Raw genomic sequence first — 144,179 nt, 5'->3', positions numbered from 1 at the left:
AAAAGTCAAAAATTTTTTTGACCTCAAAATATCAGAAAAAACGTCATAGTATAGTAAGGCGTCAAAAAGTGCCAAAAAAAGTCAAAATTTTTTTTGACCTCAAAATGTCATAAAAAATGTCATAGTATAGTAAGGCGTCAAAAAGTGCCAAAAAAAGTCAAAAAATTTTTTGACCTCAAAATGTCAGAAAAAACATCATAGTATAGTAAGGCGTTTTTTTCGGCCAAAAAAAGTCAAAAATTTTTTTTGACCTCAAAATGTCATAAAAAACGTCATACGGCCGTAAGGCGTTTTTTTTCGGCCAAAAAAAGTCAAACTTTTTTTTGACCTCAAAATGTCATAAAAAACGTCATAGTATAGTAAGGCGTTTTTTTCGGCCAAAAAAAGTCAAAAATTTTTTTGACCTCAAAATGTCAGAAAAAACGTCATACGGCCGTAAGGGGTCAAAAAGTGCCAAAAAAAGTCAAAATTTTTTTTGACCTCAAAATGTCAGAAAAACAGTCATACGGCCGTAAGGCGTCAAAATCGGCCAAAAAAAGTCAAAATTTTTTTTGACCTCAAAATGTCATAGTATAGTAAGGCGTTTTTTTCGGCCAAAAAAAGTCAAAATTTTTCTTGACCTCAAAATGTCATAAAAAACGTCATAGTATAGCAAGGCGTCAAAAAGTGCCAAAAAAAGTCAAAAAAATTTTTGACCTCAAAATGTCATAAAAAACGTCATAACATAGTAAGGCGTTTTTTTCGGCCAAAAAAAGTCAAAAATTTTTTTGACCTCAAAATGTCATAAAAAACGTCATAGTATAGTAAGGCGTTTTTTTCGGCCAAAAAAAGTCAACATTTTTTTTTACCTCAAAATGTCAGAAAAAACGTCACAGTATAGTAAGGCGTCAGAAAGTACCAAAAAAAGTCAAAAAATTTTTTGACCTCAAAATGTCATGAAAAACGTCATAGTATAGTAAGACGTTTTTTTCGGCCAAAAAAAGTCAAAAATTTTTTTGACCTCAAAATGTCAGAAAAAACGTCATACGGCCGTAAGGGGTCAAAAAGTGCCAAAAAAAGTCAAAAATTTTTTTGACCTCAAAATATCAGAAAAAACGTCATAGTATAGTAAGGCGTCAAAAAGTGCCAAAAAAAGTCAAAAATTTTTTTGACCTCAAAATGTCATAAAAAACGTCATAGTATAGTAAGGCGTCAAAAAGTGCCAAAAAAAGTCAAAAAATTTTTTGACCTCAAAATGTCATAAAAAACGTCATAGTATAGTAAGGCGTTTTTTTTCGGCCAAAAAAAGTCAAAATTTTTTTTGACCTCAAAATGTCATAAAAAATGTCATACGGCCGTAAGGCGTCAAAAAGTGCCAAAAAAAGTCAAAATTTTTTTTGACCTCAAAATGTCAGAAAAAACGTCATAGTACAGTAAGGCATCAAAAAGTGCCAAAAAAAGTAAAAAAATTTTTTGACCTAAAAATGTCATAAAAAACGTCATAGTATAGTAAGGCGTTTTTTTCGGCCAAAAAAAGTCTAACTTTTTTTTTACCTCAAATTGTCATAAAAAACGTCATAGTATAGTAAGGCGTTTTTTTCGGCCAAAAAAAGTCAAAAAATTTTTTGACCTCAAAATGTCAGAAAAAACGTCATACGGCCGTAAGGGGTCAAAAAGTGCCAAAAAAAGTCAAAAATTTTTTTGACCTCAAAATGTCAGAAAAACAGTCATACGGCCGTAAGGCGTCAAAATCGGCCAAAAAAAGTCAAAATTTTTTTTGACCTCAAAATGTCAGATAAAACGTCACAGTATAGTAAGGCGTCAGAAAGTACCAAAAAAAGTCAAAAAATTTTTTTGATCTCAAAATGTCATAAAAAACGTCATAGTATAGTAAGGCGTTTTTTTCGGCCAAAAAAAGTCAACATTTTTTCTTACCTCAAAATGTCATAAAAAACGTCATAGTATAGTAAGGCGTCAAAATCGGCCAAAAAAAGTCAAAAAATTTTTTGACCTCAAAATGTCATAAAAAATGTCATACGGCCGTAAGGCGTCAAAAAGTGCCAAAAAAAGTCAAAAATTTTTTTGACCTCAAAATATCAGAAAAAACGTCATAGTATAGTAAGGCGTCAAAAAGTGCCAAAAAAAGTCAAAAATTTTTTTGACCTCAAAATGTCATAAAAAACGTCATAGTATAGTAAGGCGTCAAAAAGTGCCAAAAAAAGTCAAAAAATTTTTTGACCTCAAAATGTCATAAAAAACGTCATAGTATAGTAAGGCGTTTTTTTCGGCCAAAAAAAGTCAAAATTTTTTTTGACCTCAAAATGTCATAAAAAATGTCATACGGCCGTAAGGCGTCAAAAAGTGCCAAAAAAAGTCAAAATTTTTTTTGACCTCAAAATGTCAGAAAAAACGTCATAGTACAGTAAGGCATCAAAAAGTGCCAAAAAAAGTAAAAAAATTTTTTGACCTAAAAATGTCATAAAAAACGTCATAGTATAGTAAGGCGTTTTTTTCGGCCAAAAAAAGTCAAAAAATTTTTTGACCTCAAAATGTCAGAAAAAACGTCATACGGCCGTAAGGGGTCAAAAAGTGCCAAAAAAAGTCAAAATTTTTTTTGACCTCAAAATGTCAGAAAAACAGTCATACGGCCGTAAGGCGTCAAAATCGGCCAAAAAAAGTCAAAAATTTTTTTGACCTCAAAATGTCATAGTATAGTAAGGCGTTTTTTTCGGCCAAAAAAAGTCAAAATTTTTCTATGACCTCAAAATGTCATAAAAACCGTCATAGTATAGTAAGGCGTCAAAAAGTGCCAAAAAAAGCCAAAATTTTTTTTGACCTCAAAATGTCAGAAAAAACGTCATAGTATAGTAAGGCGTCAAAAAGTGCCAAAAAAAAGTCAAAATTTTTTTTGACCTCAAAATGTCAGAAAAAATGTCATACGGCCGTAAGGCGTCAAAAAGTGCCAAAAAAAGTCAAAAAAATTTTTGACCTCAAAATGTCATAAAAAATGTCATACGGCCGTAAGGCGTCAAAAAGTGCCAAAAAAAGTCAAAATTTTTTTTGACCTCAAAATGTCAGAAAAAACATCATAGTATAGTAAGGCGTCAAAAAGTGCCAAAAAAAGTCAAAAAAATTTTTGACCTCAAAATGTCATAAAAAACGTCATAGTATAGTAAGGCGTCAAAAAGTGCCAAAAAAAGTCAAAAAAATTTTTGACCTCAAAATGTCATAAAAAACATCATAGTATAGTAAGGCGTCAAAAAGTGCCAAAAAAAGTCAAAAAAAATTTTGACCTCAAAATGTCAGAAAAAACGTCATAGTATAGTAAGGCGTTTTTTTCGGCCAAAAAAAGTCAAATTTTTTTTTTACCTCAAAATGTCATAAAAAACGTCATACGGCCGTAAGGCGTCAAAAAGTGCCAAAAAAAGTCAAACTTTTTTTTGACCTCAAAATGTCAGAAAAAACGTCATAGTATAGCAAGGCGTCAAAAAGTGCCAAAAAAAGTCAAAAAATTTTTTGACCTCAAAATGTCAGAAAAAACGTCATAACATAGTAAGGCGTTTTTTTCGGCCAAAAAAAGTCAAAAATTTTTTTGACCTCAAAATGTCATAAAAAACGTCATAGTATAGTAAGGCGTTTTTTTCGGCCAAAAAAAGTCAACATTTTTTTTTACCTCAAAATGTCATAAAAAACGTCATAGTATAGTAAGGCGTCAAAATCGGCCAAAAAAAGTCAAACATTTTTTTGACCTCAAAATGTCATAAAAAACGTCATAGTATAGTAAGGCGTCAAAATCGGCCAAAAAAAGTCAAAAATTTTTTTGACCTCAAAATGTCAGATAAAACGTCACAGTATAGTAAGGCGTCAGAAAGTACCAAAAAAAGTCAAAAATTTTTTTGACCTCAAAATGTCATAAAAAACGTCATAGTATAGTAAGGCGTTTTTTTTGGCCAAAAAAAGTCAAAATTTTTTTTGACCTCAAAATGTCATAGTATAGTAAGGCGTTTTTTTCGGGCAAAAAAAGTCAAAATTTTTCTTGACCTCAAAATGTCATAAAAAACGTCATAGTATAGTAAGGCGTCAAAAAGTGCCAAAAAAAGTCAAAATTTTTTTTGACCTCAAAATGTCATAAAAAACGTCATACGGCCGTAAGGCGTCAAAAAGTGCCAAAAAAAGTCAAAATTTTTTTTGACCTCAAAATGTCATAAAAAACGTCATAGTATAGTAAGGCGTTTTTTTCGGCCAAAAAAAGTCAAAATTTTTTTTGACCTCAAAATGTCAGAAAAAACGTCATAGTATAGTAAGGCATCAAAAAGTGCCAAAAAAAGTCAAAATTTTTTTTGACCTCAAAATGTCAGAAAAAACGTCATACGGCCGTAAGGCGTCAAAAAGTGCCAAAAAAAGTCAAAATTTTTTTTGACCTCAAAATGTCAGAAAAAATGTCATAGTATAGTAAGGCGTCAAAAAGTGCCAAAAAAAGTCAAAAAAATTTTTGACCTCAAAATGTCATAAAAAACGTCATAGTATAGTAAGGCGTCTTTTTCGGCCAAAAAAAATAAAACATTTTTTTGACCTCAAAATGTCATAAAAAACGTCATAGTATGGTAAGGCGTTTTTTTCGGCCAAAAAAAGTCAAAATTTTTTTTGACCTCAAAATGTCATAAAAAACGTCATAGTATGGTAAGGCGTTTTTTTCGGCCAAAAAAAGTCAAAATTTTTTTTGACCTCAAAATGTCAGAAAAAACGTCATAGTATAGTAAGGCGTCAAAAAGTGCCAAAAAAAAGTCAAAATTTTTTTTGACCTCAAAATGTCAGAAAAAACGTCATACGGCCGTAAGGCGTCAAAAAGTGCTAAAAAAAGTCAAAAAAATTTTTGACCTCAAAATGTCATAAAAAATGTCATACGGCCGTAAGGCGTCAAAAAGTGCCAAAAAAAGTCAAAATTTTTTTTGACCTCAAAATGTCAGAAAAAACGTCATAGTATAGTAAGGCGTCAAAAAGTGCCAAAAAAAGTCAAAAAAATTTTTGACCTCAAAATGTCATAAAAAACGTCATAGTATAGTAAGGCGTCAAAAAGTGCCAAAAAAAAGTCAAAAAAATTTTTGACCTCAAAATGTCATAAAAAACGTCATAGTATAGTAAGGCGTCAAAAAGTGCCAAAAAAAGTCAAAAAAAATTTTGACCTCAAAATGTCATAAAAAACGTCATACGGCCGTAAGGCGTCAAAAAGTGCCAAAAAAAGTCAAACTTTTTTTTGACCTCAAAATGTCATAAAAAACGTCATAGTATAGTAAGGCGTTTTTTTCGGCCAAAAAAAGTCAAAAATTTTTTTGACCTCAAAATGTCAGAAAAAACGTCATAGTATAGCAAGGCGTCAAAAAGTGCCAAAAAAAGTCAAAAAATTTTTTGACCTCAAAATGTCAGAAAAAACGTCATAACATAGTAAGGCGTTTTTTTCGGCCAAAAAAAGTCAAAATTTTTTTTGACCTCAAAATGTCATAAAAAACGTCATAGTATAGTAAGGCGTCAAAATCGGCCAAAAAAAGTCAAAATTTTTTTTGACCTCAAAATGTCAGATAAAACGTCACAGTATAGTAAGGCGTCAGAAAGTACCAAAAAAAGTCAAAAATTTTTTTGACCTCAAAATGTCATAAAAAACGTCATAGTATAGTAAGGCGTCAAAATCGGCCAAAAAAAGTCAAAAATTTTTTTGACCTCAAAATGTCATAAAAAATGTCATACGGCCGTAAAGCGTCAAAAAGTGCCAAAAAAAGTCAAAATTTTTTTTGACCTCAAAATATCAGAAAAAACGTCATAGTATAGTAAGGCGTCAAAAAGTGCCAAAAAAAGTCAAAAAATTTTTTGACCTCAAAATGTCATAAAAAACGTCATAGTATAGTAAGGCGTCTTTTTCGGCCAAAAAGAATAAAACATTTTTTTGACCTCAAAATGTCATAAAAAACGTCATAGTATGGTAAGGCATTTTTTTCGGCCAAAAAAAGTCAAAATTTTTTTTGACCTCAAAATGTCATAAAAAACGTCATAGTATAGTAAGGCGTTTTTTTCGGCCAAAAAAAGTCAACATTTTTTTTTACCTCAAAATGTCATAAAAAACGTCATAGTATAGTAAGGCGTCAAAATCGGCCAAAAAAAGTCAAAAAATTTTTTGACCTCAAAATGTCATAAAAAATGTCATACGGCCGTAAAGCGTCAAAAAGTGCCAAAAAAAGTCAAAATTTTTTTTGACCTCAAAATGTCAGAAAAAACGTCATAGTATAGCAAGGCGTCAAAAAGTGCCAAAAAAAGTCAAAAAATTTTTTGACCTCAAAATGTCAGAAAAAACGTCATAGTATAGCAAGGCGTCAAAAAGTGCCAAAAAAAGTCAAAAAATTTTTTGACCTCAAAATGTCAGAAAAAACGTCATAACATAGTAAGGCGTTTTTTTTCGGCCAAAAAAAGTCAAAATTTTTTTTGACCTCAAAATGTCATAAAAAACGTCATAGTATAGTAAGGCGTCAAAATCGGCCAAAAAAAGTCAAAATTTTTTTTGACCTCAAAATGTCAGATAAAACGTCACAGTATAGTAAGGCGTCAGAAAGTACCAAAAAAAGTCAAAAATTTTTTTGACCTCAAAATGTCATAAAAAACGTCATAGTATAGTAAGGCGTCAAAATCGGCCAAAAAAAGTCAAAAATTTTTTTGACCTCAAAATGTCATAAAAAATGTCATACGGCCGTAAAGCGTCAAAAAGTGCCAAAAAAAGTCAAAATTTTTTTTGACCTCAAAATATCAGAAAAAACGTCATAGTATAGTAAGGCGTCAAAAAGTGCCAAAAAAAGTCAAAAAATTTTTTGACCTCAAAATGTCATAAAAAACGTCATAGTATAGTAAGGCGTCTTTTTCGGCCAAAAAAAATAAAACATTTTTTTGACCTCAAAATGTCATAAAAAACGTCATAGTATGGTAAGGCATTTTTTTCGGCCAAAAAAAGTCAAAATTTTTTTTGACCTCAAAATGTCATAAAAAACGTCATAGTATAGTAAGGCGTTTTTTTCGGCCAAAAAAAGTCAACATTTTTTTTTACCTCAAAATGTCATAAAAAACGTCATAGTATAGTAAGGCGTCAAAATCGGCCAAAAAAAGTCAAAAATTTTTTTGACCTCAAAATGTCATAAAAAATGTCATACGGCCGTAAAGCGTCAAAAAGTGCCAAAAAAAGTCAAAATTTTTTTTGACCTCAAAATATCAGAAAAAACGTCATAGTATAGTAAGGCGTCAAAAAGTGCCAAAAAAAGTCAAAATTTTTTTTGACCTCAAAATGTCATAAAAAACGTCATAGTATAGTAAGGCGTCAAAAAGTGCCAAAAAAAGTCAAAAAATTTTTTGACCTCAAAATGTCATAAAAAACGTCATAGTATAGTAAGGCGTTTTTTTCGGCCAAAAAAAGTCAAAATTTTTTTTGACCTCAAAATGTCATAAAAAATGTCATACGGCCGTAAGGCGTCAAAAAGTGCCAAAAAAAGTCAAAATTTTTTTTGACCTCAAAATGTCAGAAAAAACGTCATAATACAGTAAGGCATCAAAAAGTGCCAAAAAAAGTAAAAAAAATTTTTGACCTCAAAATGTCATAAAAAACGTCATAGTATAGTAAGGCGTTTTTTTCGGCCAAAAAAAGTCAAAAAATTTTTTGACCTCAAAATGTCAGAAAAAACGTCATACGGCCGTAAGGGGTCAAAAAGTGCCAAAAAAAGTCAAAATTTTTTTTAACCTCAAAATGTCAGAAAAACAGTCATACGGCCGTAAGGCGTCAAAATCGGCCAAAAAAAGTCAAAAATTTTTTTGACCTCAAAATGTCATAGTATAGTAAGGCGTTTTTTTCGGCCAAAAAAAGTCAAAATTTTTCTTGACCTCAAAATGTCATAAAAACCGTCATAGTATAGTAAGGCGTCAAAAAGTGCCAAAAAAAGTCAAAATTTTTTTTGACCTCAAAATGTCATAAAAAATGTCATACGGCCGTAAGGCGTCAAAAAGTGCCAAAAAAAGTCAAAATTTTTTTTGACCTCAAAATGTCAGAAAAAACGTCATAGTATAGTAAGGCGTTTTTTTTCGGCCAAAAAAAGTCAAAATTTTTTTTGACCTCAAAATGTCAGAAAAAACGTCATACGGCCGTAAGGCGTCAAAAAGTGCCAAAAAAAGTCAAAAAAATTTTTGACCTCAAAATGTCAGAAAAAACGTCATAGTATAGTAAGGCGTCAAAAAGTGCCAAAAAAAGTCAAAAAAATTTTTGACCTCAAAATATCATAAAAAACGTCATAGTATAGTAAGGCGTTTTTTTCGGCCAAAAAAAGTCAAATTTTTTTTTGACCTCAAAATGTCATAAAAAACGTCATACGGCCGTAAGGCGTCAAAAAGTGCCAAAAAAAGTCAAAAAATTTTTTGACCTCAAAATGTCAGAAAAAACGTCATAGTATAGTAAGGCGTCAAAAAGTGCCAAAAAAAGTCAAAAAAATTTTTGACCTCAAAATGTCATAAAAAACGTCATAGTATAGTAAGGCGTTTTTTTTGGCCAAAAAAAGTCCAAATTTTTTTTGACCTCAAAATGTCATAGTATAGTAAGGCGTTTTTTTCGGCCAAAAAAAGTCAAAATTTTTCTTGACCTCAAAATGTCATAAAAAACGTCATAGTATAGTAAGGCGTCAAAAAGTGCCAAAAAAAGTCAAAATTTTTTTGACCTCAAAATGTCATAAAAAACGTCATACGGCCGTAAGGCGTCAAAAAGTGCCAAAAAAAGTCAAAATTTTTTTTGACCTCAAAATGTCAGAAAAAACGTCATAGTATAGTAAGGCGTTTTTTTCGGCCAAAAAAAGTCAAAATTTTTTTTGACCTCAAAATGTCAGAAAAAACGTCATAGTATAGTAAGGCATCAAAAAGTGCCAAAAAAAGTCAAAATTTTTTTTGACCTCAAAATGTCAGAAAAAACGTCATACGGCCGTAAGGCGTCAAAAAGTGCCAAAAAAAGTCAAAAATTTTTTTGACCTCAAAATATCAGAAAAAACGTCATAGTATAGTAAGGCGTCAAAAAGTGCCAAAAAAAGTCAAAAAATTTTTTGACCTCAAAATGTCATAAAAAACATCATAGTATAGTAAGGCGTCAAAAAGTGCCAAAAAAAGTCAAAATTTTTTTTGACCTCAAAATGTCATAGTATAGTAAGGCGTTTTTTTCGGCCAAAAAAAGTCAAAATTTTTCTTGACCTCAAAATGTCATAAAAAACGTCATACGGCCGTAAGGCGTCAAAAAGTGCCAAAAAAAGTCAAAATTTTTTTTGACCTCAAAATGTCAGAAAAAACGTCATAGTATAGTAAGGCGTCAAAAAGTGCCAAAAAAAGTCAAAAAAATTTTTGACCTCAAAATGTCATAAAAAACGTCATAGTATAGTAAGGCGTCAAAAAGTGCCAAAAAAAAGTCAAAAAAATTTTTGACCTCAAAATGTCATAAAAAACGTCATAGTATAGTAAGGCGTCAAAAAGTGCCAAAAAAAGTCAAAAAAAATTTTGACCTCAAAATGTCATAAAAAACGTCATAGTATAGTAAGGCGTTTTTTTCGGCCAAAAAAAGTCAATTTTTTTTTTGACCTCAAAATGTCATAAAAAACGTCATACGGCCGTAAGGCGTCAAAAAGTGCCAAAAAAAGTCAAACTTTTTTTTGACCTCAAAATGTCATAAAAAACGTCATAGTATAGTAAGGCGTTTTTTTCGGCCAAAAAAAGTCAACATTTTTTTTTACCTCAAAATGTCATAAAAAACGTCATAGTATAGTAAGGCGTCAAAATCGGCCAAAAAAAGTCAAAAATTTTTTTGACCTCAAAATGTCATAAAAAATGTCATACGGCCGTAAAGCGTCAAAAAGTGCCAAAAAAAGTCAAAATTTTTTTTGACCTCAAAATGTCAGAAAAAACGTCATAGTACAGTAAGGCATCAAAAAGTGCCAAAAAAAGTAAAAAAATTTTTTGACCTCAAAATGTCATAAAAAACGTCATAGTATAGTAAGGCGTTTTTTTCGGCCAAAAAAAGTCTAACTTTTTTTTGACCTCAAATTGTCATAAAAAACGTCATAGTATAGTAAGGCGTTTTTTTCGGCCAAAAAAAGTCAAAAAATTTTTTGACCTCAAAATGTCAGAAAAAACGTCATACGGCCGTAAGGGGTCAAAAAGTGCCAAAAAAAGTCAAAATTTTTTTTGACCTCAAAATGTCAGAAAAACAGTCATACGGCCGTAAGGCGTCAAAATCGGCCAAAAAAAGTCAAAAATTTTTTTGACCTCAAAATGTCATAGTATAGTAAGGCGTTTTTTTCGGCCAAAAAAAGTCAAAATTTTTCTTGACCTCAAAATGTCATAAAAACCGTCATAGTATAGTAAGGCGTCAAAAAGTGCCAAAAAAAGTCAAAATTTTTTTTGACCTCAAAATGTCATAAAAAACGTCATACGGCCGTAAGGCGTCAAAAAGTGCCAAAAAAAGTCAAAATTTTTTTTGACCTCAAAATGTCATAAAAAACGTCATAGTATAGTAAGGCGTTTTTTTCGGCCAAAAAAAGTCAAAAATTTTTTTGACCTCAAAATGTCAGAAAAAACGTCATACGGCCGTAAGGCGTCAAAAAGTGCCAAAAAAAGTCAAAAAAATTTTTGACCTCAAAATGTCAGAAAAAACGTCATAGTATAGTAAGGCGTCAAAAAGTGCCAAAAAAAGTCAAAAAAATTTTTGACCTCAAAATGTCATAAAAAACGTCATAGTATAGTAAGGCGTTTTTTTCGGCCAAAAAAAGTCAAATTTTTTTTTGACCTCAAAATGTCATAAAAAACGTCATACGGCCGTAAGGCGTCAAAAAGTGCCAAAAAAAGTCAAAAATTTTTTTGACCTCAAAATGTCAGAAAAAACGTCATAGTATAGTAAGGCGTCAAAAAGTGCCAAAAAAAGTCAAAAAAAATTTTGACCTCAAAATGTCATAAAAAACGTCATAGTATAGTAAGGCGTCAAAAAGTGCCAAAAAAAGTCAATAAAAATTTTGACCTCAAAATGTCATAAAAAACGTCATAGTATAGTAAGGCGTTTTTTTCGGCCAAAAAAAGTCAATTTTTTTTTTGACCTCAAAATGTCATAAAAAACGTCATACGGCCGTAAGGCGTCAAAAAGTGCCAAAAAAAGTCAAACTTTTTTTTGACCTCAAAATGTCATAAAAAACGTCATAGTATAGTAAGGCGTTTTTTTCGGCCAAAAAAAGTCAAAAATTTTTTTGACCTCAAAATGTCAGAAAAAACGTCATAGTATAGCAAGGCGTCAAAAAGTGCCAAAAAAAGTCAAAAAATTTTTTGACCTCAAAATGTCAGAAAAAACGTCATAACATAGTAAGGCGTTTTTTTCGGCCAAAAAAAGTCAAAATTTTTTTTGACCTCAAAATGTCATAAAAAACGTCATAGTATAGTAAGGCGTCAAAATCGGCCAAAAAAAGTCAAAATTTTTTTTGACCTCAAAATGTCAGATAAAACGTCACAGTATAGTAAGGCGTCAGAAAGTACCAAAAAAAGTCAAAAATTTTTTTGACCTCAAAATGTCATAAAAAACGTCATAGTATAGTAAGGCGTTTTTTTCGGCCAAAAAAAGTCAACATTTTTTTGACCTCAAAATGTCATAAAAAACGTCATACGGCCGTAAGGCGTCAAAAAGTGCCAAAAAAAGTCAAAATTTTTTTTGACCTCAAAATGTCAGAAAAAACGTCATAGTATAGTAAGGCGTTTTTTTCGGCCAAAAAAAGTCAAAATTTTTTTTGACCTCAAAATGTCAGAAAAAACGTCATAGTATAGTAAGGCATCAAAAAGTGCCAAAAAAAGTCAAAAATTTTTTTGACCTCAAAATGTCAGAAAAAACGTCATACGGCCGTAAGGCGTCAAAAAGTGCCAAAAAAAGTCAAAAATTTTTTTGACCTCAAAATATCAGAAAAAACGTCATAGTATAGTAAGGCGTCAAAAAGTGCCAAAAAAAGTCAAAAAATTTTTTGACCTCAAAATGTCATAAAAAACATCATAGTATAGTAAGGCGTCAAAAAGTGCCAAAAAAAGTCAAAATTTTTTTTGACCTCAAAATGTCATAGTATAGTAAGGCGTTTTTTTCGGCCAAAAAAAGTCAAAATTTTTCTTGACCTCAAAATGTCAGAAAAAACGTCATACGGCCGTAAGGCGTCAAAAAGTGCCAAAAAAAGTCAAAATTTTTTTTGACCTCAAAATGTCAGAAAAAACGTCATAGTATAGTAAGGCGTCAAAAAGTGCCAAAAAAAGTCAAAAAAATTTTTGACCTCAAAATGTCATAAAAAACGTCATAGTATAGTAAGGCGTCAAAAAGTGCCAAAAAAAAGTCAAAAAAATTTTTGACCTCAAAATGTCATAAAAAACGTCATAGTATAGTAAGGCGTCAAAAAGTGCCAAAAAAAGTCAAAAAAAATTTTGACCTCAAAATGTCATAAAAAACGTCATAGTATAGTAAGGCGTTTTTTTTCGGCCAAAAAAAGTCAACATTTTTTTTGACCTCAAAATGTCATAAAAAACGTCATAGTATAGTAAGGCGTCAAAATCGGCCAAAAAAAGTCAAAAATTTTTTTGACCTCAAAATGTCATAAAAAATGTCATACGGCCGTAAAGCGTCAAAAAGTGCCAAAAAAAGTCAAAATTTTTTTTGACCTCAAAATGTCAGAAAAAACGTCATAGTACAGTAAGGCATCAAAAAGTGCCAAAAAAAGTAAAAAAATTTTTTGACCTCAAAATGTCATAAAAAACGTCATAGTATAGTAAGGCGTTTTTTTCGGCCAAAAAAAGTCTAACTTTTTTTTGACCTCAAATTGTCATAAAAAACGTCATAGTATAGTAAGGCGTTTTTTTTCGGCCAAAAAAAGTCAAAAAATTTTTTGACCTCAAAATGTCAGAAAAAACGTCATACGGCCGTAAGGGGTCAAAAAGTTCCAAAAAAAGTCAAAATTTTTTTTGACCTCAAAATGTCAGAAAAACAGTCATACGGCCGTAAGGCGTCAAAATCGGCCAAAAAAAGTCAAAAATTTTTTTGACCTCAAAATGTCATAGTATAGTAAGGCGTTTTTTTCGGCCAAAAAAAGTCAAAATTTTTCTTGACCTCAAAATGTCATAAAAACCGTCATAGTATAGTAAGGCGTCAAAAAGTGCCAAAAAAAGTCAAAATTTTTTTTGACCTCAAAATGTCATAAAAAACGTCATACGGCCGTAAGGCGTCAAAAAGTGCCAAAAAAAGTCAAAATTTTTTTTGACCTCAAAATGTCATAAAAAACGTCATAGTATAGTAAGGCGTTTTTTTCGGCCAAAAAAAGTCAAAAATTTTTTTGACCTCAAAATGTCAGAAAAAACGTCATACGGCCGTAAGGCGTCAAAAAGTGCCAAAAAAAGTCAAAAAAATTTTTGACCTCAAAATGTCAGAAAAAACGTCATAGTATAGTAAGGCGTCAAAAAGTGCCAAAAAAAGTCAAAAAAATTTTTGACCTCAAAATGTCATAAAAAACGTCATAGTATAGTAAGGCGTTTTTTTCGGCCAAAAAAAGTCAAATTTTTTTTTGACCTCAAAATGTCATAAAAAACGTCATACGGCCGTAAGGCGTCAAAAAGTGCCAAAAAAAGTCAAAAATTTTTTTGACCTCAAAATGTCAGAAAAAACGTCATAGTATAGTAAGGCGTCAAAAAGTGCCAAAAAAAGTCAAAAAAAATTTTGACCTCAAAATGTCATAAAAAACGTCATAGTATAGTAAGGCGTCAAAAAGTGCCAAAAAAAGTCAATAAAAATTTTGACCTCAAAATGTCATAAAAAACGTCATAGTATAGTAAGGCGTTTTTTTCGGCCAAAAAAAGTCAATTTTTTTTTTGACCTCAAAATGTCATAAAAAACGTCATACGGCCGTAAGGCGTCAAAAAGTGCCAAAAAAAGTCAAACTTTTTTTTGACCTCAAAATGTCATAAAAAACGTCATAGTATAGTAAGGCGTTTTTTTCGGCCAAAAAAAGTCAAAAATTTTTTTGACCTCAAAATGTCAGAAAAAACGTCATAGTATAGCAAGGCGTCAAAAAGTGCCAAAAAAAGTCAAAAAATTTTTTGACCTCAAAATGTCAGAAAAAACGTCATAACATAGTAAGGCGTTTTTTTCGGCCAAAAAAAGTCAAAATTTTTTTTGACCTCAAAATGTCATAAAAAACGTCATAGTATAGTAAGGCGTCAAAATCGGCCAAAAAAAGTCAAAATTTTTTTTGACCTCAAAATGTCAGATAAAACGTCACAGTATAGTAAGGCGTCAGAAAGTACCAAAAAAAGTCAAAAATTTTTTTGACCTCAAAATGTCATAAAAAACGTCATAGTATAGTAAGGCGTTTTTTTCGGCCAAAAAAAGTCAACATTTTTTTTTACCTCAAAATGTCATAAAAAACGTCATAGTATAGTAAGGCGTCAAAATCGGCCAAAAAAAGTCAAAATTTTTTTTGACCTCAAAATGTCATAGTATAGTAAGGCGTTTTTTTCGGCCAAAAAAAGTCAAAATTTTTCTTGACCTCAAAATGTCATAAAAAACGTCATAGTATAGTAAGGCGTCAAAAAGTGCCAAAAAAAGTCAAAATTTTTTTTGACCTCAAAATGTCATAAAAAACGTCATACGGCCGTAAGGCGTCAAAAAGTGCCAAAAAAAGTTAAATTTTTTTTTGACCTCAAAATGTCATAAAAAACGTCATAGTATAGTAAGGCGTTTTTTTCGGCCAAAAAAAGTCAAAATTTTTTTTGACCTCAAAATGTCATAAAAAACGTCATAGTATAGTAAGGCGTCAAAAAGTGCCAAAAAAAGTCAAAAAAATTTTTGACCTCAAAATGTCATAAAAAACGTCATAGTATAGTAAGGCGTTTTTTTCGGCCAAAAAAAGTCAAATTTTTTTTTGACCTCAAAATGTCATAAAAAACGTCATACGGCCGTAAGGCGTCAAAAAGTGCCAAAAAAAGTCAAAAAATTTTTTGACCTCAAAATGTCAGAAAAAACGTCATAGTATAGTAAGGCGTCAAAAAGTGCCAAAAAAAGTCAAAAAAATTTTTGACCTCAAAATGTCATAAAAAACGTCATAGTATAGTAAGGCGTCAAAATCGGCCAAAAAAAGTCAAAATTTTTTTTGACCTCAAAATGTCAGAAAAAACGTCATAGTATAGTAAGGCGTCAAAAAGTGCCAAAAAAAAGCCAAAATTTTTTTTGACCTCAAAATGTCAGAAAAAACGTCATAGTATAGTAAGGCGTCAAAAAGTGCCAAAAAAAAGTCAAAATTTTTTTTGACCTCAAAATGTCATAAAAAATGTCATACGGCCGTAAGGCGTCAAAAAGTGCCAAAAAAAGTCAAAAAAATTTTTGACCTCAAAATGTCATAAAAAAGGTCATACGGCCGTAAGGCGTCAAAAAGTGCCAAAAAAAGTCAAAATTTTTTTTGACCTCAAAATGTCAGAAAAAACGTCATAGTATAGTGAGGCGTCAAAAAGTGCCAAAAAAAGTCAAAAAAATTTTTGACCTCAAAATGTCATAAAAAACGTCATACGGCCGTAAGGCGTCAAAAAGTGCCAAAAAAAGTCAAAAAAATTTTTGACCTCAAAATGTCAGAAAAAACGTCATAGTATAGTAAGGCGTCAAAAAGTGCCAAAAAAAGTCAAAAATTTTTTTGACCTCAAAATATCAGAAAAAACGTCATAGTATAGTAAGGCGTCAAAAAGTGCCAAAAAAAGTCAAAATTTTTTTTGACCTCAAAATGTCATAAAAAATGTCATAGTATAGTAAGGCGTCAAAAAGTGCCAAAAAAAGTCAAAAAATTTTTTGACCTCAAAATGTCAGAAAAAACATCATAGTATAGTAAGGCGTTTTTTTCGGCCAAAAAAAGTCAAAAATTTTTTTTGACCTCAAAATGTCATAAAAAACGTCATACGGCCGTAAGGCGTTTTTTTCGGCCAAAAAAAGTCAAACTTTTTTTTGACCTCAAAATGTCATAAAAAACGTCATAGTATAGTAAGGCGTTTTTTTCGGCCAAAAAAAGTCAAAAATTTTTTTGACCTCAAAATGTCAGAAAAAACGTCATACGGCCGTAAGGGGTCAAAAAGTGCCAAAAAAAGTCAAAATTTTTTTTGACCTCAAAATGTCAGAAAAACAGTCATACGGCCGTAAGGCGTCAAAATCGGCCAAAAAAAGTCAAAATTTTTTTTGACCTCAAAATGTCATAGTATAGTAAGGCGTTTTTTTCGGCCAAAAAAAGTCAAAATTTTTCTTGACCTCAAAATGTCATAAAAAACGTCATAGTATAGCAAGGCGTCAAAAAGTGCCAAAAAAAGTCAAAAAAATTTTTGACCTCAAAATGTCATAAAAAACGTCATAACATAGTAAGGCGTTTTTTTCGGCCAAAAAAAGTCAAAAATTTTTTTGACCTCAAAATGTCATAAAAAACGTCATAGTATAGTAAGGCGTTTTTTTCGGCCAAAAAAAGTCAACATTTTTTTTTACCTCAAAATGTCAGAAAAAACGTCACAGTATAGTAAGGCGTCAGAAAGTACCAAAAAAAGTCAAAAAAATTTTTGACCTCAAAATGTCATGAAAAACGTCATAGTATAGTAAGACGTTTTTTTCGGCCAAAAAAAGTCAAAAATTTTTTTGACCTCAAAATGTCAGAAAAAACGTCATACGGCCGTAAGGGGTCAAAAAGTGCCAAAAAAAGTCAAAAATTTTTTTGACCTCAAAATATCAGAAAAAACGTCATAGTATAGTAAGGCGTCAAAAAGTGCCAAAAAAAGTCAAAAATTTTTTTGACCTCAAAATGTCATAAAAAACGTCATAGTATAGTAAGGCGTCAAAAAGTGCCAAAAAAAGTCAAAAAATTTTTTGACCTCAAAATGTCATAAAAAACGTCATAGTATAGTAAGGCGTTTTTTTCGGCCAAAAAAAGTCAAAATTTTTTTTGACCTCAAAATGTCATAAAAAATGTCATACGGCCGTAAGGCGTCAAAAAGTGCCAAAAAAAGTCAAAATTTTTTTTGACCTCAAAATGTCAGAAAAAACGTCATAGTACAGTAAGGCATCAAAAAGTGCCAAAAAAAGTAAAAAAATTTTTTGACCTAAAAATGTCATAAAAAACGTCATAGTATAGTAAGGCGTTTTTTTCGGCCAAAAAAAGTCTAACTTTTTTTTTACCTCAAATTGTCATAAAAAACGTCATAGTATAGTAAGGCGTTTTTTTCGGCCAAAAAAAGTCAAAAAATTTTTTGACCTCAAAATGTCAGAAAAAACGTCATACGGCCGTAAGGGGTCAAAAAGTGCCAAAAAAAGTCAAAAATTTTTTTGACCTCAAAATGTTAGAAAAACAGTCATACGGCCGTAAGGCGTCAAAATCGGCCAAAAAAAGTCAAAATTTTTTTTGACCTCAAAATGTCAGATAAAACGTCACAGTATAGTAAGGCGTCAGAAAGTACCAAAAAAAGTCAAAAAATTTTTTTGATCTCAAAATGTCATAAAAAACGTCATAGTATAGTAAGGCGTTTTTTTCGGCCAAAAAAAGTCAACATTTTTTTTTACCTCAAAATGTCATAAAAAACGTCATAGTATAGTAAGGCGTCAAAATCGGCCAAAAAAAGTCAAAAAATTTTTTGACCTCAAAATGTCATAAAAAATGTCATACGGCCGTAAGGCGTCAAAAAGTGCCAAAAAAAGTCAAAAATTTTTTTGACCTCAAAATATCAGAAAAAACGTCATAGTATAGTAAGGCGTCAAAAAGTGCCAAAAAAAGTCAAAAATTTTTTTGACCTCAAAATGTCATAAAAAACGTCATAGTATAGTAAGGCGTCAAAAAGTGCCAAAAAAAGTCAAAAAATTTTTTGACCTCAAAATGTCATAAAAAACGTCATAGTATAGTAAGGCGTTTTTTTCGGCCAAAAAAAGTCAAAATTTTTTTTGACCTCAAAATGTCATAAAAAATGTCATACGGCCGTAAGGCGTCAAAAAGTGCCAAAAAAAGTCAAAATTTTTTTTGACCTCAAAATGTCAGAAAAAACGTCATAGTACAGTAAGGCATCAAAAAGTGCCAAAAAAAGTAAAAAAATTTTTTGACCTAAAAATGTCATAAAAAACGTCATAGTATAGTAAGGCGTTTTTTTCGGCCAAAAAAAGTCAAAAAATTTTTTGACCTCAAAATGTCAGAAAAAACGTCATACGGCCGTAAGGGGTCAAAAAGTGCCAAAAAAAGTCAAAATTTTTTTTGACCTCAAAATGTCAGAAAAACAGTCATACGGCCGTAAGGCGTCAAAATCGGCCAAAAAAAGTCAAAAATTTTTTTGACCTCAAAATGTCATAGTATAGTAAGGCGTTTTTTTCGGCCAAAAAAAGTCAAAATTTTTCTATGACCTCAAAATGTCATAAAAACCGTCATAGTATAGTAAGGCGTCAAAAAGTGCCAAAAAAAGCCAAAATTTTTTTTGACCTCAAAATGTCAGAAAAAACGTCATAGTATAGTAAGGCGTCAAAAAGTGCCAAAAAAAAGTCAAAATTTTTTTTGACCTCAAAATGTCAGAAAAAATGTCATACGGCCGTAAGGCGTCAAAAAGTGCCAAAAAAAGTCAAAAAAATTTTTGACCTCAAAATGTCATAAAAAATGTCATACGGCCGTAAGGCGTCAAAAAGTGCCAAAAAAAGTCAAAATTTTTTTTGACCTCAAAATGTCAGAAAAAACATCATAGTATAGTAAGGCGTCAAAAAGTGCCAAAAAAAGTCAAAAAAATTTTTGACCTCAAAATGTCATAAAAAACGTCATAGTATAGTAAGGCGTCAAAAAGTGCCAAAAAAAGTCAAAAAAATTTTTGACCTCAAAATGTCATAAAAAACATCATAGTATAGTAAGGCGTCAAAAAGTGCCAAAAAAAGTCAAAAAAAATTTTGACCTCAAAATGTCAGAAAAAACGTCATAGTATAGTAAGGCGTTTTTTTCGGCCAAAAAAAGTCAAATTTTTTTTTTACCTCAAAATGTCATAAAAAACGTCATACGGCCGTAAGGCGTCAAAAAGTGCCAAAAAAAGTCAAACTTTTTTTTGACCTCAAAATGTCAGAAAAAACGTCATAGTATAGCAAGGCGTCAAAAAGTGCCAAAAAAAGTCAAAAAATTTTTTGACCTCAAAATGTCAGAAAAAACGTCATAACATAGTAAGGCGTTTTTTTCGGCCAAAAAAAGTCAAAAATTTTTTTGACCTCAAAATGTCATAAAAAACGTCATAGTATAGTAAGGCGTTTTTTTCGGCCAAAAAAAGTCAACATTTTTTTTTACCTCAAAATGTCATAAAAAACGTCATAGTATAGTAAGGCGTCAAAATCGGCCAAAAAAAGTCAAACATTTTTTTGACCTCAAAATGTCATAAAAAACGTCATAGTATAGTAAGGCGTCAAAATCGGCCAAAAAAAGTCAAAAATTTTTTTGACCTCAAAATGTCAGATAAAACGTCACAGTATAGTAAGGCGTCAGAAAGTACCAAAAAAAGTCAAAAATTTTTTTGACCTCAAAATGTCATAAAAAACGTCATAGTATAGTAAGGCGTTTTTTTTGGCCAAAAAAAGTCAAAATTTTTTTTGACCTCAAAATGTCATAGTATAGTAAGGCGTTTTTTTCGGGCAAAAAAAGTCAAAATTTTTCTTGACCTCAAAATGTCATAAAAAACGTCATAGTATAGTAAGGCGTCAAAAAGTGCCAAAAAAAGTCAAAATTTTTTTTGACCTCAAAATGTCATAAAAAACGTCATACGGCCGTAAGGCGTCAAAAAGTGCCAAAAAAAGTCAAAATTTTTTTTGACCTCAAAATGTCATAAAAAACGTCATAGTATAGTAAGGCGTTTTTTTCGGCCAAAAAAAGTCAAAATTTTTTTTGACCTCAAAATGTCAGAAAAAACGTCATAGTATAGTAAGGCATCAAAAAGTGCCAAAAAAAGTCAAAATTTTTTTTGACCTCAAAATGTCAGAAAAAACGTCATACGGCCGTAAGGCGTCAAAAAGTGCCAAAAAAAGTCAAAATTTTTTTTGACCTCAAAATGTCAGAAAAAATGTCATAGTATAGTAAGGCGTCAAAAAGTGCCAAAAAAAGTCAAAAAAATTTTTGACCTCAAAATGTCATAAAAAACGTCATAGTATAGTAAGGCGTCTTTTTCGGCCAAAAAAAATAAAACATTTTTTTGACCTCAAAATGTCATAAAAAACGTCATAGTATGGTAAGGCGTTTTTTTCGGCCAAAAAAAGTCAAAATTTTTTTTGACCTCAAAATGTCATAAAAAACGTCATAGTATGGTAAGGCGTTTTTTTCGGCCAAAAAAAGTCAAAATTTTTTTTGACCTCAAAATGTCAGAAAAAACGTCATAGTATAGTAAGGCGTCAAAAAGTGCCAAAAAAAAGTCAAAATTTTTTTTGACCTCAAAATGTCAGAAAAAACGTCATACGGCCGTAAGGCGTCAAAAAGTGCTAAAAAAAGTCAAAAAAATTTTTGACCTCAAAATGTCATAAAAAATGTCATACGGCCGTAAGGCGTCAAAAAGTGCCAAAAAAAGTCAAAATTTTTTTTGACCTCAAAATGTCAGAAAAAACGTCATAGTATAGTAAGGCGTCAAAAAGTGCCAAAAAAAGTCAAAAAAATTTTTGACCTCAAAATGTCATAAAAAACGTCATAGTATAGTAAGGCGTCAAAAAGTGCCAAAAAAAAGTCAAAAAAATTTTTGACCTCAAAATGTCATAAAAAACGTCATAGTATAGTAAGGCGTCAAAAAGTGCCAAAAAAAGTCAAAAAAAATTTTGACCTCAAAATGTCATAAAAAACGTCATACGGCCGTAAGGCGTCAAAAAGTGCCAAAAAAAGTCAAACTTTTTTTTGACCTCAAAATGTCATAAAAAACGTCATAGTATAGTAAGGCGTTTTTTTCGGCCAAAAAAAGTCAAAAATTTTTTTGACCTCAAAATGTCAGAAAAAACGTCATAGTATAGCAAGGCGTCAAAAAGTGCCAAAAAAAGTCAAAAAATTTTTTGACCTCAAAATGTCAGAAAAAACGTCATAACATAGTAAGGCGTTTTTTTCGGCCAAAAAAAGTCAAAATTTTTTTTGACCTCAAAATGTCATAAAAAACGTCATAGTATAGTAAGGCGTCAAAATCGGCCAAAAAAAGTCAAAATTTTTTTTGACCTCAAAATGTCAGATAAAACGTCACAGTATAGTAAGGCGTCAGAAAGTACCAAAAAAAGTCAAAAATTTTTTTGACCTCAAAATGTCATAAAAAACGTCATAGTATAGTAAGGCGTCAAAATCGGCCAAAAAAAGTCAAAAATTTTTTTGACCTCAAAATGTCATAAAAAATGTCATACGGCCGTAAAGCGTCAAAAAGTGCCAAAAAAAGTCAAAATTTTTTTTGACCTCAAAATATCAGAAAAAACGTCATAGTATAGTAAGGCGTCAAAAAGTGCCAAAAAAAGTCAAAAAAATTTTTGACCTCAAAATGTCATAAAAAACGTCATAGTATAGTAAGGCGTCAAAAAGTGCCAAAAAAAAGTCAAAAAAATTTTTGACCTCAAAATGTCATAAAAAACGTCATAGTATAGTAAGGCGTCAAAAAGTGCCAAAAAAAGTCAAAAAAAATTTTGACCTCAAAATGTCATAAAAAACGTCATACGGCCGTAAGGCGTCAAAAAGTGCCAAAAAAAGTCAAACTTTTTTTTGACCTCAAAATGTCATAAAAAACGTCATAGTATAGTAAGGCGTTTTTTTCGGCCAAAAAAAGTCAAAAATTTTTTTGACCTCAAAATGTCAGAAAAAACGTCATAGTATAGCAAGGCGTCAAAAAGTGCCAAAAAAAGTCAAAAAATTTTTTGACCTCAAAATGTCAGAAAAAACGTCATAACATAGTAAGGCGTTTTTTTCGGCCAAAAAAAGTCAAAATTTTTTTTGACCTCAAAATGTCATAAAAAACGTCATAGTATAGTAAGGCGTCAAAATCGGCCAAAAAAAGTCAAAATTTTTTTTGACCTCAAAATGTCAGATAAAACGTCACAGTATAGTAAGGCGTCAGAAAGTACCAAAAAAAGTCAAAAATTTTTTTGACCTCAAAATGTCATAAAAAACGTCATAGTATAGTAAGGCGTCAAAATCGGCCAAAAAAAGTCAAAAATTTTTTTGACCTCAAAATGTCATAAAAAATGTCATACGGCCGTAAAGCGTCAAAAAGTGCCAAAAAAAGTCAAAATTTTTTTTGACCTCAAAATATCAGAAAAAACGTCATAGTATAGTAAGGCGTCAAAAAGTGCCAAAAAAAGTCAAAAAATTTTTTGACCTCAAAATGTCATAAAAAACGTCATAGTATAGTAAGGCGTCTTTTTCGGCCAAAAAAAATAAAACATTTTTTTGACCTCAAAATGTCATAAAAAACGTCATAGTATGGTAAGGCATTTTTTTCGGCCAAAAAAAGTCAAAATTTTTTTTGACCTCAAAATGTCATAAAAAACGTCATAGTATAGTAAGGCGTTTTTTTCGGCCAAAAAAAGTCAACATTTTTTTTTACCTCAAAATGTCATAAAAAACGTCATAGTATAGTAAGGCGTCAAAATCGGCCAAAAAAAGTCAAAAATTTTTTTGACCTCAAAATGTCATAAAAAATGTCATACGGCCGTAAAGCGTCAAAAAGTGCCAAAAAAAGTCAAAATTTTTTTTGACCTCAAAATGTCAGAAAAAACGTCATAGTATAGCAAGGCGTCAAAAAGTGCCAAAAAAAGTCAAAAAATTTTTTGACCTCAAAATGTCAGAAAAAACGTCATAGTATAGCAAGGCGTCAAAAAGTGCCAAAAAAAGTCAAAAAATTTTTTGACCTCAAAATGTCAGAAAAAACGTCATAACATAGTAAGGCGTTTTTTTCGGCCAAAAAAAGTCAAAATTTTTTTTGACCTCAAAATGTCATAAAAAACGTCATAGTATAGTAAGGCGTCAAAATCGGCCAAAAAAAGTCAAAATTTTTTTTGACCTCAAAATGTCAGATAAAACGTCACAGTATAGTAAGGCGTCAGAAAGTACCAAAAAAAGTCAAAAATTTTTTTGACCTCAAAATGTCATAAAAAACGTCATAGTATAGTAAGGCGTCAAAATCGGCCAAAAAAAGTCAAAAATTTTTTTGACCTCAAAATGTCATAAAAAATGTCATACGGCCGTAAAGCGTCAAAAAGTGCCAAAAAAAGTCAAAATTTTTTTTGACCTCAAAATATCAGAAAAAACGTCATAGTATAGTAAGGCGTCAAAAAGTGCCAAAAAAAGTCAAAAAATTTTTTGACCTCAAAATGTCATAAAAAACGTCATAGTATAGTAAGGCGTCTTTTTCGGCCAAAAAAAATAAAACATTTTTTTGACCTCAAAATGTCATAAAAAACGTCATAGTATGGTAAGGCATTTTTTTCGGCCAAAAAAAGTCAAAATTTTTTTTGACCTCAAAATGTCATAAAAAACGTCATAGTATAGTAAGGCGTTTTTTTCGGCCAAAAAAAGTCAACATTTTTTTTTACCTCAAAATGTCATAAAAAACGTCATAGTATAGTAAGGCGTCAAAATCGGCCAAAAAAAGTCAAAAATTTTTTTGACCTCAAAATGTCATAAAAAATGTCATACGGCCGTAAAGCGTCAAAAAGTGCCAAAAAAAGTCAAAATTTTTTTTGACCTCAAAATATCAGAAAAAACGTCATAGTATAGTAAGGCGTCAAAAAGTGCCAAAAAAAGTCAAAATTTTTTTTGACCTCAAAATGTCATAAAAAACGTCATAGTATAGTAAGGCGTCAAAAAGTGCCAAAAAAAGTCAAAAAATTTTTTGACCTCAAAATGTCATAAAAAACGTCATAGTATAGTAAGGCGTTTTTTTCGGCCAAAAAAAGTCAAAATTTTTTTTGACCTCAAAATGTCATAAAAAATGTCATACGGCCGTAAGGCGTCAAAAAGTGCCAAAAAAAGTCAAAATTTTTTTTGACCTCAAAATGTCAGAAAAAACGTCATAGTACAGTAAGGCATCAAAAAGTGCCAAAAAAAGTAAAAAAAATTTTTGACCTCAAAATGTCATAAAAAACGTCATAGTATAGTAAGGCGTTTTTTTCGGCCAAAAAAAGTCAAAAAATTTTTTGACCTCAAAATGTCAGAAAAAACGTCATACGGCCGTAAGGGGTCAAAAAGTGCCAAAAAAAGTCAAAATTTTTTTTGACCTCAAAATGTCAGAAAAACAGTCATACGGCCGTAAGGCGTCAAAATCGGCCAAAAAAAGTCAAAAATTTTTTTGACCTCAAAATGTCATAGTATAGTAAGGCGTTTTTTTCGGCCAAAAAAAGTCAAAATTTTTCTTGACCTCAAAATGTCATAAAAACCGTCATAGTATAGTAAGGCGTCAAAAAGTGCCAAAAAAAGTCAAAATTTTTTTTGACCTCAAAATGTCATAAAAAATGTCATACGGCCGTAAGGCGTCAAAAAGTGCCAAAAAAAGTCAAAATTTTTTTTGACCTCAAAATGTCAGAAAAAACGTCATAGTATAGTAAGGCGTTTTTTTCGGCCAAAAAAAGTCAAAATTTTTTTTGACCTCAAAATGTCAGAAAAAACGTCATACGGCCGTAAGGCGTCAAAAAGTGCCAAAAAAAGTCAAAAAAATTTTTGACCTCAAAATGTCAGAAAAAACGTCATAGTATAGTAAGGCGTCAAAAAGTGCCAAAAAAAGTCAAAAAAATTTTTGACCTCAAAATATCATAAAAAACGTCATAGTATAGTAAGGCGTTTTTTTCGGCCAAAAAAAGTCAAATTTTTTTTTGACCTCAAAATGTCATAAAAAACGTCATACGGCCGTAAGGCGTCAAAAAGTGCCAAAAAAAGTCAAAAATTTTTTTGACCTCAAAATGTCAGAAAAAACGTCATAGTATAGTAAGGCGTCAAAAAGTGCCAAAAAAAGTCAAAAAAATTTTTGACCTCAAAATGTCATAAAAAACGTCATAGTATAGTAAGGCGTTTTTTTTGGCCAAAAAAAGTCCAAATTTTTTTTGACCTCAAAATGTCATAGTATAGTAAGGCGTTTTTTTCGGCCAAAAAAAGTCAAAATTTTTCTTGACCTCAAAATGTCATAAAAAACGTCATAGTATAGTAAGGCGTCAAAAAGTGCCAAAAAAAGTCAAAATTTTTTTGACCTCAAAATGTCATAAAAAACGTCATACGGCCGTAAGGCGTCAAAAAGTGCCAAAAAAAGTCAAAATTTTTTTTGACCTCAAAATGTCAGAAAAAACGTCATAGTATAGTAAGGCGTTTTTTTCGGCCAAAAAAAGTCAAAATTTTTTTTGACCTCAAAATGTCAGAAAAAACGTCATAGTATAGTAAGGCATCAAAAAGTGCCAAAAAAAGTCAAAATTTTTTTTGACCTCAAAATGTCAGAAAAAACGTCATACGGCCGTAAGGCGTCAAAAAGTGCCAAAAAAAGTCAAAAATTTTTTTGACCTCAAAATATCAGAAAAAACGTCATAGTATAGTAAGGCGTCAAAAAGTGCCAAAAAAAGTCAAAAAATTTTTTGACCTCAAAATGTCATAAAAAACATCATAGTATAGTAAGGCGTCAAAAAGTGCCAAAAAAAGTCAAAATTTTTTTTGACCTCAAAATGTCATAGTATAGTAAGGCGTTTTTTTCGGCCAAAAAAAGTCAAAATTTTTCTTGACCTCAAAATGTCATAAAAAACGTCATACGGCCGTAAGGCGTCAAAAAGTGCCAAAAAAAGTCAAAATTTTTTTTGACCTCAAAATGTCAGAAAAAACGTCATAGTATAGTAAGGCGTCAAAAAGTGCCAAAAAAAGTCAAAAAAATTTTTGACCTCAAAATGTCATAAAAAACGTCATAGTATAGTAAGGCGTCAAAAAGTGCCAAAAAAAAGTCAAAAAAATTTTTGACCTCAAAATGTCATAAAAAACGTCATAGTATAGTAAGGCGTCAAAAAGTGCCAAAAAAAGTCAAAAAAAATTTTGACCTCAAAATGTCATAAAAAACGTCATAGTATAGTAAGGCGTTTTTTTCGGCCAAAAAAAGTCAATTTTTTTTTTGACCTCAAAATGTCATAAAAAACGTCATACGGCCGTAAGGCGTCAAAAAGTGCCAAAAAAAGTCAAACTTTTTTTTGACCTCAAAATGTCATAAAAAACGTCATAGTATAGTAAGGCGTTTTTTTCGGCCAAAAAAAGTCAACATTTTTTTTTACCTCAAAATGTCATAAAAAACGTCATAGTATAGTAAGGCGTCAAAATCGGCCAAAAAAAGTCAAAAATTTTTTTGACCTCAAAATGTCATAAAAAATGTCATACGGCCGTAAAGCGTCAAAAAGTGCCAAAAAAAGTCAAAATTTTTTTTGACCTCAAAATGTCAGAAAAAACGTCATAGTACAGTAAGGCATCAAAAAGTGCCAAAAAAAGTAAAAAAATTTTTTGACCTCAAAATGTCATAAAAAACGTCATAGTATAGTAAGGCGTTTTTTTCGGCCAAAAAAAGTCTAACTTTTTTTTGACCTCAAATTGTCATAAAAAACGTCATAGTATAGTAAGGCGTTTTTTTCGGCCAAAAAAAGTCAAAAAATTTTTTGACCTCAAAATGTCAGAAAAAACGTCATACGGCCGTAAGGGGTCAAAAAGTGCCAAAAAAAGTCAAAATTTTTTTTGACCTCAAAATGTCAGAAAAACAGTCATACGGCCGTAAGGCGTCAAAATCGGCCAAAAAAAGTCAAAAATTTTTTTGACCTCAAAATGTCATAGTATAGTAAGGCGTTTTTTTCGGCCAAAAAAAGTCAAAATTTTTCTTGACCTCAAAATGTCATAAAAACCGTCATAGTATAGTAAGGCGTCAAAAAGTGCCAAAAAAAGTCAAAATTTTTTTTGACCTCAAAATGTCATAAAAAACGTCATACGGCCGTAAGGCGTCAAAAAGTGCCAAAAAAAGTCAAAATTTTTTTTGACCTCAAAATGTCATAAAAAACGTCATAGTATAGTAAGGCGTTTTTTTCGGCCAAAAAAAGTCAAAAATTTTTTTGACCTCAAAATGTCAGAAAAAACGTCATACGGCCGTAAGGCGTCAAAAAGTGCCAAAAAAAGTCAAAAAAATTTTTGACCTCAAAATGTCAGAAAAAACGTCATAGTATAGTAAGGCGTCAAAAAGTGCCAAAAAAAGTCAAAAAAATTTTTGACCTCAAAATGTCATAAAAAACGTCATAGTATAGTAAGGCGTTTTTTTCGGCCAAAAAAAGTCAAATTTTTTTTTGACCTCAAAATGTCATAAAAAACGTCATACGGCCGTAAGGCGTCAAAAAGTGCCAAAAAGTCAAAAATTTTTTTGACCTCAAAATGTCAGAAAAAACGTCATAGTATAGTAAGGCGTCAAAAAGTGCCAAAAAAAGTCAAAAAAAATTTTGACCTCAAAATGTCATAAAAAACGTCATAGTATAGTAAGGCGTCAAAAAGTGCCAAAAAAAGTCAATAAAAATTTTGACCTCAAAATGTCATAAAAAACGTCATAGTATAGTAAGGCGTTTTTTTCGGCCAAAAAAAGTCAATTTTTTTTTTGACCTCAAAATGTCATAAAAAACGTCATACGGCCGTAAGGCGTCAAAAAGTGCCAAAAAAAGTCAAACTTTTTTTTGACCTCAAAATGTCATAAAAAACGTCATAGTATAGTAAGGCGTTTTTTTCGGCCAAAAAAAGTCAAAAATTTTTTTGACCTCAAAATGTCAGAAAAAACGTCATAGTATAGCAAGGCGTCAAAAAGTGCCAAAAAAAGTCAAAAAATTTTTTGACCTCAAAATGTCAGAAAAAACGTCATAACATAGTAAGGCGTTTTTTTCGGCCAAAAAAAGTCAAAATTTTTTTTGACCTCAAAATGTCATAAAAAACGTCATAGTATAGTAAGGCGTCAAAATCGGCCAAAAAAAGTCAAAATTTTTTTTGACCTCAAAATGTCAGATAAAACGTCACAGTATAGTAAGGCGTCAGAAAGTACCAAAAAAAGTCAAAAATTTTTTTGACCTCAAAATGTCATAAAAAACGTCATAGTATAGTAAGGCGTTTTTTTCGGCCAAAAAAAGTCAACATTTTTTTTTACCTCAAAATGTCATAAAAAACGTCATAGTATAGTAAGGCGTCAAAATCGGCCAAAAAAAGTCAAAATTTTTTTTGACCTCAAAATGTCATAGTATAGTAAGGCGTTTTTTTCGGCCAAAAAAAGTCAAAATTTTTCTTGACCTCAAAATGTCATAAAAAACGTCATAGTATAGTAAGGCGTCAAAAAGTGCCAAAAAAAGTCAAAATTTTTTTTGACCTCAAAATGTCATAAAAAACGTCATACGGCCGTAAGGCGTCAAAAAGTGCCAAAAAAAGTTAAATTTTTTTTTGACCTCAAAATGTCATAAAAAACGTCATAGTATAGTAAGGCGTTTTTTTCGGCCAAAAAAAGTCAAAATTTTTTTTGACCTCAAAATGTCATAAAAAACGTCATAGTATAGTAAGGCGTCAAAAAGTGCCAAAAAAAGTCAAAAAAATTTTTGACCTCAAAATGTCATAAAAAACGTCATAGTATAGTAAGGCGTTTTTTTCGGCCAAAAAAAGTCAAATTTTTTTTTGACCTCAAAATGTCATAAAAAACGTCATACGGCCGTAAGGCGTCAAAAAGTGCCAAAAAAAGTCAAAAAATTTTTTGACCTCAAAATGTCAGAAAAAACGTCATAGTATAGTAAGGCGTCAAAAAGTGCCAAAAAAAGTCAAAAAAATTTTTGACCTCAAAATGTCATAAAAAACGTCATAGTATAGTAAGGCGTCAAAATCGGCCAAAAAAAGTCAAAATTTTTTTTGACCTCAAAATGTCAGAAAAAACGTCATAGTATAGTAAGGCGTCAAAAAGTGCCAAAAAAAAGCCAAAATTTTTTTTGACCTCAAAATGTCAGAAAAAACGTCATAGTATAGTAAGGCGTCAAAAAGTGCCAAAAAAAAGTCAAAATTTTTTTTGACCTCAAAATGTCATAAAAAATGTCATACGGCCGTAAGGCGTCAAAAAGTGCCAAAAAAAGTCAAAAAAATTTTTGACCTCAAAATGTCATAAAAAAGGTCATACGGCCGTAAGGCGTCAAAAAGTGCCAAAAAAAGTCAAAATTTTTTTTGACCTCAAAATGTCAGAAAAAACGTCATAGTATAGTGAGGCGTCAAAAAGTGCCAAAAAAAGTCAAAAAAATTTTTGACCTCAAAATGTCATAAAAAACGTCATACGGCCGTAAGGCGTCAAAAAGTGCCAAAAAAAGTCAAAAAAATTTTTGACCTCAAAATGTCAGAAAAAACGTCATAGTATAGTAAGGCGTCAAAAAGTGCCAAAAAAAGTCAAAAATTTTTTTGACCTCAAAATATCAGAAAAAACGTCATAGTATAGTAAGGCGTCAAAAAGTGCCAAAAAAAGTCAAAATTTTTTTTGACCTCAAAATGTCATAAAAAATGTCATAGTATAGTAAGGCGTCAAAAAGTGCCAAAAAAAGTCAAAAAATTTTTTGACCTCAAAATGTCAGAAAAAACATCATAGTATAGTAAGGCGTTTTTTTCGGCCAAAAAAAGTCAAAAATTTTTTTTGACCTCAAAATGTCATAAAAAACGTCATACGGCCGTAAGGCGTTTTTTTCGGCCAAAAAAAGTCAAACTTTTTTTTGACCTCAAAATGTCATAAAAAACGTCATAGTATAGTAAGGCGTTTTTTTCGGCCAAAAAAAGTCAAAAATTTTTTTGACCTCAAAATGTCAGAAAAAACGTCATACGGCCGTAAGGGGTCAAAAAGTGCCAAAAAAAGTCAAAATTTTTTTTGACCTCAAAATGTCAGAAAAACAGTCATACGGCCGTAAGGCGTCAAAATCGGCCAAAAAAAGTCAAAATTTTTTTTGACCTCAAAATGTCATAGTATAGTAAGGCGTTTTTTTCGGCCAAAAAAAGTCAAAATTTTTCTTGACCTCAAAATGTCATAAAAAACGTCATAGTATAGCAAGGCGTCAAAAAGTGCCAAAAAAAGTCAAAAAAATTTTTGACCTCAAAATGTCATAAAAAACGTCATAACATAGTAAGGCGTTTTTTTCGGCCAAAAAAAGTCAAAAATTTTTTTGACCTCAAAATGTCATAAAAAACGTCATAGTATAGTAAGGCGTTTTTTTCGGCCAAAAAAAGTCAACATTTTTTTTTACCTCAAAATGTCAGAAAAAACGTCACAGTATAGTAAGGCGTCAGAAAGTACCAAAAAAAGTCAAAAAATTTTTTGACCTCAAAATGTCATGAAAAACGTCATAGTATAGTAAGACGTTTTTTTCGGCCAAAAAAAGTCAAAAATTTTTTTGACCTCAAAATGTCAGAAAAAACGTCATACGGCCGTAAGGGGTCAAAAAGTGCCAAAAAAAGTCAAAATTTTTTTTGACCTCAAAATGTCAGAAAAACAGTCATACGGCCGTAAGGCGTCAAAATCGGCCAAAAAAAGTCAAAATTTTTTTTGACCTCAAAATGTCATAGTATAGTAAGGCGTTTTTTTCGGCCAAAAAAAGTCAAAATTTTTCTTGACCTCAAAATGTCATAAAAAACGTCATACGGCCGTAAGGCGTCAAAAAGTGCCAAAAAAAGTCAAACTTTTTTTTGACCTCAAAATGTCATAAAAAACGTCATACGGCCGTAAGGCGTCAAAAAGTGCCAAAAAAAGTCAAAATTTTTTTTGACCTCAAAATGTCAGAAAAAAAGTCATAGTATAGTAAGGCGTTTTTTTCGGCCAAAAAAAGTCAAAATTTTTTTTGACCTCAAAATGTCATAAAAAACGTCATAGTATAGTAAGGCGTCAAAAAGTGCCAAAAAAAGTCAAAAAACTTTTTGACCTCAAAATGTCATAAAAAACGTCATAGTATAGTAAGGCGTTTTTTTCGGCCAAAAAAAGTCAAATTTTTTTTTGACCTCAAAATGTCATAAAAAACGTCATACGGCCGTAAGGCGTCAAAAAGTGCCAAAAAAAGTCAAACTTTTTTTTTTACCTCAAAATGTCAGAAAAAACGTCATAGTATAGTAAGGCGTCAAAATCGGCCAAAAAAAGTCAAAAAATTTTTTGACCTCAAAATGTCAGAAAAAACGTCATAGTATAGCAAGGCGTCAAAAAGTGCCAAAAAAAGTCAAAAAAATTTTTGACCTCAAAATGTCATAAAAAACGTCATAACATAGTAAGGCGTTTTTTTCGGCCAAAAAAAGTCAAAAAATTTTTTGACCTCAAAATGTCATAAAAAACGTCATAGTATAGTAAGGCGTTTTTTTCGGCCAAAAAAAGTCAAAATTTTTTTTGACCTCAAAATGTCATAAAAAACGTCATAGTATAGTAAGGCGTCAAAAAGTGCCAAAAAAAAGTCAAAATTTTTTTTGACCTCAAAATATCAGAAAAAACGTCATAGTATAGTAAGGCATCAAAATCGGCCAAAAAAAGTCAAAAATTTTTTTGACCTCAAAATGTCAGAAAAAACGTCATAGTATAGTAAGGCGTCAAAATCAGCCAAAAAAAGTCAAAAAAATTTTTGACCTCAAAATGTCAGAAAAAACGTCATAGTATAGTAAGGCGTCTTTTTCGGCCAAAAAAAGTCAAAATTTTTTTTGACCTCAAAATGTCATAAAAAACGTCATACGGCCGTAAGGCGTCAAAAAGTGCCAAAAAAAGTCAAAAAATTTTTTGACCTCAAAATGTCAGAAAAAACGTCATAGTACAGTAAGGCATCAAAAAGTGCCAAAAAAAGTAAAAAAAATTTTTGACCTCAAAATGTCATAAAAAACGTCATAGTATAGTAAGGCGTCAAAATCGGCCAAAAAAAGTCAAAATTTTTTTTGACCTCAAAATGTCAGAAAAAACGTCATAGTATAGTAAGGCGTCAAAATCGGCCAAAAAAAGTCAAACATTTTTTTGACCTCAAAATGTCATAAAAAACGTCACAGTATAGTAAGGCGTCAGAAAGTACCAAAAAAAGTCAAAAATTTTTTTGACCTCAAAATGTCAGAAAAAACGTCATAGTACAGTAAGGCATCAAAAAGTGCCAAAAAAAGTAAAAAAATTTTTTGACCTCAAAATGTCATAAAAAACGTCATACGGCCGTAAGGCGTCAAAAAGTGCCAAAAAAAGTCAAAAATTTTTTTGACCTCAAAATGTCAGAAAAAACGTCATAGTACAGTAAGGCATCAAAAAGTGCCAAAAAAAAGTAAAAAAATTTTTTGACCTCAAAATGTCATAAAAAACGTCATAGTATAGTAAGGCGTCAAAATCGGCCAAAAAAAGTCAAAATTTTTTTTGACCTCAAAATGTCAGAAAAAACGTCATAGTATAGTAAGGCGTCAAAATCGGCCAAAAAAAGTCAAAATTTTTTTTGACCTCAAAATGTCAGAAAAAACGTCACAGTATAGTAAGGCGTCAGAAAGTACCAAAGAAAGTCAAAAAATTTTTTGACCTCAAAATGTCATAAAAAACGTCATAGTATAGTAAGGCGTTTTTTTCGGCCAAAAAAAGTCAAATTTTTTTTTACCTCAAAATGTCAGAAAAAACGTCATATGGCCGTAAGGCGTCAAAAAGTGCCAAAAAAAGTCAAAATTTTTTTTGACCTCAAAATATCAGAAAAAACGTCATAGTATAGTAAGGCGTCAAAAAGTGCCAAATAAAGTCAAAATTTTTTTTGACCTCAAAATGTCATAAAAAACGTCATAGTATAGTAAGGCGTCAAAAAGTGCCAAAAAAAGTCAAAAAAATTTTTGACCTCAAAATGTCATAAAAAACGTCATAGTATAGTAAGGCGTTTTTTTCGGCCAAAAAAAGTCAAAATTTTTTTTGACCTCAAAATGTCATAAAAAACGTCATACGGCCGTAAGGCGTCAAAAAGTGCCAAAAAAAGTCAAAAATTTTTTTGACCTCAAAATGTCAGAAAAAACATCATACGGCCGTAAGGCGTCAAAAAGTGCCAAAAAAAGTCAAACTTTTTTTTGACCTCAAAATGTCATAAAAAACGTCATAGTATAGTAAGGCGTCAAAAAGTGCCAAAAAAAGTCAAAAAAATTTTTGACCTCAAAATGTCATAAAAAACGTCATAGTATAGTAAGGCGTTTTTTTCGGCCAAAAAAAGTCAAAATTTTTTTTTACCTCAAAATGTCAGAAAAAACGTCATAGTACAGTAAGGCATCAAAAAGTGCCAAAAAAAGTAAAAAAAATTTTTGACCTCAAAATGTCATAAAAAACGTCATAGTATAGTAAGGCGTTTTTTTCGGCCAAAAAAAGTCAACATTTTTTTTGACCTCAAAATGTCATAAAAAACGTCATAGTATAGTAAGGCGTTTTTTTCGGCCAAAAAAAGTCAAAAAATTTTTTGACCTCAAAATGTCAGAAAAAACGTCATACGGCCGTAAGGGGTCAAAAAGTGCCAAAAAAAGTCAAAATTTTTTTTGACCTCAAAATGTCAGAAAAACCGTCATACGGCCGTAAGGCGTCAAAATCGGCCAAAAAAAGTCAAAATTTTTTTTGACCTCAAAATGTCATAGTATAGTAAGGCGTTTTTTTCGGCCAAAAAAAGTCAACATTTTTTTTGACCTCAAAATGTCATAAAAAACGTCATAGTATAGTAAGGCGTTTTTTTCGGCCAAAAAAAGTCAAAAATTTTTTTGACCTCAAAATGTCAGAAAAAACGTCATACGGCCGTAAGGGGTCAAAAAGTGCCAAAAAAAGTCAAAATTTTTTTTGACCTCAAAATGTCAGAAAAACCGTCATACGGCCGTAAGGCGTCAAAATCGGCCAAAAAAAGTCAAAATTTTTTTTGACCTCAAAATGTCATAGTATAGTAAGGCGTTTTTTTCGGCCAAAAAAAGTCAAAATTTTTCTTGACCTCAAAATGTCATAAAAAATGTCATACGGCCGTAAGGCGTCAAAAAGTGCCAAAAAAAGTCAAACTTTTTTTTGACCTCAAAATGTCATAAAAAACGTCATAGTATAGTAAGGCGTCAAAATCGGCCAAAAAAAGTCAAAAATTTTTTTGACCTCAAAATGTCAGAAAAAACATCATACGGCCGTAAGGCGTCAAAAAGTGCCAAAAAAAGTCAAACTTTTTTTTGACCTCAAAATGTCATAAAAAACGTCATAGTATAGTAAGGCGTCAAAAAGTGCCAAAAAAAGTCAAAAAAATTTTTGACCTCAAAATGTCATAAAAAACGTCATAGTATAGTAAGGCGTTTTTTTTGGCCAAAAAAAGTCAAAATTTTTTTTTACCTCAAAATGTCAGAAAAAACGTCATAGTATAGTAAGGCGTCAAAATCGGCCAAAAAAAGTCAAAATTTTTTTTGACCTCAAAATGTCAGAAAAAACGTCATAGTATAGTAAGGCGTCAAAAAGTGCCAAAAAAAAGTCAAAATTTTTTTTGACCTCAAAATGTCATAAAAAAACTTCATAGTATAGTAAGGCGTCAAAATCGGCCAAAAAAAGTCAAAATTTTTTTTGACCTCAAAATGTCATAAAAAACGTCATAGTATAGTAAGGCGTTTTTTTCGGCCAAAAAAAGTCAAAATTTTTTTTGACCTCAAAATGTCATAAAAAACGTCATAGTATAGTAAGGCGTCAAAATCGGCCAAAAAAAGTCAAAAATTTTTTTGACCTCAAAATGTCATAAAAAACGTCATAGTATAGTAAGGCGTCAAAATCGGCCAAAAAAAGTCAAAATTTTTTTTGACCTCAAAATGTCATAAAAAACGTCATAGTATAGTAAGGCGTCAGAAAGTACCAAAAAAAGTCAAAAAATTTTTTGACCTCAAAATGTCAGAAAAAACGTCATAGTATAGTAAGGCGTTTTTTTCGGCCAAAAAAAGTCAACATTTTTTTTTACCTCAAAATATCAGAAAAAACGTCATAGTATAGTAAGGCGTCAAAATCGGCCAAAAAAAGTCAAAATTTTTTTTGACCTCAAAATGTCAGAAAAAACGTCATAGTATAGTAAGGCGTCAAAAAGTGCCAAAAAAAAGTCAAAATTTTTTTTGACCTCAAAATGTCATAAAAAACGTCATAGTATAGTAAGGCGTCAAAATCGGCCAAAAAAAGTCAAAATTTTTTTTGACCTCAAAATGTCAGAAAAAACGTCATAGTATAGTAAGGCGTCAAAATCGGCCAAAAAAAGTCAAAAATTTTTTTGACCTCAAAATGTCAGAAAAAACGTCATAGTATAGTAAGGCGTCAGAAAGTACCAAAAAAAGTCAAAAAATTTTTTGACCTCAAAATGTCATAAAAAACGTCATAGTATAGTAAGGCGTTTTTTTCGGCCAAAAAAAGTCAAATTTTTTTTTACCTCAAAATGTCATAAAAAACGTCATACGGCCGTAAGGCGTCAAAAAGTGCCAAAAAAAGTCAAAATTTTTTTTGACCTCAAAATATCAGAAAAAACGTCATAGTATAGTAAGGCGTCAAAAAGTGCCAAAAAAAGTCAAAAATTTTTTTGACCTCAAAATGTCAGAAAAAACGTCATAGTACAGTAAGGCATCAAAAAGTGCCAAAAAAAGTAAAAAAAATTTTTGACCTCAAAATGTCATAAAAAACGTCATAGTATAGTAAGGCGTTTTTTTCGGCCAAAAAAAGTCAACATTTTTTTTGACCTCAAAATGTCATAAAAAACGTCATAGTATAGTAAGGCGTTTTTTTCGGCCAAAAAAAGTCAAAAATTTTTTTGACCTCAAAATGTCAGAAAAAACGTCATACGGCCGTAAGGGGTCAAAAAGTGCCAAAAAAAGTCAAAATTTTTTTTGACCTCAAAATGTCAGAAAAAACGTCATAGTATAGTAAGGCGTCAAAAAGTGCCAAAAAAAGTCAAAAATTTTTTTGACCTCAAAATGTCATAAAAAACATAGTATAGTAAGGCGTTTTTTTCGGCCAAAAAAAGTCAAATTTTTTTTGACCTCAAAATGTCAGAAAAAATGTCATACGGCCGTAAGGCGTCAAAAAGTGCCAAAAAAAGTCAAAATTTTTTTTGACCTCAAAATGTCATAAAAAATGTCATACGGCCGTAAGGCGTCAAAAAGTGCCAAAAAAAGTCAAACTTTTTTTTGACCTCAAAATGTCATAAAAAACGTCATAGTATAGTAAGGCGTCAAAATCAGCCAAAAAAAGTCAAAAATTTTTTTGACCTCAAAATGTCATAAAAAAACGTCATAGTATAGTAAGGCGTCAAAAAGTGCCAAAAAAAGTCAAAAAATGTTTTGACCTCAAAATGTCATAAAAAACGTCATAGTACAGTAAGGCGTTTTTTTCGGCCAAAAAAAGTCAACATTTTTCTTGACCTCAAAATGTCAGAAAAAACGTCATAGTATAGTAAGGCATCAAAAAGTGCCAAAAAAAGTCAAAATTTTTTTTGACCTCAAAATGTCATAAAAAATGTCATACGGCCGTAAGGCGTCAAAAAGTGCCAAAAAAAGTCAAACTTTTTTTTGACCTCAAAATGTCATAAAAAACATCATAGTATAGTAAGGCGTCAAAATCAGCCAAAAAAAGTCAAAAATTTTTTTGACCTCAAAATGTCAGAAAAAACGACACGGCCGTAAGGCGTCAAAAAGTGCCAAAAAAAGTCAAAATTTTTTTTGACCTCAAAATGTCATAAAAAATGTCATACGGCCGTAAGGCGTCAAAAAGTGCCAAAAAAAGTCAAACTTTTTTTTGACCTCAAAATGTCATAAAAAAGTCATAGTATAGTAAGGCGTCAAAATCAGCCAAAAAAAGTCAAAATTTTTTTTGACCTCAAAATGTCATAAAAAGACGTCATAGTATAGTAAGGCGTCAAAAAGTGCCAAAAAAAGTCAAAAAATGTTTTGACCTCAAAATGTCATAAAAAACGTCATAGTATAATAAGGCGTTTTTTTCGGCCAAAAAAAGTCAAAATTTTTCTTGACCTCAAAATGTCATAAAAAACAGTATAGTAAGGCGTTTTTTTCGGCCAAAAAAAGTCAATTTTTTTTTGACCTCAAAATGTCAGAAAAAACGTCATAGTATAGTAAGGCGTCAAAAAGTGCCAAAAAAAGTCAAAAAATTTTTTGACCTCAAAATGTCAGAAAAAACGTCATAGTATAGTAAGGCGTCAAAAAGTGCCAAAAAAAAGTCAAAATTTTTTTTGACCTCAAAATGTCAGAAAAAACGTCATAGTATAGTAAGGCGTCAAAAAGTGCCAAAAAAAGTCAAAATTTTTTTTGACCCCAAAATGTCAGAAAAAACGTCATAGTATAGTAAGGCGTCAAAATCGGCCAAAAAAAGTCAAAAATTTTTTTGACCTCAAAATGTCATAAAAAACGTCATAGTATAGTTAGGTGTTTTTTTCGGCCAAAAAAAGTCAAAATTTTTTTTGACTTCAAAATGTCAGAAAAAATGTCATAGTATAGTAAGGCGTTTTTTTCGGCCAAAAAAAGTCAAAATTTTTTTTGACCTCAAAATGTCAGAAAAAACGTCATAGTATAGTAAGGTGTCAAAATCGGCCAAAAAATGTCAACATTTTTTTTTGACCTCAAAATGTCAGAAAAAATGTCATATGGCCTTAAGGCGTCAAAATCGGCCAAATAAAGTCAAAAATTTTTTTGGCCTCAAAATGTCAGAAAAAACGTCATATAGTAAGGCGTCAAAATCGGCCAAAAAAAGTCAAAATTTTTTTTGACTTCAAAATGTCAGAAAAAACGTCATAGTATAGTAAGGCGTTTTTTTCGGCCAAAAAAAGTCAAAAATTTTTTTGACCTCAAAATGTCAGAAAAAACGTCATAGTATAGTAAGGTGTCAAAATCGGCCAAAAAATGTCAACATTTTTTTTGACCTCAAAATGTCAGAAAAAATGTCATATGGCCTTAAGGCGTCAAAATCGGCCAAATAAAGTCAAAAATTTTTTTGGCCTCAAAATGTCAGAAAAAACGTCATATAGTAAGGCGTCAAAATCGGCCAAAAAAAGTCAAAATTTTTTTTGACTTCAAAATGTCAGAAAAAAACGTCATAGTATAGTAAGGCATTTTTTTCGGCCAAAAAAAGTCAAAATTTTTTTTGACCTCAAAATGTCATAAAAAACGTCATAGTATAGTAAGGTGTCAAAATCGGCCAAAAAATGTCAAAATTTTTTTTGACCTCAAAATGTCAGAAAAAATGTCATATGGCCTTAAGGCGTCAAAATCGGCCAAATAAAGTCAAAAATTTTTTTGGCCTCAAAATGTCAGAAAAAACGTCATATAGTAAGGTGTCAAAATCGGCCAAAAAAAGTCATACTTTAGAACCGCCTCAAAATGTCATAAAAATGGTCATAGTATAGTAAGGCGTCAAAATCGGCCAAAAAAAGTCATTTTTTATTTTCATCTCAAAATGTCATAAAAATGGTCATAGTATAGTAAGGCGTCAAAATCAGCCAAAAAAAAGTCATACTTTAGAACGGCCTAAAAATGTGCAGTCAGCTTTTCATGTTCTTCGGCAAAGTTCAGCTTTTAAGTTCCATGCCGTTTTGTGAGTAGCAGTTTTCTTCCTGCAAGCCGTCGGTCAAGGCTGGCTTCATGCAACGTCCTTTGCACTGTCTTTTAATCAAGATGGCGCAGAGAATGGCGGCCTCGGAACTGCGCTCTCTCGTACTTTGTGTAGTTTTTTTCTTTTTTTGCATACCTGCGTACTCAAACCTCATCACCTATAGTAGGGATGAGCTCCTAAACATTGGGAAGCTCACTTCGGACTCTTTTCCAACTTTTTATTTGGACCCAGTTTCTCTGAACTTTTTGTTGGCGGAGCGACAGCACTCTACGTGCTGTGGAGAAGACGTAGATGCAGTAAGTGAGCCTTCACAGACCCCTCTGTGAAGCTCCTGAAGTTTGCAGACGACACCACTGTCATTGGTCTCATCCAGAATGATGATGAGTCTGTATACCGGCGGCAAGTGCATCAGCTGGTGCTCTGGTGTTGTCAGAACAACCCTGAGCTGAACACCCTCAAGACGGTGGAGATGATAGTGGACTTTAGGAGACATCCCCCTGCTCTGCCCCCCCTCACAGTCCTCAGCAGCCCCGTCTCCACTGTGGAGAGCTTCAGATTCTTGGGCATGATCATCTCACAGGATCTGAAGTGGGAGCAGAACATCAGCTCCATCCTCAAGAAGGCCCAGCAGAGGATATACTTCCTGTGGCTCTTGAGGAAATACGCCATGAGCTGCTGCTGCAGTTTTACACAGCAGTCATTGAGTCCGTCCTGTGCACTTCCATCACTGTGTGGTTCAGAGCTGCCACTAAGCAGGACAAGATCAGACTGCAGCGCACTGTGAGGACTGCTGAGTTTATCATTGGTGTTCCCCTGCCCTCTATCCAGGACTTGTACTCCTCCAGGACCCGAAAGAGGGCAGGGAGCATCATGAAGGACTCCTCTCACCCCTGCACACAGTCTGCTCCCATCAGGGAGGCACCTCAGAGCCCTCCAGACCAGAACTAGCAGACACCAGAACAGCTTCTTCCGCACAGCAGTCACTCTACTGAACAGTAACAGTTAACAGCTAACTTGCATATTTTACTTTATTTTATTTTGTCCTATTTTATTTATCTTCTAACCCTTTTATTGCACACTCACTACTGGACTGGTACCCATTTCATGTTTCATACTGCACTTTGTTGCATATTTGTATATTTGTACATATTGTATATAGATTCGTTACCTTGTTTTCTACTACTAGAGAGACAACTGCCGGCAAAAAATCCTTGTATGTGTATGTTTACTTGTCGAATAAAGCTGATTCTGATGTTTTGTTTGAGACCTCCTCCTGGTGGTCAGACTGAGGCATTACATCGTCCAGAATTAATGACTAAAATCTGAGCTATCTGTGGGGCTTATTTTGGGCTCAATGTTTAAAACCCAGTCAGCTAAAATACTTTAACTGCTGCAAAAACATTAAAAATCAGATGTGCATGTCACTACACTGCAGTGGTGCTTTTAGTAAACAGAGGATTTAGACCATCTCCAACATGATGTTTATCTTAACTGACCTCTAAACACATCAAGGCCCTTTGACCCACACTAACTTTGGGAAAATTGGGATTCTTCCACAGTTAATTAAAGCTGTTAGGAACATAATGTATATATCCAAATTCATTTTGTCCGACTGTTAAAAACTCAAAAATATTCCATTTACTATTATATAAGATTAATTTAGTTTATTAAATTTATTCATAAGGGATGAGGTACAAAAACATTAATGTCGTGCAAAGAGGAGCGATGCATTAAGCTGGAACCAGTAAATGTTTCTTTTTTTTTTTTTTTAAAAAGTGACTCAAACTATTTATCAGTTATCAAAATACTTGATAACTGCAAAATGTTTATGCTGTCTGATCAGTAAATTAATCTATTTTATTTCAGCACACAAACGACAGCATTCACTTTTACTGTGGTTTATTTATTACGTTTCAAGTTGCAGGGATAATGACACAACACAACAGACAGATCTTAATAATTTAGGGGAGAAAATGTTGATGCTTTGGTTGTATGTTCTTCACTCCAGTAACCTAGCATAATGAGAAAAGTACAGAGCTCAACTTGCGAGCTGTACACACGTGCATGGACATATTCCAAAAAAAACCTCTATACAGTATATCCAACACCATACAGCCATCAGGCATTCACAAGCAGAGAAGAGCCACTGTCCCTCTGGTCCTTTGTCTTGAAATCAAAAACATAAAAAGTGCTAAGGAACATCAAACAGTTCTGAAATCCTAAAATCACCACATAACAACTGAAGGAGAATTAATTAAAGTTACAGTACTCATTGATGAAATACAACCTCATGATTCTTAAAGTCTACAATCAACAGTTAGAAGTGCTTATACTGGAAGTGTAACAGGTAAGCAGCAGCAAGGTATAGTAGTTTGTTTTTATACTGTACCATATGCACAATACTGGAGAGCAACCTGGTCTCAACTCCATTAAACCTCAGTCATGTAACTGTGGTGAGTTGCTAAAGAGCAACTGAGAAGTCTGGAAACACCCCACCCCTGCAGCAGGCTCAATTTCCAACTCAAACAGTGAACCACAAATATGTGATGTACACACACCTCAATAATCACAGTGGCTCCAAAGTGGCTGACTATTGTTACAACACATCACCAAAGTCAAGCAGAGGTGAGACATCTGGTTGGTTTATGTCTAGAAGTAAGGTAAGGTGAAAAAGACAAAAAAAAAAACCTATGTCTGAAACTTTACAGGTTCCCAACAGTTCTAACTCTTCAAGTTAACTAAGGATTAGATTTTAGTATAATTTGAGAGAAAATCCCAATTATGTCTTGTTACATGCTGGTTAACAAAACAATTATGTGAAAGTTTAACTAACTGAAGTTTGCTCAGGTTAGTAACATTTAAGTCCCCTATTTAGCATTTATAAACAGTATATAAACAGTTAGTAAATGGTTTATAACAGACTATAATGCAGTTGTAAGCTGATTTGAAGCGTTTATTAATGTATCTGTCAGCAATCCTCCTGTGTAAGTAAGTGGAAGCTGGTTTATAAATAGATGATGAACAATAATATCGAATTCATTTGTATCCTGTTTATAAATGCTGAACAGGAATACCAGTGCGACTGATGCAGTTAGATTTGGAAATCTGCAGTTACACATGACTTCAGGGCATGTGCCGTATGTTTTCTTACTCAAGCTGACGGAGACTCAGGAGACTCACCTGGGTTGAAATTCTCTCAATTCATTATATTAATTAGATCATTATTGAAATTAATAATATAAATTAATAGAAAAATATCTTCAAATAACATTGAAACATGCCACAAGGACAGAGAAAACCTAACTGCACAGTGTGTGGTAGTTTTTAGTCTTTAAACTAGGTCCATTCAAGTAGTTCTTTAACAACTGCACACAGACAACACTCTCAGTAAAACTGACTGAAAACTCTCCCAAACTCGCACACAAAGATAAAAAGCTAATTTGATCCCTTGTTGTCAAGACTTTCTTCAACTATGCAATTGCAAAGAAAAGAAAGAATTTTAATGCAGTTGTATGCATAGCCAAATTAATTTGTGTATTTAATGACATATGATTATGATATCATGTGGTTTCCACGTAATACTGTAATGCAGACCTTCTATTTTAGTCGTTTTACATTTGACTGAGGGTGGATGGAGTTGACAGAGGCGTGTTTTATTTACTGTATATGTGGTACTTGGTGAGTTGGTGGAATGTCCCTTTTACACTTCAGGACTCATCATCAGTGGCACTGGGCGAGCGCTCCTGGAAAAGAGCAAACAGATCAATGAGGGGAAATGAAAAGTAATGGTTTAAATCTTCACCAAGTTTAGCTGAAATATGTTAAAAAACACTTCACGTTGCCAAGGTCACTGAACATCATTCATTCATTCCCTAATTTCATTCTAATCTTAACACTGCAGTCTGTGCTTCGTTTTCACTGTCTACATGATTTCTCACGTTGTTTGACTCTTCTCAAGTCGTGTCCCAATTTCCTCTGTAATAAGAAGTGATTTTCACAACTTTAGATCCACACACACGAACGCACGCACGCACACACACACACAGATACATAAGATGAGCTACCTCTTCCTGCTCATCCTCAGAGTCGTCATCACTCACGACAGGTTTGGCTCTGGTGCGTCCTGTTCGTCTGCTGCGTCCCTTCCCTCGATCCCCACCTTTATCCTTCCTGCCCAGACGGATCTTCACTTTCACCGATCGAGCTAGAGACAAACACAAAACACACACAGACTATGTTACAGTATCAAATAAAAACAAATTCACTGATAAAGCAAAGCACTCATTACCTAAAGGACAATTTAACAATAACAAATGACTCAAAAACAATTTAAAAACGCTCTCTCTGCAAACAGACATGCTTACATTCCGACTCTGATCCTTCCTCCTGCTCCTCCTCCTCTTCCTCGCTCTCCTCTCCCTCGCTTTCCTCCTCCTTCTCAATCTTCTGCCTCAAACTGGTGAACACCGACTGGAGCACAATGGAGTCCTCATATATCTGCTCACATGAGAGGAACATGGTGGAGAACAACTGCTTATTATCGCCATTGTGCACGTAAAGGTAACAGAAACACGCAGTCCTCTGTATTCACACATCATGTATGATCACTACAACAAACTGCAAGATGCATCATTTCTTCAGGTTTCAAATTTAACTGGTGTTGTATCAGTTATGGCTATTAAAAGCCTGAAATACTGACCTTTATTTAAAGTATTCCGATCAGGGCAATTGGGGTAAATAAACAACAAGAATACAATTTAAAAAATGACCAGAAAATTATATGAATCCCACCAAGTTCCATCAATCAGACATTTGATATTTAATTATAATCCACTAACCCTCCCAGTTTCCTAAATATAGGACCAGTAGTGTCTGAAAGATAAAAAACAAGACAAATGGATGGGCCTGAATTTTAATTTCTGTCATTAGTAGAAGTCAGATGTACTCCCAGTAAGAGGTTTATGCACAGCTCTAACAGTGTTTCTAAATGCACGGTGTACACAGCAGGTCCGTCTCACCAGTGATCCCTCCAGGTTGAAGGTCTGAGCGTTTTGGAAGAGCAGCATGACGTCTCTCTCCAGGTCTCCCAGACTGCGGTAGCGGTGACTTCTAATCCTCTCCTAGTGTCGGCAAGGAGTGACATTTTGTGTGTCACTTATTATATCATAAAAAGTAATATGTTTGTATATCTATAAATCTATCAGCAACAGATTTCTTTTATTTGTGCTTTACCTTGCTGCACCAGTGATCCCTTGCTCCCCAGCTGAGTTTATCCTTTCTGGTCTTACCTTGATCTTCCTGAAGTCCACAGGCTTGCGGATCAGTTCGTAGTACTCCGGCAGCTCTTTTCGAGATGGCAGTTGGATAAACACCTCACTCAGCTGACGCCCACTGCCGCTGCGGGACACAACATCACGAGGATGAGCAAAAACACATTTATCAACACCTGACTGTGCTCAGTTGGGATCCATCTAATCAAATGTATCAATAATGACCATTCCTTTTAAACATGGCTGAGTCGATGAATACAACCTCCTAAATTTGAACTTTTAGCTTCATAACCAGTGTAGGTTTGTGATAGTACTTAATGTCAGTAATAAAAATGTGTACTGCTTATTAAGTATTGCTCAAAGAGAACTTCACGTTTCACAGACGACAACCAAAGCTCAATCCTGCAACCTGTCTTTGTATTTGATGACAGCGTCCACAATCTTCCTCATCTTCTTTGTGAGGGCAGGAGGATTTGGGGAGAGTTTCTCAGCAGGTGGTCGTCCCCTCTTCCTTTGCCTCTTCCCATCGTCGTCTTTGTCCCCTCGTCCTCGTCCACCTGAGGAAGAGGAGGGACCTGGGAGATCCAGGTCGCGGTCCCTCTTCCTCTTGCGGGTCGTCTTCTTGTGACGTACCTCTTCTTCCATCTCCTCCAATGTGCCCTCTTCTATCGCCTGCTCAGGGTAACAATATATGCAAGAATAAATGTTTTACTACAGAAAGCAAGGAAGTTTTTACTTATATTTTAAATGTATATTCTGGCATCTGTTTCTCAGCTCTGTCCTTTGCCCACAAGGCTAATAACCTTGAGCCACTGCTTCTCGGTCAGTGAGTCACTGTAGTCCACTTCCTTTCGTTGCCGAGAACCTCGTCCGAACATTTTCTCCTCCTCCTCCTCGCAGGTCAGCCGCTCGACCTCAGCGTCGTCCTTCATGATCCAAGTGGGCAGCTCGTCCTCCTCCATCAGACGAGGTTTTCGACGCGGGTTACGTGCCTCCTCCCGCCGCCGGTCCAGGTCCATGCGCTGGGGGGGGGGGGGGGGGGGGGGGGGGAGAGGAAGAAAAAAAGAAGAAACAAACAAAGGTGTAGGGAGAGGAGTGTGGTTGAGTTGGGGCTGGAAGAGAGAACTGAGCTTTAATCCATCTTCAAAGCACATAAGGATTTTACCATGAACTGGTCGAACTCCTCCTCACTCCTGGCGATCATCTGGTTGACCGTCTCATCATCAGGAACCTCATCCTCCTCCTGAATACAGCAGACACACATTGGCAAGCAGAGCATAAGAAAGCACACTCTTTAAAATTGTGTGTTGCTGGTGCACGCACACACATTCATGCGTAGACACACTTCTTGACCCCAGACCTCGTCTTGCTCCTCGTGCTCCAGAATTGCCTGCAGGAAAGCCCTGCGCTCATGGCTGGAAGACTTCTGATCGAACATGCCAGCCTGGATGACCTTTTGATCCACGTTCAATTTGTACTTGGCAGCGGCCAGGATTTTCTCCTCTACACTGTTGACAGTGCAGAGGCGCAGCACGCGCACCTCATTCTGTTGACCAATACGGTGGGCTCTGTCCTGAGCCTGCAGGTCCTGGAGAGACGATTGGAAAGGAGAAAGATGTTACTCTGTTACTCAAATGTTACTCTGAAAAAAGATTTTCTTTTGTCAAACAAGCTGAAAATATAGCCTTCACATGCCATTAACATTTTTAATCTAAAAAATTTTTCAAAAAATCTTATGACAGCTTGACTCTTTTCGGTGCTGTCATCAGCTGATAAATCAGGAAACTTCAACTTTGGAAAAACAGAGAGTAAAAGCCACAAGTCTCAAAATAAAATCCTAGTGTTTAAACTTCTGAGCGGCCTGCTAACTAAGGACCAACCAGAGCTGATAAAGGCAGAAAATATTCAGAACCACAGGGTACTCTCTTTCCTAGACGAAATTCCACATTTACGGTATTGTGTATTTCAGATATTTATGAACTCCATTATTTCTTTTAAATGCAAAGCAAGATCTGGTGATTTAAATCGTGCTGGAAATCCTGCTGGCTTTAATTAGCTGCTCCACACAGCACTCTCACATTCACACTGTGAAGGTTAGAGGGAAGCTGTAAATTAAAATTATGCTTCCCCAAAAACTGTGTAATATTTAATGTCAGACCATTGGTTTGACACTGAATAATCCACATTCACACAGACTACCCCCTGTCTTTCATGGGGGTGGGGGGCGCAGCTGCTGACCATGAGCAACCCCAACCTCTCTGTTCTTCCTGTCAGGGTAAAGACGTTCAGATCGCCTCTGCCATCACAGTGACGTCAGCAGCACTTGAGAGTGCGAGACATATGTTTGTTAGGTTTGATTTATGTATTAATCGGCCATACAGTATATAAGCAGATTAATTTATAATATGTATCAAAAATCAATATTTGCAAGCATAATTATTATATATAATAACATTTGATTGTTATCACTAATGCATAAACATTTGTAGCATTGCAATGTTGTAGGTGGTTGATGTAGGGCCATCTAATTATATTTATTTATGTGTGTCACACCTGATGCGGGTTCCAGTCAGAGTCAAAGATGACCACGGTGTCAGCAGACTGCAGGTTGAGGCCGAGGCCTCCAGCTCTTGTGCTCAGGAGGAAGATAAAATACTCTGACTCTGGATCATTGAACGTCTTTAGTAACATTCCTCTGTCCTCAGCCTTTGTGGTGCCTGAGATGTGAGGGAGGTGGGAAGAAAAACAGAGGGAAGAAATAAAGGAAGAAAGAAATGACAACAAAATGGCATGAAGGTGACAGGATTTAAGAAAATGAATGAATAAAGTGCAGTGAGGAAAAGGACACATCAAAACTGCTCTACTTATATAAACTGTCTCACCATCCAGACGAAGATACTTGAAGTTGCGGTAGGCAAAGTAGTCCTCCATGATGGTCATAAGTGAGGTCATCTGACAGAAGAGCAGCACTTTGTGGTTTGTAGCTCTCAGTTTGGGCAGGATACGATCCAACACCTCAAACTTTCCTGAAGCTCGATATAGGTCAGGTCTGATGAAAATGAGTACAGATAGCATTATAAATGAGAGAGTGTGTGTGTGATCTTGGGTGAAAAGCAAAATTAGCACTCACCCCTGGACTATCCCGCCAGAGAATCCTAAATGTTCAGAGAAGGATTCCTGCAAAAACAGAAAGAAAGGTATTCTGTGATCTAGTCTCATATACACACTCAGACACCTTGATTTAATTGTGGTTTTAATTTGAAACTCATATTGTCAAGTCCCCTATAGAATCACCATAAAATCAACCGTGTGACAAAAGAGAAAAAGAAAAAGGTTTTTAGATTTGATGTCTTGCTCTTGCTCCTAATATCCTGACACATTTTCCACTTTGACACTGTTCAAAGTCTGTGAACTATGCTGAAATAAATAACTGGAGACAAACTGTTTCGGCATGACTCTCCTCAGTGGTACCTCTATCTGCTGGAACATGTAAGGGTGGTTACAGATCTTCCTCAGCTGCATGATGGTGTTCATCAGCGTCTTTGTGCCTCCTTTACCCTGGTAATCACAACAAGTAAAACATGCAGCACAGGTTCATTGAAGGTTCTTATTGTCTTCTTTCAGCCAACTTTAATTTATGGTCATCCAAAGGACAGTGATCAATACTCTCTCTTAAAGCAGATATCAATAAAGGCCAATAAAAGTATTTTTTAAAAAATCATTAAGTGCTATGAGAACCAATCAAATGTGGCTCTGAAGAAGCTTTTAGAGCCAAGGATACAAGCCTAAGACTGAAAAAACAACTTAAGCAACAGTGAAAAAAATTGTTTCAATTCAATTTCAATTTCAGACTCTGATATAGTAATTTAATTTCATCTACACCAAAATTTCATCATTTGATTTCATCAAAAAGGGCTTTATGAAAATGTTGTTTATGAAACGTTTGTTCAAAATAAGAATCGGAGCAGAGACAATTTTATTTTGCTGTTGTTAAAATAGAATGATTTCAAAACGTAAAACCCACAGTGTCACAGTGTTTCTGCCTTCACCTTCTTGTCTTTCTCAGATCCATCAGTCAGAAGAACCCCCTTAGCCTGCATGTGTCTGTACAGCACCCTCTGAAGAGACGACATGTCACACTTGATCACATATTCCACCTGAAGGAGAGAAAAGACACATTCGATTAATAAAAGACACAGAGAGAAAGAGATACATATAAGGCTCGGCATAGACACGACACGTCTCCCCATGTCTCTGTTTCAGGTGAGATCTGCTGAGATCGTGTGGAAACGTGTTTATGTTCTATCTATCTGCTATGTGTGCTGAAAGAGGCGAGCCATGCCTTCTCTGGAAGCTGAGCCTCCACTTCCTTCTTTAATCTCCGTAGCAGGAAGGGGCGGAGAACTTTGTGGAGACGACGGATGATCAAGATGGTCTCCTCTTCGTTGAGGTCCACCTGGAGAGAAAAACAGAGAGAAATCTGTCATCTCTTCAAGACAAAGAAGCTAATCGCACTAGCAGACAGCAATGTAGCTGTGACCGAGTCCTGCACACCTTCTCTCCAGTCATGGCGAAAGGAGCGTTGAACCACTGTTCGAAGGTGCTGCAGCTCTTGAAGATGGTAGGCAGGAGGAAGTTGAGCAGCGCCCAGAGCTCAGGCAGTTTGTTCTGCAGCGGTGTCCCTGTCAGGAGGACTCGCCGTGGAGCAAGGTAGTGGGTGTTCAGGACCTGGGTCAGTTTACAGTGATGGTTCTTCATACGGTGGCCCTCATCAACGATCATGTACTTCCAACGAATCTGATGGGAATGACATAAGGAGAGGAGAGAGGAGAACATTTGGATAAAGCGACCACTCTAACGCCTCACTGCTTCTGCCCATCCAAACAAATAAAAGAAAAATAAATAAATAAATAAATAAAAACAGAGGATTTCTTGTCCAGTTTGTCCTCATGCCCCCACACTGGCTCGACCCCAAGCCCCAGCCTTGAGCCACCACGTGGGGAAACTCTTGCTTGAACTACAATACCCACCTTGCAGCACAGTCAGGAAGCCTATATGACTACATGAGTGCATAGCAGCATGGTGGCCACAGAGGACAATGGAAGACGCGGTTTACAGGTGGTGTCAGTATGCTGCAGGACCTAGGAGAAAGCACTGAGATGCAGCACAGAGGGCAGTCAGATTGGCCAGGCTCAAACACTTTTAGAGCACTTGGGGGATTTAGGCAGTGAGAGCCAATAAACAAAACAACTAAATCAAATAGTTAGCAAATAAAAGCATCAACATCTTGCTGCAGACATGTGCACGTATAGAGAAAAAGGATTACAACATGTTCGCCAAGGGGTGTTTGAGATTGTCGTTCTGCTCTCATCTCACCTTAGCCAGAACTTGTTTATCCTTGATGATGTACTCGTAGGTGGTGAGTAAAACGTTGAATTTTCCACTACGCAGTTGGGGAACAAAGGCTCTTCTGGCAGCAGGAGACCCCTGACAGCCAAAAAAAATACATTTCACATTTTGTAATCATATACTGGAAGTGATAAACATAGAATTTGAGTGGTGTCACTGCAAAAACTAACCTTGTAGGACACTTTGACGACTGTCGGTGCCCATTTGTCAAACTCATACACCCAGTTAGACAGAGTTCTGTTGTTTAGAGACAGCTCAGATGTCATTCAGCAGTTAATTCTCAGTTTCAAAGTGGCTTTATGATGAAAAGGACAAGATATATTTGCAAATCAACAGTTTTAGCTCACGAGAGGGGTACAATGATGAGGTAGGGTCCATTGAGACGTTTGTGCTCCATGAGGTACGTGATGAGGGCGATGGTCTGGATGGTTTTTCCCAGACCCATCTCGTCCGCCAGGATCCCGTTCAAGTTGTTGTTGTAGAGGGAAACAAGCCACTCCAGACCTTTAATCTGACAGGGAAATTCACATGAGGGTGGAAATCTGTCAAACATGACAAGTATTTCCTGCAGCTGATCTCCCTCATCAGAGGTATATTCAAACATTCCTTCGCGCAAGGCAAAGTAGAGAATATCATGTACCTGATCTGATTGTGTTTGTTTACCTGATACTGTTTGAGTTGTCCATTTATTAACAGAGTAGACTGTTTCTCCACCTTCTCTGTGACAGCGTGAGCCACTGAGTAATAAGACTGGAGCCCTCGAGCGAACGCTGCGCCGCTATACTCGTCGTCCACATCCTGCTTAGCATTTCTGCAGAGAAAACAAACAGCTTTATTCAATCATGGCATGAAGTCACTCTGTGTCCACCTTTTGTAGTTCCACGTGCATTTTTGTTTTTGTGTCCCTGAGAATGTTCCCCGTGTGCCCACTCACTCGATGATGTGTCGGACATCCACCTCAGACACATCTTCACTGTCGGGGTCTGTAATCTTCTTCTTCTCCTCCACCGGAGCTGCTGAAGGCTGTGGCTCCTCCTCTTCCTCCTGCCAGATGGTGTGAACAGCAGTTAAGTCAGCGACTGGAGCAGCGACTATGAAACTGGCTTCAAACGTGTCGAACAAAACAACACACCTCCTCCTCTTCCTCCTCCTCGCTGTCTTCACTGTCCGAGCGGGGAGCCACCTCATAACTGGACAAAATGCAAACATACTCTAAATAAAATCAGCCAACAGCCCCATCTACAAGTTATTCTGATGCACCTGTATACTCTCAGATGAATTTTTTAAGCCAAACAAACACAAAGAGCTGGCATAGGGAGACAGGGCTAACGGCCTTTTGAGGCTATAACGTTCATAACATACAGGGAAATAAAGTTGTTGGAGAGAACACTTTTCCTGCGTGGCTAAAATGACAGGTACCTCTAACTCCACACACATTCGCAAACACAAGTCTCTCTTCCTCTCTCCCTCCAGTCTCACCCAGGGTTCATCTCCAGCCAGGTCTCCAGCTGTCCAGCTTTAGGAGCATCCACCCCTGTCAGGATGTTTCCACTGTCCACATGGATGACCTTCACGGGCAGGTCACTCATCTGACTCGTCTCATCCAGAGGCTGCAGGGGGAGGAGGCAGGTTATGGAAATGAGACTAAACCTCAGATAGTTAAGGCTGCGTGCACAGGATTAAGGTTAATACAAGCAGCTGTTTTTGCCAATTTAACAAGCAAATAAGATCAAGCAAATATCCAATAATGTTTTAATACAGTGTATGAAGCTTTATTTTGTGGCTGACTGGTGTACTGTGATGTCTGGTGGTGCTGCTTTGTGACTGATGAAAATGAAGCCGATCAAAATGTTGCACAGCAACAGTGAACAAAAAAAATCATTGTGGGTGCAAAGAACAGTTTGCAGATTCTACTTTTTGTCATGACAACCCTTAAAAACAGCAAAACACTGCTCCCCAAAGCTCTGTGTGAAATTTGATCTATGCTGTGTTTAAAGGACATCTCTATAGTGACCACAGAAAGCAGCAAATCAAGTTACCTTTGTGGACCCAGAATATTTAAAGAGCAAGTATGCATTTTTATAAATAAAATCAGTGGCTATGAACATATGCTTTAACTATAGCTTCCTTGCTGGAACAGACACAGGTGCTCCATCAGCTCACCTCTCCGTCAGGGCCCATGGCAGGAGTCTGACCCTCAGCATTCTCCAACTGCAAAACAGACCACAGCTGAGTCTTTAACACACCAAGAAGCACAATCATATAAGCTGAAACAAACAAATATACAGTGCCACTCAGTGCATATAAATAATAAAAATCAGATTTTTCAGTGTTGAAGGTGCAGAATGTTGATGACATTGACATTTGATGGACATCTCTGTCTCCCCTCTAGTTTTCTATACCTTCTTCTTCTTCTTTTTCTTCTTCTTCTTTTCTTTGAGGGCCTGCGCAGCCTTGTGAGCTCTGACCAGCTCAGTGAGGTTGGCGACATACTCATCAGTTTGCTGCAGCAGGTAGGCCAGGCGCTTGTCCTTCTTCTGGTCAATCAGTTTACGGTAACCCTCCTCATCCTCCGCCTGGAAAGACAGACACATATAGGGTATGTACAGTATTTGGAAGGTGTATATACTGTTAAGTGTGCAGTGCGCAAGCTTATATATAAGTGTGTCTGCCTTGTGCTATTACAGTTTCGTCTTACCATAAGCCTCCTCATCCTCTCTTTCTCAATGCGCTCATTCTCCTTCTTCTGCTCTCGTTCAGTGTTGGCATGGTAGGTGGCCACAGCTTTGGTCAGTTTCTGAATTTTGCCTGTAATTGAACGGTGGTACTCTTTGAAGTCTTTGGCGTGCTGGAGGATGCTGTTGAGGTACTCCTGGGTTTGGAGTGGGAAAATGGGAAGAGGACAGGGAAGAGAAAGCATGGGAGAGGAGAGTCGTCAATCAAAAGTACAACTTTTAATATTACCACAGGTAAAGTCACAGCTGCGTTTGTCCTCTACCTGATGTTTCTGCCTGCGTTTGCGCTCTTGCTCAATCTTCTGCTGTTTCTCCAGTTTCTCTGTGATGCGGGCCTCTCGCAGAGACTGACGCTTGCTACGCTTGTAGGCCTTAGCATCAAGGGCGGTCTCTAGAGCTGTGTCACGACGCATACACACCACCACCTCTTGACGCAGCTGTGGAAGGCAAAATTTTTAGATCCAAGGGGGCAAGGTGCAGGGTTGTTAAGATTAAAGGTGAAGATACAGTACCTGTCTCTGGAAGTTAAGCAGTCGGAGGGCTTTGAGCTCAATAGTAGCTTTGGTACGTAAATCACCAGCAAGAGAACCTGGCAGGTTCTCCAGTTCAGCAATACGATGAGTGATACGAGCCTGTAACCTGAGGAAGTATACTGAATTATTATTATTTCATTATTAACCTGCTAATTCTTTATGCTTTTTGATCCAAGTTTGAGAAATGTTGAACATAATTCAAAAGACTGATAAACGGCACACTGCTAATAATCTGGTAATATTAAAAGCTGAATATAGCGTAACATAACCTTAACTGTTAAAGCTTCATTATGTTATAATCTACTCTTCAAACCAGAAAAACCAAATGAGATGAAAAAAAAAGTCACATCCCCAAAGGCCTTAACGTACCTGTACTCCCTCTCCTGCAGTATCTCCACTGGGTCGAGGCCGCAAGGTTTCTGAATGGGGGTAATGCGGTTCTGCTTGGCGTGGTAAGGCATCATGGGAGTAGGCTGCGCTGGCTGGCCAGGGGACTGCGTCTGCGGAGGCATTACCGGGGAGGCGGCAGGGGGAACTGAAGGTGGAGCAGGAGAGGGCCGGCCAGTGGGCTGAGGAGGGATCAACTTCTGGGGTGCGTTTGAGGGGGCTGCTGCGTTCACCATGGGACCTGGAGGAAGATGAGATGAAGTAATGAAGAAAAGGTCAATAACACGCTGCTGTAAATACTGTACTCTACAATATCTTGAGAAATGACTGATATTTTTATATTAAGTTGCTGACAGCAAGTGTGGTAGTAAACATTCACAGAAATCATTTTTGGCTGAGACAGTATATGAAATACTAGGGCTCTAAAGTAGGACACTTTAATGCAGCCATCATGTTATGACATGCACATTTCTGCCTTGAACAATACTCAATGTACAGCAAATGTCCCTGTATTGTTTGCATCGGGCATAAGCTTGAGGACATGCATGCGGGCAACGAGATTCAGATTCCTGCTGCTGGTTTCACACTACTCCACTGATCAGCAATTGCTGACGGTAAAGTACCGAGGAACAACGTGCCAACAAAGGCAGGGAAGGAGTTGACTGCCACTAAGAAAACGTGTGTAAACAATTTAGCATTTAAAGTATTTAAAACAAAAATCTAATTTGCACAAGGAAATGCAGTCAGCTTGATAGGGATAGACACAATGCATTTTGGTGAGAAACAATAAATATAAAGAATTTGTTTTACAAGAAAAATCCACAGCACACCTTTAAGTTAAATAATCAAGGTCTTACAGCAACTCAACATACCTTCAGGCCAGGACTTGGGTGGTCCGTTTGGGTTCTGTCCCTGCATCCCAGCTGGTGTCCCTGATGGACCTGGTGGGGGCATGTTGGGACCCATAATACCTAAATAAACATAAAAAAGGTACAAGGTACAGATTCTCTTTAACTCTAACAGCACTTTTTTTGAAAAAGGATCTCTAATCGTGAGCATGGATTCAATGTTACATATAAATATAAATTTGTGTTCTATCAGCATGAGTTTGCATGCTCACCGTGAGCTCGGGTGTAGCCTGAGCCCATTGGCCCAGGCCCTGGTCCTGCCGGTCCACCTCCTGGCCCACCTCCAGCACCAGGAGCCAGACTGGGCATGGGCTGCGGCTGCTGCATCCCAGGCATTGGCCTCTTTCCTTGGACGGCCATCTGGAGGTGGTCTGGCAGGGGTTGCCCCCGAGCCAGCATCTTATAAGCCATGATCTGGGCTCTGAGTTGGTGGAGTTGGTTCTGGTTGAAGGGAGTTGGGCCACCAGGGCCGCCGGGACCTCCAGGGCCAGTAGGGCCACCAGATTCAAGGCCAGATCCAAGGCTGGGGACATTGGATCCAAGACTGGGTCCAGGGCTGGGGCCTGGGCCGGAGCTACCTGGAGGACCAGGACGGTTATTAGGACCCAGTGTATGTTGATCCCCACTGGAGCCATCTAAAGGTGTAGAGGCAGAGCCGGGGCCACCAGAGGAGGAGGAAGAAGCAGATGATGGCATAAGAGGACCAGAGGGAGGGCCATTTGAAGGGACAGGGCTGGAGTGGTCAGAGCCACCTAATGGAGAGTGGTAGCCTAAAGACAGAGACACAGAAATAAAAAATATTAGAGCACTAAGTTACTTATTTTATTATTTCAAGCCGTGTATAACATTCATATAATACTCAAGTAATATCTATGTTGGGACTCTTGGAGGGATTGTGATTTAACTGTAAGCTTAACATGTTTTACATGAATGTATGTAATTTCTAAAATCAATATATTTTATAATATTGTAGTGACTGTCAGTGTATATGTGCCATCAAGAGGCTCTCCAGGCAACGGGAAGAGATTTGTCTGCCACTTGTTACGACAGGTGCTAACATTATTCTAAACCTGCCAGCCCATTATTTCATAATGTATTAAACTCTGATTCAAAACACTAAAGCTGTCTGTCTGACTGTCTGGTTTTACTTCTTGTTTGTTTGTTTTATAGCAGGCCTCAGGAAGCTACGAGGTTGCCACCATATTGTTAATGTATCCAGGTTGACTGAGCTGTGAGACTTTCCGTATTTTTATACTAAAAGAAATTTAGTAACAAGTACAGCTCATGGCTCATTTCATAGCCTGCAATAGCAGAGTCACTCCCTGTGAGCTCACCAGGAAACATGACTACACCGCCACAGATAGGTCACACTTAAAAGCACTCAACCCGTCTTACACAATGCTGGAAAGGATGAAATTGCTTAAGATAAAGCAATTTGTGGCATGCTTACCTTGTGAGTGTTGGTCCAGAGGACTGGGTGGGGGGCCCATACCACTGTGCCCGCCCTGTCTCATAGACAGTCCTTTCATCTGACTAAAGCGGCTCTCCTCGCTCATGCTCTTCTCATGTATGCCCTCCATTGGCTGTGGGAGAAATCAAACAGTATTAAAATAAAACTACTAATCCCTGCAGGGAAACAGAAATAATATCATATAAAATGTAAAGAGTTGTAGGATAATGACACTAACAATTTGGGCACATCAGAAATACGGGTATGGATTAACTTATAGCTGCAGTTATTCACAGCTTTTACAGACTAACAGTAATGACTGCTTTCTCAAATATAGATCAGTGTTATGGAACATGTAATGAAAACTGATTAAAGTGAATATACTATTATATGTCATATATAAAGTACAAATCTGCCTGTAGATCAAGTTTTATGATCTGCTGTGGAATTAACTTCATTATTCATATGAATATTCATTCATATTAGTTCCAATCACATCTGTTTCTATGTAAGTATGATGATTAAACTCTTAATATGCATAATTCACACTAAATATGTGGGATATTAACTTAAAAATAACTGCTGACATCCCACTTCTGTTTCCTAAAGGACAGAAGTGTCTCAGTGGGACTCTTAGTGCTGTCAGTGTCCTCACTTTGTGCAGAGGATGCAGGTTGTCCTGGCCATATCCAGAGGGCCCTGGCTGAGAGTGTCCAGAGGAGGGAGGACCAGGGCTGGGGCCCATCATACTGTGAGAGGAACCGGGGGAAGGCCCGGGGCTGGGGCCCAGCATAGCCCCAGGGGAGGGACCCGGACCAGGGGAAGGACCTGGGCGTGGGGTGCCTCCCATGGGGGGATCTGGTGTCGACATCGCCCTGGATCTCCTGCTCCTGGGCGAGCAGCAGGGACCTGAGAGAAAAGAGAGAGAAGAAAGAGGAAAGGTAGGCAGGGAATGATAGCAGAGGGGTGGAAAATGATCTTTGCAAAACTCAAAAGGATGGCAATACTCTATGCAAAAGTTACTTATCTAAATGAACAATAATTTGATGGTGTGATTATATCTAAATAAAATATCGTGACAATGCAGCTGGACATCTGACTTCAACTATGTTTTTCTAATAAATGAAGTGGGTGCACAATCTTTGCAGGATATGAGTGAATTTTGTCCAACGCCTATCAGATAGTGGACTCTCCGTTCTCCTGCTGCGCTGCACCAAATCACCCGTTGCGCGCATATGCAATTACAGCTGCAGGGTCTAGCACTGGAGTTGAACTGAACACGGGGAAATACAGTCAATTATGCACATGAGCCAACGCTACTGAGACGTTTCCTCGCTCAGACCATGAAAACCTGTCTCGTTAAATATAAAAAAGGGGAATGGCGGACTGTGCTTATGCGACTGACCTACCCGCATCAACAGGACACACAGTCCTGGGTGGATTTCTGCGCTCCCGAGTTGATATTTGGGGGGAGATAAGCTAAGACGCACCGGTTGTCGCAATTAGCCTACTCACCCTCTTTGTAATCTGCCTCCAAGCGTTGATTTGTTTCACCGACGTGGCTCGAGCGCCCCCCTCCACCGCTCCTATGACCGAATGTCTAGTCACGGCCATCCGGCAGTGCGCATGCGTGCGCAGCGACTGCACAGGCTCTATTCACACTGAGCATCAAGTCTGGACTGTAGGCTCACACCACAGCCTGTGTATGTATCTATGTATACAGTGTTTGTAAACGCACAATAGTGGTCAAAGGTTAGCGTTAACACGCACGTAAAAGAATGTGTGGACATGAGTCTGCAAGTTTTTATCACATCCTAAAATAGCCAGATAGTTTTACTTTTCTCAATTAGTTCTATTTAATAATTTTTCATTAATTATAAGGGATATGACTGTTAAAACATGATGGACTGGTGGTTATGATTATGCAATCGCATAATTATTGTAGCAGTACACAGGGGAAATATAAGAATAATCATCAATAAAATGACTGAATAAAAACATTTTCACTATCTGCAATTCAATTTTTTTTTTTAAAGTATTTTAAGATTTCTCAGAAATCTGCAGACTTACTTAACATGAGATCTTTTCTGTACAGGATGGCCCTCACTGAGTAAAGATAAATAAATATGCTACCTGCTAGAAGATGTTCACTGCAGCGACAAACAATGCCACACAGCGTCACCCTGTAACATCAATGCATTACATAAAGTCCTTTGGAAGTTTGGTGAATTTGGAGCGGTTTTGAAGCCTCTTTAGATTTTTTGTATATGGATTTTTAAAAAGTTTAATAGGCTGTACTGAGAAGGGCTTCACACCGAGCCTGCTGGACTGTACTCTGAACCTGTGTTAAATCATCAGATGCATTTTGCCACAGTTCAATTTATCACCAAGGATCGCTGTCACAGTCAGTCACCACTGCAAAAAAAAAGAAAAGGTCAGATGGTCATCACTCATAAATAAGAGGCATCGACCTGTGTTTTCATTCAAGGCCTTTCTGAGTAGTCAAGATATTTCACATACTTAACATGTCACCAGATCACAGGACGGGTGAGTCGTCATACCAACTCTGAACTGTACAAGACAAGTTTCCAATGACATGCTGTTTACTATGGGAACAAACTGTAACACAGATTGATGTTAACTTGCTCCTCTGTGGAAATTACTTTTTTAAGTACTACAAAGTACCAGATACAAGTAAAATGTGATTCCAGTGTTTGAAGTTTAATCAGGACAACAAACCAAACAACAGCAGTAGTGCAACTTGCAATAGTAGCCTTCATGTAAAAAAAAAAGGGACAAACAAAACACAAATGACATCGCAACAGAGGCTCTGAGATCAAGGCAAAATCTGCATTCAGCTTGGGCAGGTCTTACTGACTTTGCCAAGTGAAACCCAGAACCTGTACTTAAGTAAAAAATAGCTGTTCTGGGTTTCACTTTGCAAATTTAACCAGATGACTCTGTAATCCTGTTTCATGAGACAAGCCACTATTTGATCATTAAAATTGTGCATCTATGGCTAACTGAAGAGATGATTTCTCTTCAACCCCCGATCTAGGAGCTGACGTAACTCTTTAAGCAACAGGAACATTTTAACAGCAGATTTCTTGGAGTGTTTCATGAGCTCAATTATGAACAATGGAAAGCCAAAAGCTGGAAGTGTAGGGGATCGAGGCCCCTAGGGTCAACTGTGCAGTATTAGGCCAGTCTGCAACACAAGAACGGATTTACAGCTGTTCAAGATGCTCTTGGAAGAATATGAAACCTCCACAGGTTGCAACTCACTCCTAAATAATACATTGGTGCACTTATTAAAGACAAAACAAATAAACTACACTAACCTCTGACTCACTCACACAACAACACACATTCAAAAACCTGATAAATAAAGAAAATAAAAAGGAGATGTACAGCAGTTGGTATATAATACAAGTCAAGAACAACACCAGGCAGCCCTTCACCTGACCAGTGAGCTCATTAAATATCATGTAGACCACACATCAGCTCCGGTATGTCCAGTGCAGACCAGGAGAAAACACAGTAGCTGAGCGTAACTGAGTTGAGTACTGTAAAGCGCTTGATTTTACTCATACATACCCGATTCTGAGGTTTTTTTAGGTGCCTAAACTGAATCAAGAATACTTCAAGTACTTGAAAGATTTCTAACCATGATCCGTTTTAAAATCATGCCTTTGCCCAGTAAAGTTCTGCTCCAGTCGGGACCCAACCCTAATGCCCTAATAGCTTATAATATCCATCCACACTGAAGTGATGACAGGAGCCACAGTTTTTTTTTAATGTTTGTTCACCAGTGAGGGTGATAAAGCACAAAAGTATCATGTCCTCCTTGCAGCTGCAATGTCAAGGGATGAGTCCCTCTGTTTGAAAAGAAATTAGCAATTCCTTTTCTGCCCCCTACAGGTGAGAGCTGGGAGAGCATCTGAGCCTTAGAGGACCACAAACCCATCACTGTTTCTTCTGTTGTTGCTCCTGCCCAGTTTGCCCAGGGGCAGGATGTGGGCTGCAGGTCCGCTGTGATTGCTGCTGTGACCTTCAAGTCCATAGTCCTGACCCTGGCCCTCTACGAAGGTAAAGATGGGATACTTCTCCTTGGATGATGACAGAGCCTGGGAGGACAACAAAGCTCAGTCTCAAAACACTACCGAATATATCACAAGTAGAGTGATTAAAGGAGAAAACACAGATGTCCGTCAAACAAGTCTTCCACATTTCTGAGCCAAAATTGAACCAACACCTATTTTCTGTATTAATCAATCTATTGACTATTTTCACAGTTAAATGTTTACTCCATATAATGTATGTAGGGATGACAAACGCATCAATGTAACAAATGATTAGTTTCATTACTGATTAATCTGCTGCCTATTTCCTCAAATAATCAATTATTTGTGTTGTTCATAAAAAGTCACAAAATAGTGAAGAATGCCCTTTTTAAATATCTAGATCCCAAAGTGACATCTTCAAATTGCTTGCATCCAATCAACAGAAGCTGATTTCAGCTCACATTTCAGAAGCTGGAACCAAAAAATATTTGACATTTTTACATGCAAAATAGTCAGTTATCAAAACAGATGCAAAATAAAAAGTTGATGTCTTTAACATTGTCTTGATAATGACTATGACAATTAAATGATGATATGAATTAAATGATTACAAAAGTCGTTTCCATATTACACTAAAAACTGTGACTGACTATGATCAGATGCTTCTGGGAGCTGAAATTTTGCTTTCCTTCTGATGTTTAACGGTACTGAATTTAGACTCAGACAGTGGGAGGAGGGTGTAAAAACTCACCACACTAACAGCAGAACACAGTGACTCAAAGTCCTTCTTGTTCTTGGCGTAGAAGCCGATGGTACAGCTGGGATCCATGCGGTTGAAGGGCATCTTTTTGGGAGAGCTACAGTGGAAGGACTAGAGAGTGATAGAGGGAGAGAGAGGTCATGCAATAAAAGTTAATGATTGGACATATTTATATTATCTTTAATCGACTGCAGAGTCAAAACACCATCGAGTGAGAACATCACGTTGACAGAGTCCAACATGATCCAAAACATGAGATAAAAAGTCAGGATAGACAGGAATGAGACAAAAATGTAAAAGAGACATGTAGTGCAACCGACCTCCAGTGGGAAGTTGACTTGCGTTACATCCACCACAGGCTGGCAGTAGTGAGGGTCCAGATACAGCAGCTGCTCGTCTGAGACAGAAAGCAGAAGTGGTGAAGAGGAATTAAAACACAGTATCAACGTATGAAATCTCCACCTGCTAAAGGTCAGAAACACAGATGAATGGCTCAGTCATGCGTTTGTTGTTTCTGTTGTTACAATTTTGCTCTCTCTGACCCACATAGCAACTACTATGGTTGAGTGGTGACGCCGGTGCTATACGCAATAGTCTACAGGTTCCCTTTAACAATCGTTACACACTGACTCAAAAAAAAAAAAACCCTACAGCAAAATTAAAATGTACTAAAACAGAAGGTTTCCATTCCTTTGTTTTTCACTTCTTCTATTATGTGCCTCTGTGATGATTTTGAGAATTGTTGTTCCAGTAAGTAGAAAACAATGATTAGCAGGAAGTATATTTTGGGACATGTTTATTTGATTGACTGGGCCTAATGTGGTCATTTCTACCATAGCTACCACACGTGTTCATACAGCATATAAAATAGTGTTTTACTTAAATTTTTTTTGTGTACACTCTACAAAGAGAAAAACTCTGAAGGAGACGAAGCTGCATTGACTTCAGGCTCCCAGCTTGAATATCAGGATACTTAAAAGGGGGCTGTGGTTAAAACTATTGTTTGAAATTTGCTCGGGTTCAGTTAGGGAAAGCTAACCAGCTGACCCAGTATCATCATCATGCAAGCGATTCACAGACTGTTACCCTGGGAAAGATGCACCACGAGCAAACTTGATAGAGTGCTCCCATAAATAACAACAAAGTGCTTTTCGATGTGACTAAGCTCATGTGGGGAATCATGCACAGGAACAGTTTGTCTATGCTGTAAACTGAAAGCAAACGGACAAGACAGTTTATGTTACATATTTCTATCTGTTAAAAAGGATTGCGAAAGGTTTAAAACAAATGTTCAGGAAACAATGAAATTTCATTCGGAATGACTGATTTCAATTCAGTCGACTGATTTTGATGGAGGTGGCAGCCTTCATATTAAAACATGGCTACACTCATTTGTGATGGCTGCAGTTGGGCTGTTCCACCTCGGCTTCACTCAGCCCACAGGCGACAGCCTCTAATTATCTTACCGCCCTAAGCAGAGCAGTGTTTCTGTGCTCATGTTTATACAGCCAAAGTTTTTAGTTTACCAACCTTTTACAGGAAAGTCAAGCAGGAAACACAAGATTAAAGATATACAGTATTAAGAGTGCAACATGTTCTGTGCAAACATATTCAGATTCAGAGAACTTTATTGTCAATCCCTTTACGTTCAGGTACGTATTAGGAACGAGATTTTGTTGCACCAGCTCAGAAGATCACAGTATTTAGAGGTAGAGAAGGAAAACCACAATAAGGTACAAGAAAAATTAAACATTTACTTTTCTAAGGTATGTATATTGCCAAGAAACAAAATGGTGGTGACTCTGTAGCCCTGGCTCTTGCATTGTGTTTTCAAAGAACACCAGATCCTTCCTGAGTATGGATATTGTGATTTATTCCCTTCCTTCCTCTCACTCTTTCAAAAAGCATTAAGAGGCTGTTTCTCACCTTGGAAGCCAATGAAGTACAGTGAATGCTTCGGTTTTCCTCCGATGATTCCTATACAACACTCCAGCTTTAGGATGTTCTAGAAATGAACACAGATGTTTTCAATATGAGTTAAGAGATTTGAGAAAGAACTGAATTCAGGCAACACAATTCTTGAGGAAACATCGCTCTACGCCAAGAACACACAGAAGTTGATGGATGGGAGGCGTGAAGCAGAAGATTCAGACCTTGACACACTCGATGTAAGATGGGTTCAGGGCCTCCCCTCCCAGCCGGACAGGCACCAGTATAATGACAGACTTCCAGGCTTGGCTGGACGGATCAGGAGGAGTCTGGCTTAGTGACAGATCACACAGACGCACCACATCCTCTTTGTACACTAGAAAGCACAGATGCATGATGAGAAATAAAAAAAAACGAAAGCATAAAAATAAAATGGTGAAATATTCTGCCGGTTGTTGGAGCGAAGCAACAAAAGTACTAATACCTCAGAGCTGAACTCTCACAAGGAGTAATTATGTAATTCAACAAGTATCTAAGTGTGTTAATTTCACCTGTACAATCCTGAGCCACATACACAGCCAGGTTGTGGATAACAGAAGTTTTGGCCACTGCTTTCCTGAAAATAAAAACAAATAAATCAAAACAATGCTTAATTGTGCCAGCTATGTAAACAGTTAAAGAAAATAGTAAAGCTTTGCTTGTAAAAACAATACGCCTTCAAACATGGAGCTCTTACCGTATTATGTGTGCCACTATAGAGGGGCCATACCAGTCACCAGCCTTCTTCCCTGAACTTTTGCCAATTTCCACCAGCTGGTGAACTCCAAAAGGTGCTGGGGGCTGATCCCCGAACCAGGTGACCAACCTGTGGTGGATGGGCTCTGCCTGTCTGTCCCTTGCACACTCAGGTCTCTTCTTCTGGCTGCATTTGGGCACCTGGTCACTTGGCAGGGACTTTTCAGGGGTGTTAGATCCTCGGGGAGAGCCAAAAGAAGGGATGGGAACCCCACCAGCCCGAGCTGGGGAACGTGGTCTGAACACCTCAAAGTCTACATCGGTTAGCTGCTGAGCATCTGGCCAAGCCCAATCTATGGAATAAAAAAAGGCTTGTTCTTAGCAGATATTTACAGCCAAGCTGAAGATCTGTTTCTTTTTTTGGAAATTTCTTGAGTCTTTAACTTTGAACAGTCAGAGTGTAGACATCTTTTGATTCTAATTCCATTCTAATGAGCACGGGCACAAAATGAATACATGTTATAAATAGACAGAGCAGATGTGAGAAACAGAATGCACAGGGCCTGTGATAAACACTGTCAGCAGTACAAAGAAACAACAGAGATAAAACTACACAAAGGCATACAAAATATGTGAAGAAAACAAAAGGACAAGAGCAGAGGAATCTATAGCAGAATATCCTAACAAGTGAGAAAGACTAAATAAAAACTGGCACATAGGACCACAGGAATGAGAAAAACAGAAAGAGGTTCGGTGGTATTTATTGGTCTTGGATCAACCTATCCTTTCAATTAAGAAGAGCGCTTGCTTTCTGTCTGTGTAAAAATGCATACCACAGATAAAAACACAAACCTCTTGGCATCAAATGGACCAGGAGTCCCTGTGCCAGCAGCATCTGGCCGCTGCGCAGCATGCAGCCCCAGCCACAGTCTGTGGTCCAGGTGGAACCCTCCAGCTGAGGGAACTCCCTCCTGTATGTGAGCCAGATCCTGGACACAAAAGCCAGACGAAATCGATCTACCTCGTCTGAAAGAGAGTGACACAGAGAAAGAAGAAGAACATTTACACCATGTTCAAGCAAGAAGCCCTTTGTGATGCGTATCTGATATGAGAGATTAGTTTACATGAACATTTTGTGAAATAAAAGACAAGGAGGAAAGTTTTGTTTTCTTTATTCTCTTGCTGCTCTGTGTACCCTGATCTAAACCCTGCAGCCTGTCACATATGAGGGTCTACACCACTGTGGTTAACCAAAAGCATACATGTCTACAACCTCTGGGGTCTGCTCTTCCTGTGGTTTCTCCCTCTAGAGAAGAATAACACGTACTAAGAAACAAGGGCACTAACCTATAATGGCATTTGCTGACATATAAGTTATTTGAGATGTGTTTAGAACCTACCCTCACTGTTGAGCAGAAAGGAGTGTCCAAGGACGGTGACTGGTGATACCTTGTTGAAGGAGGTTTTAGACTTAACAGTCCAACCTTCAGACAGAGGAGCAGGGACAATGGAAGTTGGTGAGGGGATTCCCAAAGCAAACATGATGACCAAAAAAACCCCATTTATTTTATTTAAAACAAAAAATATATGTAAAAACATGCATTTCCATGAGCACACATAATAAATTACATGTTGTAAACACTCATGCCAGGGAGACCACAAACCATATTTGACGTTGTTCCACGCTGACATCAATTTGGCTTTCAGTTTGTCCATCTCGTCAGGCTCTCCGACTGCATCTCTGCCGGGATCTGGAGTCTGGGGCGGTGGCGGCGACCTGAGACCAAAGCTGCCCTGCCGTTCCATGGGCTGCTGCCTTCTGTTCTCCACCAGCTCATCCTGCATAACTCCCCCTATGTACTGTGCTGCACTGGGGGAAACAGAGTTCATGCCTCTGAGCGCTCAGAGCTGGACTCCGGTGCTCCTCATTGCAACACAGAACTAACGACGGGGGAACAAAAAGAGGAAGGGAATAACAATAGGTAAATTATTGACTTAAATTAAGTTGACAGATGCTCATATTCTTCACTCCAAACACTTTTTTCACTCTGGATGAAACTCTTTAACTTACTACAATTAATATATACTCAGTATATACCGCTTTAACTTTTTTTAGCCTATATCCACCTCTGTTTGTCATTTTACTATTCCTACTTCTACGTCTACTCTGTGCATATTACATCTACTTTATGTATCTTTGTCTTACAAGAAAGACACAACTTTTTTTTTGGTTTTTCATAATCTGTGTCGTTAAGGGTCCAAGGGCAGAGGATCCACAGACTGTAAAGCCTCCTGAAGAAAATTTGAGATTTGTGATGTCGAGCTATAAAGATAAAAAAATGATTTGACTCGACTGTTCATGGTCAGCTTTGTACATGCTGTAGAATCTCATTCCCTCCAGAAGGAAGAAACGTTAAATTCAAGAAGCTGTAGTGGAAAGGTTGATTCAACTAGAATTCACAGGCTTTTTTTTTTTTTTTGGTAAGTTCTTACTGAGAAGGTGATTGAAAAAGTTAAAGACTAATGTTATAGATTAACTTGTAGAGATTCTGGCTTCTTGGCTGTATAATTTTAGGAGAAACTTCTACTACTACTATGACTACAACACAAAACTAATGAACAGAGAGATATTCAAAGTAGAGCTAAGACAATAAATTATTTAACTAACTAGTCTATTAGTTCAAATTAATAGTTCAAAACATCCCCTGGTTTCAGCTCCTCAAAAGATTACCTGTCTTCATTGTTTTCTGTGAGAACTGTTTATGTCGAGCAAGGAAATTAATTCTTAACAGTAATTTGCCTAGACTTAACAGTAGTTTGTCAAATTAAAGATTATTTTGGTGTTTCATACTGCTCAATCACAACAAGGCAATGTAAACTTGCGCTCTGGGAAATTCTGATGAGCAGTTTTTACCGTCTTCTGATCAAATATCAATAATTTTTTTTTAAAAAAAGCTCATCTTTGAGTCAAGATTTTTATTGCCATATTTCAGGGGTTAAGAACAAACTTTCAAATTCATCAGATCACACGGTTTTCTTGCACTGTTCAGGAAAACAGCACTTCAATTATGAGCTGGCAAGCCAAAAGCGAATCCTCACTTCCTGATGTAGTATAAATAAATGCAGAGTTGACAGTGTAAATCCAAGTCATCAGTCTACAACTACTGATTTCACAATGTGCAGGAAACACTTAAGGAAAGTATCAGTGACTTCTTCCCCCCTGCCTGCTCTGAAACTGACGAGCAGCAGTTTTAATAGGGAACAGTAGTACAGTGTATGCTCACTGATTATACTGATGGGAACAAGTCTGTGAAGTAAAAGCATGTGATTAGCATTTGACAACCCGCATGTCGGACTTTCTCAGCGTCTGCGAAAGTCATCTGATTATGGCGGCTGTCATCATTCATCAGTTCAGATCAAGCAGTTAGACACCTAGTGCAAACAAGCCTTTCTGGCCAACAACCCCACTGTAGTTTCAATGTACGTGTCTGGTCCCAAGACGCAGAAGCAGTCATTTTTATTTAAATAATAAAAAAAAACAAAACAATAATTTTACTCTAACACAACATCCGAGTCTAACAATCAAGCGACCGCACAGGTAGCCGTACACCTCCTTTAAACATGGCTGATTTTCCTCAAATTTAAACAGCTCCGTTCTGGTTAGAAGAGCGGAATCGAGGGCAGCTGGGCTTGGTTGTGGATCCTGACAGAAGACGTTTCGGCTCTCGTACAAGTGGCTTTTTCTAGGTGACTACAACGACTCTAACGACTGTCTTTAAAACAGCGAGAACTACAGAGCCAAGTAAAACCAATAGCTATGATAACAACCTTACAGAGGGTAAATACCTGGGTACCCCGTCCCCCGTCAGTCTGTCAGTCAAAACTAAAGTACCCTCGATTCATCTCTTCTTGGATAACCATGACCCGGGTGGCTGGGAATATTTACAAGTACGTACCTGCAGTAAAAGCCGGTTAAGCTGGTCGGTACCTTGTAGCACTTTGACTCATTTCGGTTTTTTCCCCTCTCTCTCTCCGCAGTCCTCTCAGGTGTATTTATTCCACTATTAGCCTAGCTTAACTTCAGCGTTCTCCAGAAGCTAGCCCCGGCGCCTGCTTGATAGTGCTCAAGCCGCACCGACCAAATGTCTTAATGGCTTTTTCAACCAAATACAGCCGACGCTATTGTGGTAAGAGTCCCTCCATTTAACAGACGAGTTAATTTGTCCGCACGACTGTGAACTTCATCCAGTACACCGCGAGCTTGTTTCCCCTTTCTCCTCCCTCTCCCCCGTCTTCTTTGTCTCCTTAGTGTTTATTGGCGAACCGCAAACCAACTTTAAAGGTGAATACCGCCACCTACTGCTTCGGAGTGTGTAGAATCATGGCATCAGACAATCTGATAGGTCTATAGAAGGAAGAACACCTTATGTCCTTATTTCCTAATTCTACCTTTATTATATAACCTTTCAACCGCTCTCTTGAGAGCTCAGATATGATTTTGAACTCCTTTGTTTCCCCTGTTCGGCGGCCGCCACTTTACCGTCTACATTTAAAGACAGCGGCCCCTCACTTCCGGTTGTCCTTTCCTGGCACAACGCCATTGGTTGGAGTAATCGCTGGGAGAAAGTTGATTGGGTAATCTTCGAAGAATGGACACAAGCAGCGTGCTATTGGGCAGTATCAATTTACACGCTTATGTAATCTGTAACCTAGGCAACAAAACATGTAGTAAATACATGAATCATGTTTATATGGATATATGTATTAGTTTTTAATATGAGTGATAGGTGCTATACTTGTACAATAATTTTAATTAATGTTAGGTGAAAATATTTTATTTATTTAGGTTTAAAATAAATTAGACTAAATTGCAAACTCAGATCCTCAGTGTCATTGTAAATTGTTGGTCATTGTTACTTCTATTGACCATCACCATGCAGAATGATGCATCCCACACCCACATCTACACCCACCTCAAACTACATGAAAGGTGTATCAGTTTTTATGTACAAGAGACACACAGGCTCTGCTGTTATATAAACAGTTAAGCCAACAGCAAATGGTTTTTCTGTTTGAATTTAACTGATTTCATGATCATTCAGGCTTTCTTTTCTGCTCTGTTAAAAATATTTGTCCATCTTGTACTGTAAGTTTCATTTTCCTGTCTGGTTAATGCTGTTAACCTGACTCTTTGATAGCCTTGGCAGTATCAGAGCACTCTCACACATTTTGACTATTCACAAGAGGAAAAGCACAGGTAGAACGAATAACATCAATGAGCGTTTCAGTCTAGCAAATATTGCAATGCAGAAATTAATAACGCTATTAGTTTCACGTGTTGACAAGTCAAAATGTCTGCTGTGAAAAAGGTCTATTCAAATTTCAATAGTTTTTACAGTTAATTTTTTTTTTTCTATTTTTTGCCCTAACCACTTGGCCATAGGGCTTTCCTCCAACTTACAGTTTTTCACCTCAAATTTTCCTGCTGTGCCCCATTTTGGGAACCACTGCAGAGCCATGCCAGTGAGCCATGGTCCTGGAAATGGGAAACCTAAATTGAGCCATAATCAATATTATTGTTTTTTATTAGAATTAGTTACATCTGCTATTATATGTCAAAATGTTTGCTGAGACTATGGTCTACAGTTACAGTGTTCGGATACTGTGCTTTACTAAGATTATATCAGGATGGGTTACAGACAATTATATTAAAATTCAGAAAGACAGCAAATTTTGGAACAAATCTCAGAATTTTATTCCACATACTGCACTTCAGGTGTCTGCATTTGAATCACATCTATCACAAACAAAAATGCCCCAATGGTACAAATAAATACATTTTCAGTGAACAGAGAAATGTGGAATGTTTTTATACTTGGACTTTTGTGTTCATTTGTAGAATTCATATTTGTATACAATATACTTACTTTTCTTTCAAAGTAACTTACAAACTATACCAGCAAATGAAGTTTTCCTCAAATAAAGTGCATTTATACTACTCTCTCTGTCAATCACAAAAAGAAAAAGGAAATTCTCAAACATGTAACACTAGTATAGACACCATTGATTGGGAAAAGGCCTGAAAGTGGGCATAATAGCTGTATAAGATTACATTACAGTTAGTTTTCTTAATCAGGTGATCAGAGATGACCTGATGACTCCTTCGTTACATCAAGATATAAAAGAACTTCTTCCTACCAGTAGAATATATAAGACAGTATATTTAAAAATGTTTATCCCTATTCCAGAAGATATGATTAGCAGTCATGTGAAGAACACGAACAATGGTAAATGAATAAATTCATGATTCAAGTGTTCATCTGATAATTACTGCAAATATTCTGTCATTAGAAACATAAAATGCATATTCAGTAACCCTATGGCTAATAACATCCATTTCGCAGTAAATCAGTGGTCCTGGCTTCAGTACAGAAACTCTCACTCCAAAGGATTTTTAATCTGTTTTTTTTTACAAAAACATGTTTTTGGACATTGTGAACCACTGGAGGGCAGTAGAGTACCATGCCAAAAAAAAAAAAAAAACAACTCACTGGTTAATACATGTATCGCAGGCGGCTTTTCACTGGGGTTGTGTATCATAAATTTAAACCAATTAAAATCAGTTTATATTGCATCAAAATGAAAATGCATGTAGCAATGATGTTTATATTAATGAGTGGTTATGTAAAGAGGTCATACAGGTCATACAAAATTTCATCTCTACATAGTTTTTTAGCCACATCTGGCTCATTGTTTTGGTTTTCCAAACAGATAAAACCAAGACAATGCTGCCATGTAAAACAACGAGCAACCACAACTGTACACTTACTAACTCAGTCTAAAACAGCTGTGAGAAAAAGTTGAAGAACAAACTTGACCATTTAGTGAGTTGAAACTGTTTTTCAGATTAGTTTGAAACTAAAGTTTGAACCAGAAAACACATTTGAGTCTTTGAACTTCTGCCTTGTTGTGAAGTTTACATGTGCTGTTCTGGGCTGAATTGGTGGAATCAAAAATTCAATGAAGTCACTGGCAGAAAGTGAAATTTAAAAAGCTGTGTAGTTGACAGCAGTCCTCCTACGCTGCTGTAAATGAGTTGCATAAGATTACGTACACTGGATAGTTACTGAGATATGAACAATAAGGAGATGAATAAGACCAGTGGGAGAGGAACACAAGTTGTGTCTGTCCTGTGGACATTTTAACTCTTCTCTGAACTCCTGCTGATTGATTCAAACACCACTATCAGTACGTTACATAGCAAAATGTGAGCATTACATTAATCAATCTTGACTACCTAGCTTGTAGTACCTAACTACACAGTCATTTTGATTATACTGTAGATCACCTTGTTTTTACAGTAACAGGTTCATTATGATATACCATGCCCATATCCATAAACCCTACCTTAGCTATTGAGCCCTTTAACAAATAAATGACGCTATGCTACATCCACGACTGCCTGCTTTTCCTGTTCTGGCTGAAAACAACAAATGAGTTCACTGAATATGTGCTTATAATATTTTCGTACACCTTTACATACTATATTCAAAGAATACATCTTCACTGTGCCAGTGTGATTTGTTCAACAAGTAGTAGGTGATTTTCCTTCTGTCAGTAAAAAACCTGTGACCGTCACAGGACCCTCACCGTTGTCTGTTTATGTCCAGGTTGGTTTTCGGTCATGACCCTTGCTGAGTCAACCGTGCTGAGTGTTATTAATCCTAGAAAAGCCACACACACATCTTCACACATTTCTTAACTCACTCACTCGCAAACACACCCATGTCCCAATTCATGGACCACATGGGGATGGATTTAAACGCATGAAAATCAGCTGCTGCCACTGCTGCCTCCTGTGGCAATGTGTGTACGTGTTTGTGCATGTATTTGTGCAGGCTGTCGTCTGATAGTCAGAGGCTGAGGGGAGAAAAGGGCTGTGGTAGCCCTCCTGCGAAGTGGAGATAAGCGCTGAGCCTGAGCTCTGTCACCCTCGCTTTCCTCTGCAGCAGGACACGGCCTTCAAGAACCACCAGAAATAGACCCAAGGTGGTTTCACACACACAAATGCACACACACATACACACACACACATAAACACACACACACACAATCCCCTGTGACAGTCAGAACTGGACAATGCTTGATGTGACATCCACTGACAGTGCCTACTTTGGCTTTGTCTGACTGTGCAGCTCAGAGAAAGCAAACTGCTGCATGAAGGAGAAATGAGCATAATCATCGTGTTGCTCGCACGTTGTAGCTGAACTGATGCTGCGTGTCATTTGTGTTGTTTGAAGAAAGTATGACAATTCAACTGTGCCTCAGTTCACCCCCCTGTTTCATTGTCTTGATTGATAAGCAGTAAAAGAAGAAAGGGCTGGTTGAATGACAAAATAGAGTGACTGGATTTGGTATTCACAGTATTCAGCATGTTTTGATCGGTAAAGCACTTTTTGACCTCTTGTACTTATTACACATGTACAGTACATATCATATGACATGCGTTCACATAGACTCACACACATATACATCTGATAAAGTGTTCCACATTACATTAAGAGTCTTCTTATTAAATAATTCATAATAGAAAATCAATAGTTAATGCACCTTATCAGTAGATTTTCTTCTCCTGGTTTTCAGTTAGAATCAGTCAATGATTGGAATCAATAAATAACATTTTATATACTCTGAAACTGGAATGTACATTGTTTTTAAGTGCTTGACTTCTGTTGAAAAAAAGGCTTCTTTTTTTTTTCTTTTAAACTAAAGTCCCACTTAGGGACCCCATGGGGTCACATTTTCGGCAGGCTGCTCCCTGTTGCAGCTTTCTCTAGTGGTGAGCCAGCTGGACTCTGGGTCACCACTGCAGCCCCAACAACCACTCGACCTCCAGCGGGAGTGTCAGACTTTCCCGGTGTGCCTCCCTGCTTCTCCTCTGCTGCCTTAGTCTGCTGGTCTTTGCTCTTGGCCCCCTCCTGGGAGCCAAGCTTTATTGGCCCGAGGACGTTTTTGGCCACAGTGGTCAGCTGGCTGACGAAGCTCGTCTTGTCGCCAGGGGAGACAGGCCGCGACTTACAGAGGGAAGGCCCGCAGAGGGAGGGGGTGACAGCGGTAGGGGAGGGAGAAGGGGAAGGCGAATGCTCCTCCACAACCTCCAGGCGACATTTATCCTCCCAATCAAGGGTTCCCCTGTAACAGTTGACAGCTCCGAGCCCTTGCCTCACCTTGCCCAGCGAAAGAGGCTGCCCGTGTGGGGGAACGACAGGAGCAAGGACTCGAGCTGGAAGTTTGGGGCTTTTGGAGCCCAGGTCTGGAGTCCTCGAGTCACCGCTCTCAGCTCCAGCCTTTCTCAGGCTGTCACCCATACCTGATGGTTTAAAGGTTTTGTTCATGCTCAGAGGACCTGCTGTCACTGTGGCGTTGATGCCGATGGATTTATCTGGAGTAGAAGCAGTGCTCTTAGTGAAGGCAGCAGCAGGTAAACCAGGCCTACTGGGAACACTCTTGTTGTTTCCTTCCAGCTTTGGTTCACTTCTACCCCCCAGCGGCTGCTCCAGGGGATCTTTACTATTAGATAACACACTTTTGGCTGCCTTGTGGTCTAAATGTTTTGGAGTTAAGTCTGCCTGACCCTGATGGATCTTTTCAGGTGCCTTCTGACCAACTAGACTTCCTGTTGTTTTGGTAGGGGTGCTAGGAGCTGTTGCTTTAGTGCTTTCTGCACTTTTGGAGCTTTGTGAGCTCAAGGCCAGCTCACTTGTATGAGGTTTTCTCGTTAAGGATGACTGGGATGCTGCTGCTCCAATTCGACTTGTCCCGGTCTCTGTCTCCCTCTCTTTCTCCCTCTCCCTTCCTCTCTCCCTCTCTTCCCTCTCCCTCCCAGCCAGTAGTGTTTCCCTGCTAAGTGGTGACTCCTGCCTCCCTAGTCTCCTCACAGGCTTTAACACACCCGTCTCTGGGGTAGTTGAGGACGAGGGCAAAGGTGGAGGATTAGGGGGCAAATTTTCCCCTTCTGTTTCCAAAAGGCTCTGGAGCCCGAGCTCACAGAGAAAGGCATCCTTGCGGTACTCGGAGTGCTGCACCTCCAGGCTGTGCTTCCTCAGCGGACCCCCCAGACCTCCTGTAGAGCTGGACTGGGTGAGAGGTGAGCCCAGCTTCTCTGCTGACTGCACCCGTTTGAGAAGAGGAGATCGAGGGGGCTCTGCACTCTTGGGCCTGGGACGGACCACCGGCGGCGATGAGTGGAGCTTGGCAGGGAAGGACTGGGTGGTGTTGGAGCTCCCTACAGTGTGGCCTGGCAAGGGTGGAGGAGAAGACTGGGTAGGGGAGGGTGTGTGGGCCAGTGGGGACAGGGGGATGTTACCAGCGGATTTACAACGGGCAGAGCGATACTGGCGGTGGAGTTTGGGTGAGAGACCGTGCAGGGAGCTGGGCCTCATGTGCTGTGATGGAGCAGGTGAATTTGGAGTGCTGGAGGCAGGAGAACTGCTCTGGGAGGAGGCACCTAAAGGACCACAGTGAGCAGAAAAGATCAGTTAAGATACACAAAAAATGCAAACTCTAGATTTAAAAGCAAAGTGAGTTTTGGCTTCTGGGTCTAGTATAATTTCTGGCATTAAAAACACATTTTCTAGAAACATCTCCAGTTGCTTTCCGTGCAGGTTTTAAACAGGAAAATATCTCTAATGTAAACTGATCTTACTGAACCTCTATTTGGCCATTCATGTATGTGAAAGTCTAGTTCCTGTACCCTACCCAGGTATGAGGGCTCAGGCGTGGAGCGGTAGCCCTGAGTCGGGGACCGGGCTGAAAGGCTGTGAGTTGGGGAGCCAGGAAGACTCTCACTGGAGGACAGAGAACGATTCAAAGAGGACAGGCTGCGGCTGGTGTGGAGCAGATTGGACTGTTTCGTGATCTTACGAAACAAGGAGCTACGCTTTTTACTGCAGAACAGAGAATGAAAAGAGAGAGTGGGAAAGGCAGGTTTGAAATAGGATGGACACATACAGAAATAATATACATTCACCTATTTATCAACTTGAATTTAAAGAACATAATTAGCAATTTTCCATGTTTCAGCACACCAGCAACAAATTGTATATAAAGTCCACATTGCTGCTGCTCATTTGCAAAAGCAAGTTTTTGCATTGATTCTCTAGCTTAGAGGCAGTCAGGCATTTTCAATTACGCCACTGTGAGAATCATCATGAACCACGATAATCAGTTATAGCAAACTTTATTTGCTTTATTTTGGTTTTGTCAAAGAAAACTCTCATTGTTGTTTCATTCAAGGTTAAGTAAGACTTTGACATTTGAGGCTCAGCTCCCAGAAAACTTCGCATTAATGAGCTGTTCTGTTAAAAAATGAAATCCGACAGACCAGCAGCAGGAAACCATGGACACTGTGAAAAAGGATAATTTGCATTTGGTTGTTATTACATTTACACAAGAAATAACCAAATTCACCGTCTGTGTACCAGTTAAGTTGCAAGTGTCAAATACAAACCAACAGTGAAGACAACTGACAAGTCTCTGCAAATCTTTTTTGGCTGCATACCAAAATGAACAGAAATCAGTGGTTGCTTTGAATGCATGTAAAAAAAAACAAAACAAAAACACAGTACAGTCTGATCATGAGAGGTTATTCAAGACATGTCACTGGTTAGTGGTGCAGGTGTCTAAGGTCCTACCTTTCCTGGCTGTCCTTTCCCATTGTCCTCTTGTTTCGTCGGGCCATCTTACACTTGTAGCTGGCCTTCCGGGCAGGACCCACTTTAATGGAGGTGTTCTCAAAAGGTGTAGTTGTCACTGTCACCTTGTTACCACTCTGCACAGATCAATGGCATTAAATTACGTCTAAGCTGATACGCAGAATTATTTGTTGTCAAGGTTACCAAAAACTGACTGACACATTGCCTGCAATATTAATTTTTCCCAATGTACAGTACAAGTGAGAATGAATAGACCAGCTGATTCCTACCTTGAGGATAAGCTCTACCACTTCAGTGTGAACCAGTCCATGAACAGGTTCCCCGTTGACATGAGTGATGAGGTCACCAGCGCACAGGCCAGCTTCCTGGGCAGGGCCGCCGTCTTCCACATGCTGCCGATATGTTCATGACAGGAAAAATTCACATATATGTAAACATTTAGAGTATAGTATTTAAATCTTAGTATTTTGAAAGACTAAAAACTGTGTACTATCAGATTAGAGGAAAGCATGAATTATATTCCCTTTTGTTAGGTTATAAATTATACCAGTAAATGTTAATTACTATAAAACAACTGTAACAGGAGGAGAAATAACTGATTTAATGAACTTTGCACTCCAAACCTCAGTCATCAACTCCTCAACAGCTTTAGATTTTGCTGAAATCACCTCCTCTTTTGCTCTCTGGTTTTTTGAATTCATTGATCCCTGTTGCTACTTGGACTTTAAAATGCACCAGCAAAAGTCATAGCACAAGCCATCTCTCTTTATTTGAGGTAACTGACTTCATCTCCAGCACAACAGATTTCCAAACAGCACATACTACTGCAAGTTTCTTACCCAAACAATATGATGCACGCTATAGATGTCACTGTCTCCAATGTAGACCCTGATGGCCCTGAGGGTGAAACCGTACTTCTTTCCAGAGCGATGGATGGTGATGGGGGAGCGCAGCACACTGACTGCTGGGCAGAAGTCTCTGCTGGGTGAAGAGTCTCGGGATGAGGGGTTGGAAGAGAACGAGTGGGGAGACATGGGGCTGGCCAGAGGAGAGAAGCCGCCATGCTGCTCCACTGGTTGCAGAGAGAGGATAAGGAAAAAAATTAGATACTGTATTAGTGCGTCAGAAAATCAAGAATTTAATTCTAATCTTTCCTTGTCCTGCTCACCTGATGGTATGATGACGGACAGGGCTGTGGCAGAGGCTGACTTGATGACCTTATTGCCAGGTCTGGAGGTGCGTTTCTCTCCATCACCAGACAAATGCTGGTGGCGTGCCCTGCGTAGGACCAGGTCGTTGGTGGCCCGGGGCCCGAGAGGGTCATACAGAGGGGTCATCACGTCACGACTGGCAGCTGCAGGACCTGGAGATAATGTGGTGATGGCCGTGGTAATGCCTGGTGTCTCTCCAGGTCTAGGGGGCCTGTCTGTGAGGATGCAGAGTCATGTGGAAATTACAGTTATTTAAGTTTAAAACGGCACTTTCAGGCGAAAATAGCAATGTTAAGGATAGTGCTGCCCACTGACACAGCACAAGCCATCTAATAAGGTATTATAGGCTGCTTTTCCAACTCCTACACTCCTACCCTTTATTCTGTATCATTTTCTCTATTGGCCTTTCTCATTTATTTCCTCGCCTCCGCCCTGGCTACCCTTGAGACCTCCAGCTGTAACGCACCTGCTCCATTGATCTCTCTCAGACTGGTCCTCTGCTCCAGGAGGCTTGGTGAGGGGGCACTGGTCCCATCCAGTGAGGTTCCACGGACCTTGATGGGAGCCTGGCGGGACAGGAAGTCTGTCTCGCCCTCAATGGGTGAGGCAAAACGATGTGTATCCATCAGTGCAGAGAAGCGTCGCCGAGCACCAAGGGGAGGGCTCGCGTCTCCTTCCATGTAGAGGGACTCTGAACAAGACAGGCGCTTCCTGCAGGCCAAGGACATGGATGCAGTCACATGATGTGTTACAAACTGTGTCCTCTCCCTGTAAGAATCCATTTTGAAACAAGACTAAAAGACTACAGCCATGCTAGTGGTTGTTTAGGCACAGCAGTGCTCTGAGCTAAGCGCTAACATCAGCATGCTAACTCACAATGACAATCCTCACATGTTGGCGTTTAGAAAGTATAATATTTACCATATTTAGTCAGTTTGCATGTTAACACTTGCTAACATGGGGCAAGAATGTGTGGTCCATCTCTAGAGCCACACTAAGATGAGAAATGAGTGTCAGATGAGGTGATGTTTTTGTTTAATCTGTAATGAGCAGCAGCTGAAAGGAATTGTAGCAGCAGAGATGATAGATAATTTCTACTTGATATGGAAGAAGGAAAAATCCAATATATAAGGTAATAAATGATGAGACACCTCCACCTTATCAAATCCATCCGTTATGAATGCAGAATCCGTGAATGAATCACTTTATTTTATATATGAATATAGAGGGAATTGAAATCCTGACATGTGCTTCCTGAGGTGAAATTGAGTTATGAGAGGTAACAGAAGATGTTTCTGGTATATTTCTCAATCAGAAATGTATCAGTATATTATCAGTGTAATAATACGTGGTCTGGACTCAGCAGGCTGCAGTCTTTCTAAGCTGCTGCAAGACACAAGGAACAACAGAGCAGAATTATGTCTAATGAATCTAGATCCAGGGACGAAAGTTATTTTTTTATTTGATGGGCAAAGAACTAAAACCTTTGAGAGGTCACTTTAATGTTCTATCTTACATAAGTAAACACTGTCGGAGTTGGACAGGAGCAGACTACACCAGATGAAGAGGAAAAAAGCTGTAAGGGAACAACTTCACTACTGAGGCTATAAATAGCATTTAAACCACCTGTATTCAGTTGTTCTAAAATTACTAGTATTTATCATTTTGAATAATTTCAACGGAAGAAAATATTGCACTGGATTTGAGAGAAAACAAGCAGCTGCATTCGCGTTATTCATAATAAATCATGACACACTTACACATCAGAGATATATTGGGTTCCTGTGAGACATATGAACCAGCGATCCATTTCCGAGTTTTCAAACTTTGGAGAGGTGAGATCTGTTGCCTGTTGCTGACTCAAAGTGAGTGTGAACTCTCACACAAAGATCTTTTTATACAAGAAGTGCCAGAATTGGTGTCAGTGAGATAGAAACCAGTTATTCAGGCACCCTGGGATATGTGACAGCAAAGAGGGAACACCTTCAGGAAACCACCCTCTGAACACCCTCAGGCCCAGTTTACACAAATATTCAGAACATCCCACCTCACCCCACCCTGCCATATGCATTTAAAAATCATGATTGTGCCTCTAAAAGACCTCATTTAGAAACCTCCATCACTCACATCTCAGGCGAACCGGTCCTCCAGCTCTTGTCCCTCATGCTGAAGCTGCCTAGGCTCTCTCTCTTGGTCACCTTGTCATCCCGTGGGCCCTTGTGCTCCCGACGGGACACAGAGGTCGTAGCTTTCTGCTCCAGCTGAGAAAGATGCTCCATGCTGCTGTACACCTGCAGAGGTCACACAGTCAGATCAATAATCATTTTGTCTGTGAACCGTTATTCACAGCTTAGGAAAAATGTTGCTGGTGAATGTGTTAAAGCTATATATTTATGTGCTGTGATTATTTATATTTACTGTATTTGTTTCAGACATCCCACCATATGATAAAAATGTGTATAGAGTCTTTTTTGGGCCATAAAAAACAGAAAACATAAACACAATCAAATTAGAATAAGAAACACAGCATATTAAGTTTTTAAGTGTTGGTGCTATTCACACAATGCAATTTAAAGTTCATGTGATAAAAGCAAAGAAACTGGAAAAAGTTAGAATAAGATAAACTGATAAGCTGTGCAGGGAACCAAAATATTATTTATGTTAACAATAGAGTTGTATTGTCGGTAATGTCGGCACCAGTGTTAAGCATGAATAATAGAGTTAAATAAAGATGATATCTCTGGTTCTACTGCATAGACTTTGATCCCCCTTTTTTAATGTCTAACTTGAGTGTAAAAGAAGTGCAAAGCTAAAATGATGGGCTACTCTTTTAAAGAGGATAATGGTCCAGATTTGCTAAGAAGGATTTAGCTTTCTGTCTGATTCGCTGGCTAAAAATGTATGACAGAAGGATATGGCTTGCAATTGATCTCACTCTCCACCTTGGCAATGCTGACCAATTCGTTCCTGTTTCACACTCAGCCTTCCTCGTGTGCCTCAGCCTTTAAAATGTGCAATAAAACTTCCCTAAAACTCTAAATGAGCTACTAACTGTTCTGGTTTTTTGGTGAAAAATTACGGGCCCAAATCTGGCTCTTTTACACCCTGACAAGAAGAACATTCTGAATTCTTCTATTTTTAAACATTTTTGGCATCAAAATTTAATTACTGGCCTAATATACTGGCCATTGGCAGCTTCCATCTAAAATTACTAATTTCCATGTTGGCTTTCCACAGCCCACATCGTCTATTAGCCCTTGTCACAAGATTGCATAATATTGATTGGCAGCAGTGTCTAATATTTGGAATTTACCAAGCAATGGTTGTAAATAACTTAGAAAATAAAAATAAAATTTCTTAGGATGCCAGTTAGTGAAAACTGCATAGACTTTAACACTGTGCACACATCTAATCTTGGGAAACATTTAATGTACTCACTATTGTATACAGTGCGGTTGAATGCTTTATATAATTTATTTCTTTATGATGAGCTATTGTATTTTTCCTGAGTCATGCTTGCAGTTTGGTTCTAACTGCACTTATGGGTGGGAGCTTTCTTTAATGACACACTGGAGCCTGTTTGATTCCTATGTGATGGACAAAGAGGCAAATTGGGCCAAAAATTTTGTGCCTGACTTAATGTAGAAAAGACCAAAGAGAAGAATTTTTAACAGCAGTAAACTGCTGTGTGGCAAGACTTTTGGAAGATACTGTAAAATGAACACTGGCAAATCAAAATCATATTAAATTATTTTGTTAACATAAATGTCATACTCTCTGCCTTCCACTGCTGTTCAAAGCTACCCACCAGACCCATAAGTGTATTCGGCATGCTCCTTTGTGCATTCAGAGGAGAATATACTGACTTCCAGCATCATGCGGATGACTTAAAAGAAGTCAAAACATATAAAAGGACACAAGAAATGTGCCCTACTAATCTGAAAAACAACGTAGCTTCTGTGTTTTTCCCATGCATGCATGTGTGCAATGACATATCCACAAAGACATGCACAGAGTTACTCTGTAAGGCTCTCATTATGTGCAGAGTAACAAAGGAAAGCCAAGCTGTGTGGGGGAGGACAACAAGACAAGCTACGTTAAGGGAAGCCTACAGAATATTCAGCTGTGCACCATGGAAACAAGTATCAGCTGAAGACCCAGCTGTCTTCTCAGGAGGAAAAATCAAAACGATGTTAACAGCCAGAGCCAATTTCTTACTTTATTAAATCTATGAAACATCTCAATGCTGTGATTTATTTTTATCAAAAAATAATAGCGCCATAAAACATTTAGGAAAAGCTGCTTTAAGCTCTGGGTGATTACTCATGTGGAGTTTGTTTGCTTTTTTCGTTTTATGTTTTCAGGTCAGATTATTTGCTGTAAACCCTTTGGGGTTTTATGATCTCACCTGCACAAAGGAGTCGATTTCATTCGCTCTTTCATTTTTTTTTTCATCATCCAGTTTCATCTTTGTTTGTTAATTACTTTGACTGTATATTTCAGTACTGTATAAAAGACTAATCTTCACCCACTGTGAAAGAAGTGTTTCTACACAGTATTTCCTAACAATAAGCCACAACAAAACATTAAATAAGGTGAGACAGAGGTGATAAGACTACATGAGGTCATGTTAAATGAGCTAATACCCTTAAAACATGATGGTCTCTTTTGCAATAATATGCATGAGAGGGAATAATTAAGCATTATTAAATGTCTTGTTTTGTCTGATAAGCAGTCCAAAAGCCCAAGACTCGTCAACTAATCATTTCAGCTCCACCTTGATAAATTAAAATATTATAGACCATTTTGTGCGTGCATTCAGCTGAGGTCTTTGTTCACTTAGCTTTGCTCGAACAAGGCTACTCAACAGCTCTCAACTGTAACTTCAAATACATCTCCACAAATTTAATTGAAATTGGCCCCGAGATGAGGCACTTTCAATTTACTGAAGAGCTCCTTCACAACTTCATAACCCAAACATAAGAGGACAGAGCAGCTGAAACACAGATGGAAAGACAGAGTGAGAGAGAGAAAGAGAATAAAGGTGGGAGAGTTGAGGGAGGGAACAAAAAGGCAGCATGAGGTGAGAAAATCCCACCCGAGAAGAAAAAGGGAAAGTGTGACAGAAAGGACACGTTGGCGCACTGAGAGAGGAAGTCACAGATCAGAACTAGATGAGATAAAAAGAGTGGATGGAAAATAAGGATAAAAGATTGGCTGAGTCATTAAACAGACATTTGACGACAGGTGGAGTGAAAAAAAAAACGAGGGTACAGTGAGGCCATGGCACTAGAAGTACATAGGCCTCTGCGTTGCTTAAAAAAGAAACAGGAGACGAGAGGGAGGAACGGTGTAACAGTTACAACAGCCAAATCAGACTCTCTGAACTCTGGGTATGAAACCTGTTTCCAGCCTCCAGGTGCTGCTCTCAGTACAGTGTGACCTCATTTTATCCGTCAAAGACTCTTATTTCCTTCCTCATATAATCCTGTCAAATAATCTCAAGAGCCAAGTGAGATTCTGTGTGAAAAAATATAACAGGTCGACACAACTAGGAAAAAAAAGGAGAAATGATAGAGAGAGAAAAAGAGGGATGAAAGACGAAAGGATGCAAGAGAGACAAGGTCAGACCTTGCTGAAACGAGGAGAGCAGGAAGAAAACTGTCTGATCTCCACTGGCTCGTCGTCATTGGTGTCATCCTCATCGTACGTATTGATGTGGTGATAACGATCCGAACGGGCTGGCACAGGAGGGAGTGACAGAGAGAGAGATAGAGAGCGAGGCGATGAAAAATATGAGCTGTCAGTTCAACGTAAAATGTTCATTTCTGACTGCAATGGTGTCGGAAAATTATTGTACAATCCATAAACATAATATGGATGTAACTGCCGTACTTAACAGACACATGAATCCAGGCACACATACTGTCAAAGTAACTGGTGTCCTCCTCTGACTCCAGGTGAGGGATGAACTCTGCCTTCTGTCTCAGCAAACTGTTCCAGTCCAGCTCGGTGAAGAACGAGTGCTGCTTCACCTCAAACGCTCCACCTGGCAGTGGAGGCACAAACAACACAACCTGTTACCAAAACAACTATGGATGGACTGTGTGCTTAAAAGAGAGGACATTTTTGTATTTCATAATGCAACATCGTCAGATGAAGTTAGCCTGGCTGTGTCAAAAAGTATAGAAACAGTCCACCACATAACTCAACTTTAAAACCACATCTTCTTGTTTTTACACAACAACAAATGTGCTGTTTGGCAGATTATTTTTTTTTACCTTTGAACAGAGCTAGGTTAGCTGTTTGCCTCCAGTTTCCAGTAATTACACTTAGCTAAGCTAACCGACTGCAAGGTATTGTTAGCTCATCTGTCTACAAGGCAGAAAATAAACATATTTACCAAAATATCAAACAACTACTTTTATGCTACTTTGCTTCTTCAGTCTCGCTGCCAAGTAAGTCAAGTAAAACTCAGTACCTGTACCCAACCTCACTAGGGGGTTTGTCTGCAGCAGAGCAGATATGAGGGCCTGGGCATCTGCAGGCAAGGCGTCATCCCCGTCAGGCCAAACTATATCATCTGACAGAGACAACAAAGAGAGAACAACAGGTCAGCGTAACAATGAAGAAATACATTTCTTTTTTTTTTTTAGATAGGTTTTTGTTGAATATTACAAAACATAGGTTCTGCTGCAAAATTGCCTTTAATACCTGAAGTTTCACCAGGGGAACACAAAATATGAAACATGGAAGAAAAGCATCTGGAGTAGTGTTGAAAACTGCTGCTCAAATTTTATCCCTTTAGTATAAGAAAGCACAGGAATACATATCTGACTCTGTAAGCATACACCTGTTTTATTTATAAACTGTAGTCTTATTCTACTGTAGTAATCTTACTGTGAACTGTTGCAGCTTTTGTGGTTTGCCGCACTAGTCTGACCAAGAAAATACCTGGGTCTTACTCCACTTTCTTGGTCAGACTAGTGCGGACTAGATAGACCGATGCGTATGAACTGATGAAGCCCCTTGGATAAGAGGCGAAACGTCTTCCCAGACAAACATATGTCCAGTTGCCTTCGATTCAATTTTCAAAGAGAGAACTATGACCTGGATGAATGAGAACATTCACAGACATATTAAAAGTAATGTCCAAAAAAGTATTTTCCTACCTGTTATGACTTGTCCAAACAGCTCCTCAGGAGTGTCTCCAAAGAAGGGCACACAACCCACCAGGAACTCATAGAGGATGATGCCCATGGCCCACCAATCCACTGGCTTACCATAGCCCTGACGGAGAATCACCTCTGGAGCGATGTACTCTGGAGTACCACATACCTGTGGAGATAAACATTGGTTTTAGAGCCCAAACCAGGAAAACATGTAATTTAAAATCGTTAAACTTCATTCATCATCAGGCAATTGCCTGATGATGAATGGTTGATCCTGTTTCACAACACAACTTTTGAATTTTCTAAAAATATATTTTTTAATGTTGTAAAAACCATAAAAGATCATATCAGGGTGGGGGGAGATGTTTCAGTGATGAAGGTTTACAATCTTCTGAAATTATTTGCACAGCTAAATTCCACAAAAAAATTATGTGTTTTGTGATTTGGTTGAACTAGCCCTTTAACACTCGAGGCAGTAAAATGGAAACTGTATGTGCTGTTTTTCATCTCTCTTTAATATTGTCTTATATTATTTTTCACATTGGGTTCCAGGTTTCACTCTAATAATAGTAAGTATGTACTGTTCAGGAGATCTGAAAGCGAATTTAAATGAATGCACTCATGTTAGTGTCTGTCTGTGTGTGAGCAGTTACACACACCTGCATGCTGACTTACACAAGAGACATCCTTGCTGTCTGAATGAGGAATTCTGCACTAATCAGCATCTCCACTAGAAACATAAAAAGCAAAGCCCTGGTCTGTTTCATCCACAGATGTGAGTTAATTACTGGCAGACAAACAGATGCTTCCACCCAGAAGAGCTGGAGAAACACACGGGCTGATCTGATTGATTATGAAACAATAACTATAATTGCAAAATGGGATTGTGATGGAGATGGAGTGCATTAATGATTCGCTAATTCAGACAACACAGGAAGAATTGTAATGCAATGTCTTTATTTGGAGATTATTGATCGTGCCGGGTGACTCGGCAGGTTGGCACGCATGGCTGGAGAAGACTAAAAGATGCTGTGAATGGCAGTCCTCTGCTCAGCCACCATACATCCTGTCTTAGCATTTCACTAATTCTGCCTTGCACATTCCTCATTCATAGTGTTGCTAATTAAAATGTATCTGTCAGTAGCCTTATTTCTTTTATAATGCAAGTGATTAAGTGCTGCAATTAATGTCCAAATACCTGACATACATGCTGATATTACTTTACAGGTGCTGTACCTGTTTGTCCAAGAATTCTCTGGCGTCTTTCTCAATATGTCCCTCATAAAGGTTGGTGGTGAGGCTCATCAGGCCCATCTTCGACAAGCCAAAGTCTGTGAGCTTGATGTGACCCATGGAGGTGATCAGGAGACTACACGGAGAGAGGATGCAGGAAATTTCAAACACTTGACACTTAAAGTTCAAATTCTGGCACCAGGCAATAAAATCCATATTTAATAGTGTATGTGGTTGTTTTCACAAGCAATGTTTACAAATTAAAGGTTTCATATCAAAGTCCTCCCAATAGCAGTCTGAAAATCTTTAATGTGATTCAATAAATACATCTTTTATAGACTGTATGAAAAGGTCAAGACCGAAAAGACAGGAACTTGAAAGCACCATCAGTTTATTTTCTGGCCACCCGAGGCAAAGTACTATATTATCATTTTGTTAAGTTTAACAGGTTAGCAAACAAGTTAGCAAACAGTTGCTCAATTAAAGTCATAGAAGACATGGAAACATCAGCATTTATTTAGTGTTGTATTTCTGGTAACATAAAAAGTTAAAGTTAGTCCATTGTTAATATAAAAATGCTAATCAGTGCAGCTTTAAACACTCACTTGTCAGGTTTAAGGTCTCTATGGACGATACCATAGTTGTGCAGATACTCCAGGGCTAAAACAGTCTCAGCAAAGTACATCCTTGCCAGCTCGACAGGCAGAGCCCCAATGTTCTTCAACAAAGTGGCACAGTCACCACCTACAAACACAGAAACACCACAAGCTTAATCTGACAGCAGATTTTTCCATTTCAGAGTTTTGACAAGAAAACTAAGTAGCATGCCTGATGTATTAGATAAAGAATATTCAGACAAATGGTACTGAAGCACAGAAAGTCCGTGGGTTGATAATAATATGTGATTCATAATAACAGTATTCTTATTTTTATGATGTACCTGCACTTCTGAATGTGCATAAACATGTTATTTTTTATGGTTCTATTCTTTTTTTTTGGCCACCTTTGCTCACTCTATTCCACATCTGGCAGCGTCACCAAATGAGTCACTCAAGAGACGAGCCAAACTGCCCTCCAGGAAACTCAACACTACTGGAGAGGAAGATGAGCAGAGGGGAGGGGGGAGCCATAGTGTGAATCTACTGACTTTCACAGTCGAGAATCATTGTTACAGTGAAATAAGAGATCAATCTCCTCTAACCTCCAAAACAATAATAAGCACACAAAACAATAATTTGTTACTCCGATGTTCACTTGACACTTTTATCCAGAATTAAATAAATAAGTGCAAAAGTTCAACAAGCTTAAATTTCAAGGTCACCATCACTTTGAGCAAAAACTAGTTAAGACTGGACAAGTCAGGGTGACAGCACTCAGACAAAAATTTAAAGGAAATAAACTGTCCTCATTTTGTGAAGATCATTTCATGGATACCAGAGAAGGTCAGGAAAGGAAATAGAAGACAGAGAGAAAAGGCTGAAAAGTGTTGTTATTTTACAAACCAAAAAGAAACCTGATCCAACATTTCTTCAAACGCCTGACACAGACATAGGAAGGGCAAATGGAAAAGACCAAGTCATCTACTCAGAATGGCTGCATGAAAATCTTTTCGATTCGAGTCTGTCTTTACCGCGAGCCAAACCTGAGTCCCTTACCCTCAACATATTCCATGACCATGCAGAGGTGTCGCCGTGTTTCAAAGGAGCAGAACATGGAGACGACAAAGGGGTTCTCTGCGAAGGTGAGGATGTCTCGCTCTACGAACGCTTGCTGGATCTGGTTCCTCAGGATCAGATTCTGCTTGTTGATCTTTTTCATGGCAAAACGCTGACGTGTCTCCCTGTGCCGCACCAGGTAGACAGCACTGAACAGAGGAGATGAAGTATTGAGGAAAAGACAGCACGGTTTTAACCACAGTTAAAAACAACAAAAAAAGAAAAAACAGAGAAAAAAATATTCAATCTGCTTTTAGACATGATCTTAATACAGTATGACTGAGTGGATATTGAAGTGGATTTTGAGACTTAAAAACCTCTTGCATAAAATGTCCAGACCTAAGCACTGAACTGAACTGAACTGAATTTTCACAGTCTACCTCAGAAACATCCTTTTTCTTTCATGTGGGCAGATAATGGTGGAATAATTCAGGCCTGACAGTCACAATGCTTTCTTTTCCAGTCTATTTAAGCCAGCTTTCAATAAACTGAATATCTTTTAAACTGCAGCATGTTTACTGATCAAGACCAAGAGGAGACCACACATAATTGTGTATAAAAATCCCTACTGGTTTCATTTCATTTCTTTTTTTTTTTTTCGTAGCATGGATTTTACGTTTATCTCTTTGGCTTTCAAATCAATGAACAGACCAGTCTAGATGCTGGTGCTTTAATCACTGTCTGTGACAGGATGAGCAACTGGAACACAGAAAACATTTAGCCCTTTCCACATGGAATCACAAGGCAGCACTATACATTTGATAAACATATAGCTCTGGAGAAAGCTAGTAAATGAGTAGTAAACACCTTAAGAGTTAAGATTTAAACACTATATCAAAGCTTGACTGGATTTGATTTGGTTTCAGTGAGGAATCAATGAGGTATCAATCTGTTGCTTACCCATAAGCTCCATTACTGATCAGTTTGATGCTCTGAAAATCTTCTTCACTCGGTGGTTTGATGGCTCTCCCTTTTCCCTGGTGAAATATCCAACATACATTTAAAAATTACAAACCAGATCAACACAAAAGCAACTTAAACTAAATGTTCAGATGCTTAAGTGTTCAAATGCTTAAATGTCATTGTTCCTTTGATGGTTTTGGTAGCTGTGTGTGTGCTTGAGTTGTGCTGTGTATATGTAGACATACTGTATGTGATTTCATTCAAACACAAATCTGTCTGGGTGTATAACGTGTATATATGGTTTTCACCTCTGCTGAGTCATCAGTCTCTGGAGTATGTGGACCCTCACTGTCATAGCTGTCAAGACTCACGATTTCTGTTGAGAGACATTTTAGTTAGCAACCCTTCCTGGTCTCAAAATGAAGAGAGACACTTTTCATGCGAAAACACCAGGCCTCCCACACTGCTGTGAGCAGATAAGAAATTTGCAGCCGCTCAGACATCTTTAACAAAACAGCTATTCAAGATTCAAAACAACTGAAGGGCCAAACGCGTCAGATCACAGAGAGAAAAACATGAGAATTAAAATAGCTACTCCCTATTAATTTTTCTTCAGCTCTCCCTCCCCTTCACTTTTGTATTTCCTCCCTCCTTGAGCAGCGCTGGCAGCTAGTTTTCAGTGTTCTTGCACTCTGGTACTGTATGTGACAGCTGCTGGAATACACTGTTTATACCACTGTTTTATTGAAGCATGGAAATAATTGAATGATAATTAACTTTACAAAGCATTTACAAAGCCGCTCTGTAAAGATGAACTTAATGTACAATAAAAGTCACTGAGCTGAAAATCGTTTCTTCTGTCAGTTTCTGTTTGACGCTGAAAACAACTGATCTTGTCAACTGTTTCTATGGCGAACCAAGAAAAGAAATGAGAGTGTGAAAGTGTAGACGTGCAAGCAGCTACGTGGGTGTGCATTTGTGTCAATGCATGACAATGTAGGTGCAAAAGAAAGTGCAAGATCAAGATATCAAGTGGCACATTGTTAGCTGAGATTAACTGAGAAGGACCTAATGGGCCCATATTTCTCATGAAATAAGAAATAAAACTGCTGCAGTTTATTGTGAAGAGTCATTCCTGGACCATTTAGCCCATCAGCTAATGAACAGCACTTGATGGATTAGAATGGGAGCAGGAGTTAGGGCCATGATGATTAATGATAGACTGTTATGCTACTGCATCACCAGCCAGCAAATGATCCAGCCAGTCCAGACTTAGTAAATATCCTCATCCTGAACATCCAGTCAAGTTGATCAATAGCTTAAAGCAGGGTTTTTTTAAAGTCTGACACTGTGGCACTCCCACTCAAACAAAAGGGAGACAACTTGATTGATTTATGGTTTGGAGAATTTTTCGTCTATATATCCAAAAGTTTTCAGCACAGGGCAAATATCAATATATGAATGGATAGAGGAGAGTGCCACGTCCTCAGCCTCTATCTGTTTAAATTTCTACATGGCTGTAGAAAAAACTAACACATGATTACTCTGATACTGAAGAAAACCAGAAACCTGCCACTTGGATTTTAGAGACCTTAACTGCCTCCATAAGCTGTGTGTCACAGCGACTGCTTCTGCTGCTTCAATGTGTGCAAGTGGGACAAATCAAAGGACCAAACTATAATAAGTAACTTCCCATTAACGGTAGATCACCGCCACGCACCTGTCACTTTCACATCACATTCTTTCTCTGCGCCAACACACCACCCCTCCCCGCCCTGCAGCTCTTCCGCACCCCCATGGGAAGGTGCGACTCCCAGTTTGAAATCTCTGGCTGACAAGTTTGAGATTTTGTGAAATGCATGCCTTCTTGCTGAAAGTTAAATGAAAAGATTGATCTCATATCTGCCCATCAAGTATGGAGCAAGAGCCAGGCAGTGACTATCTTAGCTTAGCTCAAAAATTAGAAGCAGGGGGAACAAATAAACAAGACACAACATGTTAACTGGTGAGCTTTAGACAAAGCCAGGCTAGCTGTTGCCCCCTGCTTCCAGTCTTTATGCTAAGCTAAGCCAATCACCTCCTGGAATATTTCTTTTCTTGGTTTCTCTCTTACCTTCCAGTGGGTCTCTGGTCAGCCCCAGTTGGCTGATGATATATCGAGGGATGTCTGCCTTCATCAGTTGTCCCTCCTTGGCGTGATCCTCGGCTGCCTCCAGCAAATGGTAAAACTCTTCTGGGTTGAACTCCTGTTATTGGAGGAAATCAGTCAACTGGCTCCCATCAGTCAAAATAATTCAAGTGTACTATATCAAAGTGGATGCAGCACAGCAAAATTATTGCAGCTGGTTTAACACTGAGTATGAAATATCATACTATTTACTATTTAACTCCACAACAACAGGGTTTTAACACCTTTAGATTGGTTAGAAGACCAGTGCTTGAGCCATATCACCTCTAGAACTGAATAAACAAAACTCTAATCAGCTCCTGTCAACACCTGAAACACACTAGACAATAAACAGTTCCTACCACTGAAGTGTTTGGTGTGTGGGTTTACAAAAAGGAAACCTTTGTCCCCTCCCTTGCAATATTTCCTTCACGTTGTGCTGCTGGGTAAGATTGATAACATCTGAGCAATTCTTCATAATTTTTTTGACCACAATAATGACGGTATCATGAGTGAGCGAGTAAGTGACATTTTGCAGCTTAATTGTCTACTATATATTATGATATATTTGTAATCCAAGAGGATATACTTTTTTGGGGGATTCATGTATATGCTACATTTAGGGATGCAACTAATCCTAATACATTTCAATTTTCAATTAATCTATCTATTTACTGATCTATTTGATTAATAAAATGTCTTTCTCAAATCAACAGTTAAAAATACAAAGATTTACTATCATAGAACGCTATGATAGTGTCCAGAAATTAGCAGCTTAAAAAGTTGTAATTTTTGTCAGTTTGGATTAAAAAATTAACAATTAGTCAGTTATGAAATTTAGCAATTAATTGTAAGTTTGCTGAGTGATCAATTAATTAACAACTATTTTTTTCCCGGCCTATAGCCCGGTCTCAGACCATGACTACTAACTTACTAGTTAGCACTAACAAAGGTAGATGTCCCTCCTCCACATCCTGTGATAACAGCCAACAAAGGATGGCCACTAATGAACTGATGTCATATTGTGTTGCACCACATAAAAGTATCAAACTAATTCCAAAAATCATGCCCAAACTTATCATCACAAAACTACGGTATAATTTATTTCAACCTGCTGAAAATTTATGACCAAACACCTCTATGGGGCTGTCAAACAAACATAATCGGTGTTAATACACCTCCCAACTTTAAATTGCTTTCTTGAAAACATCCTTTTTTCCCAATGAAACAGCCTTTTGTGGTGTCCTATGGGATTCAGTTTCATTCCTGTTGGTGGAATAACATTTTGATTAGAAAGCAGAGCCTGGGGCAGCCAGGATCATTTCCTTCCTCGGCTGCTCCCTCATATCTGCTCCCCTAGACCAGAGAAAAAAGAGAGAGTATGGAGATAGGGGCATTAACCTGCCTCTCTGATAGCTTGCTCTGCTCCAGGATAATATTTGTGCAGCTAACGGCTTACTGACTGTGTGACATTTTCACCGAATCAGACCTCACAGCTGACTTGAATGCTAAATGAACTCCACGGCCGCGGACAACATTTTGTCTGCGTGTGTGTCTTCTCCTCTCTAACCTAAGGGCCATGAGGATCTAAAGTCCCATCCACATCCTGCCTGACCCTATCGACCTCTTCTGACGGTCGCCTCGGCAACAGAAAGATGAGCCATGGGTGTTGGAGGAGGGACCGCGCCAATGACGAACATGGGAGGCCATCAATCAGTGAGGCGATATCTAGGTAAGCCTCGTGTGTATACAGAGAGGCTTGTTATTTCTAAGTAAGTTGTGGTGAGTTATGTTCTGTTTGTATCAATATGCCAAGGACACGGATCGGTCTCCTGTGCTGCTGAGTAGTGGAGGTGGAGAGAATATTTTACAGTTTTGAGTTAAGTTGTAAAAATATCCTGCGGTGATAAGCACATACTCTGCAGCACCAGAGATGTGCAGCATGTCTGATGTACTGAATGACACAGATTAAACAAAACCATGACCTCTCCTGCATAATACAGTGCATTCATACATCCACATCTCATGTTGCCCAAGGTGAAACTACATGTACTGGAAGGAAGTGCACAGTATTCGCCATGGTGTGAATGCAGATGAGCACAGTAAATATAAGTGTAGAAAGGAGGTAAAGAGTAGAGTTTCCACGTCTGTGTTTCCACATCCTCTGGCTTAAATGCAGATCACATCATATTATCAGGTAGTTTCTTTTAAATTCAAGTTGCTGCCTTCCCCTTTGACATAATGGATCTTCCACAAATTTTGTTAAAAAATGACAATATACCCCTAAGCCTTTCCACAGTTTTCCCATAGGCTTAATAAGATAGTCCAGCAGCTTAGAATTGCATTTTCATAAAGTGCATGGACTCACAAAAAACAGATTAAAAAAGAATGGTCAACTCTCAGACTCTTTATGAGTCAGGCTCCAAAAACAGCTGATTCCAACATTTTCCATGGTGCAACTAACAAGCATCTTTCAGCAGACCCTCCCCGCCGCCTAAATGCTCACCTCTTAAAAGTTCCACACCTCCAGTTTGTAACGCAGACTTTCTGTTAAACACTTTAACTCTCAAGCCTGAAACTTTGGAGCACTCCTGTCAGAGCCACTGTTTTCACACGCTGACTGTGAAAACTCCTTGTAAAGTAAACTGAACTGCATGTGTAAGATCGGTGGAGCATAAGGCACACAGGGTACGTAGGGTACTGGCACTGGATCTGAATTTGTGTTGCTAATTTGCTACTAATTTTATTTCTCTATTGTGAAGATCTGGGACAGATTATGGCCATTTTTGATGAAGTGATCTGCAGGATTTCAATATCGAGTGTACGCTCGATATTGTCTTTATATTTCCATCCTTAAAGCAAGGACAAGTAAAACAAATGCAGCGTGGAAGATTAAAAAGCCTTAAACTAACCCTGCAGAGCTTTCCTGCTGTGACAGACTGCAAAACTTAAGACATGCAAAGCCTGTGTTTCATCACTTCAGACTGAATGCACAGTAGACAGCCCGTCCCTCTTCTGTTCATTCTTTAATGCAGTAGCTCTCACACTTTTTCTGACATGCCTCCCTTCAGAAGCCAAAAAAAGTTCACACACCCAGGCACCCACAATTTTTATCAATCATTAACCATAATAGGTGAAGCACCTAAAGCAGAAAAACATCCAGTTGAATTTCAGTGAAATAAAAATCAGCACAATAGCATCAGCAAACTACTTCCCCTACATAAATCATATTAATTCAGCTTAGTTTCAATTCATATTTTTCCCCCCGCAGTGGCTCTAAGGCCCCCGAGGTGGACCTAACCCCCCCCCCCCCCGAGTTGGAGAACCACTGCTTTCATACCATTTCAGCATTAAGGAGTCAGCCCTCCACCTCCCTGTGGGAGGACAAGAGTCTCTCCCAGCAGATGAAGGAAAACATACTCAGAATGTAAAAATAACTTCAGGAAAAAGAAAAAAAAAACATCTTATGACATCATTCACTAAATGCTCATTTGATGAATCCGTATCAGTTTGTGTTAAATACATCTGAGCTATCGTGGACTCTGGATTCGTTTAACCGTTTAACAAAATGATGGCCATGCTATTGCTATGAGATAGTGGCGTTAAACTCACCAAACACTCGAGGAGCCTGGCGGGACGAGATATGATGATGAAGAGCTTTTTGACCAGCTCAATGACAAAGGTGACCTCTGAGCTCTCTGAGCGCTCGTAAGCCTGATGTAGACAGACAAAGAGACAGACAGGGTCACTTTGTGAGGTGTAGTGTTAGAAGTGAAGAAACAGACATCACTCTTCATTCCTCTCCACCTCCACGGCTCACACGCCACAACTCACATCATGCAGCAGCTTCTCCAGGTTCTCCTGCAGTTCACAGAAGTAGACGCTGGTAATGAGGCCCTCGCGTGATTTGGCCAGGCAGTCTCTGGACAGCTCAGCTATCTGGTGGTGAATGAAGCTGAGGACCCCGTCGGCCAGTGGCAGAACATTCTCTGGGGAGTAGCTGTGAATGAACTCTGCCAGCCTCTCCTCCATCTGAGCTGTGGCCTGATTAAGGACAAGAAAGTGGTTAACTGTCAGTTCTTGTTATGTTGTCAGACTGGTGTTGAGAGGATAATGTAGTCACCTATCACAGACTTCAGTGAATTGTGCTCAGCTAATTTGGAAGGTGTTTTGAATAAGTTTGAATTTCTTGATAAATTACTAAGGATAACACACACCAGCAGCGTGTGATGTACGTCAAAGCCCCCACCACACCTGCTGTTTTCTGTGCAAGCCCATGTATCAGTGACGTCTCAGTGGGTGCCTTTTTGATGTTTTTTTTTTCAGGATACATGACTGAACTATTTCCCTGCATTACTATGCACTGGACCTCCAGAAAAGCAGGGTTCCCAAATCCTAGCTACCATACCTAGACCAGAATTTTATGCTGTTATTCTTGCTAAGGAGATTCTTGTTCAAGTTAACTGGTGCTATACAATTGAGGCTTCACATGATGCACACCAGTACAGGCTCCAGACTTAAACCCTGTGGAGCTGGTATTGCATGTGCGTCAGCTAGTTATCATTATGTTTGTCTATACATGATGCATTCATTGTTGTTTATGAGAAGCAATACTCATGAACCTTTTCTGGGTGTTCTGTTTTCAGGACCACGACTATACTGTATATATCTTTACATAGACTGTACAGCAAACAGCAAACTGCGTAAAGAAGAAATCTTTTGGTGACTGTGCTCTCTGATTGTAGCGATAAATGCAAATCATCTAGTGAGTCATAGGGTAAATTACCTAAATAAAGAGTTTGGAATTGCAAAATTTAAATAATCTGTTTGGAAGAACTTCTAAAGGAAGCTGACAAGATCTGCTATCACTCCCTTGTGTAACAAATGTTTAAAAAAAGACAATACTGTCAGAATCTAGGCTCCATTAAGTTTCACGTAATTAATTTTCCCACATAAGCTTATTTCAGGTATGAAACTGTTAATGATTCTCCTTATAGTTAATGGTGTGGATGCTGCAAACGTTGGGCCTTCATTCACAGTTCTGGGAAGTGTGCATTAGTATTTAGGGAGACTCATTAGCACAGCTTCACAATGCATCACTGTATATGAGTACAGGACGATGGTGTATGTGTGTGTGTGTGTGTGTGAGTACAGGTAGGTGTTTGAGGACACCCATCTGTGGAGCAACATACATTTTCTGGCATGCACTTGTTCATAGACATAGCTGGCCCTCTCAGACATTAAGTCATGTATCCATGTCTGAGTATAAAGTTATTATTGACCTGTTTTAGAGCTCGAGTTACAGTTTGACTGAGTTACAAGATAATGATCTAATTTATTTTTTGCGTTAAAGCGTTTAAGTCAGATGTAGCATCGCAGACATGGCTGACCTCCAGGAGTTTTTACACACTACTGTGATAACAGTTTAACAATGACGGTGCAATCAGTGAGAGAAGTATAAAACACCTGTCTAATATTTATAGTGGGATGACGTGTGTAGTAGTTGTTGTGGCATCACCTGAATGCCACAGAATACGTCATCATTCTTGTTGATTATTTATATATCTGTGGTCCACAATCTGTTGTAATAGCCTGCAAAATATCTAGTTGAACACATCTGAACAAGAACTATTCAGTGCTGGGCCCTCCACCTACATCAGATTTCTTGGCCACATGTTAGCTGTTCCCATACCACTTAAATTCTGACTCATATAGCGTTGCGACTTGTCAGCGTCTGCATGCTGGGCTGATGTCGCCTCCTGACTGATGATGGGTCAACGCAACCATGACTGAGCTGCTTTGCGCTTAAGGAAAAGAATTCTGTGAAGGACAGTCTCTCAGATCAGATGGTGAGTTTTTTTCCTGCAGGTTTTTTTTTCAGGACACCTGCTTTATAGATAACCATCCCTGAATACTTCCAGGTGTTGCTGCAGGCATTATCCATCTCCAGATAAGACTCCTGCATTGTCTTGCTAACTTATACTGAGTTGCAAGAGGTCAGATCACTCGAACTGATCCAAAATGCAGCTGCCTGTCTCACCTTCAACTTGTCCAAACACTCTACTGCAGTAGCAGCTTACGTCAGGATCAAGTCCCTGATGCTAGGCTACAAAGCCAAAACTTGTGAAATCTTTTTTTTTTTTTTTTTTTTTTACTGTTGTGAGATCTATCTGATCTACTGCTCGCCCAGAGTCCCCCCTCTCACAAAGGTCCTCACAAACGTGTCAATACCCCTTTCTGTTCTTGCAATCCTTTGCACTGGATCCCAGTGGAGACCAGGACTTCAGAATCTTGGACATCTTCTGAGAAATGTAAGACCCAGCTTTAGAAGAAGTATTTGAACTGACATTGCTTAGTTTGTCTTCAAGGGCATCATGAACACTACAGGTCATGATCATTTTAATGTTTGGTTTTTCCTTTTGTGAGGAAGTATTTCTCTGCTGCTGCTACAAATCTACAATGGCAACTAGCACTTAATACTTTGTCCTGGATTTTCTTTTCAACAGCAATGAAAGGATGTCTGGCTTTTATGTTCTATCAAAAACTAAAATGTGCTGTAGAGAATAATTTCAGGCTTGTTTATTAGCTGTTCAACATGTTTAACATGTTCTTCCTTTGTGGCACATCGTCAACTACTTACCAGAAAGATCTAATTCCTGAAAAAACCAATCAGCCGTTCTGGATAAATCTTTTGAATGTAAATGTAAATGAAATTCAGTGTAGCTAGAGAGGCGGCCAGTGTCGTAAGCATTACTGTTTGTGTGCATATTTGATGTGTGTGTGCAAATGCACAGTTTACACTTGTGTATTTGTTTGTGTGAGGCTGACCTTGGGGAAGCGCTCCTTGTAGACATGGTTCATCATCACTATTTCATTGTCATAGCAGGATGGAGAGCGCCCCGGGCTGAAGAGAGACAAACAGGGAGAGCGGGAGTGTAATATACAGCACTGACAGAGAAAATCAAAGAAGGTAGGACTGAGCAAAAAACAGAAAGCGAGGGGAGGCAGCTGGTGAGACACAGAGATGAATTTCTGTATTTTTCACTTGAATGAAGGAATAATTCACTGCTTCCCATCATGTCCATCCAGTCTGTACATTATGCTAATCGAGCGATCAGAAATTCAGTACACTCTGTTTCTCTAATGGATCCTGCGTGTCATGCAACACTCCTCCATCACAAGCATGGCACATATGTCAGAAACAACCATAAATACATGAACAGTCACATGTGTGCTTTCCTATACACACATGCACAGGTGTAAGGCAAAGCGAAATCGACATGAGGCAGAGATAAAGCACAAAATGTACCTCAGTGCCTTTATTTCTCTGCAACTCATCCACTGCTGAACTACACTGTCACAAAAGAAAAGCATCTTGTTTTGTCTTGTGTCTTGTGGGCAAACACACATCACAGTTTAGCATCACAGAATGATTTCAAGGTGCACAATAAAGGCATTCTGCATACTCAAGCCACAAGGTAGGATTTTATCTAGGCCAGCGACTGCTAAGGAGCTTAATACAAAAACTGAATACTGATAAATAGTGACGTGTCATATGTAGTTAGGACATGTTGCATCCACAGGGGCAGCTATAATAATAATAATAGGTGTGGTTGGAGGCAGTGTACACCGGAGACTCCAGCTAATAGAGAAACTGCTGCACTCTGGAGAGGCTCAAAGCACTGGAGGGTGGACTGATACTGATATAACAACAGTGGAAAATACCCTAACCCTGAAAACATGTACTCAGATTCTGTGCTACAAGTTTGAGGCACTAGTACTTTACTGGAGTATTTCTATTTTATGCTAATTTCTACCTCTACTCCAATATCATTCAGATATATTGTTTTCACCTCCAGCACATTTCTGTGTAAAGATTTTACACATAAAACATACAATGAGTTTATAAAATATGTTGCTATGGGTTTACTGACCCAGTAGCATATAGTAATAACTTAAGGATAGGACTAATGTTATTTTATATTTCTCTTCTGTCAACAAATCTCTAAATACTTCCCAACTTCCTTACTTCATCTGTGCGACTCAGTAGTAAGTCAATTTATTGTTACTGAAGACGTAAATCCTTTAAAATGGGACACAAATGTATAGTTTCAGTTTTAGAAAGGGCTTGGTAATATCCTATGAGAGCTGGTCACTATGGTTTGTAACAAACACTACTCAAATAGGAGTATAGAGAGCATTTATTAGGGACTATTTTCAGTTGTGGATGAATACACATTTGATGCTCTATTTAGTACTGTTTTCACGGCAGCAGGATGGTTTATGTGGAACTGACTGAAAGCTAACTACAGTACCCTGTGCAACACTGTGGTTCACTGATGTGCTTTGATAGTTTCTAGACAACAATATAGCTCTGCGGCACGGAGTAATAAAATACGTCAAGCTTTGGCTACGCAGACAATACTGGTTTGTTGGATCAGGTCATTGCTTGTTTTGAACTTTTCAGTGGATTTATTGATAAAAACATAGAAGATCATCAGACCTATCCTTTATCCTTCAATCTTGCTTAGAAATCCAAGAAAAGTATACTGTCTGCAATGAAGGCTAAAACACTGTCTCTCTCTCCTCATTAAAAGAGCTACAGAGAATGAAGCATTCAAAAGCACTGACACATGCACAGAAGGTGAATTACACAGGATAAGCAACAAAAAGGCTTGTGCGCGAAATAAATGATTGAGAGCCCTCTACATCCCCTCATGACAGAATGAAGTTCGTGCAAACTGAATAAGGTGCCCCTTTCATAATCTTCAAGGGCTCTTAAAAGTCCTTTCATAACAGCTGCACATGCTGATTTTTGGTTACTTTCGTTTATTTTTCTTCACCTGACAATCTCCACAAATCAATTACTTACAAAAAGGCCTTTATGCAAAAGCTGGTATATTTTCAAATGATCTACATTTATCGTAGGGAGCCAGCTACAAATCAGTCTGATGGTCTGAATGATGAATCATGGGTATTTTGTATTTTTAAAGGAAAAATATAAAAAAAAATGTCACAGCACAATTTTAACTGAGTGTAACTGGCTATATTTCTTCTGTTACTAGAGATGTTCCTGCTACTGCAGGAAACCAGCGACTAAGTCCTTATTTACCTTCTGCTGTCAGGGACAAATTACATGTTGAAATTTTTAATCCAGGTGGGCTATATGCCTGGTGGTGGTGGGGGTCTTCATATGCTAGAACTGTCTTTTTGTCCATGACCTGCTCTCACCTGAGACTCCGTGAGCGAGGCCGGACATGTGGCGAGCGTCGGCCCCCATCATCGTCCGTGATGCTCTCTGTGCTGCCAAAGTGGTTGGACAGGAAGTGCAACTCGTCCATGGTCGGCTGGAAGGGCAGCTGGTGGAGACGCTCCTGGGATGAGCTGGATGACTGGAGAGAGACATGAAAAAGAAACAAGGTTAAAAAGTGAACTGCTCTTAGATTTTCTCTCGTAGATTTTTTTTATTAAAAGCCTTTGTTGCAGCTGCAACATCAATAGTTCAAAAAAAGATACCCACTGATGGAGAAGAGGACATCAAAAACATCAAATGGCAAGAACACCTTAATCGATCCAGTGACAAGAGAAGAGAAGAGACGAGACGAGAAGAGAAGAGAAGAGAAGAGAAGAGAAGAGAAGAGGACAATTTGTACTATGATGTGAGTGGGAGGAAACAACTGAAACAAAGAAGCGACTAAGTTAAAAGAACAAGGAAGGAAAAGAGAGCGGTGAAGAAACAAGGAAAATATCCAGAAGGACTTAGTGTAGGAGGACAAAAACAGAATAATCTGGACTGAGAAACAGAGGAAAAAGACTGCAGGGAATGAAGGAGTCACTACAAGTAAAAGTTGACTGCTGCCTTAAGTGTCTGCTGCCTCGGGGGGTTAACGGCAGAGCTATTCGGTCTTAAACAAAAGACTTTTCTTCAGCACAGGAGGAAGAAAAACCAGCCTGGATCAATGAGAGGCTTAATGAACACATCTCCCAACGGGACACCGTGGTTGGCTTTGGCCACACAACGATTTCTGCTATAAAAATCCATTAGAAACTCCACTCAGGTCTTAGCCACTTGCAAGCTGCAGAAAGGCACTAAAGTGGTGATGCTGTGAATGCAGCAAGTCCAGTCTACAGAATCAATTAAGAAGTTCCCTGGAGACAGAGAGAACTCAAAGACAGAGGAAAATGCCATTGGATAGGATGGCTGTCACAGATGAAAAATGTTTCATATCGGTCTCGCTTCTGTCACACAGTCACAGGGTGCATCTCAATTCACTTAACTGCATTCACTTGCATCTTAGTCCCTCCCACTGAAGAGGCAAGAAAACAGGAATTGAGGAAAGACAATTTTAAAGGCACAGAAAACAAAACGTGAAATTAGTCTCGGCATGCTTTCCCTTAAAATAAAGTCTGAAGTTTCCACACATGCAACAAAAATTTGTTCAGTATTTGTAATGTCCAGATTTGTCCAACCACAGGTTGGACATGATTATGATGAAAGTGTCTCATAATTTGCAGAAAGTTTAGGGGACTAAACTTTTTTTTAAAGTGGAAATTACTTTATTTAAAGAAAATATCAAAATATGGTATATCAATGTCACATTAATGGAAAATGTGTTTGCTACTGGAAGACAACAGACCCTCCTCCTCTTCCTGACTGTAGAGTTCTGATGAGTGATTAAAAGCTGTTTATGGTTCCTCTGTTTAATCAGATCTACAGTTACCCTAGATCAACTGATTTTAAAATTAAAGCAACCCAATCAGCCGCAGCATCCAGACAGTCTGCACTTTTCTTCACCTGTAAAATTTCATCCTTAGAACTTTCTCCATCTTTTACCCCGTCGTACCTCCACTCACAACTGTTTACATCTCCGACTATCCCTGCAGCTTTTCTGCATAAATTTAGTCCATATCTGCCTCTTCATACACAACTCCTACACACACACACACACACACACACACACACACACACACACACACACACACACACACACACACATCTCCTCCTTTTATCTGCTCTGTTCAGTATGCAAGGGTCCTGCTGTAACTAATCAAGCGAGTAATGGCCCATGTAAGAACCAGCAGAGCACTGAAACCTGACGGGATGGAGGAGGGAGGAGGTGGAGAGGAGTGTGGGGAACCTGAGAGACCATCTTCAACCTCATCCGCTGGTGAAAAGAGATCAATCAGTTGCCTACAGTGTGTGTCTCCACTATATGTACCGCTGAGAGGCCGTCACTGAGAGAAATGGTGTGTGAAATGCAGCAAAGATGCAGAGGAAGTGATTGTGTTCAGGATGGCACAGAAATGTACAGGGAGTGGATTATGAGTCAACACCTCGCCTCCACCTGAGCATCACACACATTAAGGTCCATTTCTCAAAAGGACCATTTACCAAATGGGCCTTGGCAGTGTTCATTCCTCTGAGTGTTCTCTTATGCTCCAAACATCTTTCACTCAGACAAAAGTGAACATTGTTGTTGTGTCTCTGTTTGCTTCGAAACACGTTTCACTTCCACCTACACGTTTGCATTTATTTGTCTCTGTTGCCCCTCTTTATCATCCATCTCCGCTTCTCTGGGGACAAAGTGATGGATCGAGAAATAATTACTGGAACACTGGTTTTGCGACTGCAAGGCAGAAATACAGATTGGTTACATTTCAATTATCCCTGCTCCACTTTTTTTTTTTTTTTTTTTTTTTCAGAAAGGCCAAGTCATCATCAGCAGATAAATCAGGTCGATCATATCTTAGCAACTGATTCGTTATTTTTAGGTCTGGTTACATGCGTTTCGTGTTCTCCAGCACTAAAATGCTTTTAAATAATCGACTGAGACTTGTAGCAGTGAGTACAAAGTCAAAGAACACAGGGGCGTGTGTTTGTTTGTTTATGCACGGCATTTAGCTGCTACTGTGGCATGAAATCATTTCAAAGCGAAACGAAACAAAAGTAGAACTTCAGAACATGAATTTACATGCAGCGTAGTGCACGCTGCTTTTATGCATGAAAATAGATGCAAATAAATTCTTTGAGTGAAATGCATATTCATGCAAAGGATACAAAACCCACCTCATCAATTTAGCCACGGAAGAAAAATTTTAAATACAGTTTTGTGTGTTGATTTTAGGACTTATGCAGCTAATCCAAACTTTTGTTTTCCACTTTTCTCCTGTTTCTCTGATAAAACTGGAAATGAAAGAAAGTATGAGTTTTGACATGTTATGCTATGGAGAAGGGAAACAGGAACTTATCTATAAAAAGAGCATAACCATCACTAGAAGCCTGGCATTTTAAGTTCAGGGCAGTTTTCAGGAGACTGCTGAAAACTGTGGTGTGTAGTTTGATAGCCACAAGTTTTGTGTTACAAGGACACACTTAGTCAGCTGTACATTTGAGAGAGGATAAGGTGCAGTTGCAGTTATAATACACAATAGATGCAGAAAAGTTGCAGCTACTGTAGTCACACATCTCTGGGTGTAGACAGTGATGCTGGTAACATCTTAAACACACACTTCTTCTGATGCAGGCTCTTAAACTGTTACATTACATAAATTTGGCAAAATGTTTTTGTTTTCACATACACATGCTCTTGGAGCAATTAAGGGTTCAGCGTTTTCCTCTAGGACACAAGAACAGAACCATCAGCCTTGCAATTAATGGCCAACGCGCTCTGCCATATGAGCTACAGCCTCTTCATGTGGTGTCAGATTTTTGAACGGTGAATGAACTGTATTTATAAAGCACTGTACAACCTAAGTAAGATAAATTTGTTTCTCATTCACACACACAAACACTCACAAAGCGATGGAGGTGGAGCTGCCAATGCAAGACACAGGCCCGGCAATCAAGACCAATGACCTCTCTATAGAATCTAATTCTACGATACATAATGATAACACTCTAATTTGTTTTGGTGATTAGCACTAAACACAACCAGTTTGTTTACAAGAAAGCTGCACAAGGCACCTTTAATTAAATGGACCGTGTATCGAACATGACAGATCCACACTGAGTACAATTAAACCCAGTATGTAAGCGATCAGTCACTGACTCACTGGATTCATGTTACCATTCATAAAACTCAGGAGAGGAAAAGTTGCTTCCCTGGTGATTATTGTTTTTTTGTTCTTGGTAATACAAGATGTGCCAAAATGCTGAACATTACTCTTAAACTTACCGTTGAACTGGGTGTATTGGTGCCATATCCTGAGGAAGGCAGAGAAGCCAAGGACCATCTACGTCCATCAGCCCTGAGAAAAGAAAAGTGGGAAAAAAGGAGAACGTGTTAGAACCAAAAAGAATAGAAAGTGTTTTTCTCTGTCACTTTCCATAGGCAGGACTCCAATATATTTCAGTATAGCTTCTATTTTAGTCTCTCCAAACAACACAATTGGAGGTTATGCGGCAGCCATTCCACCCCCTTCCTCTCCTTTCAATTTATCCAATTACACCTTTGCTCCTTTTATCCCTCTCCTCCATCAGGCGCTCTCCAGTCATCCCCAAAGTCTGACACTTCCTCTGAGTGAGTGATGAGCGATACACGTTTGGGCAAAATCCTGGCACCTTGCCTCATTCATCTCAGGCTGCTGTCATGCCTCTGTCACACAGACACTCGATGTGCACAGTGTGGGACAAAGACAGGGCAACAGCATACAGTTTCACTTTGCATGTGTGTGTGTGTGAACGGGTGTTTGACTTGAGTTTGACTGTGTGAGTACGTGTGTGTGTAAAAATAATCCTATCTACTTGGCACTGTTCTTGTAACGTTGCATGTGTTACTTATTGTGTGAATAAAGGAGGGATGCCAACCTTCGAGAAGAGGCGAAGGAAAAGTGGGCAGGTCCGCTTGGTGAGAAGTTGCGCGGGCTGTCCAGCGGACTGCTTCCTGTAGAAATCCATATGGACAGAAGAGAACAGAAAACATTGTGGGTTGTTTCATTTTAGGTTTTAGGTAGCTATACTCTACAAGTCATTCCTATTTCATTTAGTCAACCTCACTTCATCACAACCTCATCAGCCGGCAGGGAGGGCACCAAAATTTGATCTCTGTGCATTCAACCATTAACACAGAAACCACTGTTATGGTTATAATAAGAACAACAACTCTGTACATTCACTGTGACTCCTACTTCCAAGACACAAGTAACAGTCTTATCCTAGATCCTGTCCTGCGGTATTAAAGATTAAGTTAAAGAGCAACATGAAACCAACTGAGAATCTTGTTCATGTTCACCTCTAGTTCAGTGGTGCCAAAGCATTTTTATACCCCAGCACCCGTCCACAGTGATTTATGTTTCTTAAAGCCCCCCAAGTTCATTGATAGAGCTCTCTGTACAGAGAGAAATCTTTTCATTGCTTGCTGTAATGGTCAGTATTTCTGACTGCTGTGCACCTTGAAAGCTCACATGGTGGAAAGTGCATTGCTTTGCTATGGCAACTGACAACTGTGAACTCTCATTGCATATTTAAGTGTGTTGTTAGTGTGTTTACATGCTCACTAGTATCCTGGTTATCTGCTGCGCATGTAAACATCATCATCATTTCACAAACCTCTGTTTTAAGAAACCTAGATATGCTAGGTACTCTGGCAGAAACCAGGATACTGCTGCAAGTAAACAATTCATTGTTGGTAGAGAACATAGAGGCTGAGATGGTGAGAAATCAAGACACGCCTGCAGGGAGCACAATCAGCAACCTGGATACTGAGTCATGTAAACATGGATATGAATAACAACGTCTTTCATGTTCCATGTAAACACCAAATACCGAATATGATCAAAAACAGGAAAAGAGTCAAAAGCAGGATACATGTGCTCATGTAAACAAAGTCAGCGATTCTGACATTTGTTGCTTGTTTTTTGCCATTGCTGTGATATGTTTGAAAAACAATATAAAAATATAGTTAAGATAGATGTGTAATTTTTTAAGCTGGTGAAACTGTTTGATGTTGAATGTTGAGGTACTACAAGGACTCATGGCACCTACTGTGAAAAGTGTGGGAACTGCTGCATTAGTGGTTTGAATTCTCACCTTGCTGCAGTGCTGTCACAGTGTACTCACCTGCCCTGGAGTACACGTCTACATCACTGCAGTGAGGTGAGACTTTAAACCACTGGAGGAGCTTTTCAGCTGGTGTCTAGTTGCTCCTTGAGGCTGACAGTTTTCTTTTTCAGGTATGCTCAACAAAAAAATACTTCTTATAGATTCTATGTAAAGAAGACAGTCTGTTTAAATCTACTTTCACACAGGTGTTATGTTCTCAAAGCTGATGTGTAAAACTCAGGAAATCCTGCAACAGAAGGTGGAAAAAAAAGGGTTGAAAACAGCTTATATCAGATTCCCAATAAGTGAGTAAAAAACAGCAGCTACAGAGTGGTTACACTCTAGCTGATGATTAAATCTTTAATCCCTCTTTTTTTTACTAGTTTTGTAGTAATTGAAATTATAATAATTACAATAATTATTTGATTGTTTAATCTGGCACTGTGTTGGCCTCTATACCTTCTATATACTGACCTATGTGTCCCGGCAGCGGAGAGTGTGGCCGTGGTAGGGTGGGGGATGTACTGGTCAGGATGAGGCTTTTCCGGTTACTGGTTCTGCAACTAGAACACATATGAGAACAAAGAGCACGTCAATATTTGTATGTAAGCAATTATATGTAAGACTATCAATACCAGACAGATGGTAGCAGCACACACACACACCCACACACCCACACACCCACTACTCAGTGAGCTCCCCCAGGTTAATGAATATACTGTGTCTCTGTTTGGCTATATGCTTACTTGACAGCCTGAGTAAATGTATAGCCTGTAACACAGTAAAGTATGCTTGGCTGTAAGTGTGTATGTTTTTCATGTTGAGTACAGTATGTTTCTGTGTCTGTGCATGTGTCAGGCCATAAGGCAAGATTTTATTGATGTCCACTCACCAGCAAGGGGGAGCGGCAAATCAACAAAGATTTCTAATTTCCTCTAGGTCCAGCCCCATGATGGCAGCTGCCATGAAATGTAATGGCAGGAGTGATGAGGCGATGGAAGAATGGAGAGACAGACGGAGAGGAAGAAAAGGACCAGGGAGGACAGGTATGGACCACAGTGAACATCTGAAATTATTGAACCATAAATGCATCACTCGCTGCTTCTGCTGCCACTGCTCAATGTGTCTTTGAACAGTTTGACAAAGGAGCGCGCACACACACACACACACACACACACACACACACACACACACACACACACACACACACACACACACACACACACACACACACACACACACACGAACGCAAGCACGCACACACACACAAATGCACAAGGGTTGTTGCCTTACATAAGAGCTTGTAAAGTGGGAAGTGGATTTTTCAGGTGTTATTTTCATGTGTGGATTGGGTTTGCTCACAGGCCTTTTGTGTCTGTGCGTGTTTGCTTCATTGGAGTGCCTGTCACAGCAGATTTGGCAGAGCAGAACCACATCTGACAAACAATACAAGTTTGCTCCACCTTGCATCAGCCAGCACGCTGGTCTACATCTGTGCAGGAAGTGCTGTAAAACATAGCGCACGCACGTAAAAATAACACACACATGATCACACAACATGTGCTGGTTATTCGGCACATTTCATGTAACACCTCGATCTGTAATCTATAGCCCCATCTTGTAGTCCTCCCACATTCTCCCTTATCTCTGCCTCTTTTTTTGATGCGAGTCTTTCTCTAACACTCTGAGACATCGAACCCCTGGCAGGATTTTATCAGTGGCAGTGAGCCTCTGTGGGCGCCAGCTGAGGGAACGCTTGTACTCAACCTTGCAGAACAGAGGAGGAGCGCATTGAAATATTTAAGGGAAATGCATTAGCTTTGGATGGAGGGCTGGAAGTGGCTTAACACCATCTTTCGATGCAGCTTTCAGAAGATGACGAACAGAGGAGACGGGGGGAAGGGTGATGCAGGCAAAAACGAAATAGACAAAAAAAGTGACTGGGAGTGCATCCAGTACTGTATATTCCACTGATATCCCTTCTGTGACATACTCTCACTTCTCTTTTCTTACCTTACCATAGTTAGGCTCTTGAACCTGCGTGCAATCGTCTTTCATTTCACCCCCTCCTTCACCTGTGCTCTCTCAAATCCACATTTTCATTGCTGCTCTTTCTCAATCAAAAGCTGAATCACTTGAGCACACGCTAGTCAAGCTTCTCTCCAGAACATATTCTTAGCTTTTGATTTATGATTCATCACATCTACAGCAGCGCTACTCAACCAGCAAATCGTCAGACGGCAGTGATTCACTGTTAGGTGGAGTATCTAATGTTGCAAACCCCATATTACAGGGAAAGGGATTCAATCTCACCTGCTTCGTTTCTGTGAATTTCCCCCAACGCTTATCATTCTCAGTCTAAATAAATCACCTCACCATCTTTTGATAACTTTTTAATCACTCATCTGTTTCTCTTTCATTTCTTCCATTTTGCCTCATATCCTGCTTTGCTCTCATTCTGCTTTCTCCTTCTTCCAAATTAATTCTCTGAATGATGAATAATTGAAGTGTGCGAAGTCAAGAAAACTCATTCTTCTTCTGTCTGACTTAAGGGTTATAGAGTCAACTAAACTATTAAAGGCTGTAACAGAATGAAAACCCACTAGGGCAAAGCAATCTAATCTTCCCACAAAGCCAGAAGTCTCTTGCAGCCACTGTGCTTTATAACATTGTTATCGTAAATGAATGCTGCAAAAGGGCATTTTCCCAAAGCATTTCTACTGTACAAAAAAAAAAAAAAGGATTCAATAGGAGTGCTGCTCTTTATTCTGTGGTCCTGCAGCTAGCCACGTATTTATCACCAGTAAAGGTCACATTAAAAGTCCTGCTACTTGTGTTTATACAAGAGCTATGAGGATCATATATGACAGAAGTGACATGGGGGGAGAGAAGGGTAGAAACATCAATCCGTGGATCCTCTAACACCATTATTTTTTTTTTCTGTTGTATTTCAGGGTATGCTGTTATTTTGTGGTGATTTGCTCTCCCCTTCTACAACCTGCCTTTTCAACGTCTGTTTCACTCAGTAATTTACTACAGGGAATGACTTTGGGAAAACCCCCCAAAAAACAGTACACACTTTTTAGACACAGGTTTAACAATAGTGAGGGTAGAAAGACCAATGGTGTAATACAACCTTTTATACAACTTTACATCATCTTTGCAGTAGTGCTTCCCTGATGTGTAAAATCATCATCCAACATTCACCATTAAGTAAAATTCCAGTGAAAAGGCTCCAGCCTCTCAAATGTGAGGATTTGTCGGCTTTATTATATGTGATAGTACACTAGGTATCTTTGTGTTTCAGTTTTAGGGTATAACAATATAACAATGGCATGCCACACACACACACACACACACACACACACACACACACACACACACACACACACACACACACACACACACACACACACACACACACACACACACGTACACATGCATATATATATAATATATATATGTATATGTATGTATATGTATATGTATGTATATATATATATGAGAAATCTGACATTTCAGTGTTAAGGTTTTTCCCCCCACTTTCTCCTTCCTTCTAGCTATGCAGAAAAGTAAAGCAGCATATTCAAGAAGGAGTTCATGCTAACCTGTCTTGTCCAGTCATGTTCCTTGTCTTTCCCAGAAATACTGTCCACATAATTAGTGGTAACAGTGGTGGCAGTCAGTGAAGGTTACAGGACAGGAGCTATAGGTGGCTGTAAGGGCTTAAGACTAACTGTGCTGTGGATTCACTTGAGTGGGAAAGTAAAGGAGATAAGAGGTGGGAATGTGGTGGGAAGATTATGTGTGTGTGTGTGTGTGTGTGTGTAAATGTGACTTTAAATCACTCTGTCACGGTTATGGACATACAGCCTGGACTCATCCTGCCTCAGTCTGGTAAGAAGGTAGGTGTGTGTGTGTGTGTGTTAGTGTGAAAAAGAGTTAGCATGCTGCACGTTGCCACCTTCGGATCATAAATCTAAAGCTGTCTCTTGTCTTGTGGTCAAATACAAACACATTGTCAGTTTATAGCTAAACACTCCTGCACTCTATCATCCACCACCTCCTCTGTTTTCAGGCAGATGGTGATATTTGGATTCATTCAGTCATGCGCTAACGCATAAATGAATTCTGAATAGAAATCTGAAGCTTTACTGAAAACGAGACACTTTCCTTTAAAATATTCAGACCCTTTCACGTCCAATTAGGTTAATGAAGAACAACTTCTCTCTAACTGTAATGAATTGACCGAGAAGAAGAAAGACGTAGAGCCGCGGGAGAGGGATGAAGACGTGAAGGGGAATGTACAACGTTTCCATAGCAACACATTTAGAGTCACACTCAAAAGAAGCAAACTGTGACATCTCCAACTGTTTTCTTTTTCCTATTTTCATGAGAGCACGCGATGAGAAACACACAACTTGGGTTAAACAAATAAGATAATGAAGGTGAGCATCAGGTCGAATCATCTCTGATCCAGGGGCCCGTAAAACCAAAAAAAATACAATCTCACCCAGCAGTGAACCACAGTGTTGTGATTCAGAGTCTGTTGATATGACATGGCGAAAGACTGTTTGTATGTTTTTATGTGTGAATTCCAGATTTATAATCCATCATAATCCATTGTGTAATCCATCATGCAGGCTCAATCTGTGTGTGACAGAAGAGTAGTGCATGTGGTGCTGTCAGTCAGACAGAGTATGATGCATTGGGGTCACTGGCGCATGCTGCTATTGTGTGGGCCTCTGTTGATGGGCACCACAGCCGACAAGAAAGCTGTGAGTGAGAAACAACTCTTAGTATGAGACAGAGAGGGCAGCAAGTGTGTATTTCTGATAGTGTCAGGCGTGTTGCAGGTGGATGCAGGTGTTTTTTTTTTTTTTCCACACAGACGGTCACAAGAAACATCTCCAGAATAACAAACAGGGGCAGGAGAAAGAGGAACAAAGGAGGGAGTGGACAGTGCTGTCAACTTAAAGCACAACTAATGTTTTTATATTTTGGCAACTCCAGGATAGTTGCTGGGATTAGACCAAACGACAGAGCAACAGTGTTAGCAACTAGCTGGTAAACATACTGAGCATTTAATGGCTGAAGAGCCAACTGTTCTTCTTAGAAGTAGAAGCAAGTGAGTGAAGACCAAAACACGAGATAAAAGTTAGTGAACACTGGCCTTAAATTCACCAGTGGACTGGATACATGACCCAAACGAATTCTAGCATTATTCTGTATCTGTTGAATGTGTAAATAGGCAATGCTTTGACATTTACAGCAAATGTGTAATGTAACATGTATAGTAACGCTGCTTTAACCAAGGATATTAGTAGCCAAAACTCAACAGAGGATACAGGATATGAACCCAACTCTCAAAAATCCCATGCTTTGTAAATAAATAGAGATACAGATGCTTTATTCATCCCCATGGGGAAATTCAGTTGTCCAGTAGTTCACAGAATCTGCATTAACCCCAACACAGTCTTCATACTATGACTTATGTGCAATAAAAGGACGTCACATTTCCTGGATTGCCAGTAAACATAATCCAGGCATCCAGGCAGCAACTACAATTCCTCCAAAACTCCCTTGCTGAAGCAAATTAGAAGTATATCAGCGTATTTTGTAGGTGACCCGGTTGCATTTTGACACAGGATGTTAAGAGGATAATATAAACAGGCAATGTCAAAGGTGACTAACAGGGAAACAGAAAGAGCCAAAACAAACACACACACACACAGATGTGACAGCTGACAACCCCTGCTTGTGTCTCGCTGCTCCCAATAATGAAACCCAGGGCTGTCGTTGGTTGCGAGGGTCAGAGGTTAAATCTGTGGTAATGACTCGTGCAGAAGCTTTGACGAGTAATTATCCCCCTGCAGGCCGTTGGCTGGCACTGGGCCATTAGTCTCTCTCACACACGCGCCTCTGAATGTGCCCACACTCATGGAAAAACACATAAGCACAGTGCTGGTCCCCTAACACTGCCCCAAAACTGTCACAAACTGTCTACATTCATTACAGCAATAAAAGTAATACAAACAACAGAACTCGGACACAGGTCATTAAAAATACACATTTAGTGCTTCCCTGGTGCTGATGCAGTCTCTTAGTAGCAAGTTAGGATGGGACAACTGCACAAAGTACCAGTCTAATAATAAAATTACAGGCACAGATTCCAAGACTACTGAATGTTCGTCCCTAAAGTATAATTGTGTTTAATTAGAATTTAGATCTTTGGTTATGAGAGCATTGTACTCATCAAAGTAATTGGTGTAAAGTGGGAACCGAACAACAACACTACAGTAAAGAAGTGAGATGGTAAGACAGGTTGTAAACAAGCCAACATTTAGCAACATCCGCTAAACCATTTCATTTGGACATAAAACTAAAAACAAGTACACCTGAGATGTTGGTAATAATCCAGGTACACACTAATAAACAGGTACACTATGCACAACCTAAGCTGTAGGTCAAAACCTCTCTCTGACCATAAACAAAATCTGACTGGTTTATGTTGTAGCCAGACAGCTGAGCACACTCATTATAACATCTGGTCACTGATAAAAACAGAGCAACGTGGGCGATGAGCTGTTTAAACAGAACGGCTTCATGTTGCACACTATCAAATTAAAGGAAGGAGCCCATTCAGAATGACACTGACGGCTTGATAGCGCATCATGAGAGGACTTTTAACAATGTGGTGGAGAACACAAGCAACAACGTGTGTCTACACCCTTCACCCTGTGTGTGTGTGCTGTTGGAGTGTAACTGATTATTCATTTGCATGCACATGTGAGCCTGTGACAGGTGTGAGAGAGTGCCTGTGCATGCTTAATGTGTTTTACCTAGTAGATTATTAACTCTGTGTGTGTGTGTGTGTGTGTGTTTGTGTTTGTGTGTGTGTGTGTGTGTGTGGTCTGTCTGTCTGTCTGTCTGTCAGTAGTGTTGTCTTCTGCTCTAAATGCTGACTCACAGGACACCAGACCTTCCTGATGGTTACACCATTGATCCGTCCAGACTCACTTCCTGTCAGGTGGCATCTCTCTCTCTCTCTCCTCTCTCTCTCGACCTCTTAAAGGTAAGTACATTTACAACTTTGGGAAATGGGATGGAAATAGACAGGATAAAATGCTTCCCCTTTAAAAAGCGTTCTGGTCCAACAGGCTGGTCCTTGTGAGTGCCTCCTATCATGCAGCATCCACTGTTCTCACTGCCAGAGCCTAAAACGTCCACAGGGATCTATGTGAATCCCAAACTTTGTAAAATATCCAATTCAAGCCATGTGGGCAGATTTATCAAGCATGAGGCAGCCAGATGGAGACTGAGAGGATGACTGAGTGATGCTGACAGGTAGCAAACAGGTGATGTAAACAAGAAAAAAAGAAAAAAGAGGATATGAGAAAAGGATGAATGACATGAAACCAGGAGGTGAACATACAACAGGACCGTCTTGGCATTAGGGGTTGCTGCAGGGGTTAGTCACATGGCATTCTTGTTGCTATGCAATGTAGTACAGAGAGACATAAATAGAGGCGTTTGCTGTTATTCCCCATCAACGAGAGGCTAAGCAAGGAGAAAGAAAAAAAAGATGACACAGCCAACTGAAAAAGTAACAACCATAGATCCACAGTTGTACAAGAGTAATGTAGAAGGCAGAGAAAGGAGGTCACAGAAAAAAGAAAAAAGAAAATGAAATACTGACTGAGTCAACACAGTCATTTAAATGTTAGGAAAGCAGCAATGATTTTGGCAATTCATGCTGTGACTAAGGGGCAATTCTCAGTTTACAATAGGACTTGGTGCTAGTTCAATACATAAAAAAAGCTAATATGTTTTGTTGTGACTCCTAGTACAGTAACTGACTGATTATGCAACGTGCTGGTAAGTGAGTTTGTTTTATGATTGAATAGAGCTGGCTGGCAGACAGCTGACTGCCTACATTACTGACCACCTGGCCGGATGATTGACATACTGGCTGACAGTCAGACCGAATTTCTGGCTGAACCTTTGCCTAACTAGCTCACCTGGCAAGCTGATTTTATAGTGGGCCAAATGAGTGGCTGACTGACAAATAAAGTCATAACAATGAAGTCTGTCAGGGCCTGGAGCTATCGCCTAAATGCGCTCACAGAGGAACAAACTGCCATTGAGTTATTTAGCTAAGCTAATCATCTGCTGTCTGGTTTCATACATACTGAAAAGACATGAGAGCAGTATCAACCTTCACATCTCACCCTCAGACAGAATGTGAATAAGCTTAATGCTGAACTGTTCCTCTAAGACCTATGATGTTTGAGAACTGAAACTCGTTCTTGACCTTGAGATCATTACGTGAGAAAAAAAACCATTACCTCACTAACTTTTTCTGAGCTCTTATAACCACAACTCACAGACCTCATCAGTTAGTGGCACTGGCTCGGGTGTCATCACAAGGCCAAAGACTATCTTGAAATGAGACCGGGCTTTCGATCTTCCCCCACACCAAGCTTTTCATACTCTACACTGAGGTCATGAGAGGGCACCTGAGAAAAGACGAGATGAGGGATGAGGTTGAAAGCTATAAAGTGGAGTTGAGATTATTCTGTCACAGTAAAGCCTGGCATGTGGTTTTGGTCTCTACATCACTCAAACTCACAAGCTAAACCAGATATAACGATGATATAAAAACGTGACAGAATGACGTCGGCCTGAATGTAGAGTTGTTTTACAAATGCTTTGGAATAAACAACAGAAGTCAAGCTTAAACCAAAATGTGAATTGCCTTCAATAACATGGAATCCACGGATTCACTGGTCTGACACACACCACAGTTGGGGGCACAGCACATAAATAGAACACAACGGGACACAATAAACATCCAGGTGTCTATTTTAGTCACATCACTGCTCTCCAGTGGAAGGTGTTGTCAGATGTCCTCTAAAGGTGTGAAAGTGTATCCTCAGGCAGAGTGATGCAGCAGGAAATTGCAGCAGTGCAAAAACCTATCTGGATCTTTCTGCATGTGTCACTATCAGCCTCTCATTTGCTGGTTTCCTGTTTGTGTGCATCAGACTCTCCACCTTCGTGTTTGTCTGTTGGTGGCTGTTCGCTGTCTCAGTTTCTTGCACTGACTGTATGTGGAGACCTGAGAAGTGCTCTGAATCACCGCGGCCATGACATTCCACTTTGTTTCCACTGTGACCTTATCCCCAGCAAATGATCCGTAGCCGTCACCTCATAAAGAATAAAACACTTCCTTCAGTACGAGGGACCTCATTTGCATGAGTAGAGTGTCTCGCAGCATGTCTAATTGACATTAAAAATGATTTAATCTGATTATGGGTAATGCATATGGATTCTCAAGAAAGCAAAGCCTTCCATTTCATAGAAGAGTGTTAGAATGGAGACTGCATTAGGAAGCTTAACTTAATATGATGTCTGGCGTAGTACCACCAGTCTTCAAATTATGATACTAATGGTTTTAAACAAGCTTCAAGGAACAACAACAGTTCAACTGTGAATAAAACAACTTTGACATTTTGTGAGCAGATGATTGTTTACTCTGTGGTTTTACATATAGTAAATACGTTGACTGTTTTAAAGCTCTATGGTAAACAATGGGCCAATGGTAAGGTTTTGTGAGTTGTGCTTTTGATAACAAGTAAGAACAAGCATGTATTGCCTGGCAATTGCAGATCAATAAATTGGCCAGTCCAGTATTAGCCTTGTGCAGATATACTGGTATCAGAATATACAGTGCCTTGCATTGATCAGAGATTCAACAAAGATGCCAAAAATAACACTGAAGGAGCTGTAGACATCTACAGAGAAGATGAGAGTATCTGTCCATAGGACAGCAGTGAAAGCTGTACACGTCAAAGAAAAAACATAAGAAAACAGCATGTAGCAGACTCCCCAAACACATGGACTGGGCTGTGTGCGGCGTAAACCTAACACTTCCAATCACCACGAGAACATGCATTCCAACAGTGAAGCACGGTGGCGGCAGCATCATGCTGTGGGGATGCTTTTCTTCAGCTGGGACTAGAAAACTGTTCAGGATTGAAAGAAAATTGATTAGAGAGTGGGCTGGAGGTTCACCTTCGAGCAGGGCAATGACCATAAATGTACTGCTAAAGCTACACTGGAGTGGTTTAAGAGAAAATTTTAAATGTCTTGGAATAACCTACTCAAAGTCTAGACTTCAATCCAACTGAGAATTGGTGTCATGACTCTAAGTACACCAACACAACCCATTTAACTTGAAGGAGCTGGAGCAGTTTTGCCTTGAAAAAGTGACTAAAGTTCTTAGACATACCCCAAGAGACTTGCAGCTGTAATTGGGTAATTGGGCAACAAAAGGTGACACTGCGAAGAATTGATTTTGAGGGGTGGGGAGAATATTTTCTCAAGGCACTGTAAGTCACCCAATAAGAGCAGTAACCAGCCGACTTTTAAACGTAGGAGACCTGCATTAATGTTGTTAATGTTGAGTGTTTATCTAGAAAAAAAAATTACTATCAACTGATATATCATTATCAGATTTTTTTAAAACTCCCAAACTAACTGTGTAACAGTCACCCTCATGAATTAAGTACAGCACAGCCTAAATACTACCTCTAAGCAGCTTCATATTTATCTGATAAAAGCTCAAGTCTTTTCTTCAGGAGATTCTCATTCTCATGCAACTCATGTTAGCGAAGTCATCCAACTCATGGCTGAATGAGAGAAGTGGTGTTATCATGTCATCGTTTTATCAAAGACAAACCACAAACAGTCTGCGTGTTTTGGTTAAAGCCGGCCTGAACACCAGCCAGTAACAGATGGTGCTGTCATGCTACAAACAACAGGAGTAGAGCAGTAGAGGAGTTTTTATTTTCTATACCATCCTTTGCTCTACAGCTCCAAAAAAAAGAAAAAAACTGCCAGCACTACCGCTGCTCAATTATGTTGCTGAATTTACAACATCCAGGCTTATTTCTGTTTTTGACCTCATGTATGAACAATATAAAGACAAAAATGTGAGAGTAAGCGCCTTCATTTAGTAACCTCTAAAAGCCATAACACCACTGAGTATGTGCCTCATTGTAACTATGGGTCATTTGGTGATGCCAGAGTAGATAATTGTGGTACCTACTTATGAGCTATCAGGTCCATCATCGTAATGTATGCTCTACTGAAGCTTAAAATACTCTGAATTGCCTGTCGCAGCGATCACAGCAAGCTCAACAGATGTGTATAAAAAAGGAAACTGTCGCAAGGTGAGAGTTATTATTGTGTGACTATTATATATTGAGTGTAGCCATAAAAACATCAGTCGGTTGCCTGATCAGTCAAGGAAAGAGACTAATTAATCATTTAGGTAGCACACTGTTTTTTTTTTATGATAGCTCTAATATATTCTTTATTTCAAATGTGAAAAGTGAACATTAACATGGTGTACTGTGTGTGAGTGGGGTCATTTGTACAGTGCATCATGTATTACTGTAATTATGTGTATGGGTGGGATAATACTGTGTGTACTTTATGAGTGAGTGAGATAAGCATGCACTCTCATGCTCTTGGCAAGAAAATCATTAAGACTTCCTTCACTTGTTTGTCATCCAGCCACAGTCCCATAATGCTCCTCCTGTTTCTTGGCCTCAAAAGCCAAAAACAACAAACCAGTAGAGTTCACCTTCAAGTGGAGAGAACATGTAAGAGGGAAGGAAGAAGACGAATATACTGACAGTGTATTGTCATGGGCTCAGTTAACCCCGGTGGGCTACTCTTAAATGTAGGCTGAGACACTTCCTCAGGCTTCTTCTTTCATCCCACCCGACATCTCTTGTTCCTGTAGCTATGCTGCTTTCTGTCTCGTGCCTCATGTTCTCTCTCTCACTCACTTCTGCTGTCTTCCTTTAGCTCAATCTGTTTGAGAGTGGGCACAAAGCATTATCTCTCTTAATTGCCACAGCCAGCCAAGGAAACACGCATGTACGAATCCAAAATGCAGGCACATACAAAGACACAACAGAGAGAGCTACAGGGAGAGAAGGAGGAAGAAAGCGAGTGAAACCAAGTGTAAATGAACTGATGATATTTATAACTCTGAATAAGGGCTAGGTATTGTTTGATTTTTTTTTGATGCTGGTGTTGATATGGTACATTAGTTTCAACACCAGTACCAACAAATAATACTTGGTCCACCACTTAGGTCAACTATATACTATATTGTCATGAAAGTTTGTACAGATGTTGATGAGACGTTGGTGATCCCTTGACTTTTTTTTAATGCGCCACCATGAGGTCAAATTTTGGTTTATGACCAGCTACTGTAAACCTGAAGACATTCCCATCAGCCTCAACTGTACTTTGTGTTTTGTGCTAATTAGCAAATGTTAGAATGCTCACATGCTAACCTAAGATGGTGAACAAGGTAAACATTATACCTAGAGGGTTTGCATGTTAACGTTTGCATTTAGCACAAAGCAATGTTGCGCCCAAGTACAGCCTCACAGAGCTGCTAGCACAGCTTTAGATTTTTATACTTGTTTAACACCTTACTTCAAGAAATACAAACGTTCCTCTACAAACACCTTTTCCATTTAACAAAAAAAGACAAAATTATTTTCTCTGCTTTGCTTAAATAAAATGCAGTCTAAAATTAGAAAACCTTTCATTCCACCCACTGGATATTTAAACATTTATTTTATTATTTTTTTTATTTTTTCATTTTTTAACCTTTAGTTACTGCTCTAATAATCTCTACACAAGTGGAACATAATATGTCACACTGCTGATTCACGGTTGCACACCAGCACATTACCACACATGAAACAGAAATAAGGAAAGAAACACGATGTTGTGTCACACAAACAAACATACAGAGTGTAAACATGCAGAGCTCTTACAAGGAAACAGCAAACACACATGTAAAGCCTCAAAAGCAAACAAATGCTAAAACAAATATTCTCAGCACACACATGTTCTCTCTCATAAACACACACACAACCTGCATGGTGGCCGCCAGAGTGAGTGAGGGAGGCTTTACATGCAGAATATCCTGCTGTTCATTCCTGGCACAGTGGGAGCAACGGTGAAAACTCGACTAATCCCCCTGAGATCAGATGAGATGAAGACAGCTAAAATGAAGCACGGCAGGGGGGACTAAAGGGTCTGCAAAGACTGTACATTAGGGAGAGGAGAAGAGAGGAAGAACTGAGGGAATCAGACAAAAAAAAGAGAAAAAGACATGTGAGTGAGTCGAGGGAAAGATGGAGGAAAGACGGAGGACAAATGGGTGACATTAGGGACAGAAAATAGGGAGGGAAATAAGAGGGAAAGAGCTGAAGAGGAAGGGAGAGACCGAGCAAGGACTTGTGCCAAGCAGACAGCACTTCAATACTGCCCACTGTTGGCTCTCCGCTACACAAGCACTCCCTGGACACTGACAATAATGCAATCATAATGCTATCTCTGACACACAGGCTACTGGCCAAGCACACACTGTGTCTGTGTGTGTGTGTGTGTGTACATGGACATGTGTGTGAGAGACAGAGAGAGACATTACCAGCTCACAAGTAACAATCTAAAGACTAAATCCTTGTGCACATGTGCATCTCTACAATAAAGCTCAAAGAGGATATAAATAGCTACACATCTACCGAATTGTAGCTGCAGTGTGGTTTTGTGGAACACACACGTACACACACACACACACACAGCAAATACAAATATGCATAAGCAAACAAATTATCAAACCTTTATGTACTTTAAAAACCCTGCAGGCATATGTTCATCAGATGGAAAAACATACTATATGCACAGAAACACATTATATATACACATATGCATGTAAAGACATCAGATACACACGCACAAGCACACACACCATATTGCTGGAGCTAAATGGAGACAGGGAGACAACTGTGAGACAGCATGATAGCTGGCAGGGACAACGGAAACATCATGGAAAAACACAACAACCTCCTCCGATGAATCAACACATACTAACAACAGCAGGGCAGCACACTGGTCACAAAGACTGCACAGAGACAGATTGTTGCCGTTTACCTTTTTGTGCGTCGAAACATGTTGCTAGCAGCAAAGGCTGTGCTGGCAAGTGAACATGAGAGCAGCTGAGCTTTCACACAGACACACACAGAAAAAAAAAAAACCCTCACACACACACAGAAAGGCAGTCAAGAGGCAGCGATTACACTCCACGCCGGCATGACAGCCTCCTCTGGCCAGTTAAAACACATGCACACATACACACACAGACACTCTCGCTCTGTCTCTCTCTTCGATGTCTCGCCGTGACTCTGTACACGTGAGTATGCGTGCAGCCGTGTGTGCAAGAGAGAGGAGAAAGGCTTGAAAAATGTCAGCTGTGTCACAGACGGAGAAAACGGGAGAATTAGAGAGAGAGAAAGAGGGGAGGGAAGAAGAAGAAGAAGAGACAGAGAGAGGGAACAGGCTGCTGAGCATCCCTTTCAGAAGGAGAGAGGATTGTGGGGCTGCTCTCAAGGGTATCGTGCCAAGCCAGGAAGTGCAGTGTGACAGAATGAAAGGGGAGGGGGGCACAGAGAGAGAGAGAGAGAGAGAGAGAAGGGAAAAGAACAAGAAAAAGGGAAGGGGGGGTAAATGCAAGTATGTACAGTATGAATGAGAGAGATAAAACAGCATGTGGGAGAAAGCAAGCGAGAATGCAAGAAAGAGAGAGTGAAAGCCAATCAGGTGGAGAGATGATGGAGCAGTGAACTGAAGACTAATGTGAATAATGAGAGAAAGAGAGAGAGAAGGGCTGTGTTATTGTGTTATTCTTGTTTTGAAAATCTTGCTCATGAGTGTGATTATCCTAGCGCTGACATTATTAGAAAAACAGGTCATTAAAGGATAACTAAAGGAAAACGCTGGTTAGATTCTACATTTTTCTTATTGTCAACAAATCTCAGAGACCAAAACTAACAATGAATTGATTCCACTAACAAGTATTTTCTTGTGTAACCAGAATCTGATTGAACTTATTCCTCTGTGCCACAGACCTCCATCGTTGTCCACATCCCTATAAAGGGATAAGGCTGGCAATACTCTATATTTTTATTACTGTCCCTAAATCCCATGAAAGGACTATCTTCAGTTGTGGATTAATACATAATTTGTTACACCTGTTCCTGTCTTTAAAGATTACATCCTGGGATTTACTGATGGTAAGAAAAATAAGGAATTGCATCAGCCTTATCCCTTAAAATGCACAGACAGAGACACGGTTCTATTTTTTTTCTACGTGAAATGCCATATTGGATGAACTCTGGCATCGTCTATTTGTCCTAGATATCACAGGAGCTGCTCTGCAATGCCCAGCCAAGAGAGATGTCATTTCTCTGTGTGTGCATGCATATGTGTACGCCCTCCCTCCTTCCCTTTGAAACAAATCCACCAAATGTTAAAGCTGACGTGGGGTGACAGTTGCACAGTAGTGCTGAGGGGAGTAATTCAATAATGGATGCTGTCTCTAATGTGGGAGTCTGGATGGATAAAATATACATGGGAGAGAAGAGACAAGGGGAGGGGGAGGGAGGGAGCAGGAGGAGGAGGGTGGTGATATCACTGAAACACAGTAGGGGGTCACAGACAGGGATGGGTAGCATGATATCATGTAGAAGGCATGGTGTGTATTTTTGTCTGTAATGTAGGAAATGTTTTTTTTTCTCTGTCTGTCTTTTACAGAAGAGCATTTAACTTCTCAAGGTTTCAGCATTTGGCATTTTCATCTTGCCTTAAATGCCCAGTCCGTACACCCGCAGCACAAGACTGCAGCTCCACCCACAGGGGGGGCATGTGCAGAAAAATCCAACAGCAGCATCAGGCGAAGGGGTGGGGGTGCAGAGAGAGTTGGCCATGAGCCTCCAGCTCTAGTGTCTCCTTCATGTCATGCTGTGACATCTGCCACCCCGCCACACAGGTCAGAGGTCACGGGCAAAACACACCCGATGACAGCAGTCAGGGACACATATGCATGCCGCACACGAGAGCGCACACGCAAAGGCAAGTGCCCAGACCGAGTAAGGCAGTAAATTGCAAGTACACACAGATATAGACACACATGCATATTAAATACCCCAGGCATGTATAAGCTAGCATCCTCAAGCTATTGTTGCCAGATAGTACCTCTGCCCAGAGTATGATGCATTCAGAATACTGAGTAGACAGTTAAATAAAGAAAATTCAGCTATATACAGGGAATTAGAGCCATGCTTCATGTTGACAACACCCTGATCTGCCAACACCCTGAGTGCAACAGTAACAGTTCACATGATAAAGAGACATAAGACAGAGTTACATGATTTATATTCTGCTCACACAGAACAAAAGTGGGCAAGCCAAAGTAAAATAAGAAAAACTGCGGCTCTGGACTACAGCAATTTCAGAAAAATTTCAAGGATTTCAACATTTGAAATGATGATGGCAAATTGTGAGCATTTTGTGGAAAATTACACCCCCCTCTATGTTCAAAGGCATTTTCAGACATCATTTTGAGCTGACATAAGACACTTTTCCAAATTCTGCCTGATTTGTGAAGTGCTTTTACCAGCAGGAGCAGCCAGTTACTGCTTTCCAAATCCTTCCACTTTAGGAGTGGATTAGAAAATACAGCATTCATTTCAGCAAAGAGGGGATATTGTCAAGAAGCGAACAATTTAAAAAAAAAAAAAAAGGATGCTGCCAGAGACAAATGTTTCAAACTTAAGTCGCTTCTTCCTTTCTAGATCAACCTAGGAGTAAAAAAAAAAATCAGTCATATTTATGTGGATACAGAGGAAAAAGAAAAAGGGACATGAGTGAGGAGTGATATAGAAATAATGTGGGCATAGAAAAGAAAGAGGTGGAAAGTGTATTTCAGCACCATGGACAGAGACTCATACCCTCAGACTCATACCCTCAGTTGCATTACAACACAACACCAGTTTTTTCTCATATTTAGGGCCCGAGCACCGAGTGGTGCGAAGGCCCTATTGTTTTTGTAATGTTTATTAGGGCCCGAGCACCGAGTGGTGCGAAGGCCCTATTGTAATTCTAATGTTTATTATTATTATTATTATTATTATTCCTCCCAAACAACTGCATTTTTCAACCCCTTCCCATGCTCTAAAACGCCTGAAATTTTGCACACTCATCAGGTCTGGTGAAAAATTTGATATTTTGTGGTCGTTGTAAATGGGGGGGGCAAAATGGCTCCGCAGCGCCCCCTTGAAATTTTCAAAACCCCCCTCCCATTGGGCTTAGTTTGTCATAGGTGCATGAAAATTGGTACACATGTTGATCATACCGAGACACACCAAAAAGTCTCTTGACACCATGACCTCAACCCAACAGGAAGTCCGCCATTGTGGTCGGAAGTTGGCGATTTTGGCGAATTACACCATTGGTATGCGGACGAACTCGTGCTAGGGATTTCACCCGATCCACTTCATATTTGGTGGACCTCACCTCAAGACCATGATGATCAAAAGTTATCACAGAGTTTTCTCTAAGTTAAAGGGCGTGGCCTCTGTGGCCCGCCAAAGTTTGGTGGCGTTTGGTGAATTTGCCATGACATTTTGAATGGCTCTCACGTCCACATACTTTATCCAAACATCTTCAAACTTTATGAGCATGATCAGGGCTCTGCCCTGAACGCCTCCATATGTCAAACTCCCGCCTTGCTCGTGGCGTCCCCTGCTGGTAACAGGAAATGACCTATTTTTACTCTGAAGTGTACTGCTCCTTAATAGTTGACACCATCGGCTTGGTTTCTGCTCTACAACCTTCCCAACTACTTGGTGAAGCTACATTATAAAGGCCGTGAAGCTGGGTGCAATGGCATCTGTGTGGCGGCGCGGCAACTGACGATCCCTCGCCGTGAAATTACGTTTGGATTTGTAATGACCTTAACCACCTCCTATGATCATAAAAATTCATACACACGTTCTTGGGGGCTGGTCCTAGACTCTGATGGGGTTTTTGTAATTGGGCGGGGCAAAATGGCTCAACGGCGCCCCCTTGAACATTTAAAATACCCCTCTCCATATGGGTTTTTTTGGAATACAAAGATGAAAATCAGTACACATAAAGAACACTTCGGGACGCACAAAAAAGTCTCTTGACACCATGACCTCAACCCAGCAGGAAGTCAGCCATTTTGTTTTTGGCGGCCAAATTTGAGTGCTTTCCACCATTGGTATGCGGATGAACTCGTGCTAGGGATTTCACCCGATCAGCTTCATATCTGGTGGACCTCACCTCAAGACCATGATGATCAAAAGTTATCACAGAGTTTTCTCTAAGTTACAGGGTGTGGCCTCTGTGGCCCGCCAAAGTTTGGTGGCGTTTGGTGAATTTGCCATGACATTTTGAATGGCTCTCACGTCCACATACTTTATCCAAACATCTTCAAACTTTATGAGCATGATGAGGGCTCTGCCCTGAATGGCTCCATATGTCAAACTCCCGCCTTACTCGTGGCGCCCCCTGCTGGTAACAGGAAATAACCTGTTTGTACTATGACGTGTACTGGGGAGAAGAGGAGAGGACATAGGATGACTCTGGTACTCTTGGCTGCGCTGGCTGCGACTCCCGTGGGTCGCAAGGGGTGCGAGGGCCCGTCATCGCTGCTTGCAGCTTTAATTAGGGCCCGAGCACCGAGTGGTGCGAAGGCCCTATTGTAATTCTAATGTTTATTATTATTATTATTATTATTATTATTATTATTATTATTATTTGTCCTCCCAAACAACTGCATTTTTCAACCCCTTCCCATGCTCTAAAACGCCTGAAATTTTGCACACTCATCAGGTCTGGTGAAAAATTTGATATTTTGTGGTCCTTGTAAATGGGGGGGGCAAAATGGCTCTGCAGCGCCCCCTTGAAATTTTCAAAACCCCCCTCCCATTGGGCTTAGTTTGTCATAGGTGCATGAAAATTGGTACACATGTTGATCATACCGAGACACACCAAAAAGTCTCTTGACACCATGACCTCAACCCAACAGGAAGTCCGCCATTGTGGTCGGAAGTTGGCGATTTTGGCGAATTACACCATTGGTATGCGGACGAACTCGTGCTAGGGATTTCACCTGATCCACTTCATATTTGGTGGACCTCACCTCAAGACCATGATGATCAAAAGTTATAACAGACTTTTCTCTAAGTTAAAGGGCGTGGCCTCTGTGGCCCGCCAAAGTTTGGTGGCGTTTGGTGAATTTTCCATGACATTTTGAATGGCTCTCACGTCCACATACTTTATCCAAACATCTTCAAACTTTATGAGCATGATCAGGACTCTGCCCTGAACGCCTCCATATGTCAAACTCCCACCTTACTCGTGGCGTCCCCTGCTGGTAACAGGAAATGACCTATTTTTACTCTGAAGTGTACTGCTCCTTAATAGTTGACACCATCGGCTTGGTTTCTGCTCTACAACCTTCCCAACTACTTGGTGAAGCTACATTATAAAGGCCGTGAAGCTGGGTGCAATGGCATCTGTGTGGCGGCGCGGCAACTGACGATCCCTCGCCGTGAAATTACGTTTGGATTTGTAATGACCTTAACCACTTCCTATGATCATAAAAATTCATACACACGTTCTTGGGGGCTGGTCCTAGACTCTGATGGGGTTTTTGTAATTGGGCGGGGCACAATGGCTCAACGGCGCCCCCTTGAAGATTTAAAATACCCCTCTCCATATGGGTTTTTTTGGAATACGAAGATGAAAATCGGTACACATAAAGAACACTTCGGGACGCACAAAAAAGTCTCTTGACACCATGACCTCAACCCAGCAGGAAGTCAGCCATTTTGTTTTTGGCGGCCAAATTTGAGTGCTTTCCACCATTGGTATGCGGATGAACTCGTGCCAGGGATTTCACCCGATCAACTTCATATCTGGTGGACCTCACCTCAAGACCATGATGATCAAAAGTTATAACAGAGTTTTCTCTAAGTTAAAGGGCGTGGCCTCTGTGGCTCGCCAAAGTTCGATGGCGTTTGGTGAATTTGCCATGACATTTTGAATGGCTCTCACATCCACATACTTTATCCAAACATCTTCAAACTTCATGAGCATGATGAGGGCTCTGCCCTGAACGCCTCCATATGTCAAACTCCCGCCTTACTCGTGGCGCCCCCTGCTGGTAACAGGAAATAACGTGTTTGTACTATGACGTGTACTGGGGAGAAGAGGAGAGGACATAGGAGGACTCTGGTACTCTTGGCTACGCCGGCTGCGACTCCCGCGGGTCGCAAGGGGTGCGAGGGCCCGTCATCGCTGCTTGCAGCTTTAATTATTATTATTATTAGGGCCCGAGCACCGAGTGGTGCGAAGGCCCTATTGTTTTTGTAGTGTTTATTATTATTATTATTATTATTATTATTATTATTATTATTATTATTATTATTATTATTATTATTATTATTATTCCTCCCAAACAACTGCATTTTTCAACCCCTTCCCATGCTCTAAAACGCCTGAAATTTTGCACACTCATCAGGTCTGGTGAAAAATTTGATATTTTGTGGTCGTTGTAAATGGGGGGGGCAAAATGGCTCCGCAGCGCCCCCTTGAAATTTTCAAAACCCCCCTCCCATTGGGCTTAGTTTGTCATAGGTGCATGAAAATTGGTACACATGTTGATCATACCGAGACACACCAAAAAGTCTCTTGACACCATGACCTCAACCCAACAGGAAGTCCGCCATTGTGGTCGGAAGTTGGCGATTTTGGCGAATTACACCATTGGTATGCGGACGAACTCGTGCTAGGGATTTCACCCGATCCACTTCATATTTGGTGGACCTCACCTCAAGACCATGATGATCAAAAGTTATCACAGAGTTTTCTCTAAGTTAAAGGGCGTGGCCTCTGTGGCCCGCCAAAGTTTGGTGGCGTTTGGTGAATTTGCCATGACATTTTGAATGGCTCTCACGTCCACATACTTTATCCAAACATCTTCAAACTTTATGAGCATGATCAGGGCTCTGCCCTGAACGCCTCCATATGTCAAACTCCCGCCTTACTCGTGGCGTCCCCTGCTGGTAACAGGAAATGACCTATTTTTACTCTGAAGTGTACTGCTCCTTAATAGTTGACACCATCAGCTTCGTTTCTGCTCTACAACCTTCCCAACTACTTGGTGAAGCTACATTATAAAGGCCGCGAAGCTGGGTGCAATGGCATCTGTGTGGCGGCGCGGCAACTGACGATCCCTCGCCGTGAAATTACGTTTGGATTTGTAATGACCTTAACGACCTCCTATGATCATAAAAATTCATACACACGTTCTTGGGGGCTGGTCCTTGACTCTGATGGGGTTTTTGTAATTGGGCGGGGCAAAATGGCTCAACAGCGCCCCCTTGAAGATTTAAAATACCCCTCTCCATATGGGTTTTTTTGGAATACAAAGATGAAAATCAGTACACATAAAGAACACTTCGGGACGCACAAAAAAGTCTCTTGACACCATGACCTCAACCCAGCAGGAAGTCAGCCATTTTGTTTTTGGCGGCCAAATTCGAGTGCTTTCCACCATTGGTATGCGGACGAACTCGTGCTAGGGATTTCACCCGATCAACTTCATATCTGGTGGACCTCACCTCAAGACCATGATGATCAAAAGTTATAACAGAGTTTTCTCTAAGTTAAAGGGCGTGGCCTCTGTGGCCCGCCAAAGTTTGGTGGCGTTTGGTGAATTTGCCATGACATTTTGAATGGCTCTCACGTCCACATACTTTATCCAAACATCTTCAAACTTTATGAGCATGATCAGGGCTCTGCCCTGAACGCCTCCATATGTCAAACTCCCGCCTTACTCGTGGCGTCCCCTGCTGGTAACAGGAAATGACCTATTTTTACTCTGAAGTGTACTGCTCCTTAATAGTTGACACCATCGGCTTCGTTTCTGCTCTACAACCTTGCCAACTACTTGGTGAAGCTACATTATAAAGGCCGTGAAGCTGGGTGCAATGGCATCTGTGTGGCGGCGCGGCAACTGACGATCCCTCGCCGTGAAATTACGTTTGGATTTGTAATGACCTTAACCACCTCCTATGATCCTAAAAATTCATACACACGTTCGTGGGAGCTGGTCCTAGACTCTGATGGGGATTTTGTAATTGGGCGGGGCAAAATGGCTCAACGGCGCCCCCTTGAAGATTTAAAATACCCCTCTCCATATGGGTTTTTTTGGAATACGAAGATGAAAATCAGTACACATAAAGAACACTTCGGGACGCACAAAAAAGTCTCTTGACACCATGACCTCAACCTAGCAGGAAGTCGGCCATTTTGTTTTTGGCGGCCAAATTTGAGTGCTTTCCACCATTGGTATGCGGATGAACTCGTGCTAGGGATTTCACCCGATCGACTTCATATCTGGTGGACCTCACCTCAAGACCATGATGATCAAAAGTTATAACAGAGTTTTCTCTAAGTTAAAGGGCGTGGCCTCTGTGGCCCGCCAAAGTTAGGTGGCGTTTGGTGAATTTGCCATGACATTTTGAATGGCTCTCACGTCCACATACTTTATCCAAACATCTTCAAACTTTATGAGCATGATGAGGGCTCTGCCCTGAACGGCTCCATATGTCAAACTCCCGCCTTACTCGTGGCGCCCCCTGCTGGTAACAGGAAATAACCTGTTTGTAATATGACGTGTACTGGGGAGAAGAGGAGAGGACATAGGAGGACTCTGGTACTCTTGGCTGCGCCGGCTGCGACTCCCGCGGGTCGCAAGGGGTGCGAGGGCCCGTCATCGCTGCTTGCAGCTTTAATTATTAGGGCCCGAGCACCGAGTGGTGCGAAGGCCCTATTGTAATTCTAATGTTTATTATTATTATTATTATTATTATTATTATTATTTGTCCTCCTAAACAACTGCATTTTTCAACCCCTTCCCATGCTCTAAAACGCCTGAAATTTTGCACACTCATCAGGTCTGGTGAAAAATTTGATATTTTGTGGTCGTTGTAAATGGGGGGGGCAAAATGGCTCTGCAGCGCCCCCTTGAAATTTTCAAAACCCCCCTCCCATTGGGCTTAGTTTGTCATAGGTGCATGAAAATTGGTACACATGTTGATCATACCGAGACACACCAAAAAGTCTCTTGACACCATGACCTCAACCCAACAGGAAGTCCGCCATTGTGGTCGGAAGTTGGCCATTTTGGCGAATTACACCATTGGTATGCGGACGAACTCGTGCTAGGCATTTCACCTGATCCACTTCATATTTGGTGGACCTCACCTCAAGACCATGATGATCAAAAGTTATAACAGAGTTTTCTCTAAGTTAAAGGGCGTGGCCTCTGTGGCCCGCCAAAGTTTGGTGGCGTTTGGTGAATTTGCCATGACATTTTGAATGGCTCTCACGTCCACATACTTTATCCAAACATCTTCAAACTTTATGAGCATGATCAGGGCTCTGCCCTGAACGCCTCCATATGTCAAACTCCCGCCTTACTCGTGGCGTCCCCTGCTGGTAACAGGAAATGACCTATTTTTACTCTGAAGTGTACTGCTCCTTAATAGTTGACACCATCGGCTCCGTTTCTGCTCTACAACCTTCCCAACTACTTGGTGAAGCTACCTTATAAAGGCCGTGAAGCTGGGTGCAATGGCATCTGTGTGGCGGCGCGGCAACTGTCGATCCCTCGCCGTGAAATTACGTTTGGATTTGTAATGACCTTAACCACCTCCTATGATCCTAAAAATTCATACACACGTTCTTGGGGGCTGGTCCTAGACTCTGATGGGGTTTTTGTAATTGGGCGGGGCAAAATGGCTCAACGGCGCCCCCTTGAAGATTTAAAATACCCCTCTCCATATGGGTTTTTTTGGAGTATGAAGATGAAAATCGGTACACATAAAGAACACTTCCAGACGCACAAAAAAGTCTCTTGACACCATGACCTCAACCCAGCAGGACGTCGGCCATTTTGTTTTTGGCGGCCAAATTTCAGAGCTTTCCACCATTGGTATGCGGATGAACTCGTGCTAGGGATTTCACCCGATCAACTTCATATCTGGTGGACCTCACCTCAAGACCATGATGATCAAAAGTTATAACAGACTTTTCTCTAAGTTAAAGGGCGTGGCCTCTGTGGCTCGCCAAAGTTCGGTGGCGTTTGGTGAATTTGCCATGACATTTTGAATGGCTCTCACGTCCACATACTTTATCCAAACATCTCCAAACTTTATGAGCACGATGAGGGCTCTGCCCTGAACGGCTCCATATGTCAAACTCCCGCCTTACTCGTGGCGCCCCCTGCTGGTAACAGGAAATGACCTGTTTGTACTATGACGTGTACTGGGGAGAAGAGGAGAGGACATAGGAGGACTCTGGTACTCTTGGCTGCGCCGGCTGCGACTCCCGCGGGTCGCAAGGGGTGCGAGGGCCCGTCATCGCTGCTTGCAGCTTTAATTATTATTATTATTATTATTATTATTCCTCCCAAACAACTGCATTTTTCAACCCCTTCCCATGCTCTAAAACGCCTGAAATTTTGCACAGTCATCAGGTCTGGTGAAAAATTTTATATTTTGTGGTCGTTGTAAATGGGGGGGGCAAAATGGCTCCGCAGCGCCCCCTTGAAATTTTCAAAACCCCCCTCCCATTGGGCTTAGTTTGTCATAGGTGCATGAAAATTGGTACACATGTTGATCATACCGAGACACACCAAAAAGTCTCTTGACACCATGACCTCAACCCAACAGGAAGTCCGCCATTGTGGTCGGAAGTTGGCGATTTTGGCGAATTACACCATTGGTATGCGGACGAACTCGTGCTAGGGATTTCACCCGATCCACTTCATATTTGGTGGACCTCACCTCAAGACCATGATGATCAAAAGTTATCACAGAGTTTTCTCTAAGTTAAAGGGCGTGGCCTCTGTGGCCCGCCAAAGTTTGGTGGCGTTTGGTGAATTTGCCATGACATTTTGAATGGCTCTCACGTCCACATACTTTATCCAAAAATCTTCAAACTTTATGAGCATGATCAGGGCTCTGCCCTGAACGCCTCCATATGTCAAACTCCCGCCTTACTCGTGGCGTCCCCTGCTGGTAACAGGAAATGACCTATTTTTACTCTGAAGTGTACTGCTCCTTAATAGTTGACACCATCGGCTTGGTTTCTGCTCTACAACCTTCCCAACTACTTGGTGAAGCTACATTATAAAGGCCGTGAAGCTGGGTGCAATGGCATCTGTGTGGCGGCGCGGCAACTGACGATCCCTCGCCGTGAAATTACGTTTGGATTTGTAATGACCTTAACCACCTCCTATGATCCTAAAAATTCATACACACGTTCTTGGGGGCTGGTCCTAGACTCTGATGGGGTTTTTGTAATTGGGCGGGGCAAAATGGCTCAACGGCGCCCCCTTGAAGATTTAAAATACCCCTCTCCATATGGGTTTTTTTGGAATACAAAGATGAAAATCAGTACACATAAAGAACACTTCGGGACGCACAAAAAAGTCTCTTGACACCATGACCTCAATCCAGCAGGAAGTCAGCCATTTTGTTTTTGGCGGCCAAATTTGAGTGCTTTCCACCATTGGTATGCGGATGAACTCGTGCTAGGGATTTCACCCGATCAACTTCATATCTGGTGGACCTCACCTCAAGACCATGATGATCAAAAGTTATAACAGACTTTTCTCTAAGTTAAAGGGTGTGGCCTCTGTGGCTCGCCAAATTTCGGTGGCGTTTGGTGAATTTGCCATGACATTTTGAATGGCTCTCACGTCCACATACTTTATCCAAACATCTTCAAACTTTATGAGCATGATGAGGGCTCTGCCCTGAACAGCTCCATATGTCAAACTCCCGCCTTACTCGTGGCGCCCCCTGCTGGTAACAGGAAATAACCTGTTTGTACTATGACGTGTACTGGGGAGAAGAGGAGAGGACATAGGGGGACTCTGGTACTTGGCTGCGCCGGCTGCGACTCCGGCAGGTCGCAAGGGGTGCGAGGGCCCGTCATCGCTGCTTGCAGCTTTAATTCCTGCTATAATTGCTAAGAGTGAGTGCTTTCACGTGCATGTACCACAAATTAAAATATTTTAATCAGTTTTGTCAAATCTCTCAGGACCATTCAGTCCCACTCAGTTCTAAATGGCACAGAAAACGACTCCAGAGGCTCTAATTCAGTCACTAAATGTGATCAATCTCCGTGGAGAAGCAAACTGTATCGCTCTCTTTGTCTATACGAAGCCAATCATGTTTTGTGAAGCTGCCGCTGAATGTTAATGTTTGGCTTTAACGTTGACATTTTGAAGGGATTTCCATTAATCCTTTAATTCAAGAGCACCGTGGGATGCTGATATGAGGCTCGAGAGGACGTCTTTCTTGTACTTTCCGCTTTTGATTTCCTTTACAAAAATAACACTTTCAAAAAGTAGGTAATACTTGTCAGGTTCATGTTAACTGTGCCACTGGTTATAAACAGTGCCCTCCTTTGGCTGTTAGTTTGTTGTTAGTTTGCCTACAACTGGAGCCCCGTTTTGTTTGTTTGTTTGTTTTTGTTTTCAGCCTACATTTATTTACACAGTTCACTTTGTGCAAAATATCCATGGATGTACAGACAACCATCACTGGATTACTTCGATACTAAAGAATTAATGATCTAATGATTCAACGAGGAGTGTCTTTTTTTCTACAATTTCTAAGCAGGTTTATGGACTTTTGAACGTCAGAGATAATGATATCCTCGATTAGTGTAATTCATACTGAATCCACTGATTTTGGGGAGGAGTGCAAACTTTGTTTACACATCAAAACAGAATCTTCACCCCCTATAGTCTTTAAACTTAAATTTCTTCAGTGTGAGTAACGTAAGACAAGGTTTTCAGACACGGCCTAAATTAAAAACAGTAGGTCAAAATACGAGATGAGCAAAATTCTTGTCTACTGATGTTCAAGAATATTCATTAACTACATGTTGAGGTGCCCTGCTGGCTCAATGCTCGGGACTGTCTGGTGCCTTAATAAAGAATAAATGCCATAAAACAACATGCGCTGAAGATTTGATGGCTCAACTCGTATGTTACACATCACGCACTGCTCTATTCTCCTCTCTCAACCTACTCGCCTTCCCTGAACCCACGCAGGGCATTGAGGTCACAGCACGGCTTCTCCTGCTGCTAAACTTTCATTGCACGGCCGACTGGTGGAACAGATTGGGCCGACTGAGACGCTCTGAGAGTGAAAGGGCTCACGCAAAGCTGGAACATGCTGCAGTCTGAAGACAAGACTCCCACTGCACAATACCATCACTTGACCATGACTTCCAATAACAAAGATGGAAATGTTCCAAGTCCTAAAAATGTCACTCCTTTCTTGTTTGTTTATGTGTTTCAGCTCAGAAAACAGCTTAGCTCTATGCTGCGTCCGTGCAATCTAGAAAAACAGTAACACACTTTGAAAAATTAATTTGGTTCCGGTATTTGTTGTCACGGCACACTGGAGTCATCCATCTGTCAAATTCCTCAATACTTTCCGACCTTTCCTGCCAGGAGAACAGCTCTCTGAATCCCACAAATTCTATGAGAAGTGGAAGCTCTGAGATTAGACATTAAAAACTAACTTAATATCACACACACAGAGAAAACATGCATAAATGTAAACTTACCTGCTACTTTTTCGGGGCAGAGGCAGATCCTTCTGGTGAGAAAGAGAAAGCATGAGAGAAAAAGAAAAGAGGGGAGAGCAGACTCATTAGACAGGATGGATGAGTTTTTCACATTTGTTACTGTAGAATTTACTGTTTTCAGGACTGGGGAAAAGATAATAATGTACTGTAAGTGTGACACACTCCCTGTGTCTCTTTGTATGAACTACAAATGGATTTCTTGAGTTATTACAGAAGAAACATTCAACATTTAAGAAGTGACGTGTTATTTTTCAGATGCTTGATGCGAGAATAACTAATGTTTAGATATAAAGTAGATTTGGGATAAAACCCAGAGTATGATAGACCGACTTCAATTAGATACACCATAAATGTTTCTATTTCTCCAAGAAAGTTGCCTTAATCTAGTGGTTCCAAACTTTTCAGTTTATGATGCTTCAAAGTGAAGCAATGACGTATTCACAGAGTGAGTTTTCAATAACATATCCTTTTATTTGAATAATTTTTACGGGCCTGAAAAGGTGGAATTATCCAGTATTTCACACACAAAAAAGATAAACATTACTTAAAAAGTTGGAAAAAAATAAAAACAATTTTATGTAATGGAAAAGTTTTTTATTCTTTCTTTCCCTTTAATGGATCACACTGATTCTTCTTTATATTACAAAATTTTGATACTTACTAACTAAATGCTTAATGTTAGAACATGAACCCTTCACAGATTTATAAGCAAAGGACCCCAAATTATGCTGGACCACATTTGCTCACGTTAAATCTCAAAAACATTACAGGAAACTGGCATTTTCAAAAGGATTTTGAATTTTGCAAGGCAATTATGCAATTCACCTCCTCATCACAGATTAAACTTTAATGAAACCCTACAAAGGGTCATGTATCTTACAGTTTAAAAAAAACGCACCTTAGCAACATTATTAGCATCATCATTAACATTTAACGCTGACAACCCACACAGTAAGAAATAGGACAGGGCAAGAACCTAAAAGAAAGAACAACTTGTACCAGGTTCTGTGATTTCTGCCTTATTGTTTAGGGTAAGTGGGAAGCAGTTTGTAAGATGATCCCTCCTAAGTGCTCTGAGACTTCAGAGCTTCAGGAACCAGCAGGTTGAATGGAGCCGAAGTCAATTTAAAAATGTTGCTGCTATATTTATGACACTAGGACACAACAACAAGGACTCTGATGTGATTACAAACTACTGGGATGGATCTGTATGGTGCTTGTTGCCCATCTATTCCCAATCTGATTCCATTTAACACTTGGCCTGGGTAAGATCGGGTTACCATCAGTTTCTATTGTCAGCCTGTCCTACTCTGCTTATTAAGCCATTTTCTTCAGTCCAGTGGCTCCTGAATAAAGATATTATCATTTGTTTTGTTTCACTCAGGCTTAATGACACAGAGCCATGTCTGTGAAATGAAAGGAATCAAAGTGACAAACCACATCAGGGTCAGACGCTGAAATCAAATGCAAACCTGAGAGGAAAATAAGAGATTGTCAAAAGAAGAGATTGTAGTGAGGTTTCCAGATAAGAATTTCATCCTGTTAAATGAGTGCCCTCTTCCTCTTTCTTTCTCTCTCTGTCTCTCTCTATCTCTTTGTCTTTGTATAAGTAAACAGGCATTACAGAACCCAAACAAAGCCGAGCTGATGAAACATGACTTGACAGCTGGAGCTCTCCTCTCCAAACAATCTCAAAACTCACCCGATTTACTCTCCAGCACTGTGAGGCATTAATACTTGCCCTTAATATAAAACTATGGGGAGCCAGATGAGCAGTGGAAACCCTACTAGGCTGCAAAGGCACATTGTAATAAGTTAGAACTCATGTTGAAATGATCATTGTGATTATCACTCTTGGGAACCGAGCAAGTGCAGTAAAAGTGCAGCAGCAGTGCAGTAATCACATGAATTCAGAATCTTGGAAAGGGAACAGCTCTGCATTGTAAGAAAGGGGCTTGTTTTTGTTTTATTTTTGTTTTTTTGACCTTAAAGTTTTAGCTACCAATAACATTTCTTTTTTGGAGCTCACATTTGTGCACAAATCAAACAAGCAAGACACGATGTGTTAATTAGCGAGCTTTAGGGGTCCTGACAGGCACTTGGACAGAGCCAGGCTACGGGTGGCTAATGGATAAAACCCCAACACCTGCTCCCTCTGAGTGTCTCTGTCCAACAGACAGCTACGTTACGTGTTGTTGCCATGTTACTGGTCACTCCAGCATTTTTTAGAACAGCCTTCACCTCAGTTGAAATGGCCGTGACAAACTGTGAAAGTTCTCAGCAATATCCACTTACGTTAACTGCGAAATAACATGAGTTGCAAGCCTTGAATTGTAAATGCAGACCTTCAGGTATAGGAAAAGAAAATGAACCTGGATATGCGCATATATATATATATATATATATATATATATATATATATATATATATATATATATATATATATATATATATATATATATATATATACTCTATATACTGTCTGTACTCTATATACTCTATATACTCTACACTGTCTGTAAATATCCTTGATATTGTATATATATTGTATTGTGTGTGTGTGTGTGTGTGTGTCTGTGTGTGTATATATATATATATATATATGGATATGCGCATATATATATATATATATATATATATATATATATATATATATATATATATATATATATATGTATATATATATATATATATATATGGATATGCGCATATATATATATATATATATATATATATATATATATATATATATATATATATATATATATATGCGCATATCCATATATATATATATATACACACACACACACACACACACACACACACACAATACAATATATATACAATATCCTTGTATATATCAAGGGATATATACAAGGATATTGTATATCCTCTACAATATCCTCTACACCAGGGAACAGTGTAGAGTTCCCTGGCAGATCAAAGTACAGTACAAAGAGAGGTTTTAAAGATAGAGCGGCAATCACATTTTCAAAACATTTCATCTACTGACAGGAAACTTGTCAAAGTAATCCAATTGAGGCTGCCATATCACTAAAGAAAGTGTTATATTCCTTTCTAGGAGTGAGTGATCTTTTCAAGTGTGACACAGCAGCTCGTTTCTGATGAATACTTGCTTGAGGGGAGCTGGCCCTTCATTTCATTGCTGCACACTGTTTTTTTTTTGTCCTTTACATGTGCACAAATGTTGGTAAAATTCCCTAAATAAATTATCAAAAAATCAGGGTACAATGAGAGATTATTTCCTGTCATGTTTGTCAGTGTGTTACAAATTTCATGCCACATAAACATGCACAACCAGGTCCAAAAATTCCACATCTGAAATACATCCGTAATAAGTTAGGTTTGGATTAATAGAGCCTCTGCAGAATGAAACAGTGCTGCTCACCCTCAGTCTGATTCCCATCTCTCAAGAGATTTATAAAGGCCAATCTCTGGACTTCAATTCATTACTAAAAAGTGCAATCTTGCAGTAAATCTGTGAGCAAATCCCTCAAGAAGCAAACAGATGTTTTATTTATCAACCACTGGTGCCAAATATTTACAAATTCCTACTTCCAAAAGGTGAGAATTTGCATGTCTTCTGAATTTTTTAAACACCGTAAATTAAATACCAGAGGAACATTTTTTTGACATTTTATAGACTGAACAATTAATGGATTAATTGGAAGAAAAACATAGATACATCTACAATGAAAGTAATCATTACCTGCAGCTTTAGAAGACTTTATGGCCATTTATTTTACCTGTTTCAATCTTTGAGTTTTTGTCTTCAATCATTGTCACTCAGGTTGATCAGCCTCATCTTTGCTTGATTTCTATACCTCAGAGTGCAGCTACAGTCTACCACATAAAATAAATGGTGTAATAACATTTATATGTTATCTAAAATCACATTTACGTTTATATTTTACCTAAACGTTCATATTTATATACTTATTTATATTTTAACTAAAGAAGCAATTGCCAGTGTTGGCTCATTTTAGAAAACCATCAGTGCTGATTGTGACAGGCAGAAGACAAGATAAGTGAAGCTGATAGTATTGGTAATGCTGAATTGCACACTGTAAGAAAAGCACCTGATGATGATAATATGAGGAAAATATAACAGTAATCAAAGGCCTGATTGATCATATGAATGCCATAACTGTGTCCTCACACCTCAACCACTAACGTAAACACCAAACAACACACTGCACCAATATTAGCCTGTGTGAAAATAGGTGGAAATAGTAGAAAGGTGGAATTATGTCCCAAGCAGATACCTATCCCCAACACACACACACACACGCACACGCACAGACACACACAGACACACACACACACACACACACACACACACACACACTGGGAGTTTTCCATGCCTGCAGCGTTACTGATGGTACGTCACAGCTGAATGCTAATCACCTTCCAAGTTAAACAGTTCAGAAAAAGAAATCAAGAGTCAGAAAATGTTGTAAAAGAGACCCTGGTGAACTATGGATATTCTCAAAAGCCAAATTGGTATCTCAAAGTGACATTAATCAAGTGGTTTTGCAGACGTACTTTACTGCAGACAGACTCACAGATGTCTGCATGTATAAACAAACACCTCCCTGGCACATTTAATCCATTATGCACGACCTCCATGCAAGTAACTGCAAATGATTCACATTCTCCTTACGCACTACACTTAGTTGCAACAGGGCCGTTCAAAATAGATTAAAATATTAGACAACTTTCTCTGTGTGACAAGCGAAGAATACAAGGGTATCGAATGTTTTCTTTTTTTTCTCTTTTTTTTTGGGGGGGGGGGGGTTATATTTACCCAAGGACAAAGCGAAGTCCAACTGGAAACCAAAGAAAAGAAAAATGTTAATATGCTGCTGCTCTGGGAAGAGTCATGAGGCTTCTGTTCTGTTTCTACTGCCAAAACTGACAGCAGACTGCAAGGCAAATGTCACCCAGTGTATTCTTCAGTTTAATAGGCTACCAGCCTTTAAGTTTCACTTAAAAGCTTTGAATTCACTGGTCATTACGCTGAGGTCCAAAGTCACGTAAAGTCTCAATAAAATGAACGACTCGTACTCTTACCCTTTCTTACTTTATTGTTAAGCTGGATCTTGTTATAAACTAAGTGCTATTTTTTCTTGTCCATTTTTTGTCTGTTGTCTGGAGAAAGTTGGGCTCAAGCTTTTTGTGCTTTATAAGCATCCAGGATGATAATTCAAGCCCAGCTAAAGTAGTTCAAATATCTGAAGCTATTCCCAAATATATTCTGGCCCAGATCTGTTGCTTTGATGTACACTTTGCTCTCTCAGTACAAAACCTACACTTTCTGAATAATACTGAGATCACAGGGACGAGATGAGGCAGAACAAAGCAGTGGGCATGGCAGTGAGTGACAGGACTTGGCAAAGAGAGCTGGATCTTCTGCAGTGATCACACTCTTATCCCTTGTGCTTAGCATATTGGAAATGGGCATGCTGCCCAGAACAAAATATTGGACAAATTATGCTTGTGTGTGTGTGTGTGTGTGTCTGTGTGTGTGTGTGTGAGTGAGTGAGCGGCATACTCCACACTCCTACAACAGAGAGAGATGAGACACACGGTATGACTTGTATTTGTTTGTGTGTGAGTGTATGAGCATATGGGTTAAGTGTAAGTACGCTCCACACACCTACATCTGCTCAGGACAGTGCGGTAATCTTCTTCACTTGAGATGCGAACGATTCATATCCGTGACACACACTCTCCCAAAGCGGAAAGTACAGTTACAGCCAAACAAAATGGACTGAGTGGTGACACAGATCATGATGTTAATCATTATTCTAGCTGATCTTTACTTAACCTGTGTTTCATAAAACACAAGGAGGTTTGCACGCAAGGTCAAATATTCTGATTAATTTAAAAAGAGACAAGCAGTTAAAAAAATAAGAGCCACTATTCAGCATGTAAACGGTCATGCGTGACCTTGTTAATCTAAAAACCTGAAGCCAGGAGTCCTTTGTTGCATGTCATAGCCCACCTCTCGCTGTCCCCATATCTGTCTTTACTGTCAGCTGTCAAATAAAAGCAAAAATACCTTAAAAATTATAATAAAAAAATAGAAGAATCTATAAAAGAGGATAAGGTGTCGGGGTGTCCCTGACTGAAAGATTTGCCTTGAACAAAAGTGACCAAGCCAAATAACCATTAGCGCTGGCCAGTAAAGGCAAGAAAGGACCTGGAAAAGCAATTAATTTAGAAATGGACAGGAAGGTCAGAGAGTGGAAGAGATGATAAGCAGAACTGGGTGGTGGGTATAAGAGATGGACACTGTGGAGGAGAGAAAGACATGAAGTAAAATAGAGACAAAGAAAAACACTCCATGACCCTGAGTGAAAGATTGCAGCCCAATGATTCAATCAGGATACAACAGACTGCAATAAAGTATGAAAGTGAAATAAATATCCACGTACATGTGAAAGCCAGCTTCTACACAGAGTCTGGTGATTAGCCTGGTATGTTTATATAATATCATGCTCCACAATCCAGTCGAGTAGGTGGTGGTCATGCATCTATGAGCTGGCTGCCAACTATTCAAGTGTCCTGGTATGTTATGACAGTCAGATGGTCTGAGCCAGAATGCACAATAACAGGATCTTGAAACTGAAGCAGCTAAATGGAATTCAGCCATTTTTAATTTCCTATTAAGACCAGCACTTTTCCTACTGTGACATCTCAAAATGTCTTCAATGCAAAAGGTAAATTGGTATCAATATTGAAAAATTCGAATAATTCTCAGTTGTAGCCCTAATTATTCTCAGTGTCCACCCTCATAGATGAACAATAGACATGAAACACAAACGTGCACGCGCACACACACACAATCACCCCCCCTCTCTCCTCTGTCTCTTGTGTGAAAGTAGATCCAGGCAGTAAAGGGATACAGATATTCTAATAGCCACTTAAATGGGGTCTACTGTAGCCCACAGCTGCTGCCTGCCTCTAGTCTATGCTGTCTCCCCCCTCCAACCTCCTCCTGGCCTCAAGCCCTTTCAGCCCGTCCTGCTGCTGGTGGTTGGTCTTCCTCCCTGAGGGCACACAGGGCTGTTAGGCCACCATTAGTCCTGTTAATGGGCCTGACAACTGCACCACATCCTCAGCATTTAGACCTCCTCTGTCTGAGATATGGATATCGACCACTTCAGTGGAAATGGAGAGTAGGGGCAGGGGGTGGGAGTTGATTTGATATGATACACATAGGCACAAACACACACACACACACACACACACACACACAAAAACAAGATGCTCCGTGTAGTCACAGTACAGACGACTGAATGGATTGAGACACACACATTAACATGCACTCAGCAACTGACTAAAATCAAAGGTGTAGTTTGACTCACCGGTGTGATCATCTTGTAAGTGCGTGTATCTTTTCATGTGCGTCTGCATGCTCCTGATTTTAGCTGGATACAAAGTCCATCTTGCAAAAGTGTGGGTGTGTGTCTCTCTGCGCACTGTGCATTACTTTCTACCTTTATGTTCACATCAAACTCTCTCCTGTTCCCCCCTGCCAAACTGCCTTGCTGTGCATTTCCATTGACTGCGTCAATATCCACATCTGAAATTCAGCTACAATTAACTTCTGAGGAAATCTTTCTATCATAAGAACTACTGAGCTCAGCAAAGTGGCTCAGTGTCTTCTAATTGACACACTGAACTCTACCAGGAAAACTATCAATGAGCTGGAAGAATTTCTAACCATTTGCAAAAACTCTACAATACATACAAGATCTGAAAGTCTTTACAGTCTTTACAGTTGATTAACGAATTCACAGGCATTAATCAGCAATATTATATATAACCCAATGATTGTTAAAGACCAAACAATTCACCCAGACAATAATCAGCAGATGAGTCAATATCTTTAAAATTACTGTTCATTGGCGTTAAGAATAAAATGCTCCACCACATAATAATGATACACCTGTGGATGACACACAAATACAAGTCTACACGCACACAACAAACATCATATTACGGACTGGGCAAAACTACTGTATCTCTCCCTTTAGCTATAGAGAGAAAACCATGATCAAAAACCACAGTTTAAATGTCACTGAGATACAGAAGAGGCGGAAAGTACAGTTCAACAAAAGTAGAGCTGGTGGGAGAGGTAGCAGAGAGTCCTGTATTCTTTAGAATGAAATGGTTCCCAGACAAGCTCCATCAAAGACGGACACATTTATCTTAACATCTTTAATTTAGTGTTCTGCTGTAATCCACCAGGCCTTACACAGCTGGAGCACTGCACCTGTAGGACTGGAAACTCTCTGGACGTCTTCCTGTACTGCAGACGTTCTACCAACTGAACAGCATCTGTACAGGAAATCCTCCCATTTCACTTATCTGTATTGTATAAATGATGAGCAATCATCTATAACAGAACAACTTGGCGCGCTGTGCAGCAAAGCACTTTTACTGTAAATTAATTCGCAAGGAAGCAGAGAAGGACTGGCAGACAATGGCCCGGCATAGTGAGCTTTGACTGCCTCACTTGATTAATTTCACGCACGCGCCCACCACACAGACGAACGTCTCGAAGGAAGCTTTTACCAGTGCCTTCCCGTGGCTGTCATAATGTACAAGATGGGAGCTAAGTGACCAGCCTACATCATGCAAATGTAACAGAATAATCGACTCCAGGCTCCTTTAAGTAGCCACCACACTCAGCATATGACTGGTTATTATAGACTTTACACATTTTACACATTTTATTGTGAATGTAATACTGTCAAAACAAAGGTCTGTCACCCACTCCACTTATCACTGAACTTATTAGCGGTGCTTATCTTTAGACAATTATGTGATACAGAGCATTGAATAGCTAAAACTAGGGTTGGGTTGTCTACCATCAGATTCTTCAACACTGTTTCCACCATGGTAGCTCTCTTTTTATTACATCTTTAATAGGATGTATTAGGTCATTGTGAGGTGTACTGCAAATCAAATAAGCAAGTGTTTCATGGCAAATACAGTTTTTTAAATGATTTTGGAATCAATGTGATGAAGTGCCATGATGTGTCAATTAGCCAAAATTAGCCTCATTTTTTTTTATTAACAGGTTTTCACTTCATTACCCATAAACGCCATATCATGTATATAAGCTGATATTACAAAGTAAAGATTTTCCCATGTTGAATATAAGGGACTGACTGTAAAATATCCATCCTACATTTTTCCTTAATGACATAATTCTGATATGGAAACAAAGGTGGGTTTAAAAAAAAAAAAAAAAAAAAAGTTTCTCACCTGCATTCTTCGTCTTCGGATGATCCCAGAATCATCCATGGCGCGTGTCCGGGTTCACACCTGTCAGAGGGGTCTCGTAGCTGTTGTGGTTTCCAGGTGACACGACGAGAAGAAGCCCCACTCTCGCGTGGCTTTCAGCGAGCCAGCAAGGCTTGACAATTCACCATTAAACCGAAACGCTCGGCGGGGTGTAGGCTGCTTTTAACATCATTTACCAGCGAAAAGCAGGTAATATCTGCTCATAAATGACAGATAACGGCGGAGCGGGAACACTGGTGCCCCGTATTCGAGATAGCAGCTTTATGTTCTCTCGCGTTACCACCTAAAAACTACGCTATCAAATGTGACCGGTAAAAAAAAAAAAAAGTGCCACCTCTGATCTCGACCCCAGCTGACATCCCATGCTGGCAGATACAGACAGAGACTACTGACTAGGCTGCTCTGTGTTGGGAAGTGCTGAATAAGCGAGAGGCTGCACTGTGGGATCAGCGTGCTCTGCATGAGCACAAGTCCAGCTGAGAGACAGATAAGAAACCCCCCGAACAGCCCAGACTGTCATACCGAGGGTTATCAACACCCGATATCAGACGAACCAAACAAGGCTGCACACATCCTCACCCTCACAGTTCAAAACAAAAAAAAAAAAAAATAAAAAAAAAACCCAAAAAAAAAACAGTTTCTTATAACTCTAAGTAGCTCGTTGCAACAGTAATCAACAAATCCAGCCACTATCATCTCAATCAAAACGATTCTCCGATGTTCTGCAAACCACTTCGTAGCAGAAATCATGTGAAGAGTTAGAAGCAGCCAGACCACATGCAAAGCAGTCTCTGTTCTGTGAAGACACCAGTGCATGCATGTACACACAGTTCACTGGATGCAAACTGCACATTAAACTAAAAATCGAAAATGTGACACCCGCACGCTGTCAGAGCTTCTGTGCATTGAAACCAAAGGCGACATCAGTGAGGATCTGTAGCGACTCTATACGTCGTTCTGGTGAAACACACATACGGACACACACATTCACACAGACACACACACACACGCACACACCGGCAGAGAAAGCAGGTTGATCACATCACGTTTTCGTCCAGCGTTAGACAGATTTCTCCGTTTTCCGTGCTCTCACAGTTACACGATGTGCTCACGGCTGCTCTTCTCCGGTGTATCGCTGCTTTTCCTCGTGAAAAAAAAAAAAGATGTGTGGTTGCTACACAGGCTCTGTTCCATCCCCAGCTCCAACCACCCACTTCCTACTACCAAACGACGTTTAACCCCTCAGTCACCAGAGGCTCTGAGGAAGATCGAGGCTGTGCGAGTTCTGAGATGGGTTTTTTTTTCTTCCTTTTTTTCGATACAAGAAGGAAACTGTGGAAACTGTGGGGGGAGAAACTGGAGACAACCCAGCGAGCTATAAAAGTGTTTTTTGTTATAGATTTATTATTTAAAAGTCAAGTGTTGAAAATAAAGACAACATATTTCAAACTAGACGGTGGGCCCATATAATGATCCAGTATATGCCATGAGATAACACAAATTTGTCAACTGTACCCCTCATATAGTGGCACTGTAGAAACACTGCCTTGTTTCCGATTTGTCTTTAGATGGTGAACATGCTCTCCATAACATTTCACTCAAAGCTGAGATGTGCCTCAGTGCAGCCTCACATAGCTGCTATCATGGCTGTGGATTCCTCCTGTTGTAAATTTGCTGGATTATTCTTAACTGGTAATTTTATCCATTAACAGTTTGTAAATTTGTCTTCCAGAAAATATATTGTATGAAAGTAAGGGCTGGAACTAACAATTATTTCATTATTGATTAATCTGGCGAATATTTTCTCAATTTATTGATTCATCCTTTGGTCTATAAAATGCCAAATGGCAGAGGAAAAAAATGGCCATTACAACTGCCCAGAGCCCACAGTGACATCTTCAGATGTTGCTTGCTTTGTCTGAACGACCGTCCAAAACCTAAAGACATGATATAAAAGACAGAAAAGCAGGACATTCTCACAAATGGAGAAGCCGGATAAGGGAGCAGCTGTCATTTACTGCTTGAGAAATTACTTAAACAGTAACTTGATTATTTAAACAGTCGCTAAATATTTTTCAGCTGATTTACAACCATATCAAAATTATCATATAAAACTTAAGACAGGATATCGTGATAGAAGTTTTCATCCCTGTGATCCACTCCTAATTTCAAACACAGACCCGTCACTTTTGCATTATGTTGGCATAGAGGGCTATTTTGTTCCTTCAAAGTTAAAGTGCTTTTTCAGGAAGTCTTTACTCCATTTGTCTGGCTCGTGCAACTGACGTCGTCTAACTGAATTAACAGTCAACACAGCCTGCCGTCATGCTTTCATTGCTATTCCAATGAAAAATGGCATCAAGCATTATGCATTATTCAACATTCACACCTGTCACACATGGTATTCACTGCCATATAACATTTCATAGCTCCTCACCCTTCAGTTACTTGCATCCCTGATCGAAATGTTAATGAATGAACGCTGGCACAGGAACAAATTCCCACCATGGTGATTTTAATGAGAAACATCTTGTGTGCTTTAGACAGACTGTGACTGTTTTCTGCAGGTCTAATATTCACACCAAGTGAACCGTCCTGTCCCCACTGAGTCTGCCAACAGATGTGCCTGTATCGTCAATAAAAGGAATGCACAGCCTGATCAACATTAACGGAAAACCACCACTAAGCAGCAGTAATCACAGACTACACTGAAACCTTTTAAGGGCAAAGTCCATCACCATGTTCACACAATGCGCTGCGTTTGTCAGGATGATGTTTCGCTGTTAAACATTCTCACAAGAAAAAAAAAAGAGAGAGAAATGTTGGTCAAAGGTGGCTGGTGGGATGGATCAGTGTGGGGAGAGAAAGGCACATAAGAGACCAAGCAGCTGGTCCTGCTCCAGCTCCAGGACGGAGGGAGACAAGAGGGAGACTTAGTGGCTTTTAGCATCGTGGCCTTAATGTTCCCTGTCTCTCTGAGCAGACGGAGCTGGCAGGCTTTAGTCCCTCTCACCCTGGGATTTACTGCTGACGGATCACTCTGAGTTCAACCTCAGCACCCCACCACCACTTCAAGTCTCTCACTCTCAGCCGCACATAAGTCCCTCAACTAATGGTGTAACAGAGCCACATCATTTCAATTAAAAGGGGGATCTAGGGTGGTAACTAATTATTATTTTCATTATCATTAAATCTGCTGATTATCATCATAATTTTTTTTCTTTGATTAATTGGTTGGTATATG

The 144,179-nt window shown here is 38.9% G+C and overlaps 3 protein-coding genes across 3 annotated transcripts; all 3 read right to left on the bottom strand.

Annotated features, from left to right (window-relative positions):
• Window positions 1-40,539: 40,539 nt before the first annotated feature.
• Window positions 40,540-56,882, bottom strand: LOC121180913 (transcription activator BRG1). The gene is made up of 34 exons (XM_041036603.1): window positions 56,821-56,882; window positions 55,961-56,214; window positions 55,306-55,438; window positions 54,068-54,625; window positions 53,820-53,918; window positions 52,930-53,188; window positions 52,540-52,666; window positions 52,291-52,464; window positions 51,991-52,164; window positions 51,695-51,868; window positions 51,456-51,503; window positions 50,772-50,902; window positions 50,425-50,482; window positions 50,227-50,336; window positions 49,956-50,103; window positions 49,640-49,803; window positions 49,463-49,529; window positions 49,260-49,370; window positions 48,438-48,680; window positions 48,226-48,339; window positions 47,933-48,040; window positions 47,355-47,441; window positions 47,014-47,060; window positions 46,766-46,932; window positions 46,437-46,600; window positions 45,244-45,471; window positions 45,049-45,126; window positions 44,687-44,905; window positions 44,293-44,555; window positions 43,902-44,010; window positions 43,632-43,733; window positions 42,978-43,110; window positions 42,678-42,817; window positions 40,540-42,356 (listed from the first exon to the last, which is right to left on the bottom strand). Exons 2-34 carry the CDS (start codon window positions 56,174-56,176, stop codon window positions 42,321-42,323), a joined length of 4,989 nt encoding a protein of 1,662 aa, XP_040892537.1. The 5' UTR covers window positions 56,177-56,214; window positions 56,821-56,882; the 3' UTR covers window positions 40,540-42,320.
• A 1,138-nt stretch (window positions 56,883-58,020) lies between these two features.
• atg4da (autophagy related 4D, cysteine peptidase a) lies at window positions 58,021-67,091 on the bottom strand. The gene is made up of 11 exons (XM_041036943.1): window positions 66,750-67,091; window positions 64,458-64,734; window positions 64,194-64,277; window positions 63,646-63,819; window positions 62,795-63,146; window positions 62,610-62,674; window positions 62,283-62,434; window positions 62,056-62,134; window positions 60,450-60,526; window positions 60,121-60,240; window positions 58,021-59,432 (listed from the first exon to the last, which is right to left on the bottom strand). The coding sequence occupies exons 2-11, from the start codon at window positions 64,681-64,683 to the stop codon at window positions 59,253-59,255; spliced, it is 1,509 nt and encodes a 502-aa protein (XP_040892877.1). The 5' UTR covers window positions 64,684-64,734; window positions 66,750-67,091; the 3' UTR covers window positions 58,021-59,252.
• Window positions 67,092-68,564: 1,473 nt separating this feature from the next.
• Window positions 68,565-140,935, bottom strand: LOC121180103 (microtubule-associated serine/threonine-protein kinase 1-like). Its single transcript, XM_041035244.1, has 27 exons — window positions 140,897-140,935; window positions 131,573-131,604; window positions 104,423-104,511; window positions 102,716-102,791; window positions 102,084-102,156; window positions 98,140-98,300; window positions 95,737-95,812; window positions 92,743-92,952; window positions 92,521-92,622; window positions 88,855-88,987; window positions 87,050-87,117; window positions 86,739-86,815; window positions 85,779-85,987; window positions 84,729-84,867; window positions 84,127-84,259; window positions 82,891-83,056; window positions 82,200-82,301; window positions 81,645-81,767; window positions 81,350-81,459; window positions 77,846-78,009; window positions 76,185-76,429; window positions 75,676-75,933; window positions 75,347-75,579; window positions 74,777-74,899; window positions 74,487-74,623; window positions 73,552-73,739; window positions 68,565-73,300 (listed from the first exon to the last, which is right to left on the bottom strand). Exons 1-27 carry the CDS (start codon window positions 140,933-140,935, stop codon window positions 71,589-71,591), a joined length of 5,178 nt encoding a protein of 1,725 aa, XP_040891178.1. The 3' UTR covers window positions 68,565-71,588.
• Window positions 140,936-144,179: the final 3,244 nt, after the last annotated feature.

Source organism: Toxotes jaculatrix, chromosome 4, assembly GCF_017976425.1.
Source record: "Toxotes jaculatrix isolate fToxJac2 chromosome 4, fToxJac2.pri, whole genome shotgun sequence".
NCBI classification, from domain to species: Eukaryota; Metazoa; Chordata; class Actinopteri; family Toxotidae; genus Toxotes; species Toxotes jaculatrix.
Note: the sequence above shows the minus strand (reverse complement) of the source record. Positions and strands in the feature narration are given on the sequence as shown.

Bases quoted from the DNA above. Each gene is read 5' to 3' on its own strand.
- LOC121180103 (XM_041035244.1), bottom strand. From the start codon at position 140,935: ATGGATGATTCTGGGATCATCCGAAGACGAAGAATGCAG. The intron at 85,988-86,738 runs GTAAGCAACAGA...TCCTCTGTTCAG, and splicing joins ATCAGTAATGGAGCTTATGG to TGCTGTCTACCTGGTGCGGC. The intron at 84,868-85,778 runs GTAAGGGACTCA...CTGTGTTTGTAG, and splicing joins GGTCATGGAATATGTTGAGG to GTGGTGACTGTGCCACTTTG.
- LOC121180913 (XM_041036603.1), bottom strand. From the start codon at position 56,176: ATGTCGACACCAGATCCCCCCATGGGAGGCACCCCACGCCCAGGTCCT. The intron at 48,340-48,437 runs GTGTGCAGGACT...TTTTCTCTCCAG, and splicing joins TCGCCATGACTGGAGAGAAG to GTGGACCTCAACGAAGAGGA. The intron at 43,734-43,901 runs GTAAGACCAGAA...TGCCGACACTAG, and splicing joins TGGACTTCAGGAAGATCAAG to GAGAGGATTAGAAGTCACCG.
- atg4da (XM_041036943.1), bottom strand. From the start codon at position 64,683: ATGAACTCTGTTTCCCCCAGTGCAGCACAGTACATAGGGGGAGTTATG. The intron at 63,147-63,645 runs GTTTGTGTTTTT...TTTATTCCATAG, and splicing joins GGTCCATTTGATGCCAAGAG to ATTGGGCTTGGCCAGATGCT. The intron at 62,135-62,282 runs GTCTGAATCTTC...GTTCATTTCTAG, and splicing joins CTTACATCGAGTGTGTCAAG to AACATCCTAAAGCTGGAGTG.